Here is a 139,423-nt window from a genome sequence, read left to right as displayed (position 1 = left end):
ATTTTGTTGCTTGCTTTATGGAGGACTACGGTGGCTGTGGAGCCACTATAGATATCTTCCAGTATTTTTACATATGGCTCATCTACACCCTGATTACGTAATGCCTCCATGACTGCTGAGGTTTCGACTGAATCAAACGCTTTCTCGTAATCAATGAAAGCTATATATAAGGGTTGGTTATATTCTGCACATTTCTCTATCACTTGATTGATAGTGTGAATATGGTCTATTGTTGAGTAGCCTTTACGGAATCCTGCCTGGTCCTTTGGTTGACAGAAGTCTAAGGTATTCCTGATTCTATTTGCAATTACCTTAGTAAATACTTTGTAGGCAACGGACAGTAAGCTGATCGGTCTATAATTTTTCAAGTCTTTGGCGTCCCCTTTCTTATGGATTAGGATTATGTTAGCGTTCTTCCAAGATTCCGGTACACTCGAGGTCATGAGGCATTGCGTATACAGGGTGGCCAGTTTCTCTAGAACAATCTGTCCACCATCCTTCAACAAATCTGCCGTTACCTGATCCTCCCCAGCTGTCTTCCCCCTTTGTATATCTCCTAAGGCTTTCTTTACTTCTTCCGGCGTTACCTTCGGGATTTCGAATTCCTCTAGACTATTTTCTCTTCCATTATCGTCGTGGGTGCCACTGGTACTGTATAAATCTCTATAGAACTCCTCAGCCACTTGAACTATCTCATCCATATTAGTAATGATATTGCCGGCTTTGTCTCTTAACGCATACATCTGATTCTTGCCAATTCCTAGTTTCTTCTTCACTGTTTTTAGGCTTCCTCCGTTCCTGAGAGCATGTTCAATTCTATCCATATTATACTTCCTTCCTGGGGCGGCAGAAAGTTAGGTGGGCGGATGAGATTAAGAAGTTTGCAGGGACGGCATGGCCACAATTAGTACATGACCGGGGTTGTTGGAGAAGAATGGGAGAGGCCTTTGCCCTGCAGTGGGCGCAACCAGGCTGATGATGATGATGATGATGTTTGGTTGATTACGCGGTATGGGCCTTGGTACTTCGACGCGAGTTTCGGTGACAGTCCGGTGGTAGAGGCTGGAACCCAAAGCCACACTAGTGAGCCAGGAGCATACGATACAGGAGCATTGGAACTTTCGCGATGGTGCTTCTGGCGTTGCTGGTCTTCTGATGTAAATATACGGGAAAGCTTGCGACACTCTTCTGCGTGTGCAGCAGCTTCGGATAGGGTAGTCGCTTCCGTGGAGTCAGGGCGGTACGGAAGGATAGTATCCATTGTGGAAAAAGGTTCGCGTCCGTACAGGAGAAAGAAGGGCGAAAATCCCGTGGTAGTCTGTGTGGCGGTGTTGTAAGCGTAGGTCAGGAAAGGTAGAACATGGTCCCATTTGGTTTGGTCGGATGCGACGTACATGGCCAGCATGTCACCAAGAGTGCGATTAAAGCGCTCGGTCATGCCATTAGTCTGCGGATGATACGCAGTAGTGGTGCGATGAATGATGCGGCATTCTTTGAGGAGAGCCTCGATGACGTCGGAGAGGAAGACGCGGCCTCTGTCACTGAGTAGTTCCCTGGGAGCTCCGTGGCGAAGGATGATGTGGCGCAGGAGGAACCAGGCGACGTCACGTGCAGAAGCGCTGGACAAAGGGGAAGTTTCCGCATAGCGCGTAAGATGGTCGATGGCCACGATTACCCAGCGATTGCCATCTGATGTGGTTGGCAGAGGTCCATAAATGTCGATGCCTACTCGATCAAAAGCACGTGCTGGGCAAGGCAAAGGCTGCAATGGCGCGGTTGAACGACGAGGGGGATCTTTACGGCGTTGGCAAACCAGACAGGAGCGGACATAATGATGGATGAATCGATACATCCCCCGCCAGTAGTAACGAAGGCGTAGACGCGCGCATGTCTTCAGTACCCCTGCATGCGCGCACTGGGGATCGTCGTGGAACGCTGCGCAAATATCCGAACGCAGGTGTCGCGGGATGACAAGCAACCATTTGCGGCCGTCCGGGAGGTAGTTGCGACGGTACAAGAGCCCGTCGCGAATGGAGAAGTGATGTGCTTGGCGACGTAATGCGCGATTGGTAGTGGGTGTCGATGGGCTGGACAAAAAACGCAGCATGGACACAATCCATGGGTCTTTCTTCTGCTCCAGAAGAATGTCCGTGGCAGCAAGGGAAGACTAGGACAATGAAGCCTTCGGGAAGCTAGCCTCGTCTGTTAGCGGCGAACGAGACAAGGCATCCGCATCCGAATGTTTTCGGCCAGAACGATACAGCACGCGAATGTCGTACTCCTGCAGTCGAAGGGCCCATCGAGCAAGACGACCGGACGGTTCTTTTAAGGACGACAGCCAGCACAGCGAATGGTGATCAGTTATGACGTCAAACGGGCGGCCATAAAGATACGGACGGAATTTGGTTATGGCCCAAATTATAGCCAGGCATTCCTTTTCTGTGACAGAATAGTTCGATTCAGGTTTAGTGAGTGCACGACTGGCGAAGGCAACGACGTACTCATCGAAGCCAGCCTTTCTCTGAGCGAGAACGGCCCCAAGGCCAACGCCACTGGCATCCGTGTGTATTTCAGTTGGAGCACTTGGGTCGAAATGGCGCAGGATTGGTGGTGACGTCAAGAGACGACGCAGCTTCGTGAAGGCGGCATCGCAATCCGGTGACCAGGTTGAAAGGTTGTGGCCACCATGAAGAAGCTGCGTTAAAGGTGCTATTATAGAGGCAAAATTGCGGATGAAACGGCGAAAGTATGACGCTAATCCAATGAAGCTGCGCAGTTGTTTCAATGTCGTTGGTCGGGGAAACTGGGCAACAGCTTGTAGTTTCGCCGGATCAGGGAGTACACCTTCTTTCGACACGACATGGCCGAGGATGACCAGCTGGCGGGCAGCGAAGTGACACTTCTTCAAGTTAAGCTGGAGGCCAGCATCGGCGATGCACTTTAGGACGCGTTCAAGTCGAAGTAAGTGGGAAGGAAAGTCCGGTGAAAAGATAACGATGTCGTCCAGATAACATAGGCATATCTGCCATTTGAGGCCGCGCAAGATGTTGTCCATCATTCTTTCAAATGTGGCAGGCGCATTACACAGGCCAAATGGCATCACGGTGAATTCAAATAAACCGTCAGGTGTGATGAAGGCCGTTTTCGGACGGTCTGACTCAGCCACTGACACTTGCCAGTACCCGGATCGTAAGTCTAAGGATGAGTAGAATTCAGCGCCTTGGAGGCAGTCTAGCGCGTCGTCAATACGGGGTAGCGGATAAACGTCCTTGCGTGTGATCTTATTAAGTCGCCGGTAGTCCACGCAAAAGCGAATTGTGCCATCTTTCTTTTTTACCAGCACTACAGGAGAAGCCCAGGGACTGTGCGAAGGTTGTATGACACCGCGTTCGAGCATGTCTGCAACTTGCTCAGCGATCACGCTACGCTCCGTGGCGGATACACGATACGGCCTGTGGCGTAAAGGCGCATGGTTGCCGGTGTCGATGTGATGGACAACAGTAGAAGTGCGGCCTAAGCGAGATTGTTGTAGGTCGAATGACGTGCGAAAGCGGTCTAGAAGATGGACGATCTGGGCGTGCTGCGCTGGAGTGAGGTTGGGATCAATACTCTGGTAAAATGTTGGGTCACACGGCGGCGTGGGAGGAGAAACTTGAAGGCCCAGAGTGTCAATCGGAGGAGAAGCCGGGTCGTCAGGCACATCGTAAAGGAAACTTGCTTCGATTCCGTCGGCATCACCAAGACACTCATTGTGGAGCAGCCTAGCAGGGCAAGGAAACAGGTTTGATACATAAAGTGCGCTCGAACCTTGTCGAATGGCAAGAAGGGCAAAAGGAAGCAAGAAAGGATGGCGGCGAGTAACAAGCTTAGACGGCGTGAAAAAAACTGTGGAGTCGGAAAACCCAACGCAGGAAACGGGTACAAGTGCGGCAGAGTATGGAGGAATCTCGGTGTCGGCGGTGACGAACACACGACCGGAAGTGTCATCAGTATCTTCAAAAACGTTGGTGCCGAATGGCGACAGCGCGAGTTCAGCACGGGCACAATCTATAACGGCATGATGAGAGGACAGAAAGTCCCATCCTAAAATCATGGCATGGGAGCAGCGAGGCAGAACAACGAACTCAATATGGTATAAAGCGCCGCTTATAAGAACACGCACGGTACACTTCCCTAAGGGTTCAATCGGCGCAGCGCTTGCTGTACGTAATGAAATGGCTGAATAAGTCGTCGCTACTTTTCTAAGGGTAAGACGAAGCTGGTCCGAAATCACTGATATTGCTGCTCCCGTGTCTACAAGCGCATGAACGGCAATGTCTTCTGCATAAACTTCAAGGACATTCGCAGGAAATAAATGAGGTCTTGAGGAGTTCGCTAAGATCGCAGTTCTTGCCTCCGGAACTGCGGTCCTTAGTTTTCCTCTCGGATAGCTTCAGGACGACGGATAAGCGGCGACAGAGAACGCCGACGGGGAGACGGAGACCGACGGGTATTGAAGGGTCGGGAAAGAGGAGACGAGGCTTCGAAGGGCTGAGCGGCAGTAGCAGAACGGGACGGAGAGTCGAAACCGTTACTTTGTGCCCTCGGAGAATCCGAAGGATACCATCCACGCCGACGGCAAAGCCGTGCTACATGCCCAGGTAGGCCGCACGAATAACAGATAGGCCGATTGTCATGGGTGCGCCATGGATTGAGAACAGCGCGCGGAGACTGTTGGAAATATTGGCGAGGTGGGCGCACGGGCTGCTGTGGCGACCAGTAGCTGCTTGGGGGGGCAGGAGAATATGTTGCAGCTGCTTGCGGAGGTGAGGGAAAGGCGCTGGTAAGTCTGGATTGATTACTTGCAGAAGGAGGCCTTGGATTAGCGACAACGGCAGCGTACGTAAGTGGCACAGGCGTAGGAGGCGGTTGATGAGCAAGTGGTACTGCGTTAGCGACTTGTTCTTGTATCATGTGACGGAGATCTGGAGACAAGCGCGGCTCTGAGGCTGGAGCGACTGGCAGAAGAGAGAGTTGGCGCGCCACTTCTTCTCGTACAAATTGCTTGATTCTGTCAAAAATTTCTGGACTGCAAGGAGTAGAGGTGACACCACCACTCAGAACTGAAAGCGCGACGTCCGGAGCGAGTGCTTGGCGCGTAGAAAACCGTTGTTTGCGCAGCTCCTCATAGCTCTGGCAAAGCGTTATGATGTCGTTGACCGTCTGAGGATTCCTTGCCAAGAGCATTTGGAAGGCGTCATCTTCTATGCCTTTCAAGATGTTCTTGACCTTGGCATCTTCGGTCATATCTGGGTCTATACGCCGGCAGATGTCAACTACATCTTCAATGTAGCTCGTAAAGGTTTCGCCCTTTTGTTGGGCACGACAGCGAAGCTGTTGTTCAGCCCGAAGTTTGCGCACAGCAGGGCGACCGAATACTTCCTGAAGTGCCGTTCGGAATGCTGACCAGGTGGAAAAGTCAGCCTCATGGTTGCGGAACCAAAGATGGGCGACCCCGGAAAGATAGAATGGTACGTAGCCAAGCTTGTCAGCTTCAGACCATTTGTTGTGTGCACTCACTCGGTTGTATGATGACAGCCAGTCCTCTACGTCATGATCGTCAGTGCCATTGAATATGGGAGGATCCCGTTGGCGTGGCGCACCAGGACAGACGACTGGAGGCGGTGCCATGAGTGGCGCGGTAGTACTAGTCTCCTCAGGCATGGGAGATGTGAGAGGGATCGTCCGGCTTCGGAGTTCCAGGTTTGCAATAAGTCCAGCACCTCCACCAAATGTCGCGAAGCACTTTGAGCAGAAAGCGTTCGCGACTAGAACGCTGAAGCAGCGAGAGGTAGTGTAGCCGACCGAGCACCGAAACAAGGTTGTTCTTTTTCGTCGTCGCTGTCTCTCTCCTAGCCACAGCCCCACTGCTCCTTATTTTACAGTACAATATATATATATATATATATATATATATATATATATATATATATATATATATATATATATATATATATATATATATATATACATATTCTTCATGATTGTATACGGCACTCCCGACACCTTTACGACATCAGATATCGCGAATACAGTCGGTGATTGCGTAAAGGTTCTGCACGCTTTGGTCAAACACATTGTCAGAAATTAAGATATCGGCGCCTTCAGGCTCTTGCTGTGTTCTACGTCTTCATGTCGTCTGCAGTGTGGGTTTCTGGAAGCCACTTCTGACACGTTTTGTGTTATTGTACATATATTTTTGAGTGCCCCGAATAGAAGTCGCATCGCCAACAGACCTCACCAGACACTGGATCGCCTGAACGATCGCCCCGTTTTCAGAGCAGCAGCCTGGCCAAATAGGGCGAGTGCATGGCCGTTGCAAGAAGAATACAATAATACTGACATTTTCGCGCGACAGTAACCTGGACGGGAAAACTATAGCCGTGTTTTTTATGCCGCGACCGTGTCGAGGAGTACCTTGTGTGTACACAGCCCTCTGTACTCGCGTTCATCATCGTGTTTACCTTCAGAAATTCCATTTCCATTACCCGTCGACCTTTACCCTCCGCGGAGGAGCAGGACGGAGACCTTTGTTCCCACGCTCACCATTCGCTGATTCAATATACCCCCCTTAATTACGTCTTTCCGTAGAATGGCGTACGCCTATAGGCCTGTACACCAACGTTATGTGCTAGGACTAACTTCTAATTACATTTCCCCTCCGAAGGTTTCTCCCAACAGTTGGCCACTATGCTGTCTCTGCAGGGCCAAATAGTGATATTACACCCAATAAAAGTAACTTACGGTGTAAATTTTTTGCAATGTAGTTCGACCTGCATGCAGCGGTGCCATGACGCCATGGAACCTCCCTCCGGCGGGACAATTTACGGTCGTCTGAGAATCAGTGACGTCCTCCATGACGACGACGGTGAGCGACGCCTTAAGGAAGCTTCCTGCAAACGCCAATCACTACTGTGTTTCCACTTTGTACTCAGTACTTTGGATCCTATTACCCTTCTCTACTAGAAAGGGGAGGTATCAGCGGCTGCGTTGGGAAACAGGGCCCGTATTCACAACACGTTCTTACGCCAAGAATGCTCGTGCCATCCAATGGTGGTGTAGGACATAATATTAGCGAAGGCGATCAGCCGACGTGACACAACACTTATATATGTATACGAACGAAAAGCTTTGTGAATTTGGCACTAGAAGTTAATTTCATGGCGAATATGAGATCAGGGAAGCGAGTAATTTGGGTCTCCACAGTAAGTCGCATAGAACTGCTCGCCTGTTCTAGAATATTATATTCAGCCGCTCCCTATTAGGCCAGGAAAAAATGAAGAGAAAGGAAAGGCGCGAATTTACACGATGGAGCTGCAGCAAATTGGTGATGCTTCAAGTAATCTGGACAGCCGACCATAGGCGGGCAGTATTCATTTTTGTGGAGGGGGGAGCACCTTTCCGAACCCCAGATATATATATATATATATATATATATATATATATATATGTATATATATATCTTGCTCTTAATTGAACAAACTTCGTGTGACTTCGAAGAAGAAATCACTGACGTGACGGCCTTATATGAGAATTTACAAGACCTCATTTCACAGCCTGAGTCCTCTCCCACCACTAAGAATCTGGCGTCTCTCGGTGGTGTAATCTTCCTTCATGTAATTGTCGTTTACTTTCTTACCATTAATTCTGCTTCGCCTTTCCGGCGAAACTGCCGTCTCTCTCTCTCTCTCTCTCTCTCTCTCTTTTTTTTATGTGAGTCCGAGTGTAAGCGCTATGCGCATGACTGCTGTTGATTTTGATTTCAAGTGAATCCTGCTTTGCCTTATTTCTGTTTCTGGGAGAATTATACAGGGTGACCCAACTACATCCACAAAAACTTAAAAAAAAGAGCAGTTGCGTTACTCGAAGAAAACCTAGTGCATATTGTTTCCAGTACAGTGGAGTAGCCGCTAGTAATTGTTTCGTTCCTGAAATTTAATTTGACAATTGAAATTAATTATCTAATTCGAGAAGTACTGTCATAATTATCAAGGTGTCAATGAGGCATTTGTAGGCACCCCCAGGCACCCCCGAATGACATCTAAATGCTGTTTTTCCAGCGACGTACTAATTGCGTGCAATTTCCTTCCGCGTGGCAAACAAACCTCACAAAATATGGAAATTCCACGTGACTGCGCTCCCACCCGCACACAAAGCAACGCCCTCAAATAAGCTAATTGAAAGTAACTGCGTTTCCTGTGGCAAACCCGAAAAGGCAGTGCCTCACAGCAGGTTTCGCGGCTTCGCAGCTATTCCTTCCTCTCTACGTCACACTTATTACTTGTCTCTCAAGGCCGACTGATCAAATTGATAACAAAAACCCCTTGACAACGCGGCCCAAGCGCCGTTCTCACCACGCACAAAACGCGAAAAGCAATGTAATAGGCAGCGCATGATTGAAGATCCTCCAATTGCTTTCAAATTGCTCGCATAGCATCGATAGAGTGCGCGCGTAGCTATATTTCGCATCAGAAACTTGCTTCAGACCAAAGCCAAATTAAAGTGACGGTTTTAGTTTTCTTGAGATTGTATACGTGCGGCGAAACCAGGTTCATGGCATAAAATAAAAATGAAATAAACAGACCGGGAAGTGAACCCCGTGTTGAGAAAAGGCAAACCGATGCGTTCAAGAAAGTAAATGACCACTTCTATATTAGCCGTATTGGCAATCGGGGGTTCACCTGCACAAAATAAATCGCCTGCACAAAAAAGAAGCAAAGGATACACCAGATTTCAGTGTGCCCTTATTATCTATGAATTCTTAAGCGCCGTTGAACACCAGCTGCGGCCTTGAGGACGTGTTCGAAAAGGTCTCCTTTTGCAGCTACGCAGTACTGAGTCTGCTTTGTCACATATTTAGTGGCTTTCTTGATGACCGATGCTCAAATTCTACGGCAGACATCCGTTGTCCTTGTCTTGAGCTAATCTGACGTCTGTCTCGATCAAGTAAGCAGTAAGCAAAGAAAGAAATCGAGTAGAGAGAGGTCAGGTGACCTAGCCGGCCAATTTACAGGCCCGTGACTTCCAATCTGTTGCGCATGAAAAGTCGCATACAGCCAGTTTCGTGCTTAGCGGGCTGATGTGTGCTGATGCTCCATCTTGCTGATATCACAGACAGCGGGACTTCGCTGACAAACTCATCCACCACTCCTTCAAGGATTTCGTCCAGGTAACGTTGTCCAGTAAGTGTGTGATCGAAGAAGATGGGATTCATTATAGCACCGGCGGACATTCCGCACTCCACATTCAACGACCACTGGTACTGGTGCTGATTGCGCTTTACCTAATGTGCATTGTAGTCACTACAATAGTGTGGATTATGCAAGTTTACCTGGGCGTTTCTGTGAAAATTCGCTTCATCTGTGCACATGATGTTGCTAAGAAGGCCGGTGACTCATCCGCTTTTGTGAGAACCCAGTTCAAGAAATCTAGACCATGGCCTGGGGGGAGGGCTCAGGCCCCCCGGGAAACATTGGAGAGAGTTCGGGTCCCAGAGCCCCCCTCCATAGTCGGTTCATATGCAGCCGACGCAGTGGCCAAAAGTTATGCATCAAAACTGAGAGCTGGGCGAGTTGGTGTCGTTCCATCATAACGAAAAATGCGCCAAAAAGATGTAGCCGAGAAAGAGAGAGCGCCCGTCTTTGTCGTTTCTCTCTTTCTCGTCTACGTTCTTGGGGCGCTCTTTTTCGCTCAGATGGAACCAAAAGTTCTGCACTTGTGAGTCAGGCAAGCGCAAAGCATGGCTTCTATCCACGATGGAGTTGGGGCGCACAGAAGTCCATGAAAACTGCACAGGGGGAAGAATAAAAAAAAAATAAGAAACCAAACAAAATTGAGTGGCAAAATCACAGCGAAATTTCGATTGGGTTTACTTCAAAACAAAATAACTATTGCACTACGATCGGCACGTCTAGCAGTCTGACCTTTCGGACGCCTCAGTAAACCTAGTTGTCGGTCAAGCGGTAAGGCGAAAAAATTCCATGCATGAAATCTCAAGACGGGCTTTAGACGTGGCAGACACCGCGCCTCAGCCGAGCGGGATTTCACAAAAAATTTTAATTTGGTATGGATTTGGTATATTCGTTGCACTCGCCAAGTACCTATTACAATTGTACGCCATATGGCGATGAAAGCCGGCACGGCGAAGCAAAGCACACAAAATCAAGCAGCACTTGTCATAACGAGAAAAAGAATTTAATATCGTGAGCGGTTTCGGGGACCTCGTACCGATCTTGATTCTCGAAGGCCACATTCATGTGCTCCCAGTTCTTTAATCTGAGACCGCCATGAATATAAAGTCTCCCTCTAACTGTCGTCTGTTCTCTTTTCTTGATTGGCCCTTTCCAAGAAGAGGTTCCCCCTTTTCGCGGCTATTGCTCGAGAAGTTGATGCCTTTATCAACTCCTCCTCGTGCACGAAATATAAAATGAAATCTTGAAATGTGCTGAAGAACACTAAATAAAGTCAGAGAGCATAAACACGAAGTTCTGTTCCCGTTTCGAGATGGAAAGTAGGCGCCTGCGTGCTAATTTACCTATACCATGCGCGCTATAACGTGGAACTACTCCATACTGCTTCGATGTTATTTCTGCAAAAAAAAAAAAAAACCCTCCACGATGGATCAAGCATTCTTGGGCGACCCCCACTTCGCCTGTTTCGCACGCAACGTCACGAAAACTACGGAAACTCTCCACCTGACCGGACGTACGCGCACTCATTACGCACGATTAGAACAACGACAGGAAAACGTTTCATTCCGGTTTGACGCGTTTTTCACCAGTAGTCACCCCGATCGGTCAAAATGTTTTCGGGCTCCTCTTACTTCACCTGTCTGTCACGCCACGTCAGAACACCGCGAAAACTCACCTCGTCAAAGTGACGTGCATGCACTAAAGGTGCAATAATATGCGAAACAAAACATAATTTTTTTTTGGAAGGGGGGGGGGGGGGGGTGTACGGCCATAAACTGCCTCATCCATGATATCTGCCCACCGTTCGCATTGGCACTGGCTACTCGGACGTGCCAGCCGGGGAGCATGGATTTATTTGCGTGGTAATGAACATTTTTGCGTGGCAGTATAACGCTCTCGAGCCGTTTCGGCACGTATATGAGATTGCTCTGCCAATTATTCTTCGCTGAGAATCCGTTTTAGCGGCATTTTAGCGCACCGCCGTAATTTTCGACCAGCCACCGCACGCTAACCAAAGGGAAACTTGCAAATCACATACGCAGGCGCCACCTTCATCATCCCATTAAGTACTTTCGCTGCGCTAGCTCGGCCACCCTCCACCCCTCCCTGAAACGCTCTCCATTTCAGCGCGTTATCCGCCTCTTGTCAGTCACTTAGATAAGAAAAACCTGCCAAGCTATGCAGTGCTATTCTCTTTGAAAGCAAACGAAAGTGACGTCTTACAAGAGAGGAGAGAGCTTGATTTGGTGGTAAAAATAACGCTGCGTGTCACTGCCTGATGCTTGCGTCGGCGGTTACGTAAATTTGACGTGAGGTAATTGGGATAAAAACACATTGGAATAGCTTTACGTTAGAGGGCCCCCCTAGTTTGTAGTAGAAACTCCAAAAACGAGCGGCTTGGGTGCTTTGTTTCAGCAAATGTCTTGCCCATGTTACCTTGTTTAAATTTAATGCTAGAAATACCCGAAATCCCGAGGATCAATTCAAGTGCCTAGGAATGGCACCATCACCTTTACACCGTGAAACGACGGACTGCTATCGTACGGTAAAAAATAGACGCTGATTTAATTGTATATAATCTGATTGCACAAATCTGCAACACGAAAATATGCAGCAACGTACTAAAAAAAAGCGCGTTCTACGTGAAAGCCCGAACTCAGCTGAGTTCTGGTCTTCCGTAGAAAATGAACAGCACTTATTCACGCTTTCATTGACCCACGCAGCGTAGCGCAGCAAACGATTGTGAAATTGCGCCAAATATACACCATCACCAGTACACCCTCATCTTCATTATTATCGTAATCACCTTAATCATCATCAAAGCCATATCCCGACTAGCACAATCATCACCATTATAAGTCTCACCACTGGCGTCACTGTTTTGATTTCTATTTTTCCTCCCGAATGACTGGGGGAATCATTCTCAAAGGTTGCCGTTCGTGAGAGATCACTGCCATTGGTTGGCCGCCTTCACTAATAATATGTCCAGCATCAGGATTGGCCGAAAAATATTCTTACGAACAATTATAGCGTAAGAGCCTTTTTTCGATTACCGGCCCTGCTTCTTGGCCGAGTCGGTGCATTTATGAAAGACATATACCCCGCCAAAATTAGAAAGTCTTTTTATGTGTGTCCTTTTAGCGGCAAATATGTCTTTGGATTATAGCCTTATCACCAACCGCCGTAAACCTAAGGTACATAGAAATTACTTTTTTTTCTGTACTTCTATGCCGCGAAAGGGACATTTTCACCGTACATGTCGTCACCCACGGCGAATATGAACCATTGAGCATGAAACTAACAAAAAGACCGGCATCCGCTGAAGGCAACGAAAGTACAGGGAATTAAAACGCTTTGTGACTGTAGAGGAAACAAAATGTTACGCCGTCGTTTGAATCCGGAAATAAAGATAAAATGATGCTAAACATGACGAAAAAAAAAAAAGAACAGCTTGATATTTACGCAAAACCTGCTAGCTCTCCATAGCTTGTGGGGATGCGCGACCCTCGCGCCTCCCCTGATGTTTTCCCGCATAGCGCATCCCCTGATATGCGGTTTTTCCCGCACGGCTCGCGTGGCCTGGCGCCCGCGGCGCTCGGAGTGGTACAAGCGCGGTGTGAGAGATGGCGCCACCGTCGCGGCGGGGTTACTCGGGCGCCGAGGGACAGGCGCTTGCTCTTTCCCGGCGGGTCGGCGCGCGGCGGAGGACGTCTCCCGCGAGCGCGCGGCGACCGATGCATCTGCGAGACCGCCTCGCGTGGCCGCCTTGGAACGCGCCACGATTCGCGTGACTATACACGCGAACGACCAGGCGTTGGGATCCAGCATGGAGCGAACATATTCGCTCGCGAGGACGCGGTGAGTCGGACTTCTAGATTTGTCGCGCGCCTATCGGCATGTTTTGGGGATATGAACTCGGCTAGCAGGCATGGATCTATGAAAGGTGCAATAAATGCCCTTGTGACTGTTTGCACTACTGTGTTGTCGTTCCTTTGTCCCAAGAGTACGGAGGGGAACCCCGTATCTCCCACAAGCTTTATTAAAAACTGTCTGTATCATGATGTCGCACGGGGATGTGATTTCGGGAGCCCATTCTCCAATTACTAAAGTTAGTGGTCTCTTAGCAAAATTAATGACATTCACTGGTTGAAATTCCTAGCGGTGGTAGACATGAAAAAAAAATTGATGCAACGACCATCCATTAGCTTCTTTCTTTCATAAATATCACTAAGTTGCTTTATTTGCGATTCCAGAATAACATGTAGCTCCTCCAGAATGGAAGCTCGTCAGTGGTTGGCGACACGTCCTCTCATAGGAGCCCTGGGCTTGGCACTAGTTTTGAAATCTCTTTCACTTCAAAGGAGAAACTGGATACCATAACTGGCTTGTTATACACGCAGTTTTGACCGAAAGTTCGAAAAAAAAAAAAAGAGTCCTAAAAAAACGACCTTCTCGAGAAAGATAGGACACCGCCAAAGCATTTCGAAACAATTTGTGCGCACCGGTGCTTATATATTGCGTCCTTCAGCGAACACTTTAAATTTTGACGTAATAGTTCTGCGGAAACCCACAAGGTGGAGAGAAGTAATTAATAAAGGGAAACTTCGCCCTACCATCTGCTAGCCGCCTGGCTAACTCAGATGATAGAGCGGCTGCCTGGAAAGGCGGTGGTCCCGGGTTTGAGTCCCGGACGAGCACGAAGTTTTCTTCAACTGAGAGGCTTTTTTCTGTCGAGGAACCCGTAAGGGTTTCCTTTGTATGAATTCACTACGCTCGGGTGGATGTCTAATTTTCCCTGTATTAACTTTAAATAAAAAAAAAACATGCCTGTGGCAAATAGCACAATTATGGTCCATCAGCTGGTCTACTCGAAGAGGCGGACATTACTTGCACAAAAAATTGAAATGCATAATCGACTAATTAATAAATTTTCGCTAATTAAGCCCTTATCTGGTGACCTTACGGCACGTATTACAATTTACAAATTCTACCCGGGTAGCTCGCAAGGCGGATCCACTTGGAAATAATTCCCAGTATGACACCAGTTTCGAGACGTTAGTGCCCGAGCTTTGCGGAGAAATGAATTGGCGTTCCACTCACTTTTGTGTTTAAATGCATAAAACGACGTTTCGTTAAGAAAGTAAGTGAAAAGGTAGTACATTTTTACCTCAAGTTTGACGGCTCATGTCTCGTGAATGGTGCCATCTGGACAATGCTTTTTCAAGTGTATATGCCTTGCGATCTCTGTAAGCTAGAAATTGTAAATTGCAATATATGTATCATTAGAGAAATAAATTAAAACTTAATTAGGGACTTTTTATTATTTAGTTGATTATGCACTTCATTTTTTTGTAAGTAATGCCCACCTCTTCGAGTAGGCCACCTCATGCATTAGAATCGCGCTATCTGTAACAGGCACATTTCAAAAACATTTTGAAAGTGTTCGCTGAAACATCTTGTAGGCCTCAATAATGACGCTGTACTTTCCAAATTTCTTGGAAGTAGGCATGGTTCAAGCATCGACTCGTTCGAACTACGCAATAACATATATCTTGCTTCATAATTATACCAAAGCCATTAGCAAATTTTGGGGGCGAATCCAAAAAGGCTTTTGTTCGTAAGTGATCTCTGCCAGCCGCCTTTGCTGATAATTGCATGATATGTAGAGTCCGACACCACTGTGAGCCTTTGGCCAGGAATCCAGTAAACCTGTCTTGTGAATACGTGGTCCAACAGGTCTGCAGGTGATATATTCAGAAAACGAAAATTTCTTCTATCTACTCGCCGAATATTTCCATTGCTATACGTATACCGGCCGTTAACCTGTCTTGCATAGGCTGTGAATCTCGGCCGCTTATACTTAGAAGAGGACGACTAAAACGCGCTGCATTCTTTTGGCAGCAAAAAATTTACTCAGAATAAATTTAAAAGAATGCCTGTGAGGGATATGGCGCGTTTTTACTGTCCTGTAGAATATACAACACTTTTGCCGAGAAGTTACTGTAAAATCAATGGCATGTTCTTGGAAAGAATGAAAACAAAATTATATATTTATTTTTAAGGAAGAAATTAGCAGTTCGTGATTCTGGGAAAGCTCCCGTAATTTAAATTAGCTATTGTTAAGAACACCGAGGAAAACTTCCTAATTTGGTTCTGTTATATTGTGTTTCCATATACGCTTGCAGTCTGCCTTCCACACATTTTTTTTTTCGCGATATACGAAGCCTGCGTCCTGTTTTTGGAAAGATGTGTACTCTTTGTTTTATCCTTCTTTTTTCTTTCCGCGATTGCATGGAGACGCATATCTTCTTTTCAAATAACCGCGAAGTTAATTTACAAATTTGTTATATTGTTTATCAAGGTGTGGTGGGCTTGAGCAACAATGTATAACTAAAACTTCCTTGCAGTTATTGGTTCGCTTCAGTGTGCTGCCCGGCTTTCTCACATGCACTCAGCATAAAAATCAAGCGGACTGAGCCATAACGAAAGCTTTTTTTGAAGTTCGGCGGAAAAAAAAGAGACGGTCTGATCATCGCAACGCGCTAGCGTTTTTTTTTTTTCCGTAGCGGAATTTAATGAAATGGGCGCGCTTTTATGACAGATAAACTGGTTCTTCGCAATTTCTATATTGTAGATGTGTGAACGTGTGCAATAGCACACGTATATCTTATTCAATTATCTGGACACTCCAGCGAATTTTCGCCGTCGCTGTCATCGTCGTCATAAGGTTACGTATATACTTCGGTATATGTGTGCACGTGCTATATGACATGCTGCATATGCGGGTTATATTGCTCCGCCACTCTATCGCTACAGTTGCTAATACCAGGTTTTACATAGTTTACAAGATTACTCCTCAGAATTTTGAGAATGGCAGCCCTGAAACAAATGTCATGGAGGAAAACACCAATTGCACATACGTTTCATCTTTAATCTTTCTCAGCCTTAAATATTAAAAATTCGAAACAATAACAGAGTAATTAATAAACATAAATGAAACTGCCAGATGGCAGAGTTCCAACAGAGGACCACTAGCACAACAGATCGTTTCTACTCAGTCTGCCTTACATTTACTTCATTTTCTACTGCCACTACAGGTATGAGTTGGACATGTTGCTATCGCGTTCATTGCTTCGCCCTTATGGCACAATTTTAATATTTTTTCTGTAGGACGAATTATTTAATTATTATCTTTTTCTTACCAAGCTTACCGCGCATGCACGGAAACCGTACGAATTCTTCCCCTAAGCAATTTGCTCGAACGCAAAGGGAAGAATTTTCCGCCTTAAAGCAGAATTTTACACGTCATGAATTGCGATCGGCGTCCTTACATCGATATGGCGGAAACTAATAAAGCTTTTTGATGCGATAGTATTATATGAATCAGGCAGGTGTGCTCCAAGTTATGGTTTATCATTGAAAACAGCGCTGAGAAAGGTGCATGGAGGCACCTCGAGCTCACGAGGAAAAAAAAAGTCGATCATGGGGTGAAGAGAAGCGCAGCGTAGCAGAGGAGGAGACCGGCGCGGAGTATTACGTCAGGGCCACGTGACAGCACGTATAATTATTCTTCTGCCTCACGGCGTCGCCAGGCTGACGCTGCGTGGTATGATGTGAGGCCGAAGCTTGGATGGCGCGTATAACTTTTTTTTTGTGTACAAGATTACTCTTGCGTGTATTGCGTCTACAGTGCGCATCCGCGTATTGGACGACGCGTATATAGTAGCTCATCGTACCATAACATAATCACCCGCTACCTACCTTTCCCTGTATTTCCCACTTCCCCTTTCCCCAGTGAGGAGTAGCAGACTTGAGACACGCTCTCCAGGCTGACCTCTCATCCTTTCTCTTCATTAAGATCTACTCCTCCTCCTCCTCCTTGGATGGCGCCTGTCAAACACACAAAGGCGCCAGCGATTGGTCGCTGCAGATCAGGTTTGGCACGAGCGCCCCCTTGACAATTGGTCAGGAGTTTTGGTCTGGACACGGGGACTCCGAGAGTGGCGGCCTACATGCCTGTATTTCGGGGGTTTCGGAGGCTGCAACAGATGATGCTCCAACGAACGAGGACGACTTTGTGTGCATAAAAATAAAGTTGTTCTTAAGAATATGGCAGTGTCCGCTCTGAGAGTCTGCTGTTCTCGAAGGGAGTGAGCTTAGAGATGACGCGTTCTGATCTTAGTTAATGCGTGCGCCTTATCGTTCACGAAGAAATAAAATTTGTTAAGAAACAGAACCAGATATACAACCAAGTGAAAACAATATAATCCCTTGAGATTGTAAGCTTAAATCCGTGAGCGGCCTTTTCAGCATTACTTAAGTTCTGTGAAAATCACAGTGTCTAGCTAAGCATCACTCCCGTAGCTGAAGCTACTGTCTACAGCTAACATTGCAAGATGGCTGCAGTGATTCTGTACTCCTATACTTTTCGACACTGCTTCGTATGTTCTCAAACGGGTTATAAAAAAGACGACAGAATGAGAAATTCAAGAAGCCGTCAGATACTCTCCTCTTCCACTAGAAATTTGCTTTCAATTATTTATGGCATCAAGGCTAATTATCAATGAAGAAAAATAATGCGAGCGCTCAGGTTTCGTGGCGATTCCTCGTTGCCTATACGCGATTATGGATTTTGGCGTACCGTGTTTGCACCAGTATAACACGAGTTCTGTTTTTCTTCTTTCTCGAAATTTATGGCATTATGGCAACATATCCTTTTCAGTTCTAGTTGCAAATGAATATAACTCGTGAAGCGAAACGTGTAGGTGTTCCGACAGAACGGCGTTGACACCTACGCAATTTTCATCAATTATTAAGCGGTGTAGTGATCAGAAATAAATGAACAGGGATATTCATTGCATTTTGGGTGTGCTGGTGTCGTACTTTGTAATGATTATTTTAATGCCTTCGCTTTCTTAGGGTACTTCATACATTTACGGTGGCTATGCTTGTGTCTAACCGTTTTTTCCGCCTACCTGGGTCACAGGTAGGCGGAAGGGTAGCGCATCGGGCTGCTGTGCTGAGGGAACAGGGTTGGAAACAACCAATCTGTATGTATGTATGTATGTATGTATGTATGTATGTATGTATGTATGTATGTATGTATGTATGTATGTGTGTGTGTGTGTGTGTGTGCGTGCGTGCGTGCGTGCGTGCGTGCGTGCGTGTGTGTGTGTGTGTGTGTGTGTGTGTGTGTGTGTGTGTGTGTGTGTGTGTGAGTGTGCATGCATGTATGCATGCATGTATGCATGCATGTATGTATGTATGCATGCATGTATGTATCTATGCATGCATGCATTCATGCATGCGTACATCTACCGTGATCCACGTCGACGTGAACGCATGCGTGTGCCACTTTTTACATTGGTGCCGCTCTTCAACGAACCTCTTTCACGTCGACGTGGATCACGGTAGATGCGGGGCTGGGTAGGTAACGCTGTTCGAAGAAACGCTATGACGCCTAGTTGGAGCATTGAGTACGTGCCATTCGGTCTGTGGTGGTCTTCAATGAACCTCTTCAATGCCAAGATGGATAATTGGACATGTGCCAGCAGGGGCGCGCCGCTATGCGCTGGGTACGTGCCGCTTTTCAATGAACACCTAGTACGCCAACGCTTTAGCGAGCTGCGCCATGCACTGGGTGTGTGCCGCCCTCTCGTCAACTTGGGTCACTCAGTATGGGCCACTGAGGGCGCGGTGAGCGAAGGAGCAATTCTTAGTGTTTACTAGCGCCGGCTCTGGCACTAGCTCTGGCATTAGATGGCACTAGCGCCATCTGGCAGCGCCACCAGATGACGCAGTGGTTCAGAAAAAATCGCGAGAGAGCATCCCGGTCGCCGCATGATGCGTTTCTCAGCGTTCGCACGCACCGACGTGCTATGCCTTCCGGATGACATGCACAGGCTTGGCGACGGCGGCACTAGACAGGGTCGAATGTTCTTAAGGTTAAGCCTCATATGTAACCCTTTTCGACGGTGCGAGTGCGCTATGTTGCTATACTGATTAATTGCTAAACAAATTACCCTCGATTGTCATCGACAAATGGGCCTTGATGCACTTTTTATTTTACATTTTTACAATCTTTTTCGCTTGCTCATTCGCTTGCACGAAGTAGCGCCGCTACTGATGGCGGGCTTCGTCACTCGGCGGGACGGATGACAAATGAATAGAAGAGATCAGCCAATAGGATTGCAAGCTACTATCGAGGTATACGTAGGTGTTCCACCAGCGCCTGTCCTCACTCCTGTTCTTTTCAACTTGGCCTTTATTCCTCTGGTATGGAGTCTACAAAATATTCCACGCATCGATTTTCTAATATACGCCGACGACGTGACTATATGATTTATATGTAACGACCTCAGCATACAACTACACGACGTGCAGCAGGCTTTGGACGTCACTGGCACCTAGGCCCGTGGTGCAAGGGGGGGGGGGGGGGGTTATTTTGTAAATGTCCACCTTGTGGACATGTTTATTTTTTCTGCTGTGGAAGTTCTGATTGGCTGTGCTGGAGTACGCGTCATAAGGATACAGGCATCCCCAACCAATCAGCTTAGCCAACCAGCAAACTAACCTCCAGCTTCGTCTCTCGACGCGCACGTTGCCCGAGGTAGAAGGAGTACGGATTCTTGGTGTCTGGATATTCAGCAGCGCGGAACAAGATGCAAGTGGCCAGGTAAAATAAAGAAGACATCACAGTCAGCTGTTCACCTGATGCGAAGTAGTGTACCTAAATGTGGAGGAGCCCGTACTCAGGCAGTCAGTGGCATTGTTCGGGCTGTAGTACAACCAAGCACACTTTATCAAGCTCAATTTCGCCAACTTACCTTGAAGCAGTGGAAAGAGATCGAGATAATCAATCGAGAAGCGATGAGCGTAACCACCGCTCTACCTCAGATTACCCGTCTGTTCACTCTTCAAGAACACGGCCATCTGAATACAATAGCAGAATTGGCAACATAACGTGTTCACGTTGGTTGAGCAGGCAACATGTTTCAGTTGCTGCTGAACATCACTGAGGCTACAACAAGTAGACGAAATGCCCCCCCTGGAAGTACACTTGCATAACAGTAAACAAATCACCCGGCTACAGTAAGAAGCTTAAGCCGAAGGTGCCATTGCACACTGATATTTCATAGGACCACTGTGTTTTGTACACAGACGCTGCTGTTACACGTGGCTGTGGACAGAGGGCATGGATCAGCCGTACGTATTTTCCTCTGCAAAGAAATAAGAATTATACAATGGATGTCTATGGCTGGACTCTACTTGAACTCCTGGCCATACACGGCGCGAGTGAGGCAGTCTCATTATTATCAGGCATCACAGAAGTACAATTATACACCACGATTTCTAGAATGTCATGAAACAATTTCAGAGGACTAGCAAAGCTACATCAATTTGCCAAAAGATACATACGCTTCACAAGAACTCGCCTTTCCATGTTCACGTACACTGGGTACAAGGACACAGTTCTGCCCTTTTCAGTGCATTGCCAGACAACCAAGCACACGACAAGAACACGCACCCACCAACACCTCGTGTGCAAGACTAGCTCGAAACATTCCCTTAGACAAGACGCAGGTGACCTCATTGCCCAGTGTGCCCACTCTGGCGTCCACAACCTCACAAAGGTGGATGAAGTTTCCTTCAGGAGGGTATCGGCAGGGGCCCAAGCTGCACCACCCTGGCACAAGACAAAAATATGTACCGCCTGCTATAGACTAGCCCAGGTACAACACATATCCGAGAGCCCTTGCTCAGAGGTTCTGGTCTCCGTAGCCACCGACATGCTCACTTCAGCAAGTGCAGCATAGACGGCTCTATTTACGCAGCCTTGCTGGAGTTCCTGCAAGATGCAGGATTGTATTCATATTCACAGATCCTTTAGTGCTTTTATATGCCATAAGGCGGCCATTCTTGGAAAAAGAAGAAACAACGGCTTGCAAGGTATACGCCCATGGCACGGATACCGTACATTGTCTGTTGAGGTTCATAAGGAACGTGCCGGCGGGCATATCATATGGAGTAGCATGCTGCACATGGGACCACCGATGCTTCTCCAATGACCCTTAGAATTATCTTGGACTGCCTCACCAGTATGGGCACACGTGGAAACACATCTCATAAGAGCTCTCGATATGCGGCATTATTTCATCTTTATTTTCAGGCTGAGTTCTTATAAATAGAACACTCCGACCACAAATATTGTGAACATGCTACAGAAGACCAGATCACAACGGAATAAAAACAAATTCCTTTTTCATGCTCCTAACATCTCATTCGTACCTTAGGCATAAGAGTTAAAAGAAGTTGACAGTCACTTCAGCATACGCTAAAGAGGATGCAGGTGAAAGCCGGCGCTCTCACGAGACATTATTTACATGACATTCTCATTCGAAGGCGTTCTTACTTCTTATTGTTTTCTCTCACCAAAGGTCGCGGGTTTGAGTGGCTTAATTAACTGCACCTTAGTTAACTTCGCGCTAACTTAGATCTAAGGTCGTTGGTTCGACTCCCACCAAAAGTGGGTTCGAGTACCTTAATTAACTGCATCTGAATTAACTCTCACCAAATTAACCCCACCTTAACACCAAATATGGTGAGTTCGAGTACCTAAATTAACACTCTTAATTAACAGTACATTAATTAACTTCGCCTTAACACCAAAAGTTGTGGGTTTAACTCCCACGAAAGGTCGATGGTTCCAATTCCAGCTAAGGTCGTGGTTCCGAATGCCTTAATTAACTCTAACTTAATTAACTGTGCCTTAATTAACACCAAAGGTCGTGCGTTTGAGTCCCACCAAAGCAGACGGTTCAACTCCGACCAGAGTTCACAGGTGCGGGTGCCTTAACTCTACCTTAAGTAACGGTGCCTGAACTTTGCATTAATTAACACCGAAGGCCGTGGGTTCGACTGCCACATATACGGTCGATAGTTCAACCCCCAAATTTGATGCCATTGAATTTTGGTTGCATAAGGCCGGATGATCAATTTTTCGACCCATGAGCCATCTACAGCTTTCGCCTTAATAAATGGTAATTAATTAAATAATTAATTAATTCGTTCATTATTTCATTCATTCATTCGATAATTCATTCATTCGTTACACCCTACTTAGGGCACATTAAGCATATGACTGTAAGGTTCTCCTGTTGGTCAGGCACGCCTCACGTCCCATTGATAGCCGATGTGCATTTGTCACCGAAAACAAGGAATGTGCAAAAGAAGAGGCACACGAAAATGTCCCACTGCAGCAATCACTGCTTCCAGCTCTCTTTACTTTGTCTCTGTAAAAAGAGTTGTGGCATTAAATCATATATACCTGAGCCATTGCCCCCCGAAAGTACTAAGCCTGAACTTCTCTTCTCGGAAGACCACACTGTGCACTCGCTGGAACGGCGGATCCGAAGCGCACATACACTGTTCATGCCCCTTTGCTTATAGCAGTGGTTAAAAAAAAATAATGCAGGGGTGGAATAGAAATGATTGTTGTGGAAACTCATGGCCAGTGCCGTGCCCAAGTGCATGCCTCGATCTCGGCAATATCTGTTCTCGTCTTCTGTCTTGTGGCGTCATCTCAACCTTTTCCGACTCACTGAAGGAAAACACGATGACTCCAAGAGCTGGCTTGCCCCTTCTCTTGAAAACGTGCAAACGAGACATTACAGTGTGCAAATTGCCGCACTTCCAGGTTGGTATTCTCCGTAGCACTTTGTTGTTAGTAACCACACTGCATACATTTAGAAATTTAGAATTACTTTGAGCGTGACCTGCCAGATGAGGAAACAGAAGGGAGGGGCTATGCCACCAGTTCTCGCTCTTCTGTTCGTCGGCTGTTCGGAGTGTACTTCGCAACTTTACATGCTTCAATTGAACGCTAACCATGGGGCAAACACAGTTCTCTAGAACACCGACACAGGAAAACAGCGTTGTACGGCAACCACCTTCAGCACGTGGCGCGGCTCTTCATGTTCGGCGGAGTGTCTGTAGCCGCGCGGTTGCCGGTTCTCGCCACGGACATCTTCGACTGGCGCATCGGGGGGCAATTGTCCTCCGGATCGGTGGACATCTGAGAGCCCGCGCGGGACCGGGTTAGCAGGCGACATGTGAGCGAGTCGCGGACCATGCAAGCCGCGGTCCGCCAAAAGCCACCGCCGTTCTCAATGTCTCCGTGTGGCCGCTGGAAATAAAGGAAGATGTACGGGTTGATGGCACTGTTGGAAGCCGATATCACGCCGAAGAGAGCTACGAGGTTGGCGTCCAGGATGCCCGGGTTTCCGAAGGCCAGGATGGCCTCTTGCACCATGTACGGCACGTTGGTCACCAGGAAGGCGCCGAACACCACGGCCGTCATTTTCAACGTCTTCACCTGCGTCCACAGGTTACCACTTGTTTATTTCCACATAATTTGGAACTGAAGGAAATATGCAAGGAGTGTGAAGCCGGGAAAACTGGGCCCTGTGTCACTAACCACACTACATTTGTTTAAGAAGAAACGCATCGTGCATTTGCCTGCGCAATGTCGGACCTGCATGATCAAGATTCTGGGAAGAAGCAAAACTGCCATAGCATGATAAAGTGTTTTATACCACCTCTGAGGGTGAAACAGGGGTGAGCATAATTTAATTTCTTTGTTTGGTAACAAGGAGAGGTTCTGGCGCGGCATGTCGGCTATACTTAATTTCTGTACAGTCTTGTACTTAATTATCCGTCGTTTTTTTTTTCTGCTTCGTGATTCTACGAGGCCTCATTGCGCACCTGTGGCGGGAAGCTGAAATTGATTACCTCTGACTGAAATATAACTATTTCAAAGCATGCGCTAGTCCACCTGTCTCCCTTATCGTCTTCGTTTGTTTCGCACAGTGCCTGTTTGAAGCTTATGAACCAACTAGCCCAGCAGGAGGCTTTACTGACCTAGATCGTTATTTATGTGAAATAGGCCAAAAACTGAACATTAGCACTTTTCCCATTGCGTTAACATTATGCGCAACTGTTGCTGCTAACACGAGCACTTGTTCTTGCTAGTAGCCTCTTAATATTCCCTTTAGAGTAAGCGCTTGCGTACTGGCTTTTAGAATAAGCGTTTTTTAAGAGACCAAAGCTATTAACTGCCGTCACAACGCTTATATATTGGGGCACCTGCAACATCACATGTGCAGTTGTCTGTACACTCACACCGGGAATATACCTGGGATCGTTTTACTTTATGTTACTGCATTCTTTTTAATCATGCGCCCTCTATCGTCTACTAGAATTTTTTCCTTGCGCTCCTCATTCAGATATTATGCTGCTTCCTTTAAACCAGTGCTTTTGTATAGAGTCCTCGTGACAGAGGACGGTGAGTACAAACCTTAGCTCGAGGTAGCGAGGAAGTGGTTTGCCGGCCCATATGCCGGTTGATCGCAGTGTGCTTCCAAATGGCCCACAGGATTCCAGCGTGGAACGCAATCAGGAGCACCAGTGGCACGACGAACACCGTGAAGAACACAAACCCCATGTATATCTGGCGGTGGTAGAGCGGCGTGTCAGGGTCGTAGAAGATTGACGCACAAAAGCACTTGCCGGGCGCTACTTCGACGCTGTGGAAAACGTAGACGTTCGGCAGTGACGGCATGCACGAAGTCAACCACGTCAGGGCAGCTAGCTTCCACGGATCCGTGCTAGGTGCAAGCGGTGTGGCGATGGCGATGTACCTGTCTATAGCGATGGCCACAAGCATGTAGGTGGACGAGACGAGCGCGAACGTCTGCAGAAACTTGAAGAAGCGGCAGAAGGCGTCGCCCGCGATCCACAGTCGGCCCATCACTTCCCACACCACTTGCGACATCATCGTGATGCAGGCCACTAGAAGGTCCGCTATGGCCAGGTTCAGGAAGAGCACCCGCGCCTTGGACACTCGCCGGCGACGCTGCTGCACGAGGAGATTGCAGCAGACGACGCTGTTGCCGACCACCGACAGGATGATCATGGTGACGATGATGACTATGCGGACCCGCTTGTGGTAGCGAGGGCCCATCATTTCGTCAGTAGCCACGGCGTCGGTGACGTTGTTTAGGAGGGCAGTAACATTGTCTGCTGCATCGTGGCCGGGAGGTGGGTCCTCGGTGGACGCGTCGAAAGCGTCTGCTTCAGTCATCACAAAGTGGGTGGTATTCCGTGTTTACCTCCATCCAATGAAGAGCTCTTGGGTTAAGTGAAATATGTTGCGCGAAGAGATTGTTCTACGTGCTCGGTAACATTCGGAGTGCTTTAAACAATAGCGTTCGGCTGCAAACTGCATCACGACCAAGTCGTGCTGTTGCGGCCAGGCTAAGAGCAGTGATGCTAGAGACGGAGGAGTCCATGTGCTTGTAGGCTTCCTCAGTTGTGTTGTACCTGCAATGCCAAAACACAAAAGAATTACCGTTATTCTTGAAATTATCAAAACCTTGAAATACTTTTGAGAGAACGCTATGTATATTTAGGACCAATTCATGCGAAACCTCACCACTATTTTGTTTTAGGAATGGTGGCATTTATGAATATAAGATATTTGCTTGACGAAAAGAGAAAGCGTTAGCTCAGCTGATCATGACCGCAACCGCCGCCTTATGATTATCGGACCGCTACTTCCGGAATGCACTGATAGTTATTCACTGTCTGCATGTACCAAAATGTGTAGACTGTGGCCAGAGTGAAGAGAATAGCCCCTGTTCACAAAATAACTGTTACTCTTACTATCAGACGTGTCGCTAAAGCGTAACAACTACGCGCATTAATGTCCAATGTACTTTTCATTTCTGCAGAACGACTTTGAACCTTCTTTTACTTCTGTACTCGCATAACGAACGTACAAGCTGTTGCTCACTGCTTCGATAAAAGAGCGATCACAACTCAATAGAATAGACTGCGTAAAGAGGTCATCTCTCGAAAACAGGTGGCCAAGTATGCGCTTTCCATGCATACAGCCCAGCGCAGGGGCCGCACATGGCAGCTTAAAGTTTCTTTACAGCTGCGGAGTGCTCTACGTATTAACTCTTCGCCGCGTTTTTCTGTCTGAAATCTTCCATAAACTACTTTGGTCACTACAGACATTTGCAGCTTTGTCAGCATTAGCAATGACTATTTCTAGGACAAAGTTGACGCGAAAGGTTTAGCCAAGTATGACGCTCAGGCTTCAGGTACAGTAATTACGGTTCCAGGTTCATGAACGCGCCTTCGTCTTGCGTCATTGTGACGTGTAAGTTTTTGCACCTAAAACACGCCTTATATAAACCTGTGTGATCATGTTGAAAATGAATGGTGTCGTGTTCAAGACGTAACATATATGGTGACAACGTCTGGAGTTCTAGCGGAGTCCATGCTAGTCGCACTTCAATTTTGGGTTGGCAGGGGTTATCTGCAATTTGACGTTGACGACAAGAAATATTTGACAGCAAATGCTTTGATACCTGCGGGCGGACATTTCGGTAAAATAAAAACGAAATAATAAAACAAAGACGCGGCTTCGACGCACGGTTTGTTTACAAGCGAAGCTTGCGTTCATGTTCGCGATGAATGTTGTCCTTTTTTGAGACAATTTGGAAGTACTGCAAACGACAAAGTAGGGCACGTTTCCACCGGGAAACACTTCGCTGAACGTAAAGGCGTCGAACACCAACACCACAGACACGGCTGACGGAAACCAGAGTATATCGCACAGTCAAAGTACTCAAAGTACTCGTCCTGTACTCAAAGTATACCTGTTCGCACCTGTAAAGTAGGATACGGACCTGTTCCACTGGTGTTTCATCACTGCGTATCAATGCCGCCCCGCTTCGCGGCTATACGAGAATGTGCGCACGCATTGCCAGCCATCTCTTACTGCGTATCGATGCTGCTCGGCTTCGCGTTTATGGGTGAAATGTTTACGATTACGTCGCTGCGCGAAATCTAAACCAGCAGCTGACGTGGAATACCCACCGTGCACGGTGCACCGTAGGCTGCACCGTGCAAGGCATTCACGTTTGCGCCTCCGCTAATCCGGCAGAACACCCCGTCCGTTCCCGTTTGCAGGAACACCAGACCCGCTAAAACTCTCTATTATCTGCATTTCGCAAAATGCCTATCCCAAAAACAAGCGAGCACAACAAAGCGCAACAATTAAGTCACACCCAAACGCGGCCTCTTTGGTGCACTGCCTACGCCTCCTCTTTCCCTGCCCGTTTTCTTCCTTCTTTTCTCTCTCGCATCATGTTCTATACCGCGCTTACATTTCCCTCTGGCCTTTGCTCCGGGCGCTAGAGCGACAGGAAAAAGGGGGAGATGGGATAACAGCGATAACAGCGGCGCTGGCGACGACGGCAGTGGCTGTGAAAATAGCGCGAGCATGGGGGGGGGAGGCGCATAGACAATGGTGACATGGTGTGACAAATGTTTCTGGCTGCATTTCTGACAGTGTTGCATAGATAAGGTTCCTCAGACATGAGCCTTTTGTGTGTGGCCCAGCGGGTCGCTTAAGCGACGGTCGCGGCCGCTTTTGAGGGCCGCCTGTATGCGGTCTTTCTTGCTGAAATGAAGAAGTGCTCGTTGCGCGAAGGATTTTATCCAGGACTTGAATGAGAGCGCACATTCATTGTACTAAGTATAGGCATTGTATTTGGAACACAAGTAGTTTGCTGGTAGCTTAAAAGCACAAGGACAACGTCCACTATTGACTCTACTAGAGATGACAGTTGTCTGTCTGCAACTCATGAGCAGTTGTCTTTCAGCGCCTGTGTCATTTGTGTGTGTGTAATGTGCGTGCATCTGTGTAATGTAAGCAGGTGTATAGCGTGTATCAAAACAGGCGCAACAAGCTGCGACATAATAAGTGCGAAATTCTCTTCCGCGCTGGAGACTATGCTACGATTAGTTTACATCCACATTAGCCTAACCTATGTTCACTGCAGAACGAAGGTGCCTCGCAGCGATCTTCGAGTACCCCTGTCATGCGTTAACTGACTACATCCGACGCCTTCAAATTTCATTCTTTCTTCACACTACTCAGTTCGCTGTCGTCCACTAACCTTCGCAGACGATTCCGGTCTTGCCCAGCGTCTTTAAGCTTATCCTGTGACGCGCCTAGGCATCCTCTGTTGTCGCTGCTGACCCCACATTTCTCTCCCTTTTCCCTTGTGCAGTACGGTTGAGGTGTCCTCTATTGAGAGACAGTTACCGCGCTGCACTTAGACCCACCTTTCATCCCTCCAACCAAGAACATTTCCCTCCACGGCGCTTCTCTTTTATCGGTACACATTCTGTAACTCCACTTGACCACTGGTTACCCGCCCTAACAATAACACGTCCTGCCCAGCTGCCTAACTTGAAGTATAACATCGGCTACCGCCGTTTTCTCTCTAATCCTTATTGGTGTTTTCCTATCTCTTAACGTTACGCCTAACATATTTTGGTCCATCGCTCGTTGTGCGTTTCCTTACTACTTTTCAAGCTTGTTTGTTAACGTCCAAGTTTTTGCTTGATATGTTAGTAACGGCAGAATGCAATAATTGTAGGCTTTTCTGTTCAAGGACACCGGTAAGCTGCCGGTCATCACATGGTAATCCCTGCCGTATGTGCTTCTACCCATCTTTACTCTTCTTTCAGATTTCAGATTTTCATGATGCGGTTAACTTGTGACTAATGGTCCTATATAGATAAACGGAATCTTGCACAGACTGTAGAGGTTTGCTTCAGATTACAAACTGCCATGCTGTTGCCAAGCTTGTATCTCTGCAGATCGTAACTTTGAGTGATTCACGTATGCATTGTCATGTTCTTGCTTTCTTGCTTGCTCCTCACTTGTGGCGCTTACCCACTACGGGGGATTGGCCAAGAAGCCGGCGGTTAAAGGTTAAAGGGAAGGGAAGAGAGAAAAATCTGAACGGAATATTAAATCGGGATGAAGTTCATGTTAACGAAGAAATTAATTTACGTGGCAGATATAAAAAAGGTTTGTAATTTTATATAAACTTCAAATATTGTGTTCAATTTTGGGTGGCATTAAAATAATTTCGAGGACACAATCAGCGACTTAACGGTCTACCGAATTATTGATTTCGAGAATTAAAATGGTAGCCTAGTGTCACAGAGACACTTGCAAGTGTTCTGCGATGCAAGGCCGGCAACATCTTCTGGCGTCCTGTTGTTTTCTTCCACTTTGCTCTCTATTACCGTTTTCACACGCCGGTCACTTCGTTGTCGTTTCTAATGTGCAACCTAATCCTCTGCACTCATGCCCCCCCCCCCCCCCCCCCTCCTCCTTGGAGCCAGCACAATACGAGGAGAAGAGAAGTCACTCAAGGAATCACGAGGAGCATAGAGTTCCAGCTCGCTGACGTGCAGGGACAAGATGTCATTTGAGGTACGGTTCGTGTGCTGCACCAAGCCGTCTGCTCACGGATGCTGAGGGTATGGGCCGCTGCATGACGAATTGCGCGGTCAATCGATAGCTTGACCTTTCAGCGTGCGAGACAACAGAGCCGTGCCGCGTCGCAAAATGACGCGCTCGCTCGGGGAAGTCATGGCGCGCTGAGACGAAGAGTCGGGGACGGCTCCGACATTCGGTCCCCTACGTGAGGCAGTCAGTGGTAGCAACTAGGAACCTAACTGCTGCCGCGCGGCAACAGGTTTCCCATTAAATACTCCTTAAGGAAGTATTTCGCGCTTAGTTTCTCGCGCGTCACTAACTACAGTCGCAGCGGAGATAAATCGGCGAAACAAGTACAAAAAGAAGCCGATTTAAGAAGGACGCCGCTGACATTCGTAAGCTATGCAATGAAGAAACCAGTGCTCTCATGCGTGAGCACCGCGTGCCTCATAAACCACACGTGAGTGAATAATGTAGACAATAACTCCAGTAGGCATTTGCATTCCGATCAGTCTTTCCGCAACACTTTCATTTTTGTCCCCTAAGAGCAAGTTTACTTTTTCGTGCAGCTTGCCCTGACTCATAACTGTGCATTTAAATAAGAGCGTGGAGGCCCTGCTCACGTATAAGTTTCAGTAGTGGCATAGAGAACTTATCGTCCATGAGACAATACCTGTAACAGTGTGTTTGATCTGTTCGTAGCTTGGTAGCTCTAACAATCTTCTCTAGATATCATAAGAAGCGAACAAAGGCTGACAGCAAAGACAACCTTCGGGAAATTACTTGTGCTTCACATATGAAGCAAAGAAACGATGAATTAATGGAAATCAAAGTGGATGAAAAAAACAACTTGCCGCAGTTGGGGAACGATCACACAAACTTCGCATTACGCGTGCGATGCTCCACCAATTGAGCTGCCGCGGCGCCGTTTCCCCATCCACTTTCTTGGGTATTTACGTTTCCTAGTCGACCCGTGGGAGTGTTAGCCAGCGCCATCATTCACAAACCTTGGCAGCAAATGTGAAATATCCTTTCTGCCGCAGGCGTCACGAGAACGTGATAATTCTTGGGTGAAGGCAACCGGTCAATAAGCTCACACATGCTACCTGAAGGCATCAATGTTGCCGAATTCGAGATCCTCGTTATGTAATAAATGAGAAAAAAGGGGGTTAACCGAGGGGCCCGATTTTTGTATTAGTCATATCATAGGAAGCGAACAAACACTTACACCAAAGACAACATAGGGGAAACATAGGGGTCTGACTAGGAAACACAAGTGCCCCAGAAAGTGGATGGGGAAACGGCGCCGCGGTAGCTCAATTCGTAGAGCATCGCACGCGTAATGCGAAGGTTATGGGATCGTTCCCCACCTGCAACAAGTTGTTGTTTCATCCACTTTGATTTCCATTAATTTATCGTTTCTTTACTTGACTTATTAAGCACAAGTAATTTCCCCTATCCTTGGTGTCAGCGTTTGTTCGCTTGTTATCATATGACTAATAAAAATCGGGACCCTCGGCAAACCCCCTTTCTTCTCGTTTAATCTTCTCTTAGCTCTAATTTCTGCGAAGCGAGTTCTGCCCTGAATAAGAGGCTATTGGCGGAAGATGTGGAGGAAGAATTGTCTAGGCAGCCCTATATAGTACTTACCCTACGCCTTCCATTATACGACTTCTGCGTCTTCGTCTGTTTGATCCGCGATTGGCTCCGCATACAAAGCAGCGCTTTGTCCGCAGCTTCCTGCGTGAGGAGCGGAAGACCTCCTCCTATTCAAAGACCAGAAGCCCCTCTCACTTACATCGCGTACAGTCAAGACAGGAACCAATCTGCCTCGTGTCCCTAAGCGCTTGCACCAATGCTTCGCTCTCGAATGGCATTGCGTGATACCGGATGGGAAGCGGCTTCCGAACGGAGATGAAACCGAGCCGGAACTTCGTCCGCGGTTTTGAATATCCTCTAAGGGAATGTTCTCCAGAGAGAGAGAGAGAGAAAGAGAGAGCGAAATAAAAGAAGAAATACGAAGTAAGACAGAGATGCATGGCGCAGCAAGGGGTTTGGAAGGAAACTCGAAAAACGGAATTCATCAACTCCAAATGCGCTATTGAAAAAAAAAGCAAATGAAACAAAAATTGTCTGCAAATGCCAGCGTCGGCAACGAGAAGCAAGCGGGAATGTTTAAGTTTGATCTGCTAGGTCAGGGACTATATATAGCCGAGTCCAATTCAAGCGCTGCAGAAAGCATAACTTACACTAAATTGAATTGTATATCGCGAGGAGGGTCTACGTCGGTAAGAGGAGGTGCGCGTAAGATCGGGCGATCAGGCCATACCAGGCCGTGCACATGAGAAAGGGCTCCAAAGGAGGCGGACGCTGGCAACAATACGGACACCGACGCATGGCCTGCGTTAACAGAAAAGGCAACCACTAGCAGAATCGCTGCTGCTACGGCACGTGTGCAACGCACTGTCCAAGCTGACAAATGCCGTCATTTCTGCGTATGGTATTGAGCGAAATTTGTTATGGCACCAGCGCAAATCTTTTACTGAATACTAATGTGGGGTCGAGGAAAGATATTTTTTTATGAAAATCAAATAGAATCTAACCGTACGTTGAGATATGTAGAGATTTCATTTACAGTAAAAGCGGAAAGGTTGGTCCCTGCTGGTGCTCTCTAAACTTCTACTCCGCGCCAAGGACGAGGAAAGGCGTGTTAAAGTATAAAGTTGAATGATTGCTTTAGTCTAAAGGCCCCTCTTCCAGTATCGTGTCATTCGGGAACATCAGAAACATTATTGTTATAGCCCGCGCAGTCTGTCCAAGAAGTCTTTAGGGAAACACCGAATGAAAATGGAGGGGGTAATGTCGCAGAAACCATTGAGGATGATTGCCAAGGTATGCGGAGCGCAGAAATCAAATGGACACATTAGCAATACTTCTGACGTTTGCTGCTGTTGTCCATAACAGTGCCTGATGGTGGCGACACAAATTATCGCCGTCATGCTTTGGTAGACTGCGTGACGGTGACAACGGCGACGGCGCTACGACAACGGCATCATGACGAAGATGGCACGACTACAACGGAATGACGACAGCGTGTCGACGAGGGCATGACAACGGCTGCGTGGCTTGCGCTTTTGTTCCCCGCTCGGTTACTCCATCCGGAGACTCGTTATTTCCCCGTTCAGTCGCTTTGAACCCACGCAGATACCGCGGACTGTTCAATTTTTCTAAGCGAAGCTTGGTTGAGACGGAAAGACAAACGTGATGGTGATTTATTGGCATCCCTTTGAGCCGGGGCGGTGAAAAATATAGCCTGATCGATTTAATCAGGTATGCTATACATGCTTTTCACTCTACCATTTTCGTCTACATCTCCTTAATCTTTTTTCTCCTCCTCGATACTTCTCTATTTACCTTGCACATCTACCTATGCCTGTAGCGGATCCGGCCAAAATCTCTTGCCCGTTTTTTTTTCACCAATACTACAAGCGTCTCTTGCTTATCTCGACTGCTGACCGGTTGACGTTTCCATCCACTTTAAATCTAAGCGTTTCTGGAAGGTGTACATTACCTACGGGCTTCACTGAGTTAATCCCTTCGCATCCCATTGGGATGTGCTGAGCGGTCTCCAGACATATGCTGCAGCAGACGCATGACTCATCTTGTTACGAACATTCGTTCCGGTATGTTTTTGTCCTTACACAACCATCTCGAGCCTCATATAGCAAGGCACTGCCCTGTGTTTTATCGTAGAGATATTCCCTTCTAATTTATTTCTTCTCATTCTTTTAAATCTCAATTGTCTATTTTGTTTCGCTTCTTTGCATCCGATTCACGGTCTCTCTTTCACTCGTTTTGTTTTTGATGACTCCTGGTTGTCTACATACACTTCCAGTTAACCTGTACTTCGTTGTCAACTTTCTTGACCTCTTCCTCCATTCTGTGTCCATGCTTTTCAGGTAGAGATACTTGTGCATTTTAGCCGCCCATTTATTTTGATCCATGTCCCTTAGTCTTTCTTGAAAACTAATTTTCCTCAGCCTTTCTATGACTTCAAAAGAGGCCCAACCGATGTCACCCTGCACTGACTCATTTGTTGTCTTATCGTGTGCTCCCAAAGCCAGCCGGCTAATGTCTTTGGTAAACTTCCAACGCCGACAAGATATCCGATTTTGAGCACAGAATGGCGTTTCCGAACGTTAGCGCTTGTACCATTACTCCTTTCCAGATTCCACGTAGCACCTCATATTTGTTGCTCTATGTTTCCCTGTATTGCTGCATTCCGCTTCCCTTTTATTTTCAGATTTTCTTGGTGGGTGCTTGAGTAAGTCTCCTTCGTTTATGTATATGCCGAGGTATTTATATTGCCTGACTATGGGTATGACTTGCTGTTGAAATGACACCACGTAATTACTCGTCTCTTCATTAAAGACCATGATTCCCGATTTCTACATGCTAAACTTAACGCCTGGCCTTGTGGCTGCGTTTCCACACATATTCGCAAGTGTCTGTAAAGCTCTTGCATTATCTTCTAGTAGCACTATGTCGTCCGGAAGCCTTCTATTTGCGCCATTTGTCCATTACGCATGTAGGATAAGTCCAACCCTAATTCACTGTTTTCCAGTGGTGTTTCTACGCCCTTAACATAAAGAGTGAACAACAATTGAGACAGAGGACATCCTTGATTCATTCCTTGGCGAATTTCCACCACTTCATTACATTTTCGGCCTTCCCATGCAAATTGTACAGGGTTGCCTTTGTATATCTCCCTCAACGGCTCCACCAAATTGTCATCTGTACCTTCATGCTTGAATATATCCCATAACAATTTCCTCTATGCGTTGTCGTAGGCTCCCTTAATATCCTGAAATTCTATCCATAAAGGTATATTCTGAGCTACTGAAATCTCTATGCAATGAGTTTGTACAAACATATCATCCTCTAAGCGTCTGGCTGCTCTGAACCCATTGTGTAAATAATTGTTCGCCACCCGGCTTCGACAGTTCTAACTTGATGGCTCGCATTTCCATACTATATTTCACGTATACCTTACCGTAACTGGCCTGTACGAGCTCGCCTTATCCGTATCGCCTTTGCCTTTGTAGGTGAGCTTCATCTTGTTTTCACGCCATCCGACCAGAATTTTTTTTTTTTCGTTTTAATTACATGCTCTATGGCATCACTTAGCAGTGTCGTGCTTTCTGGAATGAGGCTTTTTTTATTAGCTGGTATTAGGGATTTCATCGGGTCCTGCGGCCGGGTTATTAGGCACATCTCGACAAGAGACGCGTGGCGGACTTCGGTGGCGAACGGGACCCGCGTCCGTCAGCCCATGACGGCGGAGAAACGCGGAGACTGCGCATGCGCATGCCTACGTGCTTGAGCGTGCAATGTGCTTGTGCAGGAACATCCTCTACAAAGAGGTGTGACACAGCGCCACCACCAACCGCAGCATCTGGACATTCAGACGGCACTAAAGCTATCGCACGATAACGCGTCAGATTTGGAGGACCCGACAATTGGGCTTCGCTGACGAAAGCGCACACGAAAAACTTGCCCATTGCGTCGGCGCCTTTGTGTCGGCGGAGAGTTTGCGGCCATCGAGCATCGCGAAAACGGATGAAAATATTTATTAAAGAAAAACCAAAGGAAGCCATTCGCTTGAAAAGCTATATGGAGTGCCACTGAATTGAAAGGAATTTACTTGGCTTCCAACAATTAGATGAACCATGCAGAAAGCTGATCAGATGACGAGGGCACTCACAACGACAGCAACGACGGCGATCGATATGGTAATCATGTTAACCCGGCTGTTTTGAAAGCAAGATGGATCAGTCGCAACTGGAACAGATTAGTATAGATGTACTTCGGGGCAGAAATTACACGTTGGTGTGTGCTGCAAATAAATAAGATGACAACCTGGGGGCGTTATGAAAAACTCTTATTAAATATGCACAGTAGACGTCATCCTCGTAGCCACTCACATTGAGCGAATAATTAGAGGATAGCGCAGCATAGAAGTCTTCGTTAGGTATAATGCGCTTATAAGATCTTGTTGAGGGCGCACTGTAGTGCGCCCCTACCAGAATTGAAAAATTGTATTGCAGAACCGCTCCCTTACGGAGCGGTTCTGCAACGTATGGCACATTCATAATGTAAACTTATTCATAATAAAGATGGCAGTTGATATAAGGCTTGCTTGATAGTTTCTTCGATGAGAGGCACTTTTGCTTCAGTTACACCACCTCCCAACGCCCAGCCTCCGTGATCTCTAAAGTAATTTACTTGCTGACTTCATTTCAATAGCGATAGTTAAAATAGCGCTAAACCAGTAAAAAGTGGCAGGCTATTTCTTGAAGAAGCTTATTGGAAAGCCCCACGGTGGCGAGCTCCCAGGTGGTTGCGTGACTCCATAGACGGCTTTCATTACCGGTTTCAACGGCCACGTTCAAATTCAGGGGAAAATGAAAAAAAAAAGAACTTTTATGTACCGTAGTTTTCCAGGGTACCGAACAACACCAGGCCATCAAAATTAGTCCAGAGCTTCTGTTTCCTTCTGCGCTAATTTGGCCAGGTTAAACTCGATGGATACTATGCAAACGCTTTATTGCATTTCTTTGGTGGTGTGATCGACGTTGATTGTCAGCTGGAGAAAGTAAAGCCGAAAGCTCCCTTTTTCAAGCTTCTCGCCTGAGCCATCCATGTAAGTGATGGCAACTGTAGCCTAACGAATGCCATCGTATTCTATAGCGTATCTGAAAATTGCCGTGCTGCTAAAATCCGCGGAATGTCCCACCCTGATTCCTCGCTGGCTTTTTAATGCAACGCAGTTCTTTCTTCTTCTTTTTCTTAATTTTAGTACAATGAAATTTAACTTACCGAAGCTCAGCAGAACGTAGAGAAATATAGAACGGCACAGGAACGTGCCGCCGAAATTTCAAGGTGGCGTCCCCACGTCTTTCTTTTTTCCTTTTTTCGTTCAAGTGCGTTTATACTCTTCCAAGGCCCCATTTACAATGAGACCGAACCGTAGACCGCAATCTCTTACTCTAGCACATGCGTGTGATCAAGCGCAATTAATATCAACCCCCGGTGCCTTTTGTCGGGCGGCCCGCGCAGTGGCGGCGGGTTTAATGACGAGGCGGCCGACGTTAAAGCCACGACGAACGAACACTGGTGGCAAGCATGCGATAAGAAGGAGTCATCGTTTGATCACTGGACAACTTAGAGGTAGCATCCATATGAATGCCCCAGCATCTGAGTAACAGAAACAGATCTCGAAGCATATATGTTTTCGCGGGCTGCATGCGTTGGAAGTGATCGCGAAGTCGGAAACTCGTCATGACCGTCATGTTGTGGGCCCCACCTATAGTTTGTGGAGAGACCGGCGACGCAATAGTTGCCAACAGTTTCCAATCGCGGCCGTTCTTACCGCCAGTTCCAGTGGCTCCCGGCAAAAGATGACTGCCACCGGTACACGCACTCCAAATTCTATACACACTTCTGGCAGTTCAACTAAGCTATTGTCTTATAATTTTCTTTTAGCACGTTTTGAGCTTAGCATATGGTGTTCTTCCATCCACATTGCGAGAAACGTTTATTTATTTATTTATTTATTTATTTATTTATTTATTTATTTATTTATGTATTTATTTATTTATTTATTTGCTTACTTATTTATTTATTTATTTATTTTCATACTCTCAAGGCCCGATGATTATTACAAATAAATTCGTTGACAATATTATTGAAGTTTGTGGCATCAGAAATGGCAGTGATGGCGGCAGGGAGGTGGTTCCAGTCATTCATCGTTCGTGGTAAAAGGAATCGAAATAGACGTTGGTGCGACAAGTGGGAACTTCAACCTTAAAACAATGATTCGTGCATGACCATATGGTTGATGGCAGGGAGATTAGTTCATCCTTAAGTGTTTCGTTAATTTAATAAACCTTATGAAAAAGGCATAGGTGAAAGTATTTACGACGAAACTATAGGTTAGGCAAGCCAAGGCTTAGCTTCATTCACGAGACACTTGCGTGACGAGAATAATCAGAAAGAATAAAACGAGCAGCTTGGTTTCGAATGGATTCGATGGTATTTTTTAGCTTTAGAGTAGGAGGGTCGAAAATAGAGCATGCATATTCAAGTTTAGGCCTCACTAAGAATTTGTGCAGAAGTAACTTGACAGCTGCAGTTGCCGACGAAAAATTACGCCGTAAAAACCCAAGCATGCGATTAGCGTTACCGTAAATGCAATTTATATGAATGTTCCTGGTAAGATTGTGTGTAATGTGGATACCAAGATATTTGAATAATGAAACATTTTCTACAGGTATGTTGCTAATATTGTACTTAGGAAGGGTGCTATTTCTGACAGCACGGGACACACGCATCGCCTTACATTTATTAGAGTTGAGTTTCATTTGTGATCTAGAACACCATGATTTTACTATGTCAATGTCTGATTGAAGATTATCCAAGTCGCCAGGATTAGAAATGACACGCTAAAGAGAACACAGTCATCGGTGAATAACTTGATTGATGATTTAATTTGGTCTGGGAGGTCATTAATATAAATTAAAGATAATACTGGTCCTAGAACTGGCCCTTGCGGTACACCGGAGGTTACTCGAGCACTAGAAGAGAAACATTCGTTGGCATAAACAAATTGTGAACGGTTACACAAAAAAACACTTAATCCAAGCAAGCACATTAGGATCAATGCTGAGGTTTCTTAATTTAGTTAGAAGTAATGAATGCGAAACCGTATCGAAGGCTTTGGCGAAGTCTAAAAATATGCAGTCAATAATAACGTTAGCATCCATCGCCTGGAATAAATCAGTAGTGAATGACAAATGCAGTGTTTCGCAGGAAAAGTGTTTTCTAAAACCGTGTTGGTAGGGGGTAAAAAATGAGTTCGACTCGAAAAATGAAAGCATGTGCGAGTAAATTATGTGCTCCATTAATTTTCAGGGAACGCTGGTTAGGGATATAGTTCTGTAATTAAGTGGGGAGTAACGATTACCAAACTTATGTACGGGAATCACCATCCATGCTTTCCACTCGTTCGCAAGGATGGTGGTTTGAAGTGACTGAGCAAGGATGTCGCGCAGAATTACAGATGAATAAGTAATAGTTCTCTTAAGAAATTTCGAGTTGATACCGTCTACTCCAGTGCATGCAGAAACTTGTGAGGTCTGTATCAACTTTACAACGCCATCAAGTTCAATGGTAATAGGAATTCATTGGAAAATAATCTACATCAGGAAATACAGCGCTTGCACACAGCACGGTATCCGAAAATACAGAGATGAACGCGTCATTCAACACTTCACAACAGGCGCTGCGATCTACAGGTTCGTTGTTAAGATCGCACAGTTCAATGGCACTAGATTTTTCACCGCTGACCACACTCCAAAATTTCTATGGGCTGTCTTTCAAGAAAGAGGGGAACGAGTGCTCACAAGGTGTTTTTTTCGACTCAACTATAGCATTCTTGCAGTCGCTCATTGCTATTGTGTGAGCATTCCAACGCTCATCACTGCCGGTTAGTTTAGCTCGTCGGAAAAGCCTTTTCTTTTTGTTCAGTAAACGTTAAGACGCGAGTTGAACCAAGGTGCGCGAGAATTAGAATAAGTACGTTTTTGCGGGATGTACTGGTTAATTATAAGGAGTTGGCTTTTTCTTTGAATATTGACCAGCTTTCTTCAATCGATCGGGAGTGGAAACTTGGAATGTAGTCAATGATGAAAGATTCTAGTTCGTTATTGATTGCGGCAAAATCAGCATTTCTGTAATCACGAATAACTTTCGACGAGGTAACAGACGGGATGGTTAACTGCAAATTACGCTGGATTATACAATTATCGCTAATACCCGGTAGGTAAGTTTGGTGTAATCACGATGACGTTGAGCGATAATTCTATTGCGCGCAATGCAGAAAAGAAAAAAAAAAGACATTATTATTACTCGCTGCTGAAGCAGCCTTAGTACAGACGCCGCAGTAATTTGCTTATACGGTGGATATTTGTGACGACTGTGTCAGATTTTTGTGAAGACTTACCGAACTCTTCGGGCGCAACGAACTGCGGAAAACAAGAACATTTGGTGAGTAACGAGATAAAGTAGAACTTTCATTAAAGTTGTTCATTGCCTGAGAACTGTAAGCGAACGACACCAGACGTTACTAGCAAAAAAAGGAAAAAAAAAGGAAATAAAAAAAAGGAAAGTAGGCTTCAAACCTTCAAACATGTTACCAGTTTATTCGAAAACAAAAGAAAACAAAGTGAGGGGTTCAGGCGATCCGTATAGCTAGCGGGAAAGTTCAAGAGAAGGCATCAGTTCTAAAAACGCTGGAGCAGGCAGTTTAGACGACGCGTCGAAGTTACAAATATTTCGGAGGTTCTTGCGCCTGATCGAAGTAAAAACGAATCCCCCGCGGGTGTACCGTTGCCAAGTTAAGGGCCGCGCCGAAGACGCTGCAGGAGTTGAGCCCAGACGTAAGAAATTCTAATATCGGGAACTCAAGCGAACGTGGAAGGGTGTGGGATGTCGCCAACTTCGCTAAATTGGCTGGCTTTGTGCACCGAACTTTTCGGTATACTATACACTGACACAAGTCCTGACCTTCGCTGTTGTCAGCGTTTCTAATTCTCTTTTTTGACATTTTAATTCACGATGAAGGGTCTCGCAGTTGTGGCGTGAGCAATATCGCAAAGCGTAACACCATTTCTTTTTCTACTTTATATCATAATGTTGGGCCGCCATTCAGCGCCCCCCATACCCCCCCCCCCCCACCCCACCGTTGCAGTCGAGTTAATGTTTTTGGTGACGGTGTACGTTTCATACTCTTCTGCGAGAAAAATCGAACTCTAACTGGCTCATATTAGACCCAAGGATGGGCCGGTAGATTGTCGTGAAGAGTATAATTTTGTCGGTTGCACGACTCCATCACGTTTTCAGAGCTCCTTATACTTCTTGAACTACTCAGCCTCAGGGCTGCATAAAATAATCAGATTAATAGTATTTTTATCTAGAAAAAGATTGACTTGTGATTTATTAAATGATGTTAATAAAGGCCGTACTGCTATCACGCTAAAAATATTTATGTTACTCTCAAGACCCAACGGATTCACAGAGGGCACCTTAAAGTGACACGAAAATTGTAACATCGAAATGCAAGAAATTATATGACTAATATAAGGCCATAGTCACGTCTATTGTACAACCTTAATTATTGTCTCAGGAAAGAGTTTCGTATCGAGAAGCGCAGCAATGTTTCCGAAGGTGGTTCCATTCTTGCGGTGTTCTGGAAGAGAAGATGGACTTGCGGAAAGATTTATTATTGCCTGATTGAATTCAAACGTTTTGGCAATTCTACAAATAATTATTAGGTTATCTTGCCATCCACGACTCAATAGCATGTTCACGTTTAAAAAATGAACGCACGTGCTTGGCGTATACAACGCGTTTATATTATTCACTGTGCCTTTTCAAAAATGTTAAGAATTTTGGGAGGTTTTCTCCAGGCAAGCCTGAAACGCAGCAACGGTTTTCAGTGGTTAAATTAAACGAAGCCTAGTACAAGTTTCAGCAGCAGTTTCGCTAGCCCATTGTGCAGCAACAGACGGAATGTGACGGGCCTTATTGCGTTAAGAGCAGACGGGTGACGCGAATGCCTGTGTCACATAATAGCTTTTAATGTCTGCAGTTACCCTGGGGAGAATCCATTGTAAACAAGAGTTGCGCTATACCGGTGGTCAAAATGTTGCTACGCATTTTCTTGCGCATTCAACAGTGATGTGTTTCAAGTGAGGAATGCTTGTTTTCTTTTTCTTCTTAAAAGTCCGCTGCACTTTGTATTGAAGAAAACGAAATTCGTTTGTGTTGTGCGGTGCCGCCAGCTTTCTCTGTGACATAGATGGATAGGATGCGCATACATTACGAAAGCCGCACCATTGTCGCGTACATTGTACGGGAACCACGTCGAATTGTGAGAACTCGCGTGGAAAAGTTCCAGCAGGGATTGGAATTTAGTATACTTAATCCGGCTTTTGCATTTGGTACGCACCTGTGGGCGCAGCAAGCAAAAATGCAATACAAGAACCTCGTATTATATATATATATATATATATATATATATATATATATATATATATATATTGAAACCTTGCAGGCCCCTGGCGGTATTTTGTAAGGGGGCGAGTATACTAAAAGATTATACAATAATTAAAATACATATGTGAACACATATACAAAAAAACAGTGTGAGAAATGCGCTAACATGCTGTAATGTGGTGTTAAATATTCTATACAAACGGCAAACCGAGTGCTTTTTAACGCGAGAGGTCCGTGAACAAGAAATTTTCACAAAGTAAAATATAACCAATAGAACTACAGAGCGAGCGGGACAATATTTGGCTATAATAAAACAGTATTTAAGGGGTAGTAGCACAATAATAAAGGGAAACTCAAGAAAAAATAACATGTTAGGTTATGTAGAGCTTGAAAAATGCGTTACTAGAAGGTGCCGGAATTTTTCCTGGTCACTCACATAAGCGATGGCGTTAGGAAGATTGTTCCAAAGGCGAACGGCTCTTGGAAGTGCGTAGTAGTTAAATGAATTAGTCTTTCCCTAAATGCGCATGAAATTGAACAGATTGTACAGCCGGTGTGACCTGTAATGAGGAGTTTCAAGAGGCAGGACCGATGGTGCTGTATGATAGCAGGGCTATATCACGATGATCGTGCAAGGGCTGTAGTGAGAGGTCGAGTTTAATTTATGTTATGCTTTTGTTATAGTCATAACAACGTGATACAAAACGCGCAGCCCTATTCTGGATAGATTCGAGTTTTTCGTTCAAGTATTTCTGATGGGGAGACCAGACGGATGCGGCGTATTCAAGCTGAGGTTGAACAAATGCTAGATAAGCTCGTTTACGAATGTCTTTATTAGAATTTTGCAACTTGCGTCTTATGTACCCTAATGATCTTGAAGCATTGGCGCATATGTATGCAATGTGCGTTGACCACAAAAGAGTTGAAGTTAGGTTGACACCAAGATATGTATATTTAGTCTCATGCAAAATAGTGATGTTATTTATGTGATAAGGAAACGTAGATTTAGTATGCTTGCGCCTAAAAGAGATACTTTTACATTTAGGAGCGTTAAGCTTCATTAGCCATGTCTTACACACAAAGGGAAATAAGTTCAAGATCTTTTTGGAGGATTGCGTGATCATCGGCACATATGATGGAACGATAAAGAATGTAGCCGTCTGCGAAAATGCGCACGTGTGAGGAAATGTTATTGAGTAATTCATTAATGTATGTTAGAAATAGCAATGGCGCAGGAACGCTGCCTTGTGGTACACCTGAAATAACGTGCGAAAGAGGAGAGGAAAAATTATTAACTGCTGTGAATTGCTGACTATTAGAAAGGAAATTGCGAATTCATGTTAATGTAAGAGAATCTAATTTAAGAGCAGATAATTTCAAAATCAAAGGGCAATGTGCTACGAGGTCAAACGCTTTTGGGAAGCCTAGAAAAGCACAATCAGTTTGGTGATCCTCTTCCATGTTAGCATGCAAATCAGTTGTTAATTCTAGTAATTGCTTTTCACAAGAGAACTTTTTCTGAAATCCTTGTTCGTTAGAAAAGAAAAATCTGTTGGCTTCCAGGTGACTGTAGACATTTGATGCAATTACATGTTCTAGCATTTTACAGCATATAAATGCTAATGATATTGGACGGTAGTTTTTCGGTGCGTGATTATCACCTGACTTAAATATCGGTATGACCTTTGCAATCTTCCAATCTGAAGGCAGCAGTCCAGTCTCTTAAGATTGCCTGAAGATATGAGACAGAATTTTACTAGATGCTATGACGGTGTTTTTCAGAGTCTTAGAATTATTGTCAACACGACAGGATGGGGTTAGCTTGATGTTATTTATCAGGCATGCGACACCTTCAACTGTTATTTCAAGTGGTGACATGTATTAGTAGTTCGCCTCCGATGCATCTGGCAGATCAGCCTGATCTTCTGTGGTGAATACAGAAGAAAAATAAGCATTTAATGTAGAAGCACACTGATCATCTGGAATGGGAGTGTTATTGTGGTATATATATATATATATATATATATATATATATATATATATATATATATATATATAGAGAGAGAGAGAGAGAGAGAGAGAGAGAGAGAGAGAACTTGAGCAATGCTACAAGGTAAAACAAGTATTCGGACCGATCTTCATAAGAGTTTACAAGAAAATGGCAGTGCGGCATTGATAGTGAAGACAGCACACCAGGTGCCCGGTCGTTCTCAGATACATCAAATCGAAAGGGACAGTTGTGGCAGTGATTGACTTTCTCTCGGCGCTTTGGCAAATTTATAGCTGCCTTATTGGCAACGATGCAGGGCAAGAGAAAGGCGGAGTCCCACGTGTGTAGGGCAAGGAGGTCAGTTAAAGAAAGAAAAAGAAAGAAATACAGGAGGAGGGAGACGTAAGTCGGAGAGTGGAAGGAGGCGGAGAGTAGCGGCGGCTAGGTTCCCGTTGAGACGAGGCAAGGAGGGAGAAAACGGTCGCTGCGCAGCACCAGTGCGCGTTCCGCCGTTGTAGCAGGAGAGAGGGCAAATGAATAGAGCGGCGGGGAGAACAACAGAAAAGGGGCCCGGAAGGAAGACAGAAGAGCAGCAACTTGTGCAAAGTAACGCAGTGTTACAGTACACAAAGCACAGCCCGTTCCGGCAACTTTGTGGTCCAGCTGAGGTGCGCAAAAAATTTCTAAGGATATACACGCGGGGTTCGCAAAGCAAGCACGTCCCTGGGCTTAGTTTTAGGGAGCTCAGTTAAGGAGCCTCCGTGTGGTGCAGTTTTCGAACGTTTAACGGACAACTGACACCACGTCAGCTCGTGCGGATTCCCAGAAGGGACAATAGGTCACTCAGAATGACTACTTGAGTGGCAGGGCGGAGGAAGCTGGATTTATTAGCTTTCCACTCGCTCCCTCTCGGCGCACGCGGAGTGAGCACCAGACATTGGCCAGCGTCTCAATGTTTCAGCAGAGAACATGTATTCGTGCTCCCAATGCACTCTCACTGCATATCCCAGAGGCACGTCAGACGCCCCGGACTCGCATTAATTCCTTTAGCGTACGTTCCAAATTTATGGATGAAAAAAGATTCTCCCTGCTCGCGTGCCCGGGTGTGTTGGAAACCACACTGCAAGAGCACTATGCTCGCGCGTTCAAAGGAGTGATGTGGCAGTCGAACGTGCCTGGAGAAGGGCAAATTCGGGAGACTTTTCACATGCGCGCGGTGATTGGCGAACCGCAGGCGAAAAGGGGTCTCTGTTTGTCCGATATATTCCTGCTCACAGACCTCGCATCGAATTATGCACTCGAGGTTACTGGAATCAAAGTCAAGATTTTAATTAAGTATATATACAAAGGACAAGTTCGATGCCTCAGTAGTGTCTGTTGTTGTCATGTGACGACATACCTTGCAAGGATGTTTCCCACACCATCGACAACCCTTGGGCGTGTTTGGTTTCTGTGTCCTCGCCCTGACTAACAAATCCCTTAGATTTTTGTTTCTTCTATATACAACCCGAGGCGGCCGCTTGAACATAGTAGCGAGTCGGATGCTCTGTTTCATGATGTTAAAACGGCGGTTGAGAATGGCATTGACCCGTGGAGCACCGGTAGTGTGTGTGAGGACCAAGTTCGGATCTGATTGGGTATTGGTATTCATCACCCTTTCTCCCATTATATGTGCTCGATCTAAGCTGCAGGCGCGTTCAATGGCATTGCCTACTACTTGTGGACGATATATTTGGCGTATAAGAGTGGATTTCAGTTCCTCCGCGTGTCGCTCCAATTGTGCAGATTCGGAACAGATTGCTCTATATCTGTGGGCCTGGAAGTAGGGGATGCTTGTTTTGCAGTGATGGGGGTGGCTACTATAGAAATGCAGATATTTCTGACCATCTGGCGGCTTTTTGTATAAGGACGTGGGAATGCGACCGCCACTCAAAGACAAAGTGACGTCGAGGAAGTGAATACTATCTTGGGAGAAGTGCGTAAAGCAGATTAACCGGTAAAGAGAATTGAAATTGTAAATGAAGTGCAAGCGACCTTGCTTACTGTCGGCCCACACAAAGAAAATGTGATCCAGGAATCGCTTGTAAAATATTAGTTTTATGGTCGAATTTGGAGGAAGGGGATTTCTAACGCTTCCATAAAGATATTTGCCTAATTTGGCGCCATCTTCGTTCCCATGGCTGTTCCGCTGATTTGCGGATAATGCTTGTTCTCGAACTCAAAGTGATTATATTTCAGTACTAAATTTACAACAGCCTCAACTGTGTCTTTCTCTAATTGCCTAGGTTGGCTGGAGACAGCGTAGTCTGAAGCTGTGGAAGCTGTGCCCTCGGAGTGAGGTGTGTTGGTGTACAAAGATGTGACCTCCATAGAGACCAGATAGGTACTGCCAGGTTTGATGCCTCCCGAAGGAAGTGATTTGTGTCTGTAATGTACGAGGGGAATGAAGATGGAATGTTCTTAATGAGAATATCAATCAAGCTGCATATTTTCTCAGTCACTGTTCCATTGCTGGAAACGACAGGCCGGCCGGGATTGCTTATTTTGTTAATGTTTGGTAGTAACTAGAAACGGCCGGGGCCACAGTTTCTTGGTATCAAGGCTTTGGATGTTGCATCGGTTATCTTCCCTGCCTTGAGCAGAGTGGTGAGCACACCCTTCATTTCGCTTTGAAATTTCTTGGTAGGATTCATTGCAGTTAGAGTTGCTTAGTTGACGGAAACCTTCGGCTATGTAAACACTCCGGTCAAGTACCACCACTGCATAACCTTTGTCCGCTGACTTTATGACAATTGTTTGACCTTCACGCAAAGTTCGCAGCGCCTCCTCTTCCTCTCTTGAGAAGTCACTGCGGAGGGGACGATGCCTCTCGTACTCTTTTATAGTGTCTTTTTGAACCACGCAAATGTCATGTCCAAGCATTTATCGGGTGCCTTGCCAGGTGCCCATGATTTATCGGAGAGTTCAGGTAGCTGATCACGACTGCCTTCTGCAGTTTTTCGATCATAGTGCTCCCTTAGGCTCAAATTTCTCGCGAAATCATCCATATCTTGGAACAACTGAAACTCGTTCATCCTTCCGGACGCCGGACAAAAAGTTAGACATTTCAAAAGGATGCTTTGTTGGGCACTGGACAATGGGCTACTCGACAAGTTTATGATATTTTAGGCATTGCTTATTATCTCGTTCTTTTTTTCGCTGGTTACTTCTGGACAATTGGTCTGTTCGGATTGAAGATTAAGGCTTTGAGAATCACCTCTGATGGCCGTTGGGATATTGTCACGCTCACGTTTCTTTCTTTGTTGTTCTTGGATGTTGACATTTTTCTTTCCCTCGTATTTTATCAGTTCCAGCGCTTCTAATTCTGTGAGCTTTGATTGACCCAACAGCAGCTGCTCGTCATTTATAAGCTGCGATGCTTTACGCACGCATGGTCCACAACATATGCTATGTTCACTACATAGCATATAGTATATATGCATAGCTATGTATAGCTATGCATATGCATGGTATGTATAGCATATACATAGCATAGCTACAACTGAATTGTGTAAAGAATGAAGATTTGTGCAGTGATCAATTGTTATGGAGTAGTTGACAATGATGTTGTATTGGTTTAGGTGCTGATGGCGTGACGTATATGAAAAGAATGTTTAATCCTGTGGTTAATATTAATGACTAGTTTGGCTTCACCGTACCTACTTTTCTCCAGCTTTGCATCGAAGTCGAGCTCCGGTTTAAAAGCAACACTGGTGACCTGGACAGAAAACAGAAAGCAGTGTTGGAAGCGTTTTCGTCCAAGGAACAACGTGAATGCACATTCGTCGACATTGTCAAGCCCTTACAAGGCCATTCAAGGCACGCACTCATCAAAAATATTTGTGGAATGATTATTATGCATCCATCTATTAATTACATTGGCAGTAAGTGCTTTTTCACAATTTTAAATTCTTTTTCAATGAAATCTGAGTATTATACGAATGCTCAAAAATCAAGTTGTGTTTTCTTTGAATTTCACTTAACTATGGTGAGCATTTTCGCCATGCGTTGTAGACGAACGTTTCCTGATTGCTCCAACGTGATATTCGACAGATTGCAGTGCCTAATGGCCTGCAAATAACAGCACCTCATGGGTATACCTCCACTGAACACACTTGTGTTTAGGCTGGGATTTCTGAGTAAGTCATCTGGATATCAAATGGAAATATAGAGCGGGCCTTCATTTTATGCCTGCTGACACAAAAAACCTTGAGTACCCGCCCGCATTCTCCCTAATGCTAGTCCTACTGCATAATATTGCCCTGTAGGGCACAACAGCGCCTCACTGACTGCTCACAAACCGCCCGCAGAATCTTCTCATGGTCTCATTTTTCAAATAATAAATACATATAATTAAAAAACTTGAGGTCGCTTAAACTTCGCCTTTAAGACTGGAACGCGATAGAGTAATCGCACCCCGTTCGCACCGCCCACTCATTCGCTCGGCATGCTCTTGAGTCACACAAAGACGAAACGTGCGCCTGAGCAAGCGGAACGAACCAAAGAACTCGGTGTCTCGGAGGGAGAAACGATCTACGCGAGCCAAACGTCGTGATCGGCACGGACAGCCGGGCTGCGACGCGCCATGAAGGCGGACGCGATCATGGGGCTGACGCCTCGATGGGATCGTCCTCTATCTCACTTAGGAGCACCACGCAGACGCATGACTCCTCGCCAGCAGCACGGCACGCATCGCAGGGGAAGCTTTCCCACCAGACGCGCTACGGCGCAGCGATCACTTCCGAGGCGTCCCACATCGGACGCTGCACCTAGGAATCGCACTGTGAGCGCAAAGAGGAGCCGCGTCGCCTAAACACGAGGGTTCGAGTGACGCACGCTGGAAGTTGGAAGGGCGGAGATCGAGAAAACTTTTTAAACGCAAGGGTATTGGGGCATCCTTGCACCGGTCGCCTAACGGCCCCAATGCGCTCAAACGAGACGAAGGGGAGAAGCGGGCGAGTGGCACGCCACGTGTCGGGGCAGTGCCGTACATCGCGAGGAGGGGGTCTTCTGTGTTTGCCGCAAGATGGCTCTACGTGTGCGCCAAGCGCAGAAGAAATGTAGCAGAAACATACTTCTCTACTCGTTTAACTGCGACTTCTCTAATTTATATGCTCATAATTACCGATATACACCGCAGTATAACTTTCTGCGGCACGTTTCTAAGGCAACACCGCTGTCACTAGAGGTGATTTTGTGCCGATTTGAACCATCGAACTCATGGCTGAACGTCTCCGTCTGACACTCCGGAGACCCTGGATCGATTCCCACCCAGCCCATCTTGCAATCTGTTTCTATTTATGAATTGCCTTCCGCCGTTTTTCGCTCACGGCCAACGCCGACGACACCGGCTTTTCTGCGACACGAACTCCTTAACGCTGTCGCGTTAAAATTGACTGACGGTAGCATTCGAACACACGGTGTTTAGTATAGAATACCTATATGGAAACCGTTACGCCACGGAAGCAGGCATCGACAAGTGGCATAGAACACCCTTATGAATTTCTCGCGGCCACGCGAGCGCGTTTCGATTTTGGCCTTATCTATACTCGCGGACAACTTTCTGTGGCTATGAATGGAAAGCTACGGGGGCGGAGCTTCTGCACGTGTTACCGCGCAAAGTAGTCCGCTAGCGTTTGACAGTGTTTTGGTTGCTCGGAACAGACGCTGAATCGACGCAACTTCCACGTGCGACGGTTCCGCGTTTGCCTAGACGAGGCAGGGAAAAGCCGCAAAATAAGTACATTTTTGCATTCGGTGGTGTGTTTTGCCTTATTCAACTGCTGCTAATAACGTGTTTATGTTTTCTGTTCCCCAGCTTAATGTAACGCGAATGGAAACACGGGACTCTTTTCAGAAGCGCTATCACTTGTGCGCCCTTTGCCTCCGTAGCTTTCCCTTCATAGCTGCAGAAAGTTGTCCGCGAGTATATACGCAGTTAGAACACGGGCGAGAGCTTGCGCCACAGAGTTTCATACAATAATTGCTAAAGAGAACTCTGGCGCTAGTGTCTAGTGGCGCTAGTGTTAGAATCATTTTAGTGTGGTCAAGGGTTCCACCCTCGACAACCACGCAGGTACACATCCTCATGCTTTCTGAACTTCTACAAATCTGGACGCGCATTATCGAAAATACATTCGTGGGGGCCAAGCGTCCGGTTCGCAATAAAACCCCGCCATACGGGCGCGCCATATAGAGTGAAGGCCAACTAGTATAAGGTCAAACGGCAATCCATCTTCGTTTTCTGTACATAAATGTCTAATACCCTGTGGATCTAACGGAAAATCTTTTTTGATGGTCCTCAGAAGTACATCCCAAAAGAAGACGCCCACCCAGCAATACTGCCGCAGAGAGCTAGCTCTCCACATGCCAGTCACGAGCACTCTCGTGAAGTACTCAAGCGGCTCATCGCTAAAGCCCCTAGGTATTACTCATCGCATCGCCATTAGAAGAGCGCCAGCAACGCCTCGCGCATGGCGAGACAGTGCGTGTCTCACTCTCGTGCACGCGCACACGGCAGCACCCGAGTCCCCCCGTCCAATGAGAAGTCACGACGTGGCTCCCGGTAGCTGCAGCTTTCGAAGCTCCTCCTTTACGATTGATCGCACCAGTTCTCTTAGCGCTTCGGTGTTACTGCATCGGCCTGCTGACAGAAGGTGGGCTGGTGCGCTGTTGACATCACGATTATAGTGATGGGCACGCTGCTGCAGCGCCTTCTCTATGGTCGTCGCTTCGGTGCGAAACTCAGCAACATTATGTCGTGGGTTGCAAACGAGTTTTGCAAACAGCTCCTGCTTAACACCACCCATCAGATGGCGTAATTTCTTCTCTTCGGTCATGTTTGGATAAGCCCCCATGAAGTGGCGGGACATGTCCTCGATATACATGCCGACACTCTCGTTAGTGGGCTGGTTTCTGCCTTGGAGAGCGGGCTCTGCCTTCTCTCGCCCATCGGTGCTGGCATACGTAGCAAGTGACTGTCGCCGAAATTCTTCCCATGAAGGTAGCGCCGCTTCATGATTCACGTACCATGTCCTCGCTGACTCTTCCAACGCGAAGTACACGTTGCGAAGCTTCCGCGCCTCGTCCCAGCCGTTGAAATCTGCGACTCACTCGAAGTGTTCTAACCAGTCTTCCACATCTTCGAACGTATCGCTCTGGAAGGACTCGGGCGTGCGTGGTGAGTACACGATGAGCTGGGACGATGCCACCGGGCTGGTCATGGTTGCGCCATCGCTGGTTGCCTGCACTGCTGCAGCAACAGGAAGCGGTCCTAACTCGGACAGGTCTCCTCGGAGGCGGCGGCTTGTGCGCCGGTGTACTGGAGTCAGTTCTCTGGATTCTAATCGATGAGGGTCGGGGCTCCGCTCTCTTACGGACTGGGCACTTCCAATCATGCCCCGCATCTCCACTAGAAATGTGGCACTCTTCGATGAAGCACACTAAACAAACTGGTTTATTGTGGGTGAACTTGTGCCCGGAAACTCAAGACTAAAGCACTTTCACACAATTTGCGGGCAGAGTTAACGGGCGCCTATTCAACAGTGAACCGCGTGTCCACACCGAACACACTTTCACGCGTCCCGAAGACCAGGAGCCACGCCGTGACTTCTCATCGGACGGGGGGACTCGGGCGCTGCCGTGTGCGATTGCGCGAGAGACACGCACTGTCTCGCCATCCGCGAGCCGTTGCTGCTGCTCTTCTAATGTCGATGCCATGAGTAATGCCTAGGGGCTTTAGCGATCAGCTGCCTGGAAGGCTACCTCACAAGGGTGCTCGTACCTGGCGTGTGGAGGGCTCTCTGCGGCAATATGCATGGGCAAGCGGCATAGCATGCCCTTATGAGTTTCTCCCGGGCAAGCCAACGCGTTAACACACTTGGCGCGTTTTCTATTTGCCTGTACTTCGACCAAATCGCTGCATATAATAGCGATTGTGCCGGTTCGCAGAGTCCTCTGCACTTAGGAAAGCGCGCATTGTTATGAAGCTTAGTGCAATGAAGGCAGACAAAGCGTAATAAAGAAAGCCACGTACGAGACCGTCTGAATCTACAAGCACAAAGATTAGACTACCGATCATTCCTATGCTGGCTGAACGATTGAAGTGTCATAGTTTCCTTTAGTAATAATTGTAGGAAACCCTGTGGCTTTCGCGGACCAGGAACGTGCGGATAGCGCAAGTAAACAGAGAAATTGCATCTGCAACAGCCGGGAGAAGCTTTTGAATAGGACGCGTTGGCACGAAGGCAAGCGTGTTGGCGGGAACATTATGCGAAGAAGAAGCAATACAGCAACATTTCTTTTTTTTCAACTAACACGAGATCAGTAGCAAAATGAGTTTACTGGGGAGATCGTCATAGTGTGCGTGGTATTCTTTGCAGTTGCTTATCTCTTAAAATACGGCAGTTTTGATTTCAAGGCTGCAGTAAAGCATTCATACGTAATGATTTAAAAGAATGCTGTGTATTGTATGACAATTCCGCAGTGCGGAGTTTTCGCCCCAGTCTTTTTTGACGGGGCGTTTATCGCGGCATTTGCGGCGAAAAGCAGTTGCGTTATGGATAAGTAACCTTATAAGCGCAGTGTGCCTACGAAATGCTTTCAACGGGACATATTTACAGTATCATAAAGATGCGAGATCCCTTTGTTTTGTCAATCTGCATTTTACCCAAATAGTACGCAAAGGGCACATCAAACAATGAACAGCAGGTTTTGTCGACTTCTTCTATTGCACTGAAACCATTGGCGCAGTGTTATGTAAATCTGCTCTTTTACCGCTTTCTCTATTGTATCTTTTCTCAGGTTTTATGTTTCCTGCGCACGCATAAACAAAACAAAAAAATGACCCGATTACTTCCTTTCACTCCCGTTAGCCGTGCAGCCTGGATTTGATCGCTTAAGGCTGAGCGTGACTCCCTTTAAAAGACTGCGCATTAAGAAATTCTGAATTTTCTCGACAAAGGTGGCACGCACGCTTTTCCCGACGCTGTGCACGCCCCCTCGCCTCCCCGCCTGCACCTTCTTCTCATCTCCGCAAGCTGAAGTATTGAGGTTGATGTACAGCGGTGCATGGCTTTCTGTAGGTGGCCTCCTTTCATTCCTCCTCCCCTTAATTGTGCAGCGCGGTTGAGGTGTCCTCTACAGAGAGACAGTTACTGCGCTGCACTTTACCGCAATTTTCACCTCCCTCGTCTCGAGAACCTCCTCTCTCTCTCTCTCTCCCTCTCTGTAGGTAAACGGCGGACGCACACGTTCGAAACAAGATCGTGCTCGTTTTCAACGTGTCTCGACAGTGGCAGTTCACGGACTTAACGGAGATATAAAATAAAAAATCAAGAAAACAATGGCAAACGATAGTAAATGAGCAATATAAGACGAAATTTCGTTCTGGCCCAAGCGATATTTTTTTTTTTTTTTTTTTACATCCTTGTGTGGCAGAGCGTTTCTTATCTTCCTTTCACATTCCCATGATCACTCATGCGTGTTTTTCCCTGTGTAGCAGTCCTACACAAATGCCTAATGCTCGCCAGTCCCCGGAACATTGGAGATATAACATTTCAAAAACGCGAAAGAAATAAATAAAGAAAGAAAGAAAGAAAGAAAGAAAGAAAGAAAGTTTTACGAAACGGCGGGCGACGTTTCCCGGTTTCCCCTAAATTGCAAGCCTTGCATCGGCCATCCGGCGCGGACAGAAAATGTGTAGATCAACATTTTGCCAAGGATGGTCGACACTGCTACACTTCGGAATCATCGCGCGAAGAAGGAAGGCTGTTATTCTTTGCGTTCATCGCGGAGGCAGAAATAGACGCGGTCAAAAAATATATATATATATATATATATATATATATATATATATATATATATATATATATATATATATAGTTTTGACAGTTGCGCTGCGGCTAGTGTAGAAATGCGAGAACGACCACGTGGTTGAGTTTTGTAAAAGTTGATTCGAAGCTCGACGCGGCGAATAGCAAGTAGCTACACTGCTATGTAGAATATGTAAATGTGAGAGGAAACCAGGCATTCCATTTCACGACGATTTGACAGGAGAGGCATTCGCTGAGCGCACAGCGCTCGACGCTCCCAACATTTCCGCTACCGCTTTGCACGGCCTTCACGCACGTGCCATGAGGCGGCTGTCCGAAAAGCGTGTTCTTGACGGTATCTTTAACTATAGAGTGTATTCAGTCCCACTACATATAATCTCAATTTGTTTGGCAGACATGCACGCTCCCTCTTTTATTAACATAAGAGAAAAATACTTGTGGGCGCTCGAATACGGCGTCGGAAACTTCTCATAACATGATACGGAAATGCTGCATGTGTATACTGGTAATAAACTTATGCAGGCAATTTGTGTGCAACAGCGAGTTTCTCACAGGCGAGGCACACAAGACAACGTTACAAAGAAACTGTGAAACCACAAGTGCGAGCATTACACACTCGACAGAATGTCTAATGGCCTGATATCAATGAAGTAAACAAAGATTCAAGCCGTGTAGATCGCTATATGCTTTGCCTTTCTGCATCGACCATTGACTGTCACATATGGTCTGCAGTTTACTTGAAAGTTGCACATGCGTCGTTCCTCTCCGAAGAACTCGTGACAGAACTGAGAGGGAGCGCGTAATCACGAGCTTCACTTACTGCATCATCAGCGACTCAAAAACGGCCATTCGCAACTACACAAGAGGACTAATAGCGCCCCAAGCGCAGAAGATACTCTCTGGCACTCCTCCTTCAAGGCAACGCCGCGTCCAGATCATCTGGGCCCCTGGTCACTCGGTTCTGGCTGGAAACGAAGGCGCCCACGATGCCGCCCGAGCTCTCGCACACCGGGCGCATCATCCTTCGCCCGAGTCTTCCGATCCCGACCAGCCCTCTGCTCTTCATCGCGCTCACGCGCGGGACCGAATGGTCACGTTCAGAGAAATTCTCCTGCACTACCGCAGAGAGCGGTTACGCTACCACCCAGCACACAAAGCACTGAATAAATATCAATCCACCACTTGGCGACTCCTTCAGACGCGAACTTTCCAGAACTCCGTGCTTTACAACCGCATTTACCCCGATGCATACTCCCCCCCTACGTTAAGGGATAAGAAAAGAGCAGATTGGGTGAGGGAACAAACGCGCGTTAATGACATCTTAGTTGAAATCAAGAAAAAGAAATGGGCATGGGCAGGACATGTAATGAGGAGGGAAGATAACCGATGGTCATTAAGGGTTACCGACTGGATTCCGAGGGAAGGGAAGCGTAGCAGGGGGCGACAGAAAGTTAGGTGGGCAGATGAGATTAGGAAGTTTGGAGGATCAACATGGCCACAATTAGTACATGACCGGGGTAGTTGGAGGAGTATGGGAGAGGCCTTTGCCCTGCAGTGGGCGTAATCAGGCTGATGATGATGATGATGATGATGATGATGATACTCCCCACTCTGCAAAGCGTGCGAGGCCCACGCGGACCTCGATCACACTATCTGGCAATGCCCCAAAGCCTCGCCCACCAACAGCTACCGCACTAACACACGCATCAAAACTACGGCCGAGCAGTGGGAGACTTTGCTGCTCAGCTTGTACCGGGAGCAGCAGCTCTGGGCCGTCCGGATGACCGAAGACGCCGCCAGAAAGCAAGGACTGGCCGCCGTGTGAACAAGGGGGGGACTGGGGGTTAGTCTCCCGACCCCCGCCGCCCCTGAACCCCATCAAGGACATAATAAAGTTATATCTCTTTCTCACTTACGTCTCGTGCGTTTTACACTTATTGCCTTATTTCCATGCGCCTAGACAAAACAGCAATCACGCCGGAAGTTTTGTTTACTGTTCTCGACCAAAGGGAGGGGGGGGGGGTTGTGTAAGCGTATTACTGTCATTATTCATTTCCGATATTGTCCACAGATAAGAAAAACCGCTTTCTCCATTGGCACCGGGTGAGTCTTTTTTAGACCATTCCGAATTTTTAAAGATCGCCTGCGGCGGATTGCCTATACTTCTAGTCATTGAGCTTAAATACTCTAAGAGGCGAACATTACTTGGACGAGAAATCGAAATGCATAAACGACTAATTAAACAAAACTCACTAATTGACTATTTAATTCATTACTATACCATACACATTGGCACAGCCGGTTAATTCGCAACGCAAGTACACCATTTCGAGATATTCCCAAAATGTCTGACGAAATACACGGGCCTTCCAGTTACCTTTCTTTCATCAATAAATAAAACGGTGTTTTTTTTTCTTTTTTAGGTTAGAAAGTAAGCAGTGTAATAGGCCATTTTTAGCGATACTTTCATGCCGCATATATCGAAACCCGTGTGATCCTTAGAAGTTGTTCCATGTAAAAATGCCGTGCTCGCAAACTCACCGGCTACAATTAGCAAATCGCAGTAAGTGCCTTACGTAAAGCAAGCTATTAAAAAGATATTTAGTGAATTTTAAATTGTTAGATTATGCATTTCAATTTCCGGTCCGAGTATAGTACTTTCCGCTTCTCGTAATCCAGCTCAAGAATTACAATTACACTATCTGTCACAGAAGTCTTTCGTTTAGTTATATATGATATAAAAAAAAAACTTATATTCTCAGAATTACGTGTGTTAATGCAGAACTTCAGTAGCCATATTTTCCACAACGGGGATATCTAAGCATTTGACGTATCACCAACGACCTCTGCCACTCACCCCCACCGTAAGCGTTTCAAAACTTAAATTGTTGGGTTTTACGTCACAAAGTAACGCACTGCGTTCTGCGAAAAAGTGCCTGTATTGATGGGAGCTCAGAATTAATGTTGACCAGCTAAGATTGCTTAACATGCGCCTGGATCACCGTCCGTGACTGTGCGTGCGTTGCGCCTTTATGATAACGTGAACGCAGCTGCCAGGAATCGAACCCGCGGCATTCTGCACCATAGCATCTTGCCATAACTTCTGAGTCGTGATGGGCACTCTATCGTTTCCTGTTTATATATTAATATATCTGTGCGTGTGTGTGTACGTGTGTGTGTGCGTGTGTGCGTGTGTGTGTGCCTGCGTGTGCGTGCGTGCGTGTGCGTGTGTGTGTGCGTGCGTGTGTGTGTGTGTGTGTGTGTGTGTGTGTGTGTGTGTGTGTGTGTGTGTGTGTGTGTGCGTGTGCGCGTGTGTGTGTGTCTGTGTGTGTGTTGGCGCCCTCATTTGGTACCTACTACTATACTACTATGGCACAACTGGCTCCGTTGCCGCTCATCAAGCCAGCGTTCATATAATGCCCCTCCCTCTGCGAAGGCGCTGGCGGCACTGGTCCACTGCGGGTCGGTGCGGTAATTTCGATCTCAAATTCTTTACCTCGGTATATAGCGAAATCAAAACACCGATGTATATAAGGACCGTATAACACGAATGAACGCTGTTGTATAAAAATAAGTGTGTGTGTGTGTGTGTGTACGTACTTTTCGCTACGATGACCACTGATCAAGACATTAAATGTGTTCGCACCCTTGTTGAAAATTCCTTGTCGCCTCTTTGGCATCTGCTACACAGCTTCGCTGGTCATCCACCTTCACAGAGTTGAATGGCTCAGTATTTTTCACATAACAGTGCAAATAAGGATGGCCACAGACATAAAAATATCACGGAAAATTGCACTCACACCGAAAGGCAGTGCATATGATAATCAAGCACTCTCTCTCAATGTCATGGCGCCTAAAAGAAAGAAATTAAAGGAAATACCAGAAAAGAAGGGCATAAGGCAAGAGCAAAGGAACACAAAGTAGAGTCACATAACTAAAGTCAGCGCTCATAAGGAAACATAGAACAAGGTCACACGAAGGCACATTTAGTTAGGCACAGGATGGAACAAAGTCCGGCAAAAGTAAATGCATGCAGTGAACCTACAATAGATGATATATACTCTATAATCAATATTCTCTCGGGAATTTTGCTCGCCTCCAGAAATCTCTAGAGCACCATTAACGCTGGCCCTTGCAACGAATAGGTTGTGCATGGACCTAGGGTCTTCTTGAGGCCGCACAGAAGGACTGCGCTCTAACGCCATTAAATCATTCATTAAAGTTTCTCCTTTTGTGTCGGATTGCATCCACGTAGCCACAAGTGCATTGCGTGCGGGCAATCAGCTCGTGAAATTTCGTGCAGACGGTGTTTTGTGCACGCCGTTCCGAGCTCTCGCGTGCTTCCGTTTGTCGTTCTTAGTTTGGTTGCTTTCGTTGTCCCCATTCCAGTTGAACGACAAGGACAAGAGCTCTGCTTATTAGAAAAAAAGAGAAAAAAGGAACGGCGAGTAGGAAGAGTTGGGCACGCACAGAGATCCTTCACTTTATAACGATCCTCGCGCTAAGGATGGCCGGTCTGCATTTACGCCGGAGGGTCCATTATGACCGGAAGTCGGCGGCTCATCGCGTGTGTAGCGGCGCTGTACTTTGGCTGCTTGAGAAAGAAATGAAATTACTGTTCAGTGCTTCTCAAGGCGTATTTGCATGATAGCATTACTTTACATGCTGGAGATGAACCTGCCAAAGAAAGAAAAGAAGGAAATAAACAAGAAAAAAAGGGAAGAATGAGCTATTCGCAGGGACTGACTGATAATTTTGGTTAGCAGAGTGAAGACTGACTAACGCCGCGCTGAACCTTTACTTCTTCCCCAGTTGAGTGAACTAAAAGATTTTCCTGATGACCTGGTGTGCAGAGGTTGCCACTATTTTTTTCAGCCCGACTATTCTGCAGATATGCTAAATTCTATGAAGCCCGTGTAATTCCGCGTTCTGGCTGCTAGTTTTCCGTTAGGATCGTCAAGAAGTTGCTGCGGTCGTTTGAGCCAAAATTGCACGTGCGGGCTGTTCCAGTAAAACTCTTGCTTGGGCTAGTTGGTTCATGCTTGAAGTAGTAAGGGCAAGGCGCAGAAGACCAGGACTCAGGAAGTCGTTTGTGTTCTTCTTCCTGAGTCCTGGTCTTCTGGGCCTTGCCCTTACTACTTCGCGCTGTTCCAAGTAGCCCGCGTAAGAATGGTGGGGAAATGACAGGCCGCAAACACCTTACCTGGAGAAGTGGCAAAAAACAACACAATAAGATAAGCAATACGGCAAATGAAATGTTTGGTTCAAGGGCGTTTTTAGAAAAGTGGAGCGCGATCCGGAGCCCCCACATACGGCGTGCGTCATAATCAGATTGTGATTTTGGCACATAAAAATATAATTTCTTTTTTAAGTGCAGCGCCCTCCGATCTACCACGCGACACTACACATTTTCCTCTGGGTTACCCACGTCTGACTAGTTTGTGTTGGTGCGGCATCAGTGTCCGGCCACACAACACTCGATTTAGTGCTCAAACCCAGAAATGGAATCAGGCGTCTCCATAGCAAAGCTTTACTCGTCTTTCCGCCCACTGTCTTCCACATATCGGCGTGGTGCATAGAAAACGTGCGCGAAACGTCCAAGCACGGCAGCCTTTTGTAGTGCGCGTGTTTCGCTGCTAATTTAGTAGCCCATCTGCCAAGTCGCATTGTTTAGCCTGGACTAGTAGCAAAGGTTCGTGCCTCCAGTTCCTGAGCGAAAGCGCCGAACATTTCCTGGAGAACGTTGCTACCACTCTGTACAGACGTGATCACCTCATCGTCAGATGAAAATGTTACTTAAGTGTGTGTATATTGACGCACATTGTAAAATATGTCATGGCCTAAATAAATATCTGACTATCTTCTTGCAACGTGATACCTTGTTTTTAATGCAGCGAACTACATCCGAAAATGATTCAGTTGGTGCATAATTTTGGGGTGTTTTACATTCGTTTGAATGAGCTGGGCCAATCTACGTAAATTGGAAGAATGGGTTTAGCTGCAGCCGGTGTCGGGGAAGCCACTCTCTCGATGTTGGCGGTGTGTAACGCGGCGGCGAAAAATATCGTTTTAACGGAACACTAAGATACACTAAATAAGTTACAACTAACGAAGTAGACCCTTTTAAAACCCTAAGTTTGTAAATTTCAAAGTAATAAATTGATTATGCGAAAGGGACAAGGGAGTAAAGTTCAGCATTTTTTTTTTTCTTTTGCGCCAGAGCCTAGCGCTGGTACGTAAGAGTGACGTCGAACATGTCAAGATTGAAAAATTTAATTCTGGGGTTTTACGTGCCAAAATTACTATCTGATTATCAGGCACACTGTTGTGGAAGGCTCCGGGAATTCTGACCAACTGAGGTTCTTTAAAAAAATCTCAGTGCCCTTCCACTCTGTGAAGAAAGATGAACAGCAAAGCTGTGCATGTGGACCCCTTAATGACGAACTGCACCTTCGCCGCGGGTCTGCCCGGCATCGCACTATCTTCGGGATCGGCCCACATATGGGGAGTGCTTAACGCCTGCTTCAACTCTGCCGCGGGTCGGCCCTGCATTGCCCTATCTCCGGGATCGGGCCACGTATGGGGAGTTTTTTGCTTACCACAACGACACGAAAATTTCATTGGACAGTAGAGGTGTACAGCTTCGCTGTAATATGCACCCAAATCTAAGTGCGTGGGTATTTTCACATTTCGCCTCCATCGAAATCGCATGTGCAGAACGCAACTCGATCGGTATACGTGATGCGTACGCGGCCGCCGCGTGCGCACGCATTCGATTCTCGCGCGCGTACGTGGGGGGCCTCGGTATGCTGCTGTCGTAGTTCTCGTTTGTTCGGGTCAGTGCGAGAAGAAGAACAAAACTTTATTGGTAGAAAGAATTTCGTTGCCCCTAAAACGGGGTAACGTCGTGTGGTCGGGCCCCTATTCCAAGGCACCGCTGGCCCTCGCCATCCTTTCTGCCCTCCGGACGAGCCTGAGTGATCTCCGAGCCTCCTGAGCCTCCCACCTCGCTCTCGTGTTATTATCTTCTTCTTCTTCTGTGTGAGCTGTGCACTCCCATGTGATGTGGTAGAGCGTTGGTGTGCTCCCACACCACGGGCATATGTCCTTGTATGCTGTTGGGTAGTATATGTGCAATTTATGTTGGTTTATGTATGTGTCCGTTTGGAGCATGCGTAATGTCGCTGAATCCGCGGCTGAAAGGTTCCTATGCGGGGCTGGGTAGAGCCTTCTGAATTCCCTGTAGTGTTGCAAGATCGCTTTATAACTTGGATCGAGACTTTTCGTTTTCTTAAAGTGACGGTTTCAAAAACGACCAGCGGAAGGCTCTATTTCTTTATTTTTTTTTTGATGGGCGACGGTCTGGCTTTGCTACGTGAAGACTTGGCTTGGCTTGGCTGTAGACAACGAGCACTTTTTACTTTCCAGATGGCGCAGCAGGTCTTCGTACGTTTAAATACGTGGGCACTCCCATGCACTATTTAAAAGCCCTGTCATGACACGGGCTGCCATGTTCCGCAAAACGCTTGCGTGCTGCGTACGTATTGTCATGGCGCAGAACTGAGATTATCTAATGACTTCATATATTACAGTTCCAATATATGGGGCAAGTGTTATGCATAAAATGTCGCAGGTACAAACGTATTGACACGTGCACTTGTTTATCCTTTTTTTCGTAGGACCGCATTTCACTCGCTAACAGGTTAACGTTATCGCTCAACGCAATTAAGGTACGCCTGCATGATTTCGAATTTACTCAAATGTTATCGTTGATTCTATCTGTTGTATCTGTTCTCGCCGGAGCTTGTCTAATCAGATAGTTCGAGCTACGCGAATAATGTTGTACTTTCTGGAAGGTATGCAATTACGCTGGAACCTTTGCCGAGCCATGCATAAAAGCCTACGCGCTTGACTCGGAGATCAGATTTCGACGATCGACGAAGGTGCCCGTCGCTGTCGTTGTGCTACTTGTTTCACTGGGCACAGGTTCGCCCAGTAAACAGTTAGTTTCGTGACTTGCATTGTGCCACTGTTCTTCTTCACTGTCACTGCCACGTGACACTCTCGGAATGACATGCGCAGCTTCTGTAGCACACCGCCTGCGCTCGCGACAATATACTTAATACATAACTGCCAAGCTCACGGAATACAAATGATATGTTATTTGACGCAACAATAACTCTGCGTCATAGTTTTATAGTAATTAGAAGACGTCGCAGGTCAGAAGCCAGTTCAGTAAGGAATGCGCTGAGAGATATTAAATTACTACGAGCACCATACTTAGGTAGGTTCCCAAGCTTTGCTTGCTAAGTATGAGACGGTTTATATGTGCAGGTGACTTCCACAGGCTTGTTTGGTGAAAGCGCGAAGGGCGTAATTTTTAAAATTTGCGGGCAATGTCTAAATTTGTAGACTCGATGCAGTCGCCTTTTCTTTTGGGAGGCGTGAGCATCAGAGCGCAACAGCTTTCGCCTCCACCCTGCTTTCGAAATGAGATTCGCACTGCCTGCGCAGACATGACAATGCTTAATTTCGAGTCTTTGTGCCCACATGCCCAGCATCAGAAACGAAAGCTAAATGCACAATGAGTGGCGCATTAAGGAATGAATATCTTCGAACATGACCGACGCAAATAAAGCTTTGCGAAATAAACATGCTTTAGGCCTTCACGTTTACAATACAACTGCGCTGTGCAAATGCGCTAAAATAAAATGTTAAGTACTGAAGTTCACTAGCATTTTATGCCTATAAATTCAAGGGCACATTGTGCCGCCAAGGAGCATGGCGGGCCAGCTGTCTTAAAAATAATTATACCGCTTTTCACAAAATTAGCGGTAGTTCAGTTTTGAAGGAGTGGTAGAGCGCATACCCCCTTTAAAATATATTATTTACTAGTTGAATATTTATGGAAGAGATCCCTCGGAAGTTTATCTCTCCTCACATATTCGCATGTTCTGGAAATTGCTATCATGTCCGTAGGGCCCATAGGCACATTGCGCGGACGTGCTGATGTTATTGCGCATATGGAGTTTGTAAAAAAAATCAGTTTGCTTGTCTATGGAACCGCTTTTGTTGTTTCGTGTGATCAACATCATAAATTGGCGTCAGATATTTTGCGATAGCAATAGACACTATACGTCTACGACACGCACTATATGTAATATTGGCACTGTTTAATGTCCACCGCGTCAGCAAGCGTTTGCAGATGACGTCCCCCGAGAAGACCATCGATGCACAAGCTTCGCAAGCATACAACGTACACACGTCAGTTTAGCGCCTAGCGGCTTTTTCCATTCGTACACCCTCGCTCAGGCCCCGTGGATGTGTGTTTAACAGTAGATGTGTGTTTAATAGAGAGCAAAGTAGTTAAAGTGAATGCTCACGGTCGGATAAGTATTGTTAAGCGAGGGGAGACTAAAGGCACGAAGGCCTGACAGGGGTCCCAGACCCAACAGTTACAATAGCGATTATAATCACTACAAATAAACACACATAAAACGTGCATATATTTCGCACAATAGTAACAAAACTTTCAGTCACAGAAATGACTACAGCATTCGTTCATTGGAATGAGGAAGTCGCATAAACATTAGAACAAATTCTATCTATATGAACTCTTTGTTAGGTCATACACGCATACATACAGATGCAATGGAAACAAAATACTGATAAATAATTAGTGAAAGCAGATGTCATCGACAAGTAATAATGCACTAAGCTCTTTTTTTTGAAGGAGCTTTCTGAAGCGCTAAAATTGAACAGTTCTACTACCTTGTTTAATAAATCTATCGACTGATATATGAATGTCTGTTTTCCGTGATTTGTTTGTCTTCGGTAAATGTCTGGTATTCCGACGTTGTGGACAACGAGATATTTCATCATTGTCTGTTTTGGTGAATAATTTTCGTTTATGTATGGCGATCAGAAGCTTCCTATTTATTCTGTCTGTTCGAAAAAGGGAGTGGTGTTGCAATAATGGAGCTGTTCCAAGGTCTACAAAACGGCCATGGCAATTGCCGTATGTTCGAAGGATTCGTTTCTCTAAACGAATTAACTTGTTGTAGTGTTTTGGAAGTTTTTCTCCGAACCAAGAGCCCGTAGGAGCGTTTAGAGTAAAGGACAGCACTGTATAACTGCTGTTTGAGTCAAAGTGGAATCAGCTGTGTTATCCTGTTTATTATACAGACATATTTAGAAAGGTCATCGCATAGCATCCTTATATGTGCCCCAAGATAAACGTTCATAAAACAATACGCCTAAGAATTTTTGTTCTTGGACATGGCTAATTGCCGCACCATTGAAATGAATGTTAATGTCATTGGGTATGTGCTTGTTACGAGCCCTGAGTAAAATGTATGTTGTTTTTGCAGTATTTTTTTCAAGACTATTTTCTATCAGCCAAACTGACAAGCGATTTAGATACGCATTAACGCTGACAGAAAGTTGAGACGTTTCATTGGAAGGAAAAAAAAAACGTTGGTGTCGTCGGCATGCATTGCCAAGTCAGGTGACTCGGGTATTCGTACAATATCATTTACATAAATTAAGAACAATAATGGGCCTAGTTTCCAGCCCTAATGTACCCTAATGTGTTATAAACAAAATGTCAGATGCAATAGAATTTATCTAAATAATTTGTTTTCGATTCGTTAAATAACTTCTTATTAAATCATTAACGACGCCGCGTATTCCGTAGATTTCTAGTTTATGTATTAATATTTTATGATCTATCGAGTCGAAAGCCTTCCGCAAATCTAAATAAAGACAAAGTGTAACCATCTGTTCTTCGATGTTCTCGATTATTTTATCTTTGATATCTAGAAAGGCTTGCTCCGCTGTCTTATTCTTTTGGAAACTGTATTGATACTTTGAGATTACATTGTGTTTAGTCAAAAAAGGCCACAACCTGTCAACCACGACATTTTCAAAACGCTTCAAAATATATTTAAGACCGATATTGGTCTGTAATTTTTCACTTGATCTTTCGCCCCACCTTTATGGATTGGTGTTATGCGGGCGGTTTTTAGCGCATCTGAAAAAATCCCTGTATATATTGGCAAATTAACAATACAAGCCCGAACAACACTTATTCCGTTTGAGACATATTTGATCGGCTCCGGTTTTATTCCTTCAGAACTCTTAATCTTGTGCATCATATTTTGCACCTCAACACCATCTGCGAGTTGCAGAAAAAATGGAGCTGGTCACCGGTGAGATATCAATCGCATGAACCACTCTTCGTTCGCCTCCTTTCCAGGCACATGATCCGGCCTGAACAAAATGTTCGTTCATGCTTGTCATTTGACTTTTGTTCAGTAACGGTACGTGTGACACGATACTCGAATTTCTACTTGTTATTTTATTCACAGCGTTCCACATAAGTTTCGGTTCGTTGCGTATGTCAAAAAACAGTTGTTGATAGTAATTTTGTTTAGCTTTCTTCAGATTGCTTTGCCGGTGATTTCTGAACTTTTTTGAATGTCGCCAACTGGTTCTTGATCACGTGCTTTTTATGAAAAGATGGTACATAGAATTTATCTTTTTTTTATGTCGTTATACAAATGACGCTTTATCCACTTTTTTCATACTTCGTTGTAAGCGCATGGACTGGGTATATGGCAGTGTTAAGTATGCATAACCATATCGAACGTATTTCTCCTAACTGGCAACTGAAAATCAGGGTTCATGCGTGTGCTTAAAAAAAATGCCGCTACAATATACATTCAATATCAATAATATGATATCCGTAGCAGTTTCTGCTTCAGCTTTACTTCACGTTTTTGAAGAGGCACCCGGCTAACAGAACACGATATAGAGATTGCATATAACAGCGGCGCATCGGGTGCGAGGAACAGGCAAGCTGCACGTGATGGGCGCGCGGCCTTGTAACAGTTCGCAAAAAAAAAAAAAGGAACGTGCAGAGTTGCTACAATTGCATACGGGCGCAGGCGCTCATGCAATGCGTCGGGTCTCATCGATACCAATGATGGGTGGCGACATGCGAGAACACCCGTGCGGTTAGATTCAGGTGCACGTTAAAGAACCCCAGAGGCTCCAAATTGCCGGAGTTCGCCGCTACGGCGTGCCTCATAATCAGATCGTGGTTCTGGCACGTGAAAAACCATAGTTTAATTTTAATCGATACGAATGTCATAAGCAACATGCCTTCCTTGTGGTCTTCACCGCACCAAGTTTGAGGGACCAAGGGCCTAAAAAGAACCGAATGCAGCTACCCTTCTCTACCTCATCTGCACAGGGTGCTAGACAGGACTTAATATGTCGTCGTCTTTGTCGTCGTTTGTGCACTGTCGAGCCACGGGCGACATCAAGCGTTATTTGTTCGAGTGTCCTGCATTTGAAAGACAACGCGAAGCGTTAATGGATGGACTCATGCAGCGCATAGAACGGCTCCGCACACAAGTTCAAGTGGAATTTTGCTCGCGCGAGTAAAATCGCACATTCCCCCTTAATGGCTGTTTGGAAGAAAACTCTCCTCCTCAAATTATTCCGTGATGCAGAACTGGAGTGCGAGCGGTGGCGTGTGGTGAGCAGGCTAAAAGGGGCCGAAGTACACAGGATGAATATGGCTCGCAGCCTGTTGCGTTGCATTGGCACTCTCCGCCGTCCTCGTCGTTAGCCTTCCCCGTATCCTGTATTGCGACGGGCTTCGGTCTTCACCGCACTCGATCAGCGACCCTCGGGCACGAGCAATTGCCGGCGCGGGCTATATAGGTCCCGCCTCCAGCTAGCAACGCACCTCCTCCGCCTCCTCTTTCCACCGCCTCGATACGGACTCCCGCGAGGACTGTGTTGCGCTAGAGACTCTCTGACATTTGCTCATATATGTGGCGCAATACGCTCGCGATATTGCGGAACCAACTGCTCTCGAGCGCGTGGTCTGCTGGCTGGCCGCACAGAGCCGTGCCGGTCGCCTGGCGACGCGGATACCTAACGCGCGCGGCAATGTAGCTCACTTCATAAAAGCAGTCGGGGCCAAGCTTATCTCGGCGGCTCTGCGATCGCTGTCAACTGTGACGCTGCGTGGAGACACCGCGACGTGTGAGGAAGCTCCAACTGAAGTGAAAACTTGTTGCTTAGTCACCGCCTGTTTTTCCTCGCGCGGCCCTTTGTTCATTATACAGGGTGTTTCAACGAACACTTTGGAAAAATCTTTATAAAAATTGCCTGTGGCGGATAGCACAATTGCAGGGCATGAGCTGATCTACTCGAAGGGGCGGACATTACTAGCACAATAAAATGAAATGCACAATCGACTGTTTTTAAAAAATCACTATATTATAACTAATTTTCTTGTTCCACATATTGCAATCTACAAATTCTAGCGGGTGAGACTGCGAGGCATATCCACTCGAAAAAAATTGTGTGGATGACACCATTTATGAGATATCCGCCGTCAAACTTGTGGTAAGAATGCACCCACGTTCCACTTACTTTCTTTAAAAAACATCATTTTATGCATTGAAGCACAAAAGTACCTAGAACGCCAATGCATTTCTCCGCGAAGTTCGGGAATTAATTTCTCGAAACCGGTGTCATGCTGAGAATTCTTTCCAAGTAGAACCGCCTTGCGAACTCCCAGATAGAATTTGTAAATTGGAATATGGGCCCTCAGGTAATTAGCTAAAACGTAATTAGTGAATTCAGTTAATTAGTCGAATATTCACTTCAGTTTTTTTTGCAAGTAATGTCCGCCTCTTCAAGTATACCAGCTCATGGACTAGAATTGTGCAATCTGCCACACGATTTTTTTTTAATTGAAAGACCCTGTATTTGACGCTACGTTCAAACCTTGAAAAAGAAAATAGGAACCACTTAATTTAAAAATTTTGATCTAGAAGATAAAATCAGATGCAACCGGAGCTGCCTACAGTTGGTTTATTCGTATTTATTTTTTTGTGCAGCGTTCGCAAAAACTACGTAAGATTTTACGTAGAGCGTTGGGTCGTCACAGACTATCACAAAACTACCTGAAGTGCGTTTTGATTACCGTGAGTTTACAGAAAAAATCCAGAGTTTAGCACCAAGGTTCGAACCTACCTCATGATGTTTCACATTTATGTTTGTATCTCTGCAAAGAAAAGTAAATTTTACGACAATATACACAAAAGGAAAGAAATAAGAAGAAGAGTAAACTGGGCGAGTTGGTAAAGCTATTTGGCTGCAGAGGCCACGCTAAACCGACACGGGACAAAAGAAAGAGACAATAGGACGAACCAAGCGCTGAGTTTAAACTGACCGATGGCATTAAGGATACGTTTAGAAATGCGCCGTGCTAATCGCATGCTATTTATATGCTAGTCATAGGAAAAACAAAATTATTGAGTCGAGTGGCACTGCGATAGTGGCGAAGCAAGGAAAACTCACATATTTTCCGTGGTATTGCATCTTTCTTTCGTCTCGTGTCAGTTTAGCGGTGTACCCCTGCGACCATGAATTGGTCACTTTCTACACGTACGTGTGAGATCCTGCTTTCGGCATCTAGCCGTCATAGTCAGCCGTATAATTTTTTTGTTTTTTTTTCCGCGCTTACAACGTAAGAACCTGTAATATGAACTGTTGTATTAAGATTCGATTTGAAAAGTGATCTCATGCCTCAATGGTCTTCGGGCCAAAGAGGTTATGGTTGTAAATATCTTTCCTCATATATGTTCTTTATTCCCATGCCTCCTCCACGTTCTTCCCCCTCAGTAACCTCCGTCCCCTCTGCTATCTGCTATTTAGGTATCAGTAGTTAAAGTGCAAACAGTTACGGTGCAACCAGCAGAAATGTTCTTCTGTCGTCTTTTCTGCAATCATTATAGTACTGCAAACTAACAACAATTGCGCACAATGTGTATTAATTAAGGTAAGTAAAAAATTATGGGTAAGCGTCCAACTCTCCGCGGGCAGCGAGTTCATTTTCTGAGCCACCCTGTGATATCGCATGTTACGCGCTGTCTTTTTATTTTAGTTTTTTTTTTCACAGAATCTCGAACACAGCAACATTTTTTTTTCTTTGCTTGCACGTGAGCCTTTAGGTGCCTTCTGGATGAATGAAGGTGATAACGTTTCAACCGGGAACAATGATATTGCACCTAAGAAGGACTCACTAACGTTACGCACGTTGATGTTTACTATAAGAAGACACACGAAGAAAATTGCAGCTACTTTATTGAATGATTTTGCTTGGTTGTTCCAGTCTCAGTGTGCTCTTGTTCGAAGTACTAAATGATGTCTCAAAAGAAATTTCTTAGTGACTTTTTGTTCAGGTGAAGAAGAAAGATTCATAAGGTGAAGATGAAAGCAAACAAATATCGTCTAGGCACCGCCGACTTTATAAGAGAATGAGAACTAGGAGAAATAAAAGGTGCATTTCATATTGTAGACTGAGCATTCGTCACCGCACACTTGCCATAGCAAGCTTTAAAGCTATCACAATGTTGAGCTGGGCTTACCATGTGTCCTAATATACCATGCAGCCCGACCGATTTAATGTTCCGGCAGTATGTTTTTCTTTAAAACGCAATCAACCTTTCCGGCGTAATGAGTAATCTTGATTTTTCATATTGATACGTACGTCAGAGTAGAAAAATTAATAATTGTAGTTACTTGCGCAGTAAACAAATTTCGTAGTATGATTTCTGCTTAAGTCCTGAAATTAATTGCCATTGCTTAGGAGCTTTCAGCAAGCTGTGCTTCTCTTTTTAGCCAGGCAGAGTCATTTCGTGCGTTCAACGTATCAGTGTTCACGTCATTTCAGCATGAATAACTTACCGGAAAGCTTATTACAAACCCACATACAATCTGTAGGCCGCTTGTATTTTTTAAGCTAATGAACAAGCACCACGTGATTACACCACTCATAAACGGTGCCTGTCACACGTTCTGGATTAAACGTCTGTGCCTCCCTCCCCCCTTTTTGTAATATTTCCTGTCTCTAGTCAGCAGCACATGAGCTAGAAAAATTCAAGAAGCCCATAAACTATTTTGCCGTCATCATGCGACCAAACCTCGTGTGCCGTTTTCTAAGTGCGTGAAATGAAGTCAGCGAAACAGCGCTACATAAGAGGCGGACTACAAAGCAGGCAGCTTATGTTTGCGGTGAAAAGTTTAATGTTCTCCTGGTTTGAGTTATAACGACCAAAAACGAAAAAGAAAGAGCGAGAAAAGACGAGATCAGTGTGAGTTTAAGTCACCAGATTCTTAGTAAGAACACGGAGCTGTTGTTTCGGTTAAAGTGTTGCACTCTGGGCTTAGGTGAGACTAACTCACGCGCTGAAAGACATTCACGTGGTGCTAAAAAAAAGTATGCGTCATCTTAAAGCACGTTCTTTCTCCGCGCACAGAGCGTAAGTCTATAGCGCTCCTACCAGACGCTGGTAGTACCCCGCCTCGTCACATGGCCAAACTTACCGGCAACCGAACGGCGGGCAAGCACGTAATCCAAAACGGAGCCGTCTTACGCCGAACGCGGACCGCGACCGACTGGTGCCGGCGCGCAGCACGTGCGGCACCACGGCACAACGCGATCGCAACGTGGCAAAGCCGAACGACAGGGGACGCCACCCGCCGCGTCTCACTGCCTCCTCCCCTCTCGCTGTTTCTCATTTCGGCGACACTCGCGAGATGGTGCTCATCTTCGGTACGAAGCTCGGGCGCTCCTTATTTTACGGTATCGGCAGTTGAGAGCTCGTGCTCAGCTTTGCCGCGTCAAGAGCCCTCAATCTGGTTGATGTGCGCGTGAGAATGAAGATGTCGAGGGCTTAAGAGGAAGCTTTAGCTCGGGCCCAACTCCGATGCGGCCTATTCAAATACATGTAAAACGCAAAAACACTTTTCTGAAATAACCCCTGGACCGATTTTAACGAAATCTGTTACATTCGAGAGAGAAAGTTAAATCCTAGTGACTGTTGGAAGCAGGATTTCGATTTAAGGCCTGAATTCTGTTTAAAAACATTTCAGAAATTGGGAAGTTCGAAAAGGAATAGACGAGCGAAGTTTATAAATTAATAGCTCTGCATCAGGAATAGATATCGTGGTTCTGTAAACAGCATCCATTAGATCATTCAAAGCGGACAAATTCGATATGTCAATTTATATCTTGCGTGAATTTGTTACGTTGTGTACAAGGGTTCTGAAAAAGCTATATTTCCATACGACTGAATTTTTTAGATATATGTGCACATATCAAATTTGTCCGCTTTAGATGTACTCTCAAATGCAATTCACAGAACTATGATATAATGTTTCCTTGCTGAGATACAGAGTTGCAAACGTGATAGTTTCGTTTCCTGAAAAATTTTGATTTTTGCCAATTTTACATAAAAAATTGACAACTTAAATGGAAAATTCGAGACATAAAGTAACTAGATTTTGAACTTTTCTTTTAAATACAATAAACCTCGTCAAATGTGGTGCAGTGGTTACGGAGAAAAACGAATTCTCCTTTTACATGTATTTAGATAGGAGCACCAGAGCTAAAGCTCCCTCTTAAAAAGGAACACACACACACACACACATGCAAAAAAACAGGTAGAATAAATGTGTTTGTTATGAAATTATGTAAGCGACATCGACTTACGCTATTTGTATCTATGTGGGCTTGGTTTCTAGTATGCGTGTCATCGTCGTGTTACATATATGATGAAGCACAGGTTTAATTATTATGTATGCGCGAGTGCGTAAGGTTACCTGTATGTATTCTTCACCTGGGCCCGGTCGGGACTCGGAATTGAGCGGGGTGCAGCCTGTTCCTGTCTCTTGTTTTCGTGCGTTCCAGTGTTTCTATAGGACATCTATCATCCACCCTCTTAACTACGGCTCCGTATTTATGACGTAACTTTACAGTATTTATTCGCTTCATTTCCGTTACGTGAAAGGGAGGAGCCGTGAACGCTATGCTTGTCGTAATTTATTTCTTTTGTGTTCATATGAATTAAGAGAGAGACAGAAGAAAGAGGAAAGGCAGGGAGGTTTACCTAATGGGTAGATCCGGTTCGCTACCCTACGCTGGGGAGAGAGGGGATGGGGAGGTAAAGTGACGGCAAAGTAAAAATAAAGAAAGAAAGGAGCATAGGCATACAATCACAGTCAAATACTGTCACCGTATACTGTCCCCACACAGCACAGTAGCACTAGCAGCACTATAAGCATCTGGTCAGGCTACAGCCGCTTGACCAATTATGTTGCCCTTAAAAAGTTAACAGTGCCCTCGTCGCCCTCCGCTACGATGCTTTGTGATGTCGGCATTCTAAAATAAGTTCCTCCGTTAGAGGTCGTTGGTCGAATCGCGCTATCACGATTTCGAGTGGTCGTCTCTGTAAATTGTAGCGAGGACAGCCACAGAGAAGGTGTTGAAGAGTCTCCTCGCTACCATAGTCATTTGAATTAAAAAAGAAAAGATACCTATGGAGGCCGTTGCAGCGCAAATACAGGGAGACACAAAAACAGACACCAAAATGGAAACAAGAAAGATAGTGGGGTCTAGCGTCCCGAAACTGCGCAGTTGTTTATGAGGTACGCCTTAGTGTATTAACTTGGACCCCTTGGGGTTCAAGTTAATGCACTAAGGCGTACAGCCTGAGCAGCCATGTGTGATACAGAGCAGAGAACTTTCACTACGTCGGTGACGTTAACAGTGAATTTTCTCTTGCTCATTTTCAGTCCCTCTCTGTTGTTCAGCCTTCTCTCTGTATATGTAAGCGTGACACACGAGCCCCTTTGCATTCCGCCTCATTTGGATACGCCCGCCTTGGCCGGGTATCGAACGAGAAACTAATTGCTCAGCATGGGCACAAAGAAGCACAGAGACTATACTTGGCACAAACTTTTGGACGCCTTTCACATCAGAAAAGGACGCAGAGCTTGCTTGAGCCGTACCTCTGTGTGTGTTCTAGGGCACGTGATTCGCCTTTCTTTTTTCAATTCATTTTTTTTTTTTTTTTTGCTTCGATGAACTCCTAAGCGAACGCGTTACGTTGCATGCTTATGTCTGGCCTTCGACAGACTCAAATAAATACATTTTCAGTGTAGCGCTAAGGATCTGAAGCAATTTGGAAAGAACCTTAAAAGTACGGGCGCTTGTCACGGTGACTGAAGCAGAGCCATTTCAATGTTTGCGTTAACGATTACTACAAAGCAGACGGCGCACTGACGCATGGACACATCAAAGAAAGTCCAGTTGAAAGGAGCTTTGGGTCAGGAAAGTTCGCTGTGGAGTTCACGTGTGTCGCTTGAAACCGCAAGGGGACCTGCGCGGCAGAAATATGGCCAGAAATTTTAAAAAAAATTACTTCTGGTAATTAGAAGTTCCCAACTTTCACATACTAAAAAAAAAGCAAGTTTCACGCTACTACAAACCTTTTTAAGTACAGAAACAGCATGCCTTTTTGGGACAGCCACAGCCTCTATCCAAATGCCTCTGAGAATATATGTATGTATATATATATATATATACGGGGTTCTTACAGCAATACTGCAGGCATTTGAGATTTCGCTATCAGCTTTTGCGCTTCGAGGCATCCGCATTTTATGTCCTCTTGTATGTGTTTTTCTTTCTCGCGCCTAGTTACTGCGCTAATCGAGGTCTTTAAAATCATATTTAGCGTTCGTAGTGTGGCTTGATGTTCTGCTCCATATTCGTGCATGAGGCAATGAGCGGCTTTGGTTCTACACGCTTAAAACATGGTGTAAGAAATTCTGTGGTAATTAGCCCTCCCTCCTCACCTTCCTTTTTAAAGAACTCCAAGCCTTCCCTCCTCTCCTCCCTCTAAAAAAACGAAAGAAAAGAAAAAAAAGGAAAACCTCGAGCCAATGAGAGCTTCAAAAGCACACAGTGTTTCCTTTTCAGGAACGTCAGCGTAGCTCCTTTGTACGACTCTCTTGCATTAAAACTCCTTTGAAATTTGTATGCTCATTTACTTCAAGGGAGCCGTTGCATGCCCCTATATTATAGGTGGCGCAGTAACAGGAAGTGGACCTAGAAAAGTCCTAATGGAGAAACAAGAAATGAGATTTAGAACAGGAAGAGGAAGATAACATAGAGGTAATGAGTGAAACCGTAACTAGGCTAATTACAGAAGTAGCAATTGAAGTAGGAGGTAAGGCACCAAGGCAACCTGTAGGTAAGCTCTCCGAAGTAACAAAGGACCCTAATAAAGAACAGACAAAGCATGGAAGTGTTCAACTTAAGAGGTAAGAATGAATTCGCTGAACTGTCAAAACTGATCATCAAGAAGAAACTGTAACAGAGGAAAGATTGAAGAAGCAGTAAAAATGGGCCGCAGCAGGAAATTAGTGAAAAGAAAACTTCGCATACGACAAGGAAAGATGTAGGCACTGAAAGATAAGCAAGGCAGTGTCATCAGCAATTTTGATGATGTAGTAAAAGCAGCGGAACAAGTCTATACTGACCTGCACAGTACCCAGAGCAGCCACGCTACCTTCATACGTAGTAGTGATGAACAGGATACAGAGGCTTCTTCTATAGCCAGCGATGAAGTGATAAGGGCCGTGCATGACATGACCCGAAGAAAAGCAGCAGAAGAAGATAGAATAACAGTCGGTTTAATCAAAGATGAAGTAGAAATCACGCCTGAGAAGGCTTACGGCCTTTTATAGGCAATGTCTCCTGATTTCAAGCGTTGATTTCAAGTGTACCAGAGAGCTGAAAGAATGCCAACATTATACTATTCCATAATAAGGGAGTCGTTAAAGAATGGAAGAATCATAGGCCCGTTAGTTTGCTCTCAGTATTGTGGTATTGTATAAAATATTCATCAAGATATTTTCCAGTGGAATCAGAGCAACACTTGACCTCAACCAAACGAGAGAACAGGCTTGCTTTAGGAAGGGATATTTTACAACGGATCATAGTGATGTCATCAATCAGTTAATTGAGAAATCTACGGAGTGCAATCGAATTCCCCATATGGCTTACATAGATTACGAAAACGCATTTGATTCAGTAGAGATACCAGCAGTCATAGAGGCATTTCGTAATCAAGGAGCACAGGAGGCATACGTGAATATATTGTGAAATATCTACAAAGGTATCAAAGCTATTTTGGTCCTCCACAAGCAGAAAGTTACCTATCAAGAATGGAGTCAGGCAAGCAGATACAATCTCTACAATGGTATTCACTGCATGCTTACAAGTATTCAAGCTATTTGATTGGGAAGGCTTTGGAGTAAGAATCAACGGCGAATATTTCAGCAATCTTCGGTGTACAGATCACTTTGTCTTATTCAACCACACTGGGGAGGAATTACAACAAATTATTGAGAACCTTAACTGAGAAAGTGCAAGTGTGGGGTGGAAGGTTCATATGCAGAAGACAATGATGTTCAATAGTCTGGCAGGGGATCCAGAATTCAGCATTCCCAGTCAGCCTCTAGAATCTGTACAAAAGAACATTTGTCAACTTTTTTGCTTTATAAATATATAGAACTTATGTGGATCCCATGCACTGTGAGCATCGATGTACGCGAAGCTTACTGCTCTCTTTGCTTTGACTGACTATAATTAGCGGTTATGTTGACGGCCAAAGCTTAATTTGTTCAACGTTTAATCTAACACGACAGCAGTGAGTTGATGTTAAACGTTACCTTGCGTGCACCACTGCTGTTTCTCAGCGTATTACAGAGAACACACAGGGGGAGGTGTTTGTTTGATGCATTGTTTTGCGCCATACTTCATTACCTCTGAGAGGGCTGACCTTATTCACTGCCTCACATGGCCCATCGCATCGTGGCAGAAGTATCAAACTTCATTTGAATTATGGGGCTGTACGTGCCAAACCACAATCACATTATGAGGCACGCCGTAGTGGCGGTCTCCGGATTAATTTTGACATCGCGTTGTTCTCTAACATGTCCCTAAATCTAAGTGCCCGAGCGTTTTTTATTTCGGCCCCGTCGAAATGTGGATGCAGCGGTCGGGATTTAACCCGCACCCTCGAGCAATGCAATAGCCAAAGAGCTACAGCGGCGGACGCAGAAGTATTGATTTGACCTTTGACCGCTTCAGAAGTGTGGCCTAGACCCTACGGTGCGCTTTAAGGTGGCTCTGCTTCTGCACGCAATGTGCAAGTTGTCCTCTTGACAAAATTTCATTGTGTTTAGTTTTCGGAAATGGCAGAAACGTTCCGCACCTCGAACTTAAATTTACCCAGTTTGCCCGCAACCACTGTCCTGTCTATAGTTGTAGCAATGTGGCATTCTGGACACGTTGGTATTCCATTTTAAAGAGCTGGCTCAAGCACACCAAAAACACGGATGAATAGAGGCACTCATGCATCTATGTATGTTTGTATGCGTGCTTTTATTCGTCCGTGTTTTCAGTGCGTTTGAACTACCGCAGCGCTTACTGTCGGCGCTTGTTAGTTTCATGATGCAGTACTTTCTTCAATCACTCCTAGATGGCGGTGCCATCTATATAAAGAGCTTCAAGCATGGGCAGATAATAATGGCATTTTGGGAGAACTTCACTATGGCTTCAGAATAGGTAGGCGTTTAGATGATAATGTATTTGTTCTTACTCAGTGTATTGAAATATCAAAAGTAGAAGACAGACCGTTATATGTTGCCTTTTTTAGACCTTACAGGAGCCTGTGACAACGTAGACCGCAAGATTTTGTGGGATATTCTGGAAGGGGAAGGCTTAGGTGACGATTGTCTACAGTTTTTGAGGGAGATTTACCTAAAAAAATACTGTTTGCGTCGAATGAGAAGGGATGAGGAGCGAGGAGAAAGTTCACATCAACAGCGGACTGAGGCAGGGGTGCCCTTTATACCCACTGCTGTTTATGATGTACATGGTGATGATGGAGAGGGCGCTAGAAGGAAGTAATATCGGGTTTAATCTCTCATACAAACAGGTAGGTACTGTACAGTAGTAAAGCAGCAGCTTCCAGGTTTATTTTATGCGGACGACATTGTGTTTGTTGCTAGCTAACAAGCAAAGTGATTTGGAACCTCTGGCTAATGTCTGTGGACAGGAAGGCAACAATTTAGGTTTGAAATTTAGTGTTAGAAAATCAGGTGTTACGGTATTCAATGAAAACAGTGAACAGACAGCGGCGATACAGGGCCAGGAAATAAAAATATAAATACCTTGGTATATTTATAAACGAAGGCAATAGATATATGGAAACACAGGAAGAAACAATAACCGTGAAGGGGAAGAGAAATGCAGCCACAATGAAGCATAGAGGGCTATGGGGATACATGTAAGAGGTGCTCCGAGGTATGTGTAAATGTGTAATGGTTCCAGGACTTACTTTTGGAAATGCGATTGTTTGCTTTAAATCAGGGGAACAATAAGGACTCGATGGGAACCAAAGGTCAGTGCGACACCACGCATTGGGCGTTCACGGGAAGACCAAAAATGAAGCTGTGCAGCTGTGAAGTTGTGTTGACAATGATGATGTGAGAGGCAACAGTCCTCATGCGAGCTACTTAAGGCCTGAGCTACTTAAGGCCCACGACTGCAGCTGAGAATCATGACGGGCCTTTTCTCCTTTTTCTATTTCGTTTTTTGTCGGCCACCATTCCTTTCGTAAAATTTGTCCTTCGCTGTTCATGTCATTTAATCAAGTGTCCTAGTCGTGCGATGATAACGTCATTGCCCGCGTTGTCGTTCATGCCAGCCTCGCCATCATGCCACCGCCGATATGCTCCCGTGGTCGTTTCTTTACTGTCACGTCAACATTTTCGTCGTGTTGTTATGGTTGCTTATAACTGAGTGAGTTTGCACAGGATTGCAGAAACAGAGAGAGAGAGAGACACGAAAACGAAGGGAGGGCAGGGAGGTTAATCAACGTCGCGCCTGGTTGGCTACCCTACAATTGGAGAAGGAGAGAGGAAGAAAGCTTTATAAGAAACAGGGAAGGTAAGAAGAACTCAGAGTTCTACTCACATTTACTGCATGGAAAGAGGAGGAGAGAAAGAAAAGGTAGCGAGATCAAGCTCCTGATTTCTACTCTGCAAATGGAGAAAGGGTTAAGGAACAAATAAAGAAATAAATAAAGCAAAGGCAGGGAGATTGGGTTCGACTAGCAGTGCGAACATATGGCGCTGCCCATTTCCTAAGTTGTGAGTGAGGTGAGAGAGAGGAACATAGGGAGCAAGGTAAGGGCGTGCGTTAGAGCGGACAGGAGGGTTGCGAGTAACAGCTGCCGTAATAAATAGTATTAGAGACAAAAGAGCCACCAGAATCTGTTGAAGAGTGCGCTCTCTAAGCGAGTTTCGTAACAGCGTGGGATAGATAGGAAGCTTCACCAGAACGAATAACAGGGCTTAACTAACAAGCCAAACACATGTGCGCTCGTGCGTGCGGATTGTCTCCTGTTAGGTAAACGTGGGTTTTAGAAATAAAGAATAAGGCTGCAAAATGAAAGCAGGAAGCGTAGCTCGCAAAGTATATCCATTGTGCAAAACGTCCCAAGAGAAGCGGACAAAGCAATGCAGCGACTGCACTGGCGCCGTGTTTGTTGTAAGCCGGTGGGAAGTTTAGGCACGTTCTGCACACCTCGGTCATAAATTGTTCTCTGTGGACGGATTGGGTTATAGCGCTCCTCGTGGTTACTTCCGTTTTATGTATTTATTGCGCCTAGCAAGTGAAACAAAGGAGGAAGGAATAAAAAAGCAGTAGAGGAAAAATAAAAATAGGGAATGAAGGAAGAATAGAGAAAAGCAAGAAAAAAGAGAAAAGGAGAAAAAGGATGGAAGACAGGAAGGAAAGAAATAAAAAAATAAAGAAAGAGCAAGCACGTAACATGTCAGCAACATGTTGCAATAGTCCTAATTATTGCGCTCGCGAAACATGCGCACTTCCGCCGTTGCGTACTAGAGAATTAAGAAAAAGGTATATACAAAAATTACAGCAAGCAATCAGCAAATAATCAGTACATTATTGTTAAGCATCACCGTTGTTGCTCAGTGGCGGTGGCGTTCCGATGTTGAGCACGAGGTCGTATGTTCGATACCAGGGAACGATAGTTGTAATCCAACAGTGGACGAAAGAAAACAAAATGCGAAATTTATATGCACGTTAAGAAACTCTACGGGGTCACAATTAAATCGTAAGCATCCACTAAAACGTATTATGAGAGGTCGAGTGTTGTTTTATGACGTTGAACTCCATGCATCAATTAAACTCCTAACAGTGACCATGACGACAACACTTATGTCCAGGATCGGCAAAACAAAGTTCAAGCTTCCGTGGTATAGAGTTCCCCGCTTAAACTTCTACCTTCATAGATTTGGTTTATCTATCGCTAACCTCTGCTCTTTTTGTAATGAACCACAATCTATGCACCATTTCTTTCTTTCTTGCCGCCGCTTCTGCTCCCTCCGTAGAATGTCCCGCATATTTCCAACTAGTAAGCTGGGGTTAGCGCTTACTAGACCAAACATTTCGCCCTTTGGTGCCGGTCAATTAGGCACAAGTCATGGTGGAACGATTACTGCTCTACAGAAGTTTTTGAAGCGTCTGGAAAGTTTCGCCGCTATAGAGTATCGACCGCGGAATACCTTATCTTCATTTTTTTCCCTTAACTTACTCTCAAAACTTATGTTAGCATTTAGTTGCTAACGCTTCGTTTTGAATGTTTGCCTTTGCCCCCTTTTGGTATCTTGTTGGGTGCACATTTCAATCAACCCGGTGTGGCCAATCCCCCCTGAGTGTAGGAGCCATGTTCTGAGACGACAACAACAACCATGCTGCTTTATTTGATTAATTTTCTTGCGGTGCCCTGATCGGTAGGAACCTTTTATTCAAGAACCAACTAAGGCGCTCGAAATATTGCTAAGCCTGGGCACGCCATACAGCCGTTCAGCCAAGCTACTTGAGGAGCAACTCTTTAAGTAACTATTCTGTCGATGAGGAACACCTTGACGCTACTCATTCAGGAGACATGTCCAGTCACGGTGAGTGTGCGAGCCCTACAACGGTTTCCCCCAAACAGCGGCAAACAATGCTTTCACAGCAGGTGCAGAGATGTTCTGCGGCAGTAGAGACCCACGGCTGCGAGTTGCACTGCCAGAGACGAGAAGACCCACCTGTGATTTGTGGGCCGGAGCTCAGTGTATATTACACCCCCTAAGCACAAGGGTCCTTTAGTGTTCAGGCTGACACGCCGGGAGTAAGACTTACCAGACTAATATTTTCGTTAGTCGCGTCAACGTCAGTCGTTAGTCGTCAGTCCTCGCGTCAGTCGTTAGACGCATCAGCGTCTCACGTGCGTTCGCCACTGACGCGTTTCTTTCTTGCTTATCTTTCATACCACTTTGTTTCCAGTTGTGCTTGGTAGTGAACATTTAAGGCTTTAAGTTTCAATACCAGTCCCCCTCGGGAATGAATTTGGCATGCAGCTATTTAATCGCTAAAGGCTGTGACTACAACATTGTCATGTTATTACCAAAAATAATATAGAATAATATCCGCCTCCATTCTACCCTGGGAAAGTGGATGTACAGCGAAGCTGGAGCGGGCGATGTACAAGTACCCTCCCCCCCCTCCCCTCCCACACCCAGCTGACGTTGAACGACCTTACACAAGCACCACCACCATAAGCGACGTACGTCACGCGCTCGCGGATGTGCAGCATACATCCCCATTCTTCTAGGCCGTTCGCCGGGCTCAAGCGCCACATTGTACTAAATTTATGTTTGAAAGTAAATTGCGTCAGAAAATTCGTGAAGTATACGACTTACACACAACCTGCAGACACGATAGCATCGGATTGTAATTTGAACATACGAGAAAACATCATTCTGCTGCACGAAAACTCAAACAGAAAGCCTTCCAGCTGCCGTTGAGCACGCCAAGTTGAGCACCGATTTTGAGCGCGCCAGGAGCGATCCCGACCGACTACAGAGGCCAACAGCTACGGTATAAAACGGGTTATATACCCCAGCTAATCTCCGTCCTTATCCCTTTGTACAGCATACAGCCCTCGTCATATCGCGTATTCTCCGATTTCAAGCTCTGTCCACCCCCGCCCCTCAGATAAATATTTTCTACGTCTTTCCGTACACCTATACGCACCGCAGACTATATGACGCACACGCATCCCACACGCAGATAACCTCAACAATGTCCAGATCGAAATGCTCCGGCCACGCTCTGCCGCGTCTCTTGGACGTGCCAGCTCGTGAGCTCCGCCCCACTAAATCCCGCACTCCCCCACGTGACAGTGGGAAGCCTCGCTGTTGTGGGAAGCGTCAACTTCCGGTACCAGCTCGTGGCCTGATCGTGAGAGCGCGCCGGGAGGCCGCCGCTCATGGGATCCTGCACTGAGGACTCCACCCGTCCGGGGCCCGTCAATGAGTCCTAAGGCTTCCATTTATTTTAACGAATGGTTTCTCTCTCACTTTCTCTGTCTTCCATGCTTCTACGCATATTGCTCTTGAACAACCTATCCCAGCAGCCTTTCTTCATGAACATTGTGTCTCTGTGTTTCCCTTTTTATTTTCAACTTCATTTTTATTAAAATGGTCGCACTTGTGCTCAAGCGTGGGTGACACCTGCGTTCTATTTTTTTTTTTTTTTACTTTTGTATGGCCGTGCACCGTGACATCGCCTACACGAATTCACGGGAAGTTAACGTCCCTTTAAAAGCCAACCGGCTGTCGTCCGCCGTATCCTCGTTCCACGGGCCCCCGTTGTTTCTTACGTGCTCTACGTCACCATATTCAAAAGTTCAAAAGTGTTCCGGCGCATCGATGTGAGGCCACTCAGGTGCCCCTTCGATTAACTCCATCCATTCTTCCTTCGCCTACGCCAGCCCCTCCGCTACTCGGCTGCTATTGCGTTGACCGACCAGCCGGCCAACCTTCTTACCCCGCAAACCCGTGCGGCGCTTGAACCTACAGGTTTCGTGACCAGTTTTCCCAGCGGGTTGTTTCCTCGAGCTTGACTCGTACCGCCGCGGTTGACGAGGGAGCGCACGCCAACCGCGCTGCTCTGTTACAATGATGCCGAGGCATAGCACCTTTCAATCATGTCTAGACGTAGCACTGCTGACGGCACCCCACCCCCACCCCCCACTCTGCATGTTTAAGCAATTTAGGGCCAAATCCACAAATGTTTTCGTTCATGTTATCTACGCTTCCTCACTAAAACACATTTTTGGTTCTTCTTATTTAAGTATGGCTATTTTAGAGTTTAAACTGCTTGACCTTTCCTATCTAAAGAAGGCCAGCCGCCCCAATCGCGTCTCGCGCAACAATTTTAGCCAGCCTGGACTGTGTTCGCATGGCGTTGCATGGACGGAAGAAGTGAATGATAGACAGAACAGAAAACGTAGCAAACAAGCTTAAGTAAACGCGCTTTAAGCTGCGAAATCACTTCCGCTGCCTATAGGCAAAATAGGAGGAACCTCCGCTCGCCATTTCCTAAGCATAACTCGCTAATTGAGGCAAAGACGGACGGATGAGTATATAGCCCCGGTATATTTATCACGAAGTGCCCCGGATAAAGCCGGAAAACTGTACTGAGCAATTTGAGACTCCCGAGCTAAGCAACTTTCGCGAGCCTCTGACAGGTGCAAAGAAAGTGCGGGGGTGGGGAGGAGTTGAGGTTGTGAAGGAGAATATTGGTAGAAGCGGGGATTCTTCCGGAAGACAGACAGCTACCCTTCGAAAGTGCAAAGAAACAGAGTGATCGCTAGTGTGCGTGCCAAACTGGACGGGCCAGCCATGAAAGCTAAAGAGTGTGAGAAACACCATGTGGTTTGAATGAAGCATCTTCGTATATATTCCCCACGTGAGGACAGGATATGGTGAGCGATCGCGCCTTGCAGAACGGTTCTCAACTTGCCAGCGAAGGTTCAGTTCTATTAGTTCACGAGCAAGAACGCGAGTGCATAAAAACTAAGTGAAGGCAACATATGAAGTTAATTTTTGGACAAGAAAAAGCGGGGGAAAAAAAAACTTCAAGCGACTGCTCCAAAAAGAAGAAAACAAATGCCGCAAAACTTTGCGTCATACGTTGTACACTTGGTAAACTTATTTTGCTTGCAACCAATTTAAAAAAAGAAGAATCTAGAAATAGCATTATTAAACAGCGAAGCTAATCACTTATTTGGATTTACAGGGAAAGGCTAAATATTGAAGCCAATGTAAGTTGTGCATAAATAAGGTAAATTAATATTAAACTGCTAAGTCTACCGCCCGTGCAGCGAAGCAACAACGTAGTGCTTTCAGTGCACCCTTATTACTGAACAATGAATTATTTTTATAGGTACGTGGCTCATTACTGACTAATCAGCCTGCCTTTCCCGTGACCTGCTGACCCTGCGCCTTCCTATATAGGCACTACGTGGACCGTCAGCACAGTGTTCACAGTGACGCAAGGCTACGTATGTTTATATTTGTGAGAATAGATTCGGAATGCTGTAGAGATAACGCACGGAGTGAACTACATTCAGAAGCCTTTATAAGGAAGTAAGTGGAGCATGAAATATCCTCCGTTACACACGTCGTTATGAAGGTGGTGCTCGATGGCAAACCAAACATGTTGAAACCTATCACACTTTCACACAAGGCTGAAACATTCATTTCAGAAGCCAGGCATAGTATTGTCCACTCACTGCTTCACCGAGTAAACGTATGTACCACTTACCTGGTGTTGGTGAGGGCGACAGCGGGCTCACTTTAATAATCTCGGCTCACACAAGGGCGAGTTAAACAGGGCGTCGAAGGCCGTTAACGTTTCTCGAAACGCTATCATTCTAATCTCAGCAGTCGAGCCCCCATTCGTTCCCAGGGTACATATACTTGACTGGACCAGCATGTACGTCGCCAACTCAAAGTTGAAACGAGGAGTCCGTGCGAGTGATTTGGCGTAGTTTTGCTCTAAATAAATGAACCAAATATGACCAGCGACGCGCAGCTCATTATGTTAAACAGTCAAAGTTCGTTATAAATATCTGGTTTATAATGGTGCTCAAAACATAGGCGTAGGATAGAAAACCGCTCAGTTCATGTTGTCATCTTTGCCGTACTGGTCCATTTCATAGTAAAAGCGTTCAGTTCACGGCCTTTGACTACACTTAGTGCGGAAAGGAGCAGATAAGGGTGTTGTCTATACATGAGGAATGGTTGCACGACAACTTTCTATCAATCGTGTTAGCCCAGTGGCTGCGACGTTGCACTTCTGAGCGAGGGTCATATGTTCGATCACGGCCACGGCTGCGGCATTCTTATGTGGACGAGCCCAACACAACAACGCTCGTGTACTGTGCCTTGGGTACACGTTAAAGAAACCCCAGGCGGTCATCTATAGTGCTCACCACTACTGCTTATATATATATATATATATATAGCTCATAACTCCCACTGTTCAATTCCGACTTTCGCGGAATTATTTTGGCACTGTGCGCAGATTTAAGCTTTTATGTAGCACTGACTGTAGTATTCAAGGTATTACTTGGTTACCAACTCCTACGTAAAAGAGAGGAACTAAATTTAAACAAGATTCTAAACGAAATAAAACGTATACGAGCTTTACAATCGAAGCAGGATTACCAGAGTACCGACAAGAGCTCTGTCAACAGAAAACTTCACTATAGAATGAGATAAGCAAACCAAGCCCCCAACCATATTAGAATGTTATCAGGTTGCTGTTGGTTATTGTTTTTATTGTCTCAGAGTCTGCTTGGTGCAAAGAGCCTAGCAGAAACGGCGAAGCTCCAACGCTACTTGGCGTAGAAGCACGGTCTGCCTTCCTGTCGATTAGCTGGTCTTTCGCTTTTTTCCCCCAGCGTAATTATGAGGGTCCGTTAATGCGTGCGCTGTCGCAGCGCCGCGTTGTCCATTATCCTGCCGTTCCGTGGTGATGGCATCCACCTCCATGCAGGTATCATAAGTGGAATTAGTTTTCCTTAATGAAGCCGTAGAGCCATGTCATTCCTGTGCAAAATCTTGTTTTTCTTCACTTTATCGCCAGGGTCGCGCTCAGGAGTAGCAGGTGACTTGACGACGACAGCGTAACGGACAGGACAGGAACAGAAAACTCCGTTTCAAGCGTTTATTTGCTGTCACGATAAAACCGGACAAACGAAAGCGGCAGGAAGCTCACGCGCGGAGATGCGGGCTCAATGCGAAGAATCTGTTACGCTCTTTCGGTACCAGATGGCAGCATCTACCTGTGCATTGTTTTTATCGTAGTCCTCGTGCATGTTTTACGATACTCCCACGCCGTATTCTGACGTGCAGTAGTAAATTAGACGGTCTTTATTTCGATGTAGCAAGCTTGCAGTCAAGAACAACAACGACAACAACAGAAAACGAGCTTAAGCGAAGCAGCGACATTGCATAGCACTGATAGAGGCAAGGTAATTTAGGAGCGGTGTCCCTTGACTGCATGCTGTTGCATGACAAGCCGACTTAGTATCTGGCGGCCTGTGTTACTGAAAGCCTGGCGGATGGACTATCCGTAATCATTCTATGTTCCGGGACGCTGAAGGTACAACCGTGCCATCCCTCGAGAGCAGCTATAAGTACTCCTCGGGACGACTAACGGTGCGCCGGACGGGACTCGGTGCACGTGCTCTCCGTCATCATGCAGCACTAAGTGCATGGCCGAATTGGCTGCTTGGTGCGGGTGGGAAAAGTGGCGTCGTCGTCGCTGCGTGCTAGGTTATCATTAAGACTGCGGTCTCCATTGTTACCGTTCGAGCAGCAGCTGCAGTGAGTTGATCAGCGTCACTGCTCGTCGTTTAGCGCACCGCACTTGTCAACGCATTTGTGTCCCGACACTCGCGCTTGTGAGGATTTAGGCTAATTGTTCCTACTTATACGGATGACATGCAAGATGTATATAAAGATTTCTCGATATTATATCGGTGCTCTTTCTTTTCTTTTCATTTTTTTAGGGTTGCTTGAGAAGCGAATTTGACTTTTGGGGATAGCCGCCTGTATAACGTAGCCTGCCGTATCCTTACGTTTTTGCATCTAGAATAATAATAAAAAAATAATATGTATGCACATATGAAGGCTTTGAAGTTACAATCATAGTTCTTACAATTATTGCAATTATTGCAATTTGACTGCTCATTATCTATGGTCTGAGTTTCATTTTCTCTAAGCGATTGTGAAGGTTTCCGATTAGTATGATCATTTCTGCCTAGAATTGTTCACGTTTGGGTTAGCGGGTGCTTTATTAGCCAAGCTTCCTACGCTAGCGCAGTTAATAAACAACAAGACAACAAACTTATGCAGATAGGCAAGCATATGACTTGCAATCATCAATTAATGTCTTACGTAGTCCCTCCTGGGTTAAAGTTGAGAAATGAATACATTTTGCTCAAATTTATCAGACATATTGTTTTCTATGTATGGAACTATTTTCTGTGTATCCAACTATATGTATGTAACCACTCTTCTCTGTAACGTGTTAGTATCATGAAGGTACTTTCTATGAATAAATAAATCCCTAAGTAAATAAATAAGAAACTAAATAAATTTGCCATATAATGTACAGGTGATATATCATCCACTCAAAAATAATAATAATAACAATCCGCATATCACTGCAAGAGCTACAAACACATGCCGCCCCTAATTCTGAACTATGCTAATCTCGACGGGGCCCTCCAGAAGGTGCATTTATTTATCGTATGTATTACAAGGATGACGCGGCAGCTTTGGTTCACTTTCAGACGCTGTGCAGAGTCACCAAGAACGAACTTCCAACACTATGCATGCGCTCGGGGTTCATGCCATCGTCCACGTGCCTGGAACGTCGTCCTCCCCCGCAACGGTAAAACAGCTACTTTGCGCCGCGGTCTTCCTTGTCCTGGTGATAGTGAAATATAACCACGAGAAGGAATTCGGTCATAATTTGGCCTATTATGCCAAAGAAATGCGGACACAATTGCTGCCTTTTCTTTTGGTACGAGGCTTTCTTTAACCGGCTACGTGTTATCAAATGCGCAGTGGTCCAGTTGGTCTCCTTGCGTGTTTCTTTCTTTTTTCAATTAGGCAATAAAAAGAAAGAACGAAAACAAGAAATGTGCGCCCTGTTTGTCACTGCCCTTTATAGTGCGCTACATACTGTTGGCACGTGACCGCAAAGGCAGGCGTTTTCACTGAGAAAGTATAGGGACGCAAACACGTTGGCGAATTGCGCACCGTTGACGTGTTTTGTAAGCGCTTATGCATAAGGCGTGAATGCTGCAAGTTACAGATGCAATAAATCCTCGCATTATTCGCGTTCATCGGTTCCTCGCATGAACTTTGAGCGGCTGTTTTGGGCGAAGTATATAATTTTCCGTACTTCGGTTAGTAATGAATATCTCACTAACTGTTCTAAGGACTGTTTTTGTTTGTTTGTTTGTTTGTTTGTATGTTTGTTTGTTTGGTTGGTTGGTTCCTTAGAAAGTTGAACGTTACTCTGCGTATTTGGGCTGCATCGGGAAACATTTAGGTTGGCTTCAAGAGAGATATATTTGATTAAGTTAAAAAATTACGAGGTTTTACGTACCGAAACCGTGATCTGATTATGAGATACGCCGTAGTGGGGGACTACGGAAACTTGGACCACGTGGGGTTCTTTAACGTGCTCCTCACTCTAAGTACACGGGTGCTTCCGCATTTCGCTCACATCGCAATGCGGGTGCTGGGCTGCTAAGCACGAAGTGGCGGGATCGAATCCCGGCCACGGCGGCCGCATTTCCATGGGGGGAAATGCGAGAACGCCCATGTACTTGGATTTAGGTGCGCGTTGAAGAACCCCAAGTGGTTCAAATTTCCGGAGTCCCCCACTACGGCGTGTCGCATAATCAGATCGAGGTTTTGGCAGGTAAAACCCCATAATTCCTTTTTCATCGGAATGCGGCCGCCATGGTTGGGATTCAGTCCCGCGGCCCGCGTCCTTAGCAGCCCATTCGCCCAATTTTGATTAAAGTGTGACGAAATTTTTTGTCCAGTCGATGCAAGCAGTGCCTGGTGCCGAATTCACGACGCTTTTCGTTCGCAAGCGCTGCCTGCCAATGGCTGGCCGCTTTCGCTAATGATATATCGTATGTCGTGTACTGTTACAAAAATTTATAGCGTAAAAGCAAGAACGTTTTTGCGAATACGGACACTGATTCTCTGCGCTAGCTTCAGTGGAGCATAGCGCTGAGCAAAAGAGACACCGAAATTACATAACTTCGACGAAGAGCGCAAGCCGCAAAAGTCCAGTGAAATACATTCGGGATGCTGGAAACGACGGATGACGGGAACCCTCAGAGATTAGCACGTCATAAATATTGCGAGGGACGTACAGTCAACCACAAAATGTTACGGAACATGAGATCCGAGAAAAAGCTGAATAGCCGCGCAACCTCAAAGCGTAGCCTATCATTCGCATTTACAGCCTCCACCGCATGGAATGCCGACATGAACTGTCGTCGCACCGAAAGTCGGTCAAGGCTTTGTTGACCTTTTTACGTGGTAGTGGCCTATTAGAAAGGCTATAATGATCCCATTCTGTCCCATTTCATTTTTTTTTTCACGCTTTTATTTTTGTCACGCTCTTCTTTGCTTCTTTACTTTCCGTTTCGCTTCCCCTAGTGCAGGGTAGAAAACAGGAGGCTTTAACTCTGGTTAACCTCCCTGCCTTTCTTTTATTTGCAACTCTCTCTCTCTCTCTTCAGCCTCCTCCAGTATATGTGAACAACATTGTGATGTTCGGTTTTACTGACTACTGTTACAGGGTGCTCAAATATTGAACGTATCTTGAGATCTCGTTGTCCGCGAACGTTTGTGGCTGACTGTACCAACCAAACCGTTCCTTTTGGATTCGATATCTGATCGGAAGTTGAACGACTGCAGTTGCGATAAGAGTGGCAATGTGGGTTTCAGTGGCGACAGAAATGCTCGCCGGATGTGGAGAAAAAGAAAAGGAAGTACGCTAAAAGAGGCGAAGAAAGAAACTCGGAAATGGCACTTTACTGACGGATGAATATCAAGACATGTATCTCCCTTTCACGTGGTATAGTAAAAGAAAATACTGTCTGTGCAATTTGCTTCTAGCGGAAATGGTACAGTTCATACGAGAGAAAGAATGAAAACTGCCTCTCTCAATCTTACTGCGGTCTTTTGCCGATAACAGCGAACACGCCGGGTAACGCATTCATCATGCTGATGTGGTTTCCCGATACGTGACGAAATTTGACGTCTATGAGCGTTTTTTTTTTTTTATTCTAGAATCAAATTTCGAATCCAGAAACCGTGACCCAGGCACTCCCTTGATTTCGCATCGAGACGAAAACGGGAAATATTTATAAAAAAAAAATTTCACTGCGTCTTTCAATAGCGCGTAATTCATCGTGATCTTGTAAGCTTGAACTGGCTTGTGGTGCTGGATACATACAAGAACAAATGTAAAAGTACAGCAGCTGACCTTGACATAGGAATTCAATTCGCGAGGTCGCTTTTGGTGATATCAGTTTAATGGTGTCGTTCCGGCGCATATGCTATTATTTCGGGTGTCGTCGTGGAAAGATCGCAACTGAAAATATGTTGAGTCTGAATCGCCAGCGGCAGATGATCGCGAGTTTCACAAAAGGGAACGGAGTGAGCGGAAACGATGTCCAACGATAAGCGGACACGCAACTCGAGTTCCTTTTTTTTTAATGTTGTCCGACAAAACTCAATCATTACTCTGTCGTAATAAACGCGGAAGCTATTGAATGGTGGTCCCGATTACGTGAGCGCATACGTGAAGATGAAAGAATGAAAGCCAATTGTGCATTGACTAATCATGCAAATGTTGTTTGTAACAGTAATTAAACATCGATTTATTTATTTATTTTTATGCGAAAGCGCCAAATGATCCATTGAGCGAAAAGGCCGGCGGCGTCGGCAGCAACTAAACGGCAATCAATCAATCAATCAATCAATCAATCAATCAATCAATCAATCAATCAATCAATCAATCAATCAATCAATCAATCAATCAATCAATCAATTACCTTAATCTTATATTTTTTATTTTTATTTATTTATTTATTTATTTATTTATTTATTTATTTATTCATTTATTACTTATAACTTACCCAGAGACCACTGAAAGGACATTAAATAAAAAGAATGGTAGGCGACCCTAATCTTTGACTTGGGTGTCCCTTAGTGGCACTCGCGCCTCGGCGTTGGTGTTCTTATAGGTTAACTTTAGGCGAACGAACGCACGAACCGAACTCGGAGGCAACTGTTCGCCATTGGTTAGCCGGTTAAACATCGTGCCACCGTCTTGTGGCTGCGACGCCACGTCACGACCACGACGTGAGCACGACTTTGGCGAAATTCCTGGAAACCCGAAAGTGTAAAGCGAAAGTAAGGACGCCACTAATGACGTCACACACAAGATGGTGGCACGATGTTTAACCGGTTAACTAATGGCGAACAGTTGCCTCCGAGTTCGGTTCGTGCGTTCCGTTCGCCTAAAGTTAACCTATAAGAACACCAACGCCGAGGTGCGAGTGCCACTAAGGGACACCCAAGTCAAAGATTAGGGTCGCCTACCATTCTTCTTATTTAATGTCCTTTCAGTGACCTCTAAGTTATAAGCAATAAATAAACAAATCAATAAATTGATTTATTGATGTTCAGTTTGTGGCTCAACTAAAATAATAACTATGGCATACAATTGAAGAAAAAAATGCCAAGCAGTCATTACGAAGATGGCGTAGAGAACATCTTCCGGCGTTCAACTGCTTCAGTGCGCACCGTGTCGCAGTGCTCGATGCCAGTTCGTCAAGCCTGCGGGCCGGCTGTAATTCGATGCTATCACCGCCGGCCGCAGATCGGTTTAAAGAGGGATCGTAATTCCTTGCGAGCCACGCGGAGAACGTCACTTATATCAACCGTGTTACAATGGAATACTCAATCTTTTCTTTCACTGGTTCGAAACGACCTTTCTTCAAAGTTTTGAACGAACGAGTTCCGTGAGCAATAAGTGAATGTTGGGAAAAAAAGAAGCGCAGAGAAATATATATACTCCCACCGTGGAAGGCCATCCTTCACATGAGTACCGACCGTCGAAGGGCGTCGATGTGCTGTGGAGTCGTACCGGTCAAAAGTACGCTTAATCGTGTAGCCTCTTGCTTTTGTCGCACTCCTTCACCTGCCACGGTGGCCCAGTCCCTGTTCTGAACACGAGGTCGGTAGTCCGATTGCTGGTCGCGGCTGAAGCATTCCATAAGGGGCGCGATCAAAAAGAAAAATTCCATGTACTTGGTTTTAAAGGAGCCCTGAACCACCCTCGTTGCTTGAAGAGAGAAAATGCAGCCCGGATACTCTTAAGCAAAAACACCATTTGGGTCGCATTTGCCACACAACGATAATCGCCATCTGTCTCGTCCGCATTTCCTTTCTTCAACGCGGCCAGCCCGGGACTTCGAAGTTACGAACGGCATGCGCGTTATCAGCATGACGGAGCATTCTGAACGACATGAAAGTAGCGAGCGCAGCGTTTTCAAGAAAGGAAGCGCAAGCAAGACAGATGGCGATGTTGTGTACCAAGATACGACTCAAAGGGTCTACAGTTGTTTAAGAGTGTGTAGCATACGCTGCTGTGAACATCTTGGCCAAATTTTGCGCCCGTGTGCGGCGCATGGAGCTCGCAAGCGGAACGAGGTCATCTGTTCAGTCAATCGCTCCCTTTTCAACAGAATCCTTCTCCTCCCTCTTTTCGGCAGGCCACACTTCGTCATATAGCAGATTTACATACCAGGCTGCCATTTGGCCAATAGCTGACATCGATCAAGAAAGGGTCACACGCAGTGAATGAAACTTTGGCCTCACATGCTTATCAGTGTACATTCCCAGCGGAAAAATATAGATTAGCTACAAGTGTCCGGCGGCCAGAGCCGCCGGAGCGGCAAAAGCGCAACACGCGACGCTTCTGTTCCCGAGCGCGCCGATAGCGATAATGCCCGGCACATTCCATTTTCCAAAGCAGGGGTGACCGGCCGAAACAGACCCATCCGGAAGTCCGCATTTCGAAAGCTATCATCTGCCTCGTTTTTGCGACCCAGCGATGCGCCAACGAGGCTGCGCATGTGAGCCGAAATAAATTATTCTTTATGCGTGGTCGTTATCAGCGATGGTAGCTTTTTATCGCAGCCTCGTTGCGCAGTCTCGTTGGCACATGGCTTGGCCGAAAAGTCAGGCATATGCATATATCGTTTGGTGCCTTAAGAGGAAGCTTTAGCTCGGGCCCAAGTTCGACGCGGCCTGTTCAAATACATGTAAAACGGAAAAACTTTTTTCTGAGGTAACCCTGGACCAATTTCAATGAAATTTGTTGCATCTGAGAGAGAACGTTCAATTCTAGTGACTATTGGAAGCGGAATTTCGATTTATCGCCTGGATTTCGTTACAATGGTTTTAGAAAATTCGGCAGTTTGGAAAAAGATGGAAGCACGAAGTTTACAAATTAATAGCTCTGCATCAAGAACATATATCGCAGTTGTGTAAACGGCATCCATTAGATTATTGAAAGCGTACAAATTTGATTTGTCATTTTATATTTTACACGATTTGTTACGTTGTTTACGAGTGTTTTGAAAAAGCTGTATTTGCGTATTACTAAGTTTATTTAGATTCATGTGTGACATATGAATTTTGTCCGCTTTCGATGACCTATTAGATGCAATCGACAGAATTGTGGTATCATTTCTCATTGCTAAGTTACAGAATTGTAAACTTGATCGTTCTGTTTTCTGAAAATTTGCGATATTTCCCAATTTTTAATAAAAAAATGACGACCTAAATCGAAAATTCGAAATTATCGGTCATTACATTTTAACTTTTCCTTTAAGTGCAACAAACCTCGCCAAATTTGGTGTAGTGCTTGGCGAGAAAATCGAATTCTCCGGTTACATGCATTTAGATAGGAGCACCCGAGCTAAAGCTTCCTCTTAAGTACGTTAAAGGGAAGCAGCTTTGCGGTGTGTTGCCGTGCGCGTCCCTTCGTAACTCTTGACTTAACGAGCGTGAACGCAAATGTAACGAACACTTACGCCTCTACCTCCCGTAAACGCCTTCAGCACGTACACACATTTCGCGCGCCCTCTACTGCGATCCTGCTGGGGTGCTCCACGGCAAAAAGGTCCCCTTTCTTTGGCCTAAGGCGATCTTAGCGAGGCTTTCCGTCTAGTTCCCTCTTTCGTGCACAGATGACGCTACAATTGTGCAAAAATTTGGTACAAACGTCTTGAAGATTATCGACAAGGAAAAGTGCGTCGTCATCGTGAGGAGGAGCCAACTTTATATTATACGTTAATAATATTGTGTGTTTTTTCTACAGTAATATATATCTATATCTATCTATATATATATATATATATATATATATTAGTGTATATTATATTAGTGTAAGCACATTAATAGTGCTTACACTAACTTCACCCCGCCACGAAAGTGACCAGCCTGGCCGCAGCTTAGAGAACATTTAAACAGGGAGATAAGGGCTTCGTCCGCGAGGCGGGAAGAATTTCTCCATTCTGGCCACGGCGGTCAGTGACGGAGTGCACTGGGACGACGAGATAGTTCACTGCAGAAGTTTGTTGCACAATGGTGCATGCGGCAATGTAGCGTGGAAGGAACTTCTCACAGGGGCTTGGTCTGGAACGTCAACGCATTTTTCTGCAAAGTTTCGGGAATTAATATCTCGAAACTGGTGCCGTTCTGAGAATTCGCTCCATGTGGATGCGCCTTGTGAATCCACGGCCAGAATTTGTAAATTTTGCAGTACGGGCCATATGGTAATTGTTTAAAAGGGTAAATAGTAAATTTTTGCTAATTAGTAGATTACGCACTTAAATATTTTGTGCAAGTAATGTCCGCCTCTTCGAGTAGAGCTGCTCATGAATTGGAATTGCGCTATCTAGCACAGGCAACATTTAAGAAATTTGAAGGTGTTGGCTTAAACACGCGGTATATTGTTCTGAATGCATGTGTGTTGCTAACTTATTGTGCTTATTCCATATAGCGCTAAGAATTGATAATTTGGGCATGTTCTTCCTAAAATATTTCGGGAGGTAAATGGCTAAAGTAAAGCGCGCCGCCTGGGGCCTCGTGCCAAACAAGTCCAAGCTAGGCAACCATACCGTCGTTTCTATGCCGACGCCTCTCGCCAGACCGACGGTCGTCATAATCACGGAAAGATTTCAGAAATTTGATGAGCTATGCACTCATAATTTAGAGTCTCGGGTGAGTTTACAGGAAGTGAAAGCTTATTTCTACAGTTACCGGTCGTTGTTACGTTTCGCCTCCGACGTGCGGTATAGCCGGCGCGGATGCAACGGACGCCAGGGCTTCGTTCACAGCGGCGGACATTTCGGCCAGTTGAGCGCTGCCCCACCACCTCCTGCTAAGCGCGTCCAGGCATGTTTCAATGCCAGGAGTCTTCGTGTGTGTGTGTGTGTGTGTGTGTGTGTGTGTGTGTGTGTGTGTGTGTGTGTGTGTGTGTGTGTGTCCACGCTTGTCAAAGCGCGGCAGCCGGGGAGAGGAGCTCCCCAACTGTGAAGCGAGGAGGTCTGACCGGCGCCGGCCCGGCGGATACTTGTCACGTGTCACAACGTGTCCGTGCGCGGCCGTCACGTGCGCCTCTTCCGAGCCGTTCCTCCTTGCCCTCGACTCCGAGAGTATAAAAGCAGCTGCCCCCGGACGCCAAGAGAGAAGCTTCGATTTATTCAGTCGAGTAACGTGGTCTCCCGTTTCTCCACTTCGGTCGACCTGACCGGCCGCTCTTTTGCGATGCTAGAATAAAAAAGTTGTTCTGTTAGCAGTCGACTCATCCTTTGCCAGGATCTTCCGGTGCTTCCAGCTGTGCCCCAGGCCGCCAGGCCAACGCTACCCATGGGGCTTGCGACCCATTTGCAACATCGTCAACAATAGCGAGAGCGCAGACATCCCAATTCATTCACTCTAAAGCGCGAGCCACAGGGTTCGCCATGTTTCACAACACAACGCTATTTGTTAGCTCACGTATTACGTACGTATACGTTAAGTTCGCCAAATAACAGCGTGCGTTAAAGTAGCGTACGGATACCACGCGGAAACCAACTACTTACGGAGCATGCACGGTGAGGACGACGTTAATTATTTACGTGCGTAATGTGCTTACGTTTGCATGCCAAGGCTATTCTAAAGCTGTCTATTATCATGTCCGAAGCTAAAAGACGAAGAGAAAGGGAAGGGCACTGGAGTAGTCAGTGAACCATGAGTAGAAGTTCTTACGGAGAAAGATGCGTCAGGCCTTGGAACGCCCCTAGTGATAAATATTGCACTCATTTGTAGCATCGTAGTGTGCACATTTTTTTTTTTGTTTGCGCATCTATTTTCCGATTCTTGCAGCCTTTCCTCATTCTTCTGGCGCGAAGTAAAGTACAGGTGTGAAATGACGTCAAAACGGCGTGGTACATAAAATGCTGGAAGCATTGATGTATACTAATAGCCCGTCCTTTCGTAAAAATGGGTGGTTCAACAGTTGAAACGCGAAAACACCACTTGTGAATTTTTATTTTTGGCGTCTTACGAAGAATTTTCTTTTACCATTTGCTTGGCATCCAGTGGACCTTGAATACCTACTTTCGCTAGTATACGATCACGAAAAAAAAAGCACACATTCAGCCATTGGTTGTGCTGTTGGATTGGTGTTCCAGCGCACGCGGTTTTTTGGGATGATATCCCCGTAACAACAGCGGCTGCCATTTACATTGAGCTTAAGCGCTTTATAAGGCACCACGTTGAAGACCTCGTATTCTTGTTACGGTGTGAGCTCTAGGCTCACTCATTATTGGGATGACGTCATGGATTCAATAAAAATTATTGCCAAGTGTAGTTTTCTGTCCCAGTCCAATATGCTTCTGCTTGCTGTTGTAGATGAGTCCCCATTTTTGTCAAGAAAAAAAAAATGTAAACAGGGAAAACGAAACCGCATTTACCGCTTACGGTGAGAGCATAAAGGGACAAATGGACAGAGAGCTCAAGCTTTAGAAAGCAATTACTGAGTCTCTGATCAAAAAAACAAGAAAAAGAAACATGGCTACACAGGCACAGTTAGTACGGGCGCAAACGGCGCTATTACGTATGTGCAGTCGACGTGAAAAGTTTGCAGACCACGGGTTCCGAGAAAGAGTTGAATTTCCGAGCACTATAGGGTCACTGAACCGAGAAAATCTTTACAACACCAGGTTGTTCGTATATCAGCTGGAATCCCACGTACCAGGCTGCCATGCTCGGGGCTGTGTAAGCATTCGGCTGATCTCTAGATCATCGGGCATTGCGCAAAACGTCGTACGCCGATTGTACAGCGCGATCACGCGTATCTTATTTTGTCCATTTGCTGGCGAACGTGGCTGAAAGCGGCTCTCGCACGCCTTGACATTTGTGCGGCCAAGCGCAGCCGTGGAAAACTCGCACCTGGGCACGCGCGACAGCTGTTCTCATGAATGACGTCAAAGCCGCAGTCCTTGTTACAGCTGGAAGGCACGTTACAATCGCTGCTGCCGTCGTCGTCAGGATGGCCGAGTGGTCTAAGGCGCCAGATTTAAGCTCTGGTCCTCGTGAGAGGGCGTGGGTTCGAACCCCACTTCTGACAAACTTGAAATTGCTTTTTTTCTTCTTGGCGTTTTGGTCTGCATTACATACACGGGTTTCCTTCCTGTCGTTGTTGCAATATCTGCTTCTGTTTCGTAAAATTTGAAGGTGCTCTTAAAAAGGATACGCTCAGTGCTATCTACAGGGTGCTCTGCTTTAGCTGCATCAAATTTTTTTAATTAGAAAACTATAAATCACGGTACCGTTATGCTTACCATTGGAGTGTACGGATTGGAAGCCTCGAGATACAGAGCAACTTCCGCAATTACGTGTGTAATTAGCTAAATTGTGGTAATTAGCTTTCTAATTATCAACAATAGGTGGCTATAGCAAATGAGTACTTTGGGGCCCGTCCTCGGCACTACCTATCCAAACGATTTAATTTTGAATAGCGGATTTCATATGGGAGCTACGCGAACAATTAGTTCCCCTTGGCAGGCTCCTTGAAACCGAAACTGGCTGGAAAAAGAGCGTCTGTGTCGTCGATGTTCCCTTCGCCGCCACGCCTTTCGTCCCGTCTCCGAGGTCACCGCCGTCATTGTAAACGGGGACCTTACAGACAGCGTGCAAGTGCGGTAATCTGTGAGGCAGGGGTGTCCGCTGTCACCCCTGCTATTCGCGGCTTATCTTGAGCCTTTGTACAAGGCCATCCAAAACAATGAACGGATAACTGGCTTCACGTTACAGTCAACACAGGTGAAAATATTGGCGTACGCCGTTGACATCGCCATATTCTGTTCAAATAGAGATAGTATTTGTGAGGCCGTGGTGGTATAGTTGAAAGCTTCTGCAAATGCACCGAAGCGCAAATACAGTGGGAGAAGAGTTATGGGTTTTGGCATGGTGAATTGGAAGAAATGCCAGACTACTTCGCTCGACTTCGTGGGCTAACCACTGCAACAACCTACCTAGACGTGCCTCTCGGCTCTTATCGCGACCCCAGCCGTACTGGAATGACCAAGTGGCGAGAGCAAAGGCAAGGGCTAACGCGGGGCAAGGGCGACCGCTGTCAATGTTCTCGCTCGCCACAGTCTGTAACCTACTTCTTACCTCCAAGATATGGTATGTCATGAATGTTCTATGTGCTTCGCGGATCAACATCCAAAAAATCCACCGTGTCTTCGGCGTTTTCATACGAACATCGACTTCGGAAAGAACCAGCCGCACAAACCTGTTCTTGCCAGTAAAGAAAGGGGGCCTTGGGTTGGCACATTTATTTGTGCGACCGGTTGTGTCGTGCTTTATGTATGTGCCTTCGCGATCAGAATGATGGGTTCCTTCGCACTGTCATGCAAGTGCTTTTGCGTCGTCACCTTCCAGGATTTGTTGTGTGCTCGTATGACGGAATGCATGGTGCCGTTAAAGGTTATCTGCGAGAAGTCGTGCTTGCGTATACAGAATGTTGTATGTGCGGTTTTAAGTGCAGTATCTCGCCAATATTACTAGAAAAAAGCTGTATAAAGACCTAATTGACACTATGCTCCCTCTACCGATTTACCGTATATCGAACCGTGATGGCGCAGAAGATGTCCTCAAAAAGGTTAAAAGAATGCCAGTACACCCTTTGGTAAAAACTTTTTTTAAAGCTACACGCTCATACATTATCAGTTAAAACATGGATGCATAACAAAGGCATTTTCGTCCCCTGGTCCATCAACAGCTTCTTATGCAAGAAATTGAAACGATAGAGCATGCGATTCTAGATTGCTGGGATCCGATCTTTTTCTGGGATGTGCTACAAAGGACGTTAAAGAAAAAGTTACCTTTAGATCCACATGGAATAAGAGTCTTACCGGTAGAAACAGAGGCTTTTCCGTACGACTCTATAATGCTCCTGGGCCTCCACATTTTGTGGAAAGCTAGAACGCAGTTCAACAATACTAATGTCAATTCGCGACCTGCACGCGATCACTTCATTGAAGCTGTAGTACGGTTCAGAGATGTCCATCGGGCACTCCCTGAACAGCCAACATGGATTGACATGCTATATATACTGGCAGCATTGAAAACATTTTTGTATGTCGTGCCAGCAAAATCCTTTTGTTTCATCTTTTGTGCATTGTTGGTGTATATCAAAGCTGGCAATAACGAAAAGCAGAAAAGTCAGGATGGCCGAGTGGTCTAAGGCGCCAGATTTAAGCTCTGGTCCTCGTACGAGGGCGTGGGTTCGAACCCCACTTCTGACAAAACGTACTATTGATATTTTTCTTCTTAGCTTTTTGGTATGCATTACATATACGGGTTTCCTTCCTGTCGTTGTTGCAATATCTGCTTATGTTTCGTTATATTTGGAGACGCTCTTAACAAGGATACGCTCTGGGCTATCTACACGGTGCTTTTCTTTAGCTGGACCAAATTTCTTAAATGAATAAATTATAAATCACGGTAACGTTATGCTTACCATTCGAGGGTACGGATTGGCAGCCTCTAGATACAGAGCCCCTTCCGCAATTACGTGCGTAATTAGCGAAATTACGGTAATTAACTTTCTGATTATCAACAATAGGTGGCTACAGCAAATTAGTACTTTGGGGCCCGTCCTCGACACTACCTACCACAACGATTCAATTTTGAATAGCGGATTTCATGTGGGAGCTACGCGAACAATTATTTCCCCTTGGCAAGCACCTTGAAACCGAAACTGGCTGGGAAAAGAGCGTCTGTGTCGTCGATGTCGCTTCCCGCCTTTCGTCACGTCTCTGAGGTCACCGCCTTTCCGGTCCCGCGAGCAGCTTGCGTTATCTCCTTGCTGTCTGCGGTGTTGGCCTAGCGCTTCAATGCCGGCGGGCCGGCAAATTTACTTCGTCATTCCCTTGGGCCCCTGAAACGGCATTTCGTCAATGGAAGTGGACACGTGGCGCCCAACGGAATGACGAAGTAAATTTGGCGGACTGGCGACATTGAAGCGCTAGGCCAACGCCGCACACAGCAAGGAGATAACGCAAGCTGCTCGCGGGCGGGACCGGCGGTGACCTCGGAGACGTGACGAAAGTTGGTGGGGGCGGCGACATCGACGACACAGACGCTCTTTTTCCAGCCAGTTTTGGTTTCAAGGAGCTTGCCAAGGGGAACTAATTGTTCGCGTAGCTCCCACATGAAATCCGCTATTAAAAATTGAGTCGTCGTGGTAGGTAGTGTCGAGGACGAGCCCCAAAGTACTAGTTTGCTGTAGCCACCTATTGTTGATAATTAGAAAGTTAATTACCGTAACTTCGCTAATTACGCACGTAATTGCGAAATTGCTCCGTATCTAGAGTCTGCCACTCCTTACACTCGAATTGCAATAAGGAACTGTATAACTAAATGAAACTGTTGACTTAGTTTTCAAGTATTCCTAGCCAATGTCGACACCTATATTGAAAACTCATGCGGCTAGTTCATTCGGCTTGATACCATAGTCCGATATTCATGCTGACGGCCTAGTATTGCGTTAGATTTCCTTGCGCTGTGCTTTAAACACTTCTTTATGATAGCAGGTAGAATATCGCATAATAGATTGCGAACTACGCACACCTTTCAACAGGCACAAGCCCACTTCACTATGACAGACAAATTGCCTTGTTGGCGTTTACTGCTGGCAACGGTGTAGAAACTGCCGCTGTGGTTGTAATCAGGATGGCCGAGTGATCTGAGGCGCCAGATTTAAGCTCTAGTACTCGTAAGAGGTCGTGGGTTCGAACCTCACTCCTAATAGAGTATGTAAGTTTTCAAAGTGGCGTTGTTTAGAGGATTTTTTACACTTGCTTCAGTTAATTTTGCTGTTTACAAACATTTAGACCTTTTAATGGTTAGTCCACTGAAGAATTCTTCGGATGCCGGAATGCTTTAAAACAAAACTCCGCAAATTTTGAACACTTTTTCTCGATAGATAACCGCGATTTTAAAAGTCGTTTGCAGTAAGCTTAATTTTTTTTAATTATGGGGTTTTACGTGCCAAAACAACTTTCTGATTATGAGGCATGCCGTAGTGAAGGACTCCGGAAATTTCGACCACCTGGGGTTGCTTAACGTGCACCTAAGTCTAAGTACACGGGTGTTTTCGCATTTCGCCCCCATCGAAATGCGGCCGCCGTGGCCGGGATTCGATCCCGCGACCTCGTGCTCAGCAGCCCCACACCATAGCCACTGAGCAACCACGGCGGGTTTGCCGTAAGTTATACAACAAATATTAAGCATTTGTCTGAGGCACTACAAGTCATTCTTTTACAAGAAAACATAAGAAGAGAGCTTCCGTGCATTGGAACTACTTAAAAACACACTTTTTGTTCTGATATGATACAAAATACGATCGGAAATGACACAAAATAGAGCAGCCCGGTTCATATCGCGTAACTACGGTATAAACTCAAGCTTTACACAAATTGAACTAGATCTTCTGTTGCCGACATTAGCTATCCGCCGCAACATCGCTCTTCTGTGCTTATTCCACTAATATATTTACCCTAATAAACGAACCCGGTTACAACTGCAAATATCCCACGGTTTTTCACACAGATTACATAATCAGTTCAGTTTCATGCGCATATACGGTAAAACAAATGCATTTCATTCACCTGCACTACCTCGTGCAATTCGTCTCTGGAATGACCTCCCTGATAACATAGCCCCCACATCTAATCTCGACACGTTCCGCTCTCAGTTACTCACGCTTTTTTCCTTAAATACCGTTCACGAGTGCCCAATCTAGTGTATCTGATCTCACATTATTGCTATGTTGTGTATTATTTTTATAAACAGTATTCCTTTTGCTATGTTAACAGTAACAAGTGTTCGTGTGCCTTCAGATATTACATTGAATTCCCTGCGCCTTCAATATTGTGCAACACAGTCATCTTTTTATAGCACTGTTCCTGTTCGAAATTTGTACTTTTTATACCTTTACTCTTTAATATGCCCCCCTTACTTTATGCTCTGTCATAGGGCCTGTAAGGTTCTTTTAAATAAATATCTATATATATTAGAATAAACGTAACCGGAATTTTTCTTTTTCTTTTTTCTTTTTGGGTGGGGGGAGTGGGAGGGGGCCGGCTGGCTGATGTTATAGTGCCTTGATGAGCAGCTCCTCCCCCGCTCCTACCCCGCTACAGAGCGGCAGGGAAGGAGGGCATCGAGACACCGTAGTTGTTATTGCGTGCACGAAACAGTCTATAGACATTTAGAGCGCCGCTGTCTACAGGTGTATAGCACGCATATATCTGCGGTTACAATTTTTTTTTTGCTTGTCTTTCTCTGTCTCTCCCTTCCCGTTTTCTTTACATTTATTCCCCTTCTTCCCATGCACGATAATCAAGTAGATAGCCGGCACTACCTCCAGTTAAGCACACTGCCTTTCTGCACATATTATAGCGCAGCTATTAGGCGCCCGTTTGTGCGGCGAGTGTCGGCGTCTGCGTATAACCGAGCGAAAGAGCACAGACAAAGGTGAAAGCGAAGGAGCGCAGGAGGGATACAAGGTCCGAGGAGGAAAGCGGAAGAGGAAGGTATCGGGAACCAGCGCTGGAGTTTTCACGACGCCTGCAGCGCCACCCTGGCGGTCAGAACGTGCACAACGCAGCCGCTCCGGCGGACGAAAATTGCTACTGGTAGAGGCGTTGCGTGCGCTGAAAGTCGAAGGAAAACAATAGGACGCCGACGGTACTGTTGCGTATACAAGTGTCACAACTACGTCGGAATGAGGGAGGATGTATCCTGCATCTTTCCATCTAAACCCTACGAACAAGAACGGAGGCGGCGTTGGATCCAAGCAGTCAGGCGAGCGGAGTAAGTTCCCGTCTTGTCGCCCTGTCAAGCGGTGTCTGGCTGGTTTCTAAATCGAATTTCGCGTGTGTGCTTGGTTTATTCGATAGTGAAGACGGTCAGCCGTGGCAGCCAGTACCAAACAGCAGAATCTGCAGTCAGCATTTCGTCGGAAACAAAATGAGCAATAGCATGCACCATCCGGCATATGTACCAACCATTTTTCCTTCGCAAAACCCCCGCCAAGCTCTTCCCAATGCCACCACACCAAGCGAACGATACGAAAAGTAAATAGTTTCCATTAATTGCCAAGAATTATGTGGCAGGGAAGCTGCCTTGTAATACGAGTTGTGTGCGCATACTGCCGGCGCACGCGCGACTATGCCGCCTATGTGTTTGTAAAAATGCGCATGCGGATGAGAACTCGGCGCTGAGATGCATCCGGTAAATTTTCTGTCTTTAGTGCTAAATGTAGCCAGGGTTGTTACGGGTCAAGCAGCGGAGCACTCAAACCTTTGCTTGCCCGAGTCAGCTGATGCGATAAAGCTTTCTTCTCTATTGACTGCTGTGGCGAAGTAACATCAGAATTTCTTATGTCTAGCCAGAGAAGTATGGAATGTCTTCAGGCCAACTAATACTTCCGAAACCATAGCGCAGCAAGACCGGCGCCGTAGATGCTAGATTTGCAAGGCAGGCTGCCACACAAGCATGGGAACGGCACATGGCGCAACCGTTAAATAAACGCATGTGCTCGCCGCGACACACTGTGAAAAATATATAAAGCTTAAAAAGCTTCTTTCGTCATTTCTTCACTTGATGGCGCTAGCTTCTTTACGAAAACTGTCCACTTGAAGCGGCGCGAAAACGGAAACATGCGAACTATGAAACGGCCGCGGACGTGTCGTCTGGACGAGCGGCTGGGATATGCCGCGTTTCGTCGCCAGGGCGGCGTGCAACGCACTTTTCGACGCGCCGCCTATCCAGCGCTGGTTCCCCATGGCGGAAAGGTGAGAAGAAAGAGTAGTGCAGCGACGATGGCTAGAAGATGGCGCCAGAGTAGCGCACCCCGTCTGGGAGGTCTGTCGGCGGCGGCGGCTGCTGTGAATTGTGCCCACACGTCACCCACGCGCTGGCTCCCGCGATCTCCAAATTAGCGAGGCAGTTGCGCCACGCCTCGCTCCGTTTGCAACGCGCTGCACGAGATGCACTGTCCGCGCCAGCTAATATATCGCGAAGTGAAAACACGTATAGAGCTGCGCTCAAATTTCGCGTTAGGGAGTATCGTGATCTTCAGCGATTTTTTTCCTATTTCCCTATTATACTGTGAGCAAACACTGCACATTTTTAAATTGATATAACTTCATGTTTAAAAAGCCGCGAAAGAAGAGACGAGTGAGGAACACTAGGCAAGCGCTTGTTCAGTGGTCACTCTTTGCACTTTCCTAACCGCGATTACATATAAACTCGCCCTGTACGTCAATTTGTCGAAATATTACTTTAATATTATATTAATACATCAATTTCTCGAAATATTACTGACCACACATCAGTAGGTGGCGCGTTCGGCATGAAGCGGTAAGTCATAGGAGAGAGAGAGAGAGCAAATGACAAAGGAAAGGTAGGGAGGTTAACCAGCACTGAGCCCGGTTGGCTACCTTACACTGGGGAAAGGAAAAGGGCATGGCAAGATTAAAAGAAGAGAAAGTCTACTGGGGATATCATTTGGTCACTCAGTCCGGATCACAGAGGCTGACTCAATCCAGTAGCTTTCAAACATCGCAGCAGCGCTTTTGTGGCCTTTTGTAGCTGCGATATGCGAGGCCATGGTCCCAAGATCTTGTTCAAGGTGAACGGTGTTCTATCTAGTTGATTGAGAGCTGTACAGAGGTCATGTCTTTCGTTTTGAAAAGATGGGCAGTAGCACAGTAGATGTTCTATAGTTTCCTCGACACCGCAGGCATTGCAGTCGGCGCTATCAGCCATTCCAATCAAAAACGTATATGCATTGGCGAATGCGACGCCCAAGCGTAAGCGGCACAGCATTGTTTCCTCACTTCGCCGATGCCCTGGTAACAGCCGCAGTGGCATAGAGGGGTCGAGGGAATGCAATCGATCTTGGGTGAATTCAGGTGTCTGCCATTTCTCTAATGTCATACGGCGTGCTAGCTTGCTTAGGCGTTGGGTGGCGTCGGTCCGCGATAAAGGTACAGAAACAAGGGTTGCTCCTTCGTGTGCTTTCCTAGCGGCTTCGTCAGCGAGCTCTCCAACGAGGTCAGCATCCAACGAGGTTCAACGAGGTCTCCGACGAGGTCAGCATCCATTGTGCCTGTCTACCATCGGGTTTCACACCCTCAGCACGTTCAACCTCAGCTTTGTGGTGTTTAAAACAACCTCAAGTGCGTCTTACGGTTCCAGGGATAAGAAAGAAGACCGACCTGCCTACCTTGGCCCTGAAGCAAGCAGCTCTGGGTTGTTTGAACACTTTCTACTTTGACCGAGTCCACATATATACGGATGGCTCTTCCACTCAGACCAGCTCCACCGGCGCAGTGGTTATACCATCACGCTCAATTAGCATCCGATACAAGATTTCTCGCTTGACAACATCGACCGGGTCGGCGCTTGTTGCCCTCCGAGGTGCCGTTGATTACATTAACAACCAACCCACTTATCGGTGGGCAATATTCTGCGATTCGAAGGCGGCCTTACAATATCTGCTGTCATCTCTTCGTCGCGGGTCCTGTGAACAACTAGTGTCCGAGATGCGAGAAATGCACCATCGTATGATAGCGAAAGGACACGACGTCGTGTTTCAGTGGCTGCCTGGCCATTGCGGTATCTCCGGCAACGAAGTCATAGGAGAGTGTGCATCATCTTTATATGACTCCTATGGTGTAGCAAGTTAGGTGTTACGCACGCGCAATGAAGCAGTTCAATATGTGGATTGTACATCATCATCATCATCATCATCATCGGCCTATAATTTAAGTCCACTGCAGGACGAAGGCCTCTCCCTGCCATCTCCAATTACCTCTGTCGTACGCTAGCTGATTCAAACTTAAAAATTTCCTAATTTCACCAATTCACATAATTTTCTGTCGTCTTTGACTGTCGACTGCGCTTCCCTTCCCTTGGCACCTGTTCTGTAACTATAACGCTCCACCGGTTATCTGCCCGACTCATTACATGGCCTGCCCAGCTCCATTTCTTTCTCTTAATGTCAAATAGAATTAGGGGCATCCCCGTTTGCTTTCTGGTAGACACCGCTCTCTTCCTGTCTCGTAACACTACGCCTAACATTTTTCGTTCCATCTCTCTTTCCGCCTTCCTTAACTTGTTCTAGAGCTTCTTTGTTAAGTTCCAAGTTTCTGCTCCACTTGTTAGTACTTGTAGAATGTAAGAATTGTATAATTTTCTTTTCAACGACAATCGTGGACTCCCAGTCAAGATTTGGTAATGCCTCCTGTATCCACTACAACCTATTTTTTATTCTACAAGTTCCCTTCTCATGATCAGGGTCCCCTGTGAGTAGCTGACCTAGGTAAACATACTCCTGTACAGACTCTAGTGGCTGACTGGCGATACCGAATTCTTGTTTGCTTGCCAGGCTTTCGAACATTACGTTTGTCTTCTGCAAAATAATATTGAACCCCGCTTTGACACTTTCTCGGTTAAGATCCTCAATCATTTGTTGCGATTCATCTCCGGTATTGCTGAAGAGGACAAGGAGGAGGAGGAGGAGGAGGAGGAGGAGGAGGAGGAGAAACATATATTAAAAAAAAAAGAAAGCACAAGCAGGTGTCTTTCTGCTTGTGCGGGAGGCGCCCTTAGTCCAGGGCTCCTGCGGCTCTTGCTGTCTCCCGGGCACGCCGCACCAGTTGCAATGTGAGCTGTAAACCGATGGTTGTTTAGATATGCGCCGTTGATACTCACTCATAAACCTGGCCCAGTCTAGCGTGAATACTTATTCTAAGCATGCAGTGAGTAGCATTAGAGAGTGTTTCTTGCCTGATCCCTTTGGTAGTGTTTTGGTTTGGTTTGGTTTTGGTAGCTCTGGAACCTTGGTGCATGTTTCCCAGGAATGATATATATATATATATATATATATATATATATATATATATATATATATATATATAAAACAGTGTAAAAACAGTTGCACCCTTTGGGGTGTATATTTGTCCCACAACAATAATCGTCATCTGTCTTGCCCGCGTTTCCTTTCTTTAACGCTGCGAGCCCGGTACTTCCCAGTCACGAACGGCATGCGCGTTATCAGTGTGACGCAGCATTCTCGACAGGAAAGTAGCGAGCGCCGAGTTTTCAAGAAAGGAAACGCAAGCAAGGCAGATGACGATTATCGTTGTGGGACAAAATTACACCCCAAACGGTGCAAACTGTTTTTAGAGTGTACACTCTAAGAAAAGTTTACACCCTTTGGAGTGCCCCTGCTGCCACACAACGATAATCGTCATCTGCCTTGATGCATTTCCTTTCTTTAACGCTGCGAGCCCGGTACTTTCCAGTAACGAACGGCACGCGCGTTATCGGCATGATAGCATTCCCGACAGGAAAGTAGCGGGCGCGGCGTTATCAAGAAAGGAAACGCATCAAGGCGGATGACGATTATCGTTGTGTGGCAGAAGGGGCACTCCAAAGGGTGTAAACTTTTCTTAGAGTGTATCTATGTCGTATTTTGGATGCTTCGCGAGCTTTTGTTTTTCTCGGAAACACCAACGAGGCAAAGCTGAGCACTAAACAAATGCTTGATTTTGAGGTTATTTGAGGTACTCTAGAACATTGCAATTGATATGTTTGCGATTCAAGCAATAATTAAAATACCACTAATTAAAAGTAATTAATGAAGTAATACTTCGCGACGAAAAAAATACTGGCCGTAAGTACATACGACTACGGCTATATGAAGTCGGTACGATTTCTCTAGAGCTCTAGGGTATTTTTAAAATCTTGGTCCAGATTAATTGGGACACCCTGTATGTGTGTATATACATTATATACACGCGTGTGTGTGTTCATATATCGCCAGGTTCATATATAGGAACCTAACGCATTTCAAAGCCAATCGAGAGAACTGAAGGCAGTTCGCTGAGGCACAAAGTGGCATGCGATGAAACGACATCGACGCATATTACGACGGCAGGATATTTCATATGACGACAGCGTGGTTTTGATTTTCTCATGTACGATCAGCTAAAGCAGTTGTAATAATCTCGGTAGACAAAACGTACACTGATCCGCCGCGTTAGTGGCTACGGCGTTGCGCTGCTGAGCTCCAAGTCGCCGGTTCGATCACAGACGCGGCTGCCGCATTCTGAGGGAGGCTGAATGGAAGAGCGTCCGCATCCTGTTCACGCACGTTAAATCATCCCAGGGAGTTGAAATTGACCAGGAACCTCCAACTACTTCGTGCCTCATAATCAAATCGTAGTTCTGGCGCGTATGACCCCACACAAGTTCTCTCCTTGACAAATGAAAGGCAGACGAAACATTATAAACTAGAACGCATCTCACTGGTTATACATAGCTCGAGAGCGCAAAATACCGTGCAGGTCCAAAGCTAGCGCAGAACCTGAAATCACGCTGACGTCATACCTATTAAGCGGATAAATTGGAGACGAGGTAATGCGTTGTATAATAAGCGTTATAACTCGCTCACACTTGGTTCGTCCGTGACTATGCGGTTGTTTTACAGTGAAGATGTTTATGCGGAACCTGTGCAGTCGTTGTTGTTCTCTAAAACTATCATCATCAACAATGGCTCGAGTGTCGTGGTATTCTTCCACAGCTAGTTCCGTTTGCTGCTCGTCATTCTAGCGTAGAATTTCACTTCTCTTCTGTCGTCGTAACGGGGAGGTCGCGTTTACGGGGGTATGAGCCATTCATTGTGTTATTACGTGAGGGACATATTTAAATTTGAAGCACGAGGCTGTGATTGTGAAATGTAAACGCCGTCACCTGCCGTCAACTCAAGAGCAAGCAATTAGAGATTCAACGTCTCCAGACAAAGCACTTCAAGCGGAGGGGGCACACCGAGCAGTGCAGAGAAAAGAGACGACAACTCAAGATCATGCGGTAGAAGAGGCAACACAAGACCAAGCAAATACAACATTACACACAAAATAAAGAAAAAAACAAGAATCTTATGGTTTTCATTTCAAGCCACACCTTGCTCTCATTACTGGCGCGCAAGAAAAGGGGCGGAGCAACTCGCACGCGAAAAAAGAAGCACGGCAAAACACAAACAGAAACCTCACGCGCAAAAAAAAAATAAGAAGATAGGAGAACCGCAAAAGGAAAAAGCACTCCTCCTAAATCATGGTCACCATGTGAAGCACGCAAAAGGTAAAATGAGGTGAAAGAATGGTGAAACAAAAGATTTACAATATAGACTGCTTGCAAAGTTTGACTTGCATTGTGTAGCACTCGGTGTAACTAACACAGCTGCGCTGTTCGACCATCTTCACGGACTGGAAGGGGCGGTGATTTTGTACTGCACATGGATTAGATTTGAAAAAGCTTGAAGATATATTATTCGACAATTCCGATTTTTTGGGTGTCGGTTTAGATTCGAGTAACTACTGCCCTGTATTGTGCAGAGCGAGGTGAGGAACTCAGCTATTTTGTGAGCACTGATATTGAATACAACGCTATGATGACATAAACAAAAGCAATTAGGAGAGTAGAACTCGGGACAATCCTATACTCTGCTTTATGCGAGGGCTATGTTGGCGTTCCTTTCGGAGTGCAGCCAATATGAACATCTCGTTCAGCACGAGGGTCGAAAATGCTGACCGATCGATAAGGCGCTGCTTTTAACATTTCCTTTGCTCTATCTACATTCGTTTTGTATTTTTTTCCCGAGCTCGACAAACAATTTTCTTCCACAGATGAACAAACCAGATTAGCTTTGTCTTCTGGCAGTGCATGAGCTGTAGTTCCATTTGTGCAGTACAGCTATTAGAGGGCGCTGCTGCGAAAGGGACCTGCCCTGCGGATGTGGCTCATCTGACCGGACGAGTGTTTTCTCCCACCTTGCTGTATGAGCGAGCTAGCCACGCCAGCGAACACTGGATCGACGGTTCTTGGCCGTGTCTGGACGTCCTGTCGCAGCGTCGCCGAGTAACAATCGATCTGAGTTTGTGTCGGGCCGCGAAAGAAGTCACACCGTTTTGTGGCACAGATGCTAAAATATTTCGGTGTCGTAAACCTGTGAGTTGATCTCAGCTGTGTTACGCAGGTGGTAACCCTACTATGGATTCGCAAACTATTTCGCCTAGGAGGCCTTTATGGTACAGGGAAAGGTGGTTTATCACGATTTAGAGATAAGCGCAATAAAAGTAAAAAAAGAATTACAAGTCATCGCGATTTTTTTTTTCTTTTGGCATGTCATTACTCAGATATTCGTAGCGCTTGTACGTGGAAAATAAGAAAGAATAGCCCAGAGAGAGCCCCACAGAGTACGACAATACCGTATTTGCTCGGAAATAGGTCGTATACGAATATAGGTCGTCACCTATATATTGAACTCGCCGAGAAATAAAAGAAGAAAATTTGAATGAAGGTTGATCTATGTCATTTTAGAAAAAAAAGTTCCAATTTCTCCCGAAAAGCGAAGCATCGATTGTGATAGCAAATTAGTAGACCGCTGTACGAAGTAAAGATAGTAGTTTTATCGGCCATGTAAACTTCCAAACATGCGCTTATTAAGTGAATTAACTAGGATGGTTTCTGGACGCACAAGCAAACATGAACTAATAACACTCGATGAGCTTCGGACACTCGCTGCAAGAACGCTGGTGTGAGCAGCGCGGAAGCAGCAGCGAGCGAAGTGACCTTCGTGCTGCGTCTCGCTTCAACACCAACTTCAACGCAAAAGTAGAAGGGCCCCCCTCCCCCTCCTTCCTCGGTGACATGCGCGCGGCGGAAGTCGGCGCGCTTTCTCCCCGCTTTCCTCCGCGTGCAAAATTGAGCCACCATCGACGGCTCACCTTCGCGCGCTTTCAATTGCACATACACAGCATGCGGCGTGCAGCGTCGATGTTATCGCTCTCGGTCTTCAATATAGACCATCGCGGCGACGCCGACGGCCGGAATTCGCCTGGAGTGTCCAAATAATTGCTATCGCAATAAAACGATAAATGAGCGGCCGTTTTGTCTTGGCCTGCTTTAAAAGCACATCGTAGACCCCCGCGAGATGACGTTATCCCGTCACAATTGAAGCGACGCGTAAACCACAGCTCTCTGCGCAAGCGTTCGGAAGCCTACGGAAATGTTCGAGTGCTTTCCGAATCGGCCCCGAAAGTGCCCCATTTATTTTTATTACGAGGAACACGCAGGAAAAGAAAGGCAGCTTGAAATAGTGCTCCCGCTGCAAAGGACAACCGCGAACACGAACGATAATGCTGAAGATATTCGATCGACTGTGTGCGTTCGCGTGGCGCATTGCGCCATCAGTAGCTCGCAGACGCGCTTTAATATTACAGTTATCGTAAGTACGTGAGGAAGATGCGCTACACTCGAGTTGTTATTGTAGATTTAACGGCACTCCTGCGGTTGTGGTCTCCTCAATTCGTATATATCGCCGTGAAGAAGAGCAAGAGGCTATGTGGTTCTTGAATATTGAATGAGCTGGGTGCCGTGATGGCTGGATTCACTTTCGCAGGAGCAAAACGCGCGAACCGTGCTTGAAATACCCCAAAAAGAACTACGCTCATCTCTACATATCGCCCAATTGGTCACATGCTCAATAAAATTTGTTGAGGTGTCTCTTGCAGGTGGTTCTCACGTAACATGAGCTACAGAACACGAACTACAAATTCGTTGAGCGAATGTTTCTTCCTTACGCAGAAAAATCATCCCGCCTTTTTTTTTAAAGCATACAATGTGATATGTGTATATATATATATATATATATAATGTAGTCAGAAGCTCTTGTATGGGTGTGGGTAATGTGTTTTTCGAAATGGTATGCTGCATTCGCTTTTTCTTAGCGCCTCACGCGGCTTGTATTGAATAAAGCAGTTGGCTTAAACTCGGCATGCTGAGATGTTACCTGATATGATCGGTTTTCTATCTATATTTTCGCAGACTTTTTTTATATTCTGGTTGTGGCATAGTTTGGTGAACTGGTCAAAAAAAGTTCAAAAGATAGCGACAGTACAAATGAGATAATGCTGGTCAAATTTCAAGGCTTAGTTCAATTCTGTGGTTGCACTTACGTTTACCTTATATATATATATATATATATATATATATATATATATATATATATATATATATATATATATATATATATATATATATATATATATATATATATATATATATATATATATATATACACTCTAAGAAATAAAGAACTAAAAGGGGTAGGGAGGTTAGTCCTTTTGGGGACGAACTGACATGGGATGAACTGTTACTCCCCATGCGCTTACTCCTTCGGGGACTAACAGTTGCCCTTGCCCGATGCTCAAGGGAGTAACGGTAATTCGTTCCGATGCTCCGCAAAGGCGGAATTAATGAAAGTAGGCATTTATACCCTAATAAAAAAAATAAATCAGCTGCAAAAAAAAAAAAGAGTACGTTCCCGAGAGTAGAATTCGAACTCACATACTCTCGCTCACAAGTCAGGTACTCTAACCACTTTACCACGCCGCTTCGTTGGCAAGGCGGGATATTTAGACAAACTTAAGCATGGTAACGCACGTGCGGCAATGTAAAAGCGACTTCGTATTTTGGGCAAGCTATGCAATGAGAGTCTAACGTTGAGTGTACTTGCAACCATAGGCGACTGCGAAAAGAAATCAGCCCGAGTATTCTCAGCGTGATTTAAACTGAGGCACTACGCGCGCTCAAACGGGGCACCGAAGACAACATAGAAGGACAATTTCTCTCTTGCTTAGCGTGTGCCGTTTGAGCTACACATCGCTTCAGTTCGCAACCTCCTTGGAACGGAAGGAGCTTAGGTACTATTGACCAGGAAAATCTAGCCGTCTATCAATGACTTGCGCGTTTAATGTGTATCGCTCACTTATGGGGTGCGCACGAAGGGCATGGCTCTTCACATTCCAGCTTTCAAGTTTCACGCAATTTTCTCACGAAGAGGCAAGCTAGTTCAATAGACAATGCACGAACTTCGAGCCATTCACGATTTATAGACAATACCGTTTTCGCCGCATCCCTCCATGACACGGACGAAAACAGCGAAGTGGCTGGGGAGTAACTGTTGCCGTTCGTCCTCCCATTGCTCTCTTTCCGACCAGGGACTAAACACTTACTCTCCGAAATTTGCACACGGCACGCACATTCATGCAGTTAGTCCTTTGAGGGACGAAAGCGCCCTTTCTAGGACTAACGGCGCAGTTACTCCCGTTTTCCCCGGGATTTTTCTTAGAGTGATATATATATATATATATATATACATATATATATATATATATATATATATATATATATATATAGGTAGCGATATCCAAAAGGTGCCGCAGCATTGTATTTGCCGCTAACCCACGCCTGCGAGTGTAAAAAGTCCGCGAGAGCGGCCAAACTACCGCCGCCACTATAGTGCCGTATGGTACATAAGAACACTAGTGACAGTGAGTCCGTTGTTACGTGCATAAGCGAGGCGTGCAGCCTCGTGAAAATAAACCTAGGGCTGTGACTAGGGTGACTAAATGTTTTAACGCGATAGCGTTAGAGCGCACGCTCCAAGAAAGCCCCGTCTGCGTCAAAATTAGAAAGAACTCACGGCTTTATTTTTACTCGTTTGTTTCTGTAAAAGCTTCGTCAAATCGGGTTAAATGCAAGCGAGTTTCTTTAATTCAGGTTGTTGATAACATTGAACATTATGGGTACTTGCCGGGGAAGGAAATTTCTTCGTTAGATCGGGAACTTCGTAAAATCGGGTTTCGTTAGCTTGAGTTTTAACAGTATTTACTTTACATATGAGAAAGGCATAATAAATGAATGAATACAAAGATTAAAGTATTAAAAGAAAGCACGGAAAAAGATACAATTGATGAGCCGGCTATCCCACAAGCATAAAAGAAAGAAAAAAGAAACAGTAAAGCAAGGGTAAGCTTTCGTTAGAAGACCCGCCGTGGTTGCTCAGTGGCTATGGTGTTAGGCTGCTGAGCACGAGGTCGCGGGATCGAATCCCGGCCACGACGGCCGCATTTCGATGGGGGCGAAATGCGAAAACACCCGTGTACTTAGATTTAGGTGCACGTTAAAGATCCCCAGGTGGTCGAAATTACCGGAGTCCTCCACTACGGCGTGCCTCATAATCAGAAAGTGGTTTTGGCACGTAAAACCATATAATTGTTTTTTTTTTTTCGTTAGAAGGCTGGTCCTCGGTATCCGGCACAGCAGTGCAGTATTTTCTTGGCACCGCAAAGTCTTCTCTTATCGCTTCCTGTATTATTAGGTGGGCAAGTAAGAGAAGATTATTTGAATTAAATTATGCTGCGCTCAAAGACACGCTTTCTTAGCTGCGCCTCCTTTGCCACCATACATGAATAACAATCGGCGTATTATTCTTTCGTTTTTTTCAAGAAAGAAAAAACAATGCGTAGAAAGGCATGCCGAAATTAATTACTTCAGGATTTATTTCAAGACGCAATGCAAATCATATTTAAGTCTTGAAAGCAACATTAGGTAAATGTGAGCTTAGCGTTTCTTACGATTTGTAATACGCTATACATTTCTTTCCTTCACTCACTCAGTCATCGACTGAATCTTCCATGCGATTAGAGGCTGGCTACTGACGCTCGCAGCCCTCGTCTCATAAATTATAACGCATTGTCTAATTGGTGTGTGCGTCTCCCGAAGTGCAGGCGTCGACCTTATACGTATACGTATACGGAGAATTTGCGATGTTTACTTTTTCGTTGCGTTGTCAGCTAGATTTCCCGCGTGGCTGAGTATTAAAGAGACAAGCACTTCTCACCCCACGAAGAGATGGTTCCGGGAAAATTATTTCAGACGTCTCGAGTGCAGCTCTGTAACGAGCGTGTCAAAAAAAGCGCTGTATTGATGACTGCTGCCACGATGCGCAACGCTTAGCTCGCCAGGTGTGCAGCGCTCATTCCGGAAACGTCGGCGGTTAATTGAGGACCCGTACGCGGCGGTCGATAACCCTCGCTATTTCGTCCCGGCTGTCTTCTTCGCTTTAGAGCAGTGTCACCCAGAGGACGACGCAATGCTCCCTTCACGGCGTCACGCCAGGTTCTCTCAAAGTCACGTCACCCCTTCCGTCCTCCTTGGAAGTTGATTTGCATACATCGTCATCTGCGCGTGGCGCCCTCGGGCAGCGTCTATGGGTAATGAATAACTCAAAACTGTAACGCTGATGCCGTAAACTCTCATTGTAAATGGCTCCAAAGCAAGTGTCACGCGCATGGAGCTCTGGACGGCGCTGTCCCGAAGCACAGGTGTGACTTATATACCGCGCCAACCAGCACGCAGCGACTTGCCGGTGCCTGCCTCTGAAAAGAGCGGCGCCGTTCGCGGCAACCGCCATTTCCCTGTCAGCCACAGTAAGAGAGAGAGAGAGATAGAGAGTGAGAGAGAGAGAGAGAGAGATTTGTTATAAGATAAAAACTGACATGTAGAGTTGAACTACTGTGCGCTATAGCGTACTACCCTGCGTTGATGCGAGCATCACCGAAGGAATGGTAGAAAATTAGAAAAAAAGACAGGTTACAAAAAAAAACAGATGCGCATTGATATCTAAAGAAAAAGAAGCTGGAAACTCACGCGGCCTCCAATTGGAACAGTCGAGGTGCGTTCAAATCGTCAGCACCACTTCACGCCCATCAATGCGGAAACACTCTTCTGTTGTTGTTGCTGTTATTGTTATCGACGTTGTCAGCGTTGTCGCTGTCCTTGTTTTTTTTTTTTTTGTTTTTAGTTCTGCTGTATGAAGAATAGCCTTGAGCAATCTCGCACGCAACGTGCAACGTTAGTACACAGTGAGCTTCGTTCTCAATCGAAAGATCGTCAGTAAAAGCGTGCTACTCAGACAGCCAGTAATTGAGTTCGGCGGACCCATACATCATACTCTCTTCCCCTTCCAAGTATCATTAAGCGGGTGCGCGGCCCTTGCTCCCGCTAAAGACGTGTAATTCGCTGCGAGAAGCATAGTCTGGAAGCACGAAAAAAGGCACCAGCGAACGGAAGCTCTATATGAAGTTCCGGCGTCAAACACATCAGAAGATGTCAGTGCGTCGCTGTTGCTGTGTAGGAGCCTTGTGCATGTTACACCGTGCTCACTTCTCACCTTTACTGTCGAGAATGGCACGTGTCCGCCAGAAGCGAAGGCGGGCCAGTGGCGATCGATAGGCGCGGGAATGTATGTAGAACCTGAGAGAACGGAAGGTTGGGAGGAGTGATAGAAGGCTCGCAGAATGAAACAGAAGGAGGGGACCAACCTTTCCAACCATCCATCAGATTCCACGTTGTGGCGTGACTGGAAGGCCTGTGTCGGGGAATATTAGAAAGGAACGCCGTTTAAGCCAGGTTCCCCGCGTATAACGCGTCAGGTGGAAGCATGGCCACGGAACGCCAAACACATCAAGCCTGCACCGAACTCCTCGCCATAGGCGTTTGACGAGGTCGTAGTGAGCTGGAGATTTTAGCCGAGCTGCCTCGTCTCTCACTTTTATCCGGTGCAGGAGATGCTCTCCGAGCTCTCGGATCGGTCTGGTCGAAGCCTGCCGCCTTGGCGCTCTGGAAATCTGAATGGCAGAAAAATGGGCAACTTGCTATGCAATTCCCTGCAGGGGCGTCTGCTTGAGCAGGTGTTTGTTACTTGCCAGGGCACATGAGGGTTGGACCTTTCCACGTGCAGCCGTGCGCGGCTTAGCCGTGTCTGCGGAAAGGAGAATCCTGGGGGTTGAGCTGAAGACGGGTGTTCGGACCTATAAGGCCCCCGGCAGAAACACGACCCTTTGGCCTCCACTTCACATAAACGGCAGCCCCGCACTGACCCACCCGAGGGAAATCGGCAGTCGTCTTTTCCTGTCCCCCTCTCCAACCTTTTCCTATCTGTTTCACTTTTACATCTTCCCTGTCTACTGTTCTCTTCTCCTCACTTCCGAATTCCAAGGTGGCAAGGGTTAACATTGTGCATCGTATCCAATCTTGGGTATACGTGCATATTAGGTTATAGCGGCGATGCATAGCTGGCGTCGTCAGGTAATCTTCACACCTTGCAGCGTCCCCTTGTTCGGCTCGGTGGTGGCCAGCTACCTTAGCTGCCGAAGCAAGCAAGACTGTTATGGCAAATGCGTTTACCCCCCCCCCCCCCCCCCCTTTCCTGATCGCACTCATGAAAGAGGATGCACTGATGCAGCGTTAGATTTACTAAGCTTCAGTAACGGCTCCCATACCCGATTTCATGTCATACATAGCGAACACCCTGGACAAGCAGCCATGCAGAGCCATGCAACCTCACCTTTCCTTTTGGCAAATTGTCCAACAGAGAAGCTTGGACCTGGCTACAAAGTGACAGAAATGGTGAGCAGTGACCCGCTCCTGCAACTGCATCACAGAAACCCAACATAACAAACTGACCAGCCTCATGACATTCTGTGATATTCCAATCACAATTACCCAGCATAAGTCAACGAACGCTGTCCGTGGGGTAATCTTAGACGACGACTTCGTCAACCTTAGTGAAACGGAACTGCTTGAAGGCGGGAAAGAGCATAATATTATTCATGTTCAGAGAATTAAGACACGACGTGAAGACAAAGAAATACTGACGAAGTACCTCATCCTTACTTTCAGAACTAGCAGGCTACCAGAGTACGTAAAAAGCGCTTACGTCAAAATTCGCGTAAGAGCATGCATACCGCCTCTAGTGCCAGAGATATGGCCATGGATGTCAGAGCTATCGAGGAGGGCTAACGTTTTAAAAGTGTACAGGTGAGCTGCCCAGGCCTACAATCGGAAAGTTTGCGTCTCCTACTGCAAGCCGGCCTCCGCTACAGTGTCACAACCAGCTATGACCGCTGCATACACGATAACATATTCTACAAGACACTGCTTCTATTCATACACTACACAGGCATACATCTACTACAAATACACACATAAGAATTATGCCTTAAGGGCAAGTTTTTATTGCAATAAAGAATTCTCGAACATAAAGCAAGAGCGGAAAATGAGGCGCTTAACCGTAAACGTAGTATCAATGAGCTCTATAACCTACCATATAGTGCTGCCCAGCTGAAAGCTTCGTTAAAAAACTGTATGAAGTTTGCTCCGGGCCCTGTAGACTCATGCACCAATGATTAAACGTCTTTACCCTGACACACAAGTAGTACCACTGTCCTTTTTCATCATCATCTGGGCAAGAGGGTACATTCACTGTGATGTAAAGAAACTATTGTGGTACCTCTCTTGAAACAAGGGAAAGATCCGTGCTTAGTGATAATTACCGGCCCATAGGGCTAACAAGCTGCCTCTGCAATAATATTTTCAAATAACTTGAAATGATGATTATTCGTCGGCAATGACATCTCTTTGAATCAAAGAAATTACTTGACCTATATCAATGTGGCATTAGAGAATGCCGTTCTGCAGCCGACCACCTCGTACGCATTGAGTCACGCATTCCTGACGCCTTCGTTCACAAACAATTCTTTCTATCCGTGTGCCTTTATACTGAAAAAAGCATATTATGCTACCTGGCGCTACGGAATTTTGAGAGACCTCTCGGAAATGGGAATCCGTGGTAACATGCTTTATACTCGAATACTTGAACGTTACCTCTCGAACCGGGCATTCTGTGTTAGAGCTGGCGATACCATATACAGATAATTTATTCAGGAAACTGGTGTACCACAGGGTGACGTACTTAGTCGCACTCTCTTTATGGTAAAAATGAATTCTATACGTACATATATTCCACAAAGTATGTTTTGTTTTACTTAAGCTGATGACGTGCATACAGGATACAGATGCTGTAACCTCGCAGTCTGCAAGCGACAGATTCAATACGGCCTCAATAAAGAGTGAAAACGGCCGTTTGAGAATGGATCAGGTTAAATCGCTTTGCAAGCTCCTGCGTCCTATTCTGACGAAAGAGAGGCCTACTGCCGGGTCCTAATATTGAGCTGCACGGGTAGCGATTGCCTGTGAACACCAAACGTAAATTGTTAGGCATCATTTTAAACCTAAAACTGAGCTTCATTTTATACATAAAATACCACAAGAACAAATGCCGAAAACAATGGACATCCTTCAATTTTTCTCACACACAACATGGGGCAGTGACAGGAATTGCCTCATTAATCTACACAAAAGCCTTATACGCACCCGCTTAAACTAGGGGGTCATAGCGTATCAGTATGCCACTCCAAGCGGCCTAAAGATGCTGGACCCTGTTCACCATCTAGGTATCTGCCTGGCTACCGGTGCCTTCAGGACACTTCCAATAGAAAGTCTCTGCACAGAATCGAATGAGTGGTCACTCCATCTGCAGAGATCGTACTCCAGCTTCCTGTACTATCTGAAAGCGCACTCAAATAATGAGCTCCCCTTCTATTAAACTGTAAATTATATGACTCGTGCAGCCCTATTTCATAACCGACCTGCAGTAAGAGAACCCTTTTAACTTGGTGAGTGACGTAAGTAACCTAAGTGAGCAAATGGATGTTCCACTCTTTGAGAATCCTCTAATTGGCTCCAGCAACGCTGTTACCGCTGTGGCAATGGCAACTTGTTGAATGTTACATCATTTATTGATGTAACAAAAATGCTCCAGATGTTAACGTACAAGTACACTTTCTAGAGCTTCAGTCGAAGTACACTTGCCCAGAGTTTTCCACGGATCAATCAAAGTCACAATCCGGCGTCTCTTAGGCAGCTATTTGCCCACCGTTTTCGGAATCCGCCGTTCAGCACTCTGAAACCAGAACCAGTATCTTCACGGCAGAGGCCTATGCAGTACTGTCGGCTACTTCCATGTAACATTAGGGCGATGCGACACGACTTCAGGTTACTTTAGTGTGGCCTGGTACCACGTCTTGGGCATATGGTTTGTTGATAATAAGAGTTAAAAAACGTAAAGAAAACACGCCGCGTGTCCAGTGGAAAACAAAGTTTATTACGAGTAGACAGAGCCTGGATGGCAAATCCAGGCTCTGTCTGAATCAAATTCGGTTTCACAACGGTGTTATCGTTGCGAGAGCTGGGCACACAAGCCGTATTGTACGCAGTTTTCCGCGCACGGTTAAAATTGCGGTGGCAGCCGTAAGAATAACAACTGTGTCATTTCCACGGCGTTTGCTATTCAGGGCGAGTCTTCTAACGTAGCGCATAGAATGCAGCCTCTTCAGAGGATACGCGTCGGCGACGCCTGCTCCATCTAAAGGCAGCAATGCGACGTACGGGCAGCCGGCCGGGTCAGGACGTGCGTACTACCGCGCGGGTGCGTCAGACGGCTTCAGGCAGCTGTAAGGCAGCGCTTCCATAGCAACATGAAAGCGCGTGCTCAAGAGTCGGGACTCGCTGCACGGACTTGTACCGACGGGCCTGTCGTTTTGTAAAAAACAACAAAAAAAAAAGCAGCATCGTAGTTGTACCCGTGTCGCTGAGTGATAGCGAGCAAGTTGCTCCTGGCACGCTGTTCATGCCAGAAGTCGCCGCAGGAGTGCGCACTTGCGCCTCCTCTTTCGGTAGGACGTGACACAACTACGCGGCGGCCGCGCTATGCACCATAAGGCGACGCTGAGGTATTCGTCAACAAGTCAAGGAACCAAAGCAATTCAATAACGTTTAGCTGGATTAGGTACGTTGATTCGTGTCCCTACGATCGCCCTCTGCTTCCAGTTCTTCGTGTCGTCCCTCTTCGTGCTGTTCTTTTTTCGGAGAAGCGGCTGCTATCCCCACAACGGAGAGCCATGCCGAGCGCCAGGACGCTCTTGTCAGCGAAAAGGCGTGTGGCGATCAGAGCAACATTCTGCGGCATTCTTCGGGCAATGCTTTATGGTCCCCAGGCACGTTTGCCTTGCGCCATAAGGCACGCTCCTGACTACCACTAAGTCGTGACTAGTAAGCCTGCGCTAACTTTTCGTTTTCCTGCGGAATGTTCGACTTATATATGGCTTATAACTAGTCTGTCAAGTTCCAATTTCCCTAATGAGTGTGTTCGAAAGTGCAGTTTTATTGTTTGATAACAGTTATTTCTGTTGTAAAGTTTCAAGTATAAACGTACGCTAGAATTGCGATAACAGAAAAAAAGGTAACTAAGAAGGCTTTGTTAATTACGCTCTATATGAACACGGAACAACTAACCTTTCCGGAAAATTGTGGTCCGCCAAAACACATAAACCGCTTGTGCAAGCAGATTTTGCTTAGCTTGCATCTCCTTTTATTACTGTTAGGTTAACCTTGAATACCCTGCGTATGACGGCTGGTGGATCCAACAATACATTACTAAATCGAAGGCAAATAGACGTACAGCTTAATTTAGACTGAAAAGCTCGTTCTCCATACGTATTCAATGCAAATCGGTATTATTAGATAATAAATATTACGACTATATGATAATGAAAAATCCTGTCACGGTCTGGCTTGCAGCCGTAAATAATTTTGGGGGGAACTGCAGTGCGTCGCGTAGATAACGAGGAAGCGGACTGCAAAGCATTGACAATGTCGGTGTTAGCGGGGAAAGCGAACTTTCAGCCAACGTCTGGGACGAGAGATGAAATTGACATGAATCCCTGCTTCAGACGTCAGTTTGAATCCATCGCAATTCTTTATTTTTTTTGTGTTAGAGATTAGCTTATAGAAACACACAGACAAGTCTCCGAGTATTTACAGTGATTGAAAAGCATACCGCATCATCTAAATGCATATATGCTGACGAGAGTACTATATTTAACTCTAACAAGTGTGTGTGTGTGTGAAAACGTTTATCGTAATGAGGTCCAGAGGCTCGACTTTTTAAGCCAAGGCGGGCCGCTCCCACGTTGGCACTGTCAGGCCAAGCCCTTCAGCGACATCTTGGCCACTCTGGACGGCCCTTAGTTGGTCTTGAAACAATGGCCTTTGAATCCTTTTTTCTCACTGTGTCCGCTCTTCAATGAGGTTGGGGAAAGTCGCGGGACACCCCGCCAGCGTATGACTGATTCCAATGATGCCATTACAATCGTTGCATTCCATCTTAAGCTCCCTCTCTGGATATATGTTATTTATGTGGTACGGCGTGGGATATGTACCTGTTTGCAATAAGCGAAGTGACACTGCCTGAGCCCTGTTCAGTTTCGAATGCGGCAATAGGAATTGCCTGCGTCCTAAATTGTTATGTTTGGTTATGTCATTGTTAGTTAATAAATGATATCTAGATTCCATGGCTTGATGGTGAGCGGCTCGGTTGTGACTGTCACGGTTAGCAAGTCTACGTGCCAAGTCATGAGCAACCTCATTGAGGTTTACTAGAGTCTCGTCCACTTTCCCCGTATGCGCAGGAAACCATCGGACTTCAGTTCTCATAATAATAATATTAACTTCTTTATTTCCATCAGTGATGGAGGAGACTGCGGGTAAAAGTCGCTTTAGAGGCAAGCGACTTGACTAGAGCCCGCAGCCTCCTTTACAAGGTTAACAGCGATTGAACAGGAGATATATATACATAGCAATTGACTACATGTGAAATATGCACAAAAAATAAACGCAAGAACACAAATTACCTGAAAAACGCTCTTCAATTATTTAAGAAAGATTGAGCGACAAAATGTTCACGTAAAGCTCGTACATCAGTTATATAAATATCAAGACTTGATTTCAGAAACAAATTTAATAGTGTTGGTAGTGTGTATGATACCTTTTGTGTAGAATAATTGGCACGCTGAGTGACTACCTTCCACTGTTCCGTACACCTTGTGATGTAAGAATGTGTGTTCCTGGTGAGATTAGATAACTAATCAAGAAAATTTAAGTTCTCTTTTACCTCCCGTTTGAAAGGTTGACTTAACTTGTGGTTACAAAGGTTAAACACGGCTATTATATTTGCTTTCGGAAATAAGTCTGATGTGTGGGCATTGTAAGGCAGGTTAAATAGTACTCGCAAAATTTTTTTTCTGAAGCATATGTATCTTTTCTAGATTCGTACGTGATGTGGTACCCCACACGAGCAGACAGTAATAAAGTGTAGAAAAAAATAGGGTGTTATAAACAAAAACCAAGGCTACGTAGCTGCAACTCCAGCTACGTAGCCTTTATCAAAACACTTTATAGCGGATTTCGAATCACTGTAAATGCAGGCCCACGTATTACTCCTGATGGTTAAAGCAATTGCCGCTTGTTCCGCCACCATGGGGTCCGTGGTAAAAATAGTGATAGCGTCTTGCACCTTCCCTTAGTTGATCCTGCCTGGGTGAAAGGTAAAGAAGCATATACGGCCATTGCATCAACAAACAAGTGCGTTGATAAGTAACAGATAACAGTAACAGTAACAGATAAGCTACACGAAGACCTTGTGAAAACATCGACATGGTGTGAGCATGAGAAGTTACAAGTTATTAAAATTAAAATTACATTGTGGGGTTTTACGTTCCAAAACAACGATCTCGTTATGAGGCACACCGTAGTGAGGGAACTCGGGATTAATTTTTATCACCTGGGGTTTTTAACGCGCTTAGGAATTATTCATAACAAGACCAAATTTGTCATATTTTGCCTTCACGTCAACGATCGGCCGAGCGCATTCACACCATTTCAATCAATTGTCACTCGATTCCAGCAATTCGATCACTGTAACTATCTTGTTGTAGAATTTAATTGTCAGCTTGAATTTCACTTTCACGCAGCTAACATAAAAGGAAAAATGGCATACAGAATTCGCGTTCTAATCGAAGCTTGTTAATGCTATACTCGCTTTGTACTTGCATGCCGCTTTGGTATGCTTTCGTTCATTCCCATATTACCTGCAGCATTGTGTCATGGCACAGCACTTACAACTTCCTAATGTAATTGAAAACCATTAAAAATTGAGCAATTCGTATAATAACATCCTTCTCATGTGACACTAGCGTGAATCAGTTACTGAGAATGAATACCATTTTGAACGTAGCCGATTTTGGTAAATACAACCTTGGCATTTCTATTTTCAGGGTTTTAAGCTGTAATGTTCCAGTAATCGTTGTACAAAAGATATATCTCCTTAATACTAACCACAAATACTGGCAAACAGCGTGAAATTTATTTTACCTAATGTTCGGACAAACTACGGCAAACAGTCAGTGCATATTTTCCGCCTTATCTATGGGGTATACACTACCTTCGTCCCAAAAGTTATAGGCAGCTCGGAAATTTGAAACTGAATTGAAACGCTTCATATTAGCTACCCCTGACTAATTGCCTAATTCTTCGCGCTTTCTTCATTATTCTTGCTGCTTTTCTTCCACTCATGTTTCGTTTTTCTGTTAACGAAAATTGTACAATTGTAAAACCGGAAACGGGCGCAAAAGAAGCACAAGAAGCAAACCGCTTATTCGAAACGTGGGAGGCCGAACTCACCCTCAGGGACCTGGAAGACCAACGTCAACTTGTCGCCAGGGCCAAGTGGGCAGTCGAAGCCAGAGGGTTCCTGGACTAAGGAGCCTTCCGACCTTAGGGTGATACCGGGCCTCGCTCGGAATGTTGTTTCGAATAATAAATCTCTCTCTCCCTCTCATGTTCATTATTTCCTTCATAGCCATACGTTGTATGCACATAATTCGTACCATCATATTTGACAAGATTTAATATTTTCGTGTATTGTCATTGCTGCTGCGCTTAAATATGTCCAGTCATTATGGACAGGAGGTCCCAGTTCAGTTTCTAACTACGGGACCTCCTTCTTTATAAACATTTTTTTTTTTGTAGCTCATAATAGACACGAATGATCGGAGCCTGACACTGATTCTGAAGGGAAACGCAGGGAGAATAACCAGACACACGTTCGGTTTGCTATATTTAAGATTGTTTAAGCGCATAGACGACCAACGCGAGCGAGTGGATACACACAGTAGTGTACTAGGGCTTGTGTGTGTTCGCTTGCTTGTCCACGTTGTCAACACGAACGTGCTTAATAAATTCTTGGTATGTCTTATTAAGAAAGCCGAAGGTCAAGGCTTGCTGGCTTGCTACCCTGCACGTAGATAAGGGAATAAAGGGGTGAAAAAAAAGAGAGAAAAGAAGAGAAGAGACTGGAGCGAGCACTAGTTGGCGCCTGACCTGGGACCTGGCCCTCAGCCACGAAATGCTTCCATGCTTACTTTTTTTTAGACTTCTTAGCATGTTCGGCTTGCATCATACCTGACCATTTAACACTGCTGACCTGTCGCTTACTGTAACTAACGCTATACGTTTTACAAGCAACGTCACATTCAGCTAGATTGCTGCTAGGACACAGCAATAATGCATCGCAGCGAATACTTAATTTCTTGGGAACGGCATCAAATGCCTTCAGAAATTTTCTTGAGGACGTGGGCGACAACAAAAATGAACTGTCTGCGCAAAAGAGAGCGTGTGATCGAGCGCGCGCAAGGCGCATACGGACACAGGGGTTGAATGTATTACAGCGCCGAGACGGAAACGCTACGCCAAATGCTGCTGTTCATAGGAAAAAGAAAAAGAAAAGCAGACAAGCTATTGTGAGAGCACACCAAATCGGGGAAGAATGTTTCATTTTTTTTTTTTTTTTTGCAAGTTCAACACGCCATGCACACGCACGTGTACGCACCGATGGCTATAGCACAGAACTCGAGGTGTACGTAAGCCGACAGCCTGACAGGCTGTGGCTCCGGCCGCCCGAAATCGCAGTGGATAGTGTACTGGAATATAGCATACCCTGAAGAGCAAAGCTGAACATTTACGAAGTTTTCAAAAAAACTTGACGAACCGAGGTCGATCAACCAGGGTAAGCAACCATCAGATAGCGAACATTCTCGCGGTACGGCAGCGCCGAGTCCCCCAGGCAATGTCACACGCGAGAAGACACCACCCAAATTTCTATACACAGCCTATACGGCGTTCGTGTTGTCCACTTCTCTTGTGTCCGGTCTGCACGCCTCACCTTTTTTCTTTTGCATAATGAATCCTTACCAACTAGCTCAGCTTTCTGTCGTTCATAGCCTAATGCTTACGCGTAGACGTACTTCCAAAGATGCAACAATTTAGACTAGGAGGAAGCGGAATCAATGCCGCGGACTCCTTGCTTCAGGACGAGCAACGTGCACGCAAGTAGCTGCGGAAAAGATTGACCTCAAAACACGACCTCACCTCAAAACTCAGCCTCAAGCTGACGCGTGAGGTTGAGGTCCATCGCGGAAGTTCTACCAGTCGGCAACCTCGACTTCACCTCCCCCCCCCCCCCCTCCCTTTTCGTTGTGGGGTTGAGGTCGACCTTGTGAGGTGGGGACCCTCGTGAGGTTGCCCAGCTGTGGTAGCGGGATAAGATGCACGCGTAGCTGGAGAGTTCATCGTATTGGCGCTGCCTTCTCTTTAACTTGAGCGACGTCGCATACGAATGCGAAAGAAAAGAAGAAGATGATGATGATGGTGAGGATGATTTCTTTTAGACAACGATAGAAACTCGCTTTGAGGGATAGGACAACGCTCTGGTTGAATTAAGTGAACAAAACTAAAAATAAAATTCTAACAGAAACTAATCATAGTTCGAGCAACCTAATGCTAATGCGTAATATAGCAGTGCATCTCACAAAAAATAAGGCCCGAAGAAATACAAAGTAAAAAATTAAGTAATAGCAACGGAAGTGTGGTTAAGGGAATCTCCCTGATATTCAACTTAGTATTTGAAATTTACTTTTTTTGCATCTAAATTTAAAATTTCATGAAGTGAGCTTAAATCGCGCGTATTTGTTATAAAATAAGTAGAACAAGGGTACATTAGCCGGGCAATTTTTGTTTCGAAGAGCTAATAAAAAAGCTCAGTGCCCTTCCACTGTGTGAAGAAGGATGACCAGCGAAGCTGAGTATATGGGCCCCTTAATTGCGAAGTGCGACTTCGCCGCGCGTCGGCCCGGTATTGCACTATTTTTGGGATCAGCCCAGGTATGGGGAGTGCTTAACGCTTGCTTAACCTCCGCCGCGGGTCGGCGCGGCATTACACTAACTTTATAGCCTAAGACCCTAGCCATGGACAGCTTCGCTGTGAAATGGTTCGGCAGGTGGTCCTAAGACTGCAGCCCCAAGCAGAACCGTGCTACACGAGATCCACGCAAGCTTATAAACCGTAATCTTCCAAAGTTCTTTTCGCAGAGGGAAAAATCGCCAGCAGGAAAGACACAATTTCATCAATTGATTCCGGCGCATTGTACATGTAGCATAGAAATGACGATAAGTTCTGGCAGCCGCCTTTGATAATTTTTTTATCTCCTTTCTGGCTGTACAAAATAAAACCTGAATAGGAACGTTCAAATTTCTTTCGCCCGCATTGGAAACGTGGCGATAGACGGACACAAGTGAGCCACGGACGGGGCGAGTTGTTTTGTTCCGAGAGCTACAGCGCGAGGAACAGCTTCAAGGCAACGGCAAAGAAATAAAAAAAAATAAACGAACGATCTCTATCCGCAAGATCCCTTGAAATGCATCATCGACCGCACTTCTCGCTATAGATCTGGTCGCGTGCGCAAGATTGAGAGTCGCTTCGGCCCAACGGGACTAGTGGATCGACGTTCCGTGTTTTTTTTTTTTAAACCGGCCCGTCTACAGGAGGCATTTCCAGCTTCCACAAGAGGCTTTTTCTGCCGCGCCGAGCGGATTGCACAAAGTTGGTGTTGTTGCCGCAACACGTGGCTCGTATACAAAGTTCTATCGGCTTGCTCTCTATATATTAATGCGCTGTTCCTCTTTGGTTCTTTGGATACTCCCATTTTTTTAAGAGCAGTGCTTTCCTGCGTGGCTCTTAACGTGCAAAGGCTTCCTTTTCTTTCGGTTTTTTTTTGTTTGCGCTCAGAGAAATATTTGATGCCGGCGACGGCTGTTTCACCAGCTCGCGTTCGAAGCAAGTAGCTCTGGAGAGAAATTAGACCTAAATAATGCGTGTACAAAGCACACCCAAGGTATTTTGTGAAGAAGGCAACAAACCTTTGGTGCACTCTTTGTACTCTTCTGTTCATCTTCAAGAGCTTGAGGAGTTCTCAAGCAAAAGTTGTGGCTACCTCCGTCTCTGTTGTTACATAAGTCTGCGTATATACTTGAGAGATAAAGAGAAATGATCACGAGGTAGAGGAAGACAGGGAAAGACAGAGCTATGAACCAGCGCCCTGACCTGCTGGCTACTCTGAGCTGGGGTAATGGTAATTAAACGTGATAGAAAGAAACACGAGCTAGAACAAAACAACGAAAAAGGAAAGGGGAGAGAGAATAAGCTTGCACATGGAGCTCAACGTAGCGCACTTTTTATTCTCAAAGCCTGTCACTCGGTTTACATGTCAACAAAATTTGTTGCTGGGCTAGTTGATTCATGCTTAACAACTGGATACTGGTAAGCCCAATTCCAAGACGGGACAGAAGATAGAAGCAGAAGCACAGGACAAGCGCTAACTCGCAACTAAATTTCATTCTGAAGACTTCGTCTACTTAAGCACACAGCAGACCAGGACCGCGCAAGCGCACTGCCCACCAAGCCAACCAATGCATCATATCAAGAAGCCTATAGATTACAGAATCGATTCTAAAAACTGCTTTTCTCTGCTACGCCGAACAACCAAGGTACCGCTAATACAGGGACTCTTTTTCTTTCTAATATGATATGCCTCCATGATTGCGCGATCCTGGTCTGCTGTAGACAGAGCTGTAGGCGCGCATCTGAGCTATGGGGACAACTGTTGGCAAATTCCGTTCAGTCCCATTGTGCCCGTGTAAGCTCGCGTACTACTGAACGAATCCTTGTAGCTGCATCGGTTTTTCAGAGTGATAGCACCATGCAGTGGATGTCATCGTGGGCAGGTCGATCGTCCTCATCCGGATGGCCATTACCACAAAAGCCACAATATGCCTGTATCCAGTGATATGTTATGTTCTGTGCTTTGTTGATGGCGTGGTGATGAAATTGTTTTATGCCAGCGACTCTCGTTCATTAATTTCATGATGAAACTGCGACATAGGAGAATGGAGTCCCAGAACATGGACCATGACTGTGAAAGTTTCTAAATGGTTAACTCTAATACAGCATGAAAGGTGGCGACTTCCGCAGCCGTCGATGACCTCAAATGAGAAGTCAAGAATTCAATGCACGTGGATTTCACGGGAATGACCACTGCGCCTGCTGAGCCTGCAGAGGGAACCGAATCATTCATCTAAACGTGAAGGCGTCCACTTTGTTTCTCATGCAGGAATGGCAGCGCGACCTGTCGGACGGGTAAAGATGACAACTTGTTTTTCTTTTTTTGTGTGTGTTTTCGCAGCCAGGAATGATAATGAGTTCTTGGGGTGGATGTAGACACCACAGCGATGAAGAGAATGTATGATGTATGGCAGGGAAGTTAATTGGACACCATTCCAGATAATTAGTGTTGACTATCTAATAACCGCATTTACTTTAAATAAGCCATGATATCTGCAATAGACTCTACAGCGTGAGCATGGCACTTTTTTCGCATACATATTTCTGTTTCCTTTTCAGCGTGACGTCACTGAGTTGGAACAACTTGCACACATATCCAGACAAGTAGCAGCACAAGTTGTTTGTTGTCTTTGCCTAAGAAGAATGCATAGCTTTATCTGTAAATGTAACCAATGAATTTATTTTATCCGTGTGTGCAGTCCCTCTCATCATTCTTTTCATCACTCCTGCACTACTGTAAAGGGGGCAGCTAGTTGCAGTGCTGCCGCCCCATGCCCCATGGGGCGGCAGCACTGCAACTAGCTGCGCCCTGCAATCGGCCTCAAAGGCTCGAAAACCACAACAACAAAAGTCGCGAAATTCTGAAGCCGACATCCACCACCTGCTGTGGGTTTGCCCTGCATTGAAACCGACGAGGCTCCGGCACCTCGCAGCAGCGGGACTTTCGCCGCATAATCCTAGTGATTACACTGCGTGGACGCAGGGACCACATCGCCGCTCCCTCTTGGACTTCATTAGATCCGCAAATCTTTTTTCATTCATTTAATCATCCTTATTCATTCCCATCCTATGCCCCTATATGCCCTGAGGCAAGTGTGAAGAGACCATCAGTCACCTTCTGTGCCACTGTTCTCGCTTCGATAATCAACGCGAGACTCTCCAGTGTGCCTTAAATAGACTGGATGACAGGCCATTTACGGAAGCGAAGATCTTGGGGGCCTGGCATCATAGTTCATTGGCCCAGAAAGCAGTTCGAGCGCTTTTTCGCTACCTGAGGGAAACAGACTTGAGTGCCAGACTGTAGACATCCTATACCTAAGTTCTCTCTCTCCCTCTTTCACTCCCCATTCCCCTCCCCACGTGTAGGGTAGCAAACTGGACTCAGTCTAGTTAACCTCCCTGCCTTTCTGTCTTCCCTTCTCTCTCTCTCTCTCTACCCTCGCATTAAAAAAAAAAGGAACAGTCCATCACGAACCTAGGTCTCTCACTTTCTTATGCCTATATGAACTAAACGGGAAGACGTGAACCTAAGAATCTCGCGTGAATTCTACATCGCAAACTTTGGAACAGTTTCTTTTTTTTCTCGTAAGTACCATCAAAAGGACCTAATGCGATGCAAGTGACACTTAATATATCATCATTATTCTATGCTATCCCAGCATTCATCTCCACGCAACACGTTCCCTCATCACGAGCAGAAGAAGAAGAAGACGAAGAAGAAGAACAAGGCATAAATCACTCAAATCATGGCGGGCATGGCCTGGACGCTGCACCCGGCGCTTCTCTACGAGAAGTACGGAATCGTGCTGGTCCAACTCTGGGACTCCGGCGCCATGAGCGGACTGTTCCGTCCTACGGTACGCAGAATCTCACAGTCTATCAGCAACGTCGTCAACGTCGCGATTCGACGCCGAAGCGCTCCTGCCGCGGACACCCGTGAGCTGGAAGGCCCCCCGCCGTTACCGGTCGAGGACGACGGCGACGACGGCACGGTCACCGAAGACGAGGCCACGCCGCGGGCCTTCCGTGTGCCGGGAAACGCGTCGTCGGAGATCAGTACGTCCGAGGAGAACGAGCTGGCCTTCCAGGGTGACATCTACACGCAAATGAGGCGCCGTCGCAGGCAGGAGGAGCGGATGAGGAAGATTCGCGAGACGCGCGAGGAGTTTCTCCAAGATAAAAAGCGCGGTCGGTCCACCAAAAAGTCGCAGCAGCGCAGCTCCCTCGACCGCCAGCGAGGAAGTGGACGCGGTTCCATCATGTTGTCCATCAACAAAGGCAAGAAGAGTCTTCGCAAACAATTGGGAGGAGCGGGAACGCCCTTGGGGGACATGGAGCACGTCGCGGGGCACTCGCACGTGAAAATTGCCATCTCGGGCGAAACGTCGACGTCTTCCGCCAGCCTCTCTGAAGACTCCTCGCGTTCAAGACGCGATAGCGCGCTTGCTCCCGACGAGCTCCTGCCAGACAACGACAGCCTACAAACTCTGCGCGACATTCGCGGCCGCAAGGGAAATACTTCACCACCACCAGAGGTTCGCAACCTGACCGACACAGACACGGCGTCAGATTCCCAACAGCGGGCGAAGCCTATGACCCGAAAGAACAATAAGCGGCCTTCGAGATCTTGTTTGTGGTCACCCAAGCGCGAGGACCACGATCGTGTTAAGCCTGAGCTTGCCGCCGATAAATCATCGAGGATTTCGCGAGCGCTAGTGGCAGAAAAGACTCTGTCTGCCTCCCCAGACATGACAGACGCTAAGTCCGAAGCGTCAGAACTTGCGCCTAAGGCAAGTCAAAAGGGGAAAAGGAAGCCTAGAAAGACGTGGAAGCTGTCCCCAGAGACACGTTCTGGTGCATCGATAGCTTCGCACCTTTCGTCGGCGGGTAGAAGCTCCGCAAGTCCCACTACATGTATGATTAACGGCATGCCAACATCAGTAGCAGGCCAGCAGAAGCCTACTGAAGCAGACCAGGTTCTGACAGCTGTTTCTGCAGAAGCAGGGGTTTCCAGGAAAGGAAAGTCAAAAAGCAAGAGCAGATCGCGTAGTAGAAAGCAGAGAGCGAGACGGAAGTTGAAGGCCGCGTCACGCAGTCTGCGAAAACAACACAGGTCAACTGCAAGGCCTGCCAGGAAAGACGACCTACTGGACAGGGAGTTGAATATGCAGGGCCGGTCAGGCGACAGTGAGAACCGACGGATGAGCACTGTCTCGCTAAAGGTGCGCAGTGATAAGACCCCGGACACTGAGGCAGCAGTCGCGCCTAGCACGGAATCAGCGCTGATATTGACGGAAAACAAGGAGGTGACTGATGCCACCCAAGCGCGTCCTCTGCCGAAAGGAAAACCCGGCAAGCGTGACAACCTCGCCTCCCACAGAGTTCTAAAGTGGCCGAAAGAACCAGGCAAACTGCCCGTGGAGGGCGTCGCGGCAAGCGTTCACAGTAAATTAGGTTTTGGACAACGTCCCCGAAGAGCACCTGAGGGCCTGGTTGCGAAGTCAAGCACCGGAGACGTCGCAATGAGCCTGCAGCTAATGACTGAAGCCGGCTCGTCAGGTGGCCAGACGATGGGTCCGGACTCCAGGATTTCTACAGGGGAGCTCTGTCCGCCCCAGGCGCCGGTCGGGCTGCCCGAAGAGCAGGGTCGCCGAGAAGACAATTATTGCCAAGCTACGTCGCAGGGCGCAACTCCCAGCAAACCGTTCGTACAGCCATGCAAGGAGGTCACTGCATCACCTCGCCACGCCGCTCAGCGGCGGAAAAAGCATAGCAGGAAGCACACATCTAAGTCACCGACCAGCGTAGAGCGTCGAGTGCCGGCTGGGGGCCTCGTGCAGATGTCAAACGGTGAGATCACGCCACTTGCGAAATCCCTCGACAGTGCCGACACAAATGTTAACGAAGCCCTCGCCGCAGAGGTGCACGTCCACGGTAGAGACTTCGGCAAGGAATACCGGAAGGCACGATCCACGAAAGCTGCGAAGCGTGCCGATAAAAGGGTCATGGACTTTACTCCGATGGACTTAACCACCGAGAAGGATCTTATATCGAAGATAACGTCCATGGATGTAAACGGTGCGGCAGACGCTTCGACGGTCGATCAGGAAGGTGCCGCAGATGCGGTGCGGGTCATCGCCGAGCCACTGTCCGGGGGCCAAGTCGCGAATGCTGCGCAGGTCGAGGGACCTACGCGACGAGTCGTGGTGCTGCCGTCAATGGATGACACAATGTCTTGCAGCAGCCCGGGACTTTATGGATCTGCTCGGCAGCCCAGGAACGTGGCCATCGTCGAGGGCGACGACGTGACCATCCACCTGGACTTCACCAGTCGCCGTAGAGCCGCTGAGTTGTGGCCTGTCCGCCACAAAACGCACAGGAAGAAAAACTGAGCAGCCGGTTTCGTGAAACGGTGACACTGCCGATCTTAGTGGAATTGCGCAGTGCTGTCGCTTCGGACGCCTTTTTTCGCGCATACATGCATTCTTTTTACCATTTATTTGCACAACGACTGCAGAGTGCCTTTCGGCGAAAGCAGACTGACGAGAAGGTATCGCTTCTTCTCAATAAAAAGTACCTTTGTGAATTACGAAAAATCCGCTAAGAGAATTAGGTGTTTTAATGAAGCGAATGATTTATTTGGGTGGTGGCGTTTAGCGGTGAGCAGTTGCCTGTGCGATATACCGCGCCATTGAGTCTTATCTCAGGTAATAGAGATAATGAACAACTATTTTATATAGTACAAGTTGTAATATGGGACACAAATTTGTACCGACAAGCTTGCGGAAGAACAAGAATTCACTTGGGAGATGCAAGGATCTACATTGCAGAACAGCCTAGCCATATACTTCAAAAGAATACTACGAAATATGGAATCGAGGCATTCTACGAGTAATTTCCGGAATGAATAAATGACAAAAAAGCAAGTAAATGCGGCCTAACAGAAAAAGGCTGCCGAGGACGTTGGAAATTTACATGTTTTTAAAGATAGCTATGATCCGTAAGCGCGCAATCATTAACTTTAGGGAGGCTCCTGTGCCCCAATAAGGACGCGTGGTCTGACTAATTGTGATTAAAAAATTATGAAGTTGTTTATCTGGTTTAAGAACGTTGTTGCATAATTGGTGCTTCTGACCAGGGGAAACGGGAAGAAATGGGCAAAGAATAGGCTGCAAATTGTGCAACGGTTAAGTCAGAAGCGGTCTTTTACTTTCACCGAGGAAGGCGGGATTTCTACCTGAACCATCAAGTATCAAGTGGTTTTTTACTGCGAAGATATGCGTTGCACATTCCAACGTGTGCGTTGGGTCTGCACAAATCCGAAGCATTCATTGAAACGATCTGCGAGTTTGTGCTTGGGGCAGCATGCGGTTTAACTGACCTACTAAGCGCCAGGTAGCAGCATACTTGCGCAGACAATGAGCGGGCTTTGCGGATTTTGTTTTTCTGACGCATGCACACACACACGCTCTCAACACGAACGCTCACACCTGCTCTTCACCTAGAAAATCCCTCATAACATGTGTATTGGTTTGGAACGCACTAACCCTTCACTTTCGACTTGGCCTCCCATCACGAAGAAACCTTGACAGACAGACATTACTTACGCGTATCATACCCGAGGGGCTTGGCTTAGCCAAAAATCCAAACCATGCTTGGGTTTTTCTGCCCCCTTTTCGGATTCTTTTGACGCACAGCCGGTAGAGTTTCTTAACTTCGCGTCGCGGCCTATTTCTAAACATTTACTTTGTGTCGCATGTGGGTGGCCGTTGTATTTGCGAACGCCTGTTGATTCCGTATCTGAATGGCCAACGTTGTCGCAAGCACTCCTTGTGGCGTGACAAAAATGGGTTGACGACGAGTGTATTGTCACTCGTCGTCGTTGTCAGACGTTGTAGTGACGACGGACAACCACAGTGGCACAACGTAAGCCCCGAAAGCACCTGTTTAATAAGGCGAAAGCCTTAGTTATCTATGTTGGCGGTGCCCTTGGCGAAACTGCACCGTGACGAAATATGGCCGACGCCGCAAATAGTAAAAACACTTCAAAAATTACTCTGATTGACCTCACACTTCTCAGGCAGGTTCTTGTAAACAAAGTAAGTTAGTGGCATTGAAAATTTGGCATATTTCTGTCTGGGTGGATATCAACCTTGGCCTCCTGGGTGCAACACGGGCATGCTTCCCTGAAGCAACGGCTGCTCCAGAGTTCTGGCTTACTAAAAGTGTGCCTAGTGCGTGCCTGACTGCACACGACACGTCGTAGTCATCTCGCTGACTAGTGCGTGCGTCACTGAGAGGCGCACGTGACGGTGTGGAGGAGGTGGCGCCACGTCATGAGTGTATAAAATGAGCGCGTCGACGACGCTTCGAGGTCTACTAACGGCGTGATGCTTCCGCATTTTCACACGTTAAGTCTTAGGTGTCTGCCGAATTGTAAGTAATTACTGTCGTGCCAGGTGTTGTTGCGCAGAAAAGCGGGCGCACGCACTCTGCGCATTGACGTCACAGTCGGAGCGGCGGTTGTCGGCGGCGAGCGATGGAGGAGCGTGCACGTCCTTGTGGAAGAATCGCGTGCCGCTGAGCCTTAATGAGCAGGTCGCCGTAGTGCCATACGTGTACTTCCCGTTGCGGCTCGTTATGTCTTCCAAGAAGACTAGCCCCGATCCTACAATTTAATGTGCTACCAATATGTCTTACAAAGAAGTGTAACCTCGATAGTATAACTTCATGCATTACCAGATGTGCAGCAGGCTTCCGCCTTCTTGTGTTACAAGAGCGTAGCACCAGCCAAACGCTTGCGCGGACCTGTGCCCAGCAAAACAACTAAGATTTAGCACAATGACGGCGGCGAGTACAGTCGTGGATAGTCGAAAATTTGATGTGCAGATCAAACTCGTCGGCTATTTATACATGACTTATTGAAGCTTCCAGCGTAATCGCTGGTGCTCGCGAAAGCTCTAGAATGTACACGACTATTCTCGTCGCGGACGCAACCTGATTACACAAGGATCGGCGACATCGTAGGCCACAGAAAGAGCGAGCGATATCACTCGAGAAACTTCCCGTACAGAAAGGCGCGTCTTGCGCTGGGCGATTACCTTTAACATTTGTTAGCCGGTGAAAGACGGTCACCGGGAAAGATAAATAAGTGTACGTGGCAGTGTGACGACAACGACATTATAAGACGGCGACGTGACGTCGACGGTATGATGAGAATCGAATCGCGAAGCTGCCATGAGGACGATGGAATGACTACGACGGCATCGCGACGAAGGTATGACTGAGTAATGACGACGAGTTTATGAGATGGCGAAGCGATGACGACGATGGAGTGACAACGGTGGCAAAATTACGATTGAGTGACGACAGCACGATTAGGATGGAATGACGAAGGTGCATGGCACGACGATAACCACATGACAACAATGAGAGGTTTTTTTGACGTTTCTGAAATGACGAAGAATGCTAATCGCATAAGAACAAAATTGTCAGAGTGGCCGAGTGGTCTAAGGCGCCAGATTTAGGCTCACATGGTCTTCAATAGAGAGCGCTTGTTCAACTCGCCCTCCTGACAGATCCGGCGGGCTTTCTTATTGCACCCATGGTCTAAAAGACTGTCGAGGTGGTAACGCTTCCGTTGCTTCATGGTTTTCAACGGACTCGTAAGCTATATGATTCGCCAACCTGTGTTACTTTATGCAAGCAGGTTCCAAGTATCGCATTCACAATTCTCTTCATTTTGAAGTTTACGCACGTCTTTAATGGAGCTTTCTGGATGATAGTCACCCCCGCGCGCAATTGCTATTATTTTTTTAAGCTGGAAATGCATATAGTTACAGATGTCAGCAGTCAAATGGTTGAGAGAAATGTCTCCTACATTTTTAGCCGTTTACATCAGCAAAACATGAGAGTCCCTGTTTACGGCTGACGTACAAGAACACTAGCGGCAGATGAAGTTCAAGTACAGGGATTCCGTCAAGTTTGTCGACGGACTTAGCTTTTTGTCCCTGTTCCCTCCATTTCTGATGTATGAAGTGCAGAAATGAATTTATTTGAATTGAACTGAATTGAATTGAATGGAAGAGGGCACCTGGCCTCGGCCGAGCGCTAGGTGTAAAGTGGCGCCGCTATGCGCAATCACAATTTAAGGTATCTGCTCGAAAGAAATACTTCCAGAGAAACGAATTATGAGACATGAAGTGTCGTTGGTCAAAGAGAAGAGAGAGAGATTTGTTTACAGAAAGGCAGAGAGGTCGGCCTGAGCTATATCTTGCTCTGATCAAGATTGCCCTGCAATGGACGGCAACAAGAAGCGCACTGTTCCTACCGTCGACATTAGTGCAAAAGAGGGGATAACCAAAAATTACGCCAACCAATTTCTTCTAATGATATGCTTCTTTGCCGAACTTCATGGAATTTAGAAGGCGGAATCCAGAATTTAGGCAGCTATTTGAAATGCAAGCAAGGTCACTGCAAATAGAATAAAAGTGTCTGCTCAAAAACAGCAAGCGCACGCAGCACACAGATACAGCTGACAGTCCGGTGCGCTATACCCCTGTGCTTATGACTTTCCGCGACATTTTGTGACCATAGCAGGGTGGCTGATTGGGCAAGTTGGTGATTGGGATGATGGTGATTGGGCAAGCTGATTGGTCAGGAGGACAATTAGTGGGCGGCGTGCAGGACGTTGAGGAGTACGTCGCGCCGAGGTGCTCGTGGTCTATCTCGAAGGCAGGTTCCAGTGGCGGACATCAGTCGACGGTGGTTCTCAGCTGAGCTACGCTGGCTTACTTACGCTTTTCAGCAAACGAGCAAATGCTTATTCTGACAAGACAGAAGGAAGTCGAGAGATTGCTACTTAGATTTGTTGCAGAATGTGCAAACTACAATAAGATGGGCTCAGAGAACCAGAGAGACACTGTGAGATGGTTCTCAGCCGATCTAGTTGGCTAATATTTGCGTGGAAATCAATTATAGAGCCAATTTATCTTATCATCAATATATCATTTTCCTTGATTCTTTCCTTGATTTCCCGGAACGTATCTGTCGACGGATGCAACATATCTGCAGCATTTTCTGCCCTTTGTGAAATTAGAGTTCAGAATGAGGAAGAGAGAACAAATCATTTAGCAGATCTATGCAAACTCTCAACAGGTGTACTTGAAGAATAGCGTTTGCTGTTAGGGAACCCCTAAGAGTCCGCAAGGATACCACAACCTAACTGTAGCTCTTGACACAAACTTCGTAAACGTCACTAAAATCTGCACAAGTTTACTCAACGAAATAAAAAGGACATTGCAATTAGCTTTCAAGAGAAGTAAAAGTAGCATTAGATTTCATGTTTTGTATATTATATTCCCTATCTAAACATACACACTGCCAAAATTCTGTGCTAATGATTAATGTTTCTGTATTTTTTGAACCCAACCACGCGCACACCCTCGAAGGTATTCATCGCTGTCGTCTGTTGCAACGGTGGCGCAATGCAACGGTTGCGCACCAGGGTAGCGCGCTCGTCGACGGAGTAGTAGCGGTAGCAGTGACGGTGGAGCAGAGAATGGAATCCTCAACGTGGTCACTTTTTCTAAGGCGTGAAATGCTTTTAGCTCCCGTTGTCGGCGACCTTAAAGTGACCTTGAGCCGAAAGCCAGAGCCGTTATGCGGGCACTCAAACGAGAACATCTGGACAAGTTGCGAGATCAAAACGAGATCATCCGGGCAAGCAGTCAAAACTTAAAGGGACTGACAAATGGCCAGTATGCGTTGTGAGGCGTGGAAGGAAATGAAATGACTATGATTTATACTGATAGAATCCGGCACGCTGTTCACCATTTAAGTAGGAATTATAATTTTAAACTAGCAAAGAAAGCCTAAAGAACCAGTAAGTGGCGAGGCCTGGTGGTGAAATCTTGGAACTTTTGGTGTTTTCTATGAGATTACTGTACGTAAGTCCATTGTTATCATGTACAGCATAATTATTGCTTAAAATTTCAGTTGGTATAATACTAGACACTCGTGCATTATGCTATGCTTCGGAAATCGAAAACGCACGCGTGGCTACGGCAACACGCTGAACTCCATATCACGTGTAAATGCATCGTATCCTTTTCGATCCGATTGGTTTCCCTTTGACTGGTTGAATACCAAAGCAATCGGACAGGAAACCCTGAGAACACGTAGCTATTATCGCAGAAATAATTCAACAATTCAGAAAACATGAATCGTAGGAGCATCGACATGACGAAGAAAATCATACTTTCTTACAGCTAAGGCCACACTTGTCGTCCACCTCCCAATAATGCCGGCGTATAATCGCTATCGCGCTCACCTATCACCGCTTTGAGAATGCTTCCAGGGAACGACTACGTCCTCACAGCAGATCGAAAAGTTCGCATAAAAAATGCTCCTCGCCGTTTTCCGGGTTTAGCGTTTCATAATTAGACACTCTGACCGGTAATATTTCCAATTGCATACACACAAACACACACAAATAATAAATAAAATGGGTATAAATAAAATTGGTTGTCAGTGCCTTTAAGAAAAAGCGGTCTCTGGCCTCTATCCCTTTGCACAGGACCGCCTTACATGCGAGAGTCACTCCCCAGACAGATATTGTTTCCGAGCTCTTACTAATGTTTGTTCACATGTAATATCACTCGAGCTGTAACTTCTAGAACGCTGGAGTTTTATTTGTCGTTTCCAATAGCGACGTTCCAAAGGCTATTAGTGGCAGCCTTTCACAAGCGCAGCAATTTGGGCCTGTTGGTATACCATGGTAAAGAGTGTTGAACAGCGCAAATACGCGAGAAGACTGCAAGTAAAGACCATAGCGCTAACATCCAACAAACTTTATTCGTGAAAACAGTAGCTAATATACATTTCAACGACAACACGTGACAGCAACTGTTCACCTTTTTAGGAAGTTAATCTATTTATCAGTCAGACGCACTGACTTAGTACTCACACAATCTGGACCGAGTCCTAAAATCAGATCGGCTTCCATAATTTTGCGAGTCAGCCGGTTACGATCCATACGGACAACAGTACAAGCATCAAAAGGAGGCTCGCATCCGCAGCTTGAAAAATGAAGCGCCAGCTAACCATCGCGTGTATCTTTCACATTATTTGCGCGCTCACGGAGGGGATCATTGAAGCAGCGAGCCGCCTGACCTATATACCGTTTACCTTGCCATACGAAAGGGGTATCTTGCAAACCACGTTGTTGATCAAGCTGACAAACTGCACTCTGTGTTTCTTTTTTTATTTTATTTCTATGGCAGCCTTCAAACGTGAGAGGTCGATGATTATGGCGATTTCAAGAGGAAGTGCGTTCCAATCTATAGATGTCAGCAGAAAAAAAATAATGAAATAAAGAAAGAGCGCTGAAGGGTAGTGGCGTGG

The 139,423-nt window shown here is 46.0% G+C and overlaps 1 protein-coding gene and 2 non-coding genes across 5 annotated transcripts; 2 read left to right on the top strand and 1 right to left on the bottom strand.

Annotated features, from left to right (window-relative positions):
* Positions 1-21,368: 21,368 nt before the first annotated feature.
* On the bottom strand, positions 21,369-70,061 carry LOC126541401 (gonadotropin-releasing hormone receptor-like). 3 transcript variants are annotated; one of them, XM_055076613.2, is made up of 4 exons: positions 69,994-70,060; positions 47,407-47,465; positions 24,586-25,610; positions 21,369-23,604 (listed from the first exon to the last, which is right to left on the bottom strand). In XM_055076613.2, the coding sequence occupies exons 3-4, from the start codon at positions 25,369-25,371 to the stop codon at positions 23,182-23,184; spliced, it is 1,209 nt and encodes a 402-aa protein (XP_054932588.1). In that variant the 5' UTR covers positions 25,372-25,610; positions 47,407-47,465; positions 69,994-70,060; the 3' UTR covers positions 21,369-23,181. The 3 variants fall into 3 exon arrangements, with proteins under 3 accessions (XP_054932588.1, XP_054932589.1, XP_050044123.1); XM_055076614.2 differs by having other exon boundaries at positions 47,411-47,465; XM_050188166.3 differs by lacking the exon at positions 47,407-47,465 and having other exon boundaries at positions 69,994-70,061.
* A 26,036-nt stretch (positions 70,062-96,097) lies between these two features.
* On the top strand, positions 96,098-96,181 carry TRNAL-UAA (transfer RNA leucine (anticodon UAA)). Its single transcript has one exon. It is a non-coding gene; the product is annotated as a tRNA-Leu (tRNA).
* Positions 96,182-98,282: 2,101 nt separating this feature from the next.
* Positions 98,283-98,366, top strand: TRNAL-UAA (transfer RNA leucine (anticodon UAA)). Its single transcript has one exon. It is a non-coding gene; the product is annotated as a tRNA-Leu (tRNA).
* The last annotated feature ends 41,057 nt before the right edge of the window (positions 98,367-139,423 follow it).

This window comes from Dermacentor andersoni, chromosome 2, assembly GCF_023375885.2.
Source record: "Dermacentor andersoni chromosome 2, qqDerAnde1_hic_scaffold, whole genome shotgun sequence".
In the NCBI taxonomy this organism is placed as follows: Eukaryota; Metazoa; Arthropoda; class Arachnida; order Ixodida; family Ixodidae; genus Dermacentor; species Dermacentor andersoni.
The sequence above is the reverse complement of the archived record's forward strand: the minus strand, read 5'-3'. Positions and strand labels throughout refer to the sequence as shown.

Excerpts from the sequence above, each read along its gene's own strand:
- LOC126541401 (XM_050188166.3), bottom strand. The coding sequence starts at position 25,371 with ATGACTGAAGCAGACGCTTTCGACGCGTCCACCGAGGACCCACCTCCC. Across the intron at positions 23,605-24,585 it reads CCTCGCTACCTCGAGCTAAG|GTGAAGACGTTGAAAATGAC; the intron begins GTTTGTACTCAC and ends CTGTGGACGCAG.